This window comes from Melospiza melodia, chromosome 8, assembly GCF_035770615.1.
Source record: "Melospiza melodia melodia isolate bMelMel2 chromosome 8, bMelMel2.pri, whole genome shotgun sequence".
NCBI lineage: Eukaryota > Metazoa > Chordata > Aves > Passeriformes > Passerellidae > Melospiza > Melospiza melodia.
The window spans coordinates 26,172,971-26,301,426 of NC_086201.1; the positions used below are offsets into that span (position 1 = coordinate 26,172,971).

The 128,456-nt window shown below is 40.6% G+C and overlaps 1 protein-coding gene across 2 annotated transcripts; it reads right to left on the reverse strand.

Moving 5' to 3' along the window:
* Positions 1 to 9,354: 9,354 nt before the first annotated feature.
* Positions 9,355 to 113,282, reverse strand: BMPR2 (bone morphogenetic protein receptor type 2). Of its 2 annotated transcripts, XM_063162380.1 has the most exons (13): positions 112,588 to 113,282; positions 61,170 to 61,343; positions 59,737 to 59,916; positions 33,740 to 33,850; positions 33,130 to 33,221; positions 30,864 to 31,094; positions 27,882 to 27,996; positions 26,157 to 26,317; positions 24,886 to 25,033; positions 23,794 to 23,930; positions 20,871 to 21,043; positions 18,557 to 19,818; positions 9,355 to 16,865 (listed from the first exon to the last, which is right to left on the reverse strand). In XM_063162380.1, exons 1-13 carry the CDS (start codon positions 112,661 to 112,663, stop codon positions 16,615 to 16,617), a joined length of 3,111 nt encoding a protein of 1,036 aa, XP_063018450.1. In that variant the 5' UTR covers positions 112,664 to 113,282; the 3' UTR covers positions 9,355 to 16,614. The 2 variants fall into 2 exon arrangements, with proteins under 2 accessions (XP_063018450.1, XP_063018451.1); XM_063162381.1 differs by lacking the exon at positions 112,588 to 113,282 and having other exon boundaries at positions 61,170 to 61,386.
* Between the last annotated feature and the right edge of the window lie 15,174 nt (positions 113,283 to 128,456).

The following is a 128,456-nucleotide window of genomic DNA, read 5'->3' on the forward strand; positions in this document are numbered from 1 at the left end:
AGCGCTTAAAGAGCCGCACGCGGGCGGCGGCGGGGCCGCGCTGTGACTCCCGCACGTGCGGCCGCGCAGCCCCGGCGGGAACGGGGCGCGCTCCCGACTTCCCCTCACGCCTCCCCTCACACCGGGCCGCCGCCGCCACGGGCTGAGCTGCGGGCTGGCGGCGACTCTCCCGCCTCTCGGTCCCGTTCTGAGGGACCATTATCCCTACTCCATCATTCCTAGCCCGAGGTGCGCTCCAGGAGGGGACGGGGCTCCACTGCGGTTTATCCAATCGCTTTGCCACCAGCTCGGTGTTAGCGATGATGGCACCAGAAACGTGGGCAATATCCAGGCAGACTTGACCCTCTTTTCTCTCAACTGCTGTGTTTACTCTCCTCTGTTAGGTCAGATTAGTTGCATCTTCATTGTAATCTTTTAATAATATTTGTTAACCGCTGGTATCCTCTTAACCAAATTTATACATCACAGCAGTGAATGAGTGCATGAAACAGGCCTTAGTTCATGTGTTTGGTTATTTAGATGCAAGGCAAACACATGTTAGTACCCTCAATACGAGAAAGAATCAATAAACCTTTTTTCTGTCTCTATTGCAAACGCCTTCTGAGCCACCAGTACTTACACAAATTCTTTTCAATACTGCTCTACAAGTTGCATGTTTAAACTGAAAAGCATTGCTATGACACACATGGTGTGACAATAATTTACATATTGGTCTCTGTTCATCTTAGTTGTGCTTGGGTTTCTTTTTTCCTCTCTCCTTTGCTGTTTCTGATTGAAGCCAACTTCACTCAAAAATCCCTAGTTCCCCTTTGAAGAGCTCCATCCTTGTGGCTGACAAGTTAAACAAACCTGAAAATCAAGACACTGGTCCTTTTTAAGGATGCCTGGATACTGGCCTACCTAAAGCCTTGAAGGGTAAAGCTCTTGTTAGAGTCGAGAGCTGTTTGTGAGGGATCAGACTGGCCAAAGAGAACAGGACAGATGTAGTGATGAGGCTGTTGTGAAGTAAGCTCTTGCATTCTGGATTAATTAATTTATTTTAAAAGGCATTATGCTCTCTCACAGGTACTGTAAATGCTAGTAATACGGCCTGAAGGAGAGCTGCAAGGGTCAACCAAAACCTTCTGCAAGAGGCCGTGCGCGGTCCCCAGAATTACCCTGTGCTACCCCTGAAAGTGGCTGCCAACTGAAGGCACCAGAAGCCCGGCCGGTCACCATCAGCCCTATTGTATTCCTTGCTTCAACTGTGCAATTTACTTGTTACCTTGTAAATCACACACAGGGACACTTCCCAGTCATTTTCCTGTAGCCATCACCAGCACCGCTGGTACAATGTGGCAAGGCATCAAAATCCCAGACTCATAATTAATGAAATATCTGGGAGACAGTGTTCTCCTCGCTGGGAATGGCTGAGAGACAGTATAAGCTGCGTACTGTATCACTGGGGATGAAGGGATCTTGTAATTCCCTCAGTGACTCCATGTACATGTTGAAAAAGAGAACCTCAGTTTTAAAGATCTCCACAGGTGGACACCCAGGAGGTAGAAAACCAGCACCCAGCATGTCTGGAGAAATAAATGGAGCCTGTCTGCTGCTTTGTCCTTCAGTAGTTTCTGTGACTCATCTGGGGGGCAGCAACAAAGCAGAATAAATTTTTGAGAAGGGGAAGAAAATAGTTCAAATCCTTCTGAAAGCCCATTTTGCCATAACACAAAGAAAGGTCAAGAGACAAGGAGAACAAGTTTTTGGGAACTAAATGGCAAGATGACATCATCAGAACCCAAGGGATGCAATCAACAAATAACAGCTATGCTTTCACCAACTGGTAAAACACCACAGCTAGAGAACAACCCTACCTGGAGCTGCTGGCAGAAAGCACCAGGGGAAATGTTGACTTTTCAGCTTCTCACCCAATCCCCCCAGCAAGGAGGCTGGGGGGCACAAGAAGCTGTGGGGGCACAGGCAGGACAGCTGACCCCAATGGGACAATAGGATGTTCTGCACCACAGCAGCAAGCTCAGCATGTGAATGAGGGGGAAAGCTGGCTGGGGCTGCTGCTCAGGGGCTGGCTGGGCAACTGCAGTCTGCATCACTTGCTTTCTGTGTTCTTCTATTATTGATATCTATATTTTATATATATATAGATGTAATATCTACTATATTATATTAATATCTATTATCATCATCATATGCCCTATCGAACTGTATCTCAACCCACAAATTTTCATTTTTTTCCCCCTCAGTTCACTTCCCCCACCCACTGGGAAAGAGCAAGTGAGAGAGCAGCTGTGTGGGGTTAACCTGTCAGCTGCCTGACAGGTTAAACCACAACAGCCCAGAACAGAGCAGTTATCCTAAAGAAGGTTAATTTATGCAGCGTTTGTTTCACTTCTTTGCTGAACTTTTCAGTCAAGAGCAGAAGACGCAGTTCTTCCCTCTGAGTGGGTGACAGCACCCACTCCCAGCACCTGTACAGTTGTGCAGCAGACTTTCATCCCAGTTTACACTCATCAGAAATACTGGGAAGCAGTATCTCCCAATACTTGCAAGGAGCGTGCCATAAAGATACTTCTAAAGCACAAAATATTCTGCATGCATTCTCACTCCTGTTACTGTTTTGAAGAGGCCAAAGTGACAGGTACTGATTCATATTTATTTTCATGCCTCATGCTATGGAGCCAAGTCACGACTTGGATTGCAGAAGATACCTGTTACAATTATAGATAGTACTTCCCACGTTATTATCACACTGCAGAGATGACACTGCTCCACAGAGTAGCTGTGAGAATATAAAGCACAGCATTTATGTGCACTGCTCATCATCAGTTGTGTTGCTGTGCATGCAGCAGACGTGAGAGCTCGACATGTAAAGTCATGTACTCAGCCCCGCTCCAACACCGTGTACTTCTTACATTCATTTGTTCAAACTGTAACAAATGTGTTACAACAGGATCTTACTCCTACACCTTATGGAAATAATGGAAAGAGCTAAAGCAGGATTATGAACTTGAAATTAGTTTTGAAACTCGTTTTCAATTACAAAATAACCCAAATCCTCAAAACAAAACCCCAGCCCCAGATAACTTGGATCCAGATCCCCCAGAGTCTCCTGGCAATTCACACCTCTCAGGCTCTGGGTTTCTTTCAGCTGTCACCTTCCTTCCTGCCTGCACACTTTGCCAAATGCTGTCCAGGCCACCTCTGAGCAACACATTTCTTATGGTTTCATGTGGAACCTCTAGGCTGGGGTTTCTTCAAATCCATGACACGCTAACTCTGGCCACAACACCTAATGTAATGGTGCCAACAGTGGTCCAAAAAACAGGAATGAAACTCCTCATCACCACAGAGGCTGTGAGCCTTCTACCCTCAGCATGTGCATTTGCCTTTTAGTGCCCACAGTCACTTCAGCGACTCCAAATGCCCTGGAGTCACACGTGACCCCACGTACACAGGGCCCATCTCTGTGTCTCCAGCTCCTCCCTGCCTGGAATTTTTATCAACCCACTGGCCCTGGTCTCACACAGCAGGCTGCAGTGCCACCCTAGGAGGCAGTAAGCACTCCCACAACCCACTGGCTTGGAGGCCCTCAGCACCCATCCAGAGTCCTGCCAAAACCTGCTGGGAGATGGAGCCTGGCTATGGCAGAGCGCCCCTTGTGTGCAAGCTGTTGGCTCTTCCTTAAAATACAGCCTGTGGTGAATGCTGCAGATCCAAACAAATCAATCCAAAGGCTGAAGCATATTGAATGCCCTCAAGGGCAGACTGATCAAACACTCAGAGCTGCATGAACAAATCTGGAACCTGCTGAAAGCAGGGCTGTAAACAAGTCAGGGAACTGTTCAACTGCTAACACCAAATGAAAAGCAGAGAAACAAGGGTCAAAGAGGTTTAACTAAGCTGAGAGGCCCAAATCCCACTGCACGCCTAATAAAACAGATAATACTTAGGGAGCTTTCTGGTACTACAGACTGAAAATGTGTGAGTAGTACTGCTCACTGCTCATAATAATATCTATGAAAAATGTTCTGTTAAAATAATAGTAATAATAGTAAACCTTACAGAAAATAACTGTACTTCAAGCAGCTTCAAATATGCTATTGTCTTATTCCAAAATTAAATAAATGCAAAGCAGCACATGTAGAGGAGCAATCTACTGCCTGAAATTGGTTTTTTTAACCTACAGTTAATGTAAGTAATATTGAAGGTTGAAAGACTAAAGATTCTGGGAGTCTGATCTAAACATTGGATTATGCCTCAGGATATTTCATCGCATTTCTCATCTCTCTCCTGCAGAGTGAGTTTGTTTTGCTTGTTTATGTGGGTGTTGAACATCAACTGGAGAAAAAGACATTTAAAAAATAGGACAAATATAATAGAATTTGCTTCACACAAAACCTGTAAGAGCCTAGTTAATATTCCAGAATATCTGTGGGGATTTGAGAAGGCAAACAGATTGAAATAAGGTATTAAGATTAAAACAATAAAAAACAACAGATGGGACCTTGGACACAAATCAAACTCCCCGCAATACGAAAAATGCAAAATGCACTTCTGTCACATTTCGTAAGGTACAATCTTTAAGAAAAGTTGTCACAGAAATAACATTCAGAGGCTTCAGTGCCTCACTGACATTAAGATAACATTTTTGACAAAGAAACTCAGTTCTCAATGCAACACTTACATGCAGGCTTGGGAGATGCTCCCACTGCACATTCCGGGCACACATAATTACCTGGGAGAAGCACGAGGTTAATTTCTTTAGAAGCCAGTGCCAAGCTCACCTACATGTGACATGTTTCTCCATGCATACAGATCTGTTTTCTGAGCATCTGTTAAAAGTCAGCAGCTACACTAAGCAATAACCCTGTGGTGAGTGTCCAGCTGCTGAAGGAGCAAATGGAGCCTCACTTTCTTCAATGATGGGACCTGAAACTGTTCTTGGATGGGGATGAGGGAAGAGAATGAGCAGCAGGCAAAGAATGTGTTCCACCACATTCCAGAACCTTTTTCCTCAGTAACAGTGAGAGAAGTGGCCTAGTCCACTTAAAAAAGAGACAGTCTAATCTAATCTCCCCCAGGTACCCTACAAGATGCTGAATGATAATTTGCACATGATTCCTCCAATTCAATAATAACACTTTCCTACCTTTTAGGAAGTAAGGAATTTTTTTTTTTATCTTTCAAAAACTTAGCATTTTTAGACTTATTTACAGAGCTTGCAAATATACTAGATTTGTCTGTATTTGGGTTGTGTTTAGACATGTAATGCATTTTTGTATTTCTAATCTCATGTTAGAAGAACATGTGGAAATGACAGAAGAAATTCTTCATTTACAAACATTAAACACTGATTGCACCGGCAAGGCACCAGCACAATTTCTGTACTGTGAGGACAATGGAATTACACACTATAAAGTTTTTGTTTCAAATGTTGATACTATAAATTAATTTGGTAAGTGGCAATATTTCTATACTGTAGGTTTTATGACCATGTTGTAGGATGATAAACATCCTATGTAAGTGATGAATAGGCATGTAACTACAGACACTTAAGAGAGCAGAAAAGAGAGTTCACTCTTTCTGATTCGGGCCTAAAATCTTTTGCTTGTACTTGTTCATGTAACATTTAGAAAAGGTAAAGAGTTGGTGGAAAGCATGTTGGCATGGTTTATTCAAGCACTGAGAGGCAGTGACAAAATGATTTTTCTTCTCTCTCCACAGACATATACTAGCTCTGTAGTTAAACTAATTAACTCGAGCAGAGCGTGTGATGAAGCATGAGCATGTGATTCTCCAATTTGGGAAAACACTTACTGGGAAAGAATGGATCAAGCAGAGTTCTGAATCCTCCCTTGCACTCAGCCATGGGTGGCAGGGGAGCTTTTAACTTGCTTGGTCACATCTGAAGCAGACATCAATTTGTCTCTGTGGTACCATCCTGTCCTCATGCACTGCCTCTCCCATTCAGCCTGAGTGCCTCCGGGAGAGCCAGAGAGCCACCACTGAGAGAGAGGATGTCATCTTGGAGAGGAAGAAAGCACAGGCGGGCAAAGCCCCAGCTCTGCTCCTGTTCACAGCCAAGTGCTCAGACAAGGTGTCAGGCTGATTCTGCTCAGCAGGAGCAGGCAGACATCTCCGGCAGCTGTGGCTGGCATGGCTGAGCTGGAGCTTCATCATGGCCAGCCTGCAGGGTGTCCCTTCTCCTTGAGGCCCACCCGAGCTGTGACGGGCTGTCCCAGCTCCCCCAAGGAGGGGCACCTGCCTCAGGCTGCACACTGAGCAAGAGCTCAGCCTGCAAGAGCTGCTCTCAGCTCTGCCACTCATCAGCACGGAGCCAGGCTCTTCCAGCTGGCATCCCACCAGGGCTCATCCTGAGACAACTCTGCCCTTCCTCCTGCTTCCCTCCCCCCCTTCCCCAGCAGAGTTCCTCTGCCTGCCTCCTGCACCTCACCCCAGGACAGGGGAAGGACTCCCGAGGCTGTTGGTTTGCCACAGGAGAACCTGTGAGCCCTTCCTGTGGCTGGCTGCTGAGCTGGGGTTAACACAGTGCCCAGATCAGGTCTTCTTGACACTGCTGCTTGCTTGCCTGGCTGCAAATACTTCTCATGTCACTCTCAGTTCACAGCTTATATAAATGGATGGGAATTTCTGCTTGTCCGTGCCTTAAAAGCACATTTCTATCCCTCATGATCACAGGGTGAAGCTCAAACACATGATTTAGTTGCATTCTGGTTTTCCAGAAACAAACAATAAATAAAGTTAGCCTTCTTAATGGTGATTTTAAGCCAGCCACTTCTGAGGCCTCATTCAGAATTGTTATTGGTCCTGCAAGAAAATTCTTGGAATGGCAAAAAAAACCCCAAACAACAGGTTCTCAATAAAGTGTTTCCACCTCAGCAGAGATCAGTCCTGCAGGAAATTCTCTGGTCATCCATACACACGTTGGTTGCACCAGTACAGCTGATGTGTGCATCAGCAATGCCTACCTCCTGGGCTAGTCACACCTGTACCCTGCTACAGTGAATTGTGCCAGATCTCATTTTTTTAACCAATCCAGAGACCTGGAGGTGCTAGAAGTTACTCTTTACAACATATCTGCAAGGATCAATTATTACCTTTCCAATAAGAGGAAAAAGGAAATGGGACAAAGGCAAAGAAAGGGAAGGAGATGGAGAAAACAGGTGTAATTTCAGTATTACAGCAGACTGGCAAAATACCAGTCACTGCAAAGCACACAGACTGTTAGGAACAAAACCAGGAACAGAGCACAAGCCAATCTCACTCTCCACAGCCCCTTGTGCACAAAAGTAGCTTAAGAAAGCTGTATTTCTAGTCATTCTGATTAGGAAATCTGATAGCTTGTGGCACGAATTTCTCCCAAACAAAGGCTGCAGTAGGTGACAGGGGAAAGCAAACAGGCCTGTACCTTTCCTAGGAGCTGCCTGCAGCCTGTCACACTCAGTGGCACGGGTAAAACGAGCTGTACAACCTCTGTACCCTTTTTATCACAACGCCCTACACTATCCTTTCCTGCTAGCACTTGGCAGCAACAACAAAGAAATTGGGCCAAAGACAAATGCTGAGTTCTACAGTGTTGCTGATGCCTGAAACAAGTCTCCCTACCTTCCCTTCATGCTTTCTCCTTCCTCAAATCCACCTCGTGTACTTGAGGCGCTGCCCACTGGCTTTGGGCTTTATCTGCCCAAGGCACCTGCCTGCTCTCTACTCACTCTATGTCCCTGTTCTCAAAAGGTCTTGATGGACTGTGATAGAGGGTGCTGGAAAGCTCCTGTCCTGTGAATTGAAATGCACCTGGATCAGTTGTTTCCAACATTTCTCAATATGTGCATCCTTAACATTTTTCCAGTGCTCATGTGAGCCCTGTCTGGAAATGCCATTCGCTCAGACACTGCATAGTAAATACAGACTTGCTTTCCTTAATCACCTCCCACAGACCAGCTGTCCTCAGGCAGCCTCATTTGTTGTCTTTGTAAAAGAGGCATCAGTGATCCCCAAAGCATGACTTCAGCTGAGATCACCATTTGTGGATTTCTCACAGACTTTCCCTGTGGTACTGGGAGCTGAAAGAAGATCCCCTGACATAAAGGAGAATACCCAAGTGTGCTGCTTAAATTCCAGGAATCAAAACATTTCAACTCTTCCCTGGATGGAGAAACAATGTTTCAGGTTAACATGAAAGGCTGGATTTATAGAAATATTTTGGTATAGTTGAGTTTTCCTGCCTATGGAAAATGAATCTTCTTATCCAATAGAATGTGGTTTGGGTCATGGCAGCGAGCAGATGCGTATAATCTCCTGCACGTGGAGAATTTCCATAACATCAGAATTAGCAAGAAGTAAATAGGGAAAAAACCCTGAATGGAAACAAATGGAAGACTGACATGGCTGTGTTCCACAAAGTACGTTCTGCAGCTGCATCACTGCTCTGGAACAAAGGGGAATATAATTATTGTTGTTTTATTTTCAATTCCCATTAGCAAACCAAAAGCAAGTAAAAGTGGTTATTTCTGCAGGGGAGAGCTGGCAGAGGTGTGTATGAGGTCACACAGGGAAAGCATCAGGAGACTTTCTTAAGTCCAAGTAGCTCATGCACCCAAAGAAAAATCTATCAGTAAAATTCACCATTCACACTCTGTTCCTGCAGGGCTGAGTCAGGCTTCTCAGATGCCCTGAGGATAAGGCTCAGCCACACCTGCTGGGGTAGGGCAGGACTTGGCTGCTTTTACTGTCAGCCAAGCCAAAAGTGAGAATTGCTTTTGGGGACACAGCTACTTTTGTCACGCTGGCTTCCACTCCCAGTGTGCTTCCTGCTCCCAGGGAAAGCAAGGCCTGCCATGGTCCTTTCCTGTAGCCAAAGGTTTCTAGCTTCACTTGTGGGCTGAGATGATTTGCCATACAGGCAGATACTCAACCATACACTACTTGCCTCGGTTTGTTGTTTCCTCCTTATTTATGACAGCAAGAAATGAAGCTCCTCATTCTGTCTCCCTTCTTTCTTTGATTTTTTTGAGTTAGTTCTTTGGCCAGAGACTTGCATCACTTATTTGCTTGCAAAAAGAATCACTGTGGATAGAGAAAAATAAATTAACAGTAATTGAGGAGGAGAGATAAATCAACATCCAAGCTGGAGAATGGATGCCACCAATCTGTGTATAGAGGAAAAGCGTCAGTCAGTGGAAATTTGCAGCATCCTTCTACTATAACTCAATCCATCTTTTTCAGTTCAACCAACCCACACATATGCAAGGGGGGCTTCCTCTTCCTCTCACTCCTGGAGCATGTTAATACTCATGGCCAATAACGATATGAACCACCAACAAAAGACCATGCTTTTTGTCATTAATATGATCTTTAATAAATGGAATAATGCACCATTTTTACAGCAAGCCTTTTCTCTCAGGCCTAAAGAATAGCCTTTTAAATGTTCTTATCCAATGTCTCTGTATCAATACAATCTCTTTATTTAGGTTTATATATAACAAAGCAATTCTTACAAGTATTCATAGAAAACTCTGTAGTGGCTTTAACAATGTCAGCTTTCATAGTGGCATCCACAGATGATTAAAACCCAAAAATTAGCTTTTTATTTCATACTCACACTGTTCCATGAAACACAACTTATACAGCATAGCAAGGGTATTGCGCAGCTTATACAAAAGAAATAACTGAAAGCAATTATTTATAAATTCATACATGATATTTCCTCAGTCGTTTGAGAGGAAAACCAAAAATACCCGTTAACAAAAGGGTTCTGATGAGACTCCATATTCTAGGATTTCTCCCCCTCTTCCCCCAGAAAAGCTCGCTCAGAAAGTACAGCTCTCTTTACAGTCTTTCATAAGGAAAATGGCAGTTTCACATCTTCTTACTTCAGCCTTTACAGAAGACCAAACCCTAAAAATTCATTCTTGCCATATTTATTTTCCTCTTATACTGCATTTGGGGGGAAAATAATCAACAGCGATTGTAAAACATTATTCCAGCTTATATAAATGTGAATAGAGCACGCTTTCCTCTAGAGACAAAAAGCAGACAAGAAACATATAAACACAAACCGTTTTAAATACGTTTCAACAGTGTGAAAGAGAGAGAAGAGTCACCAATCAGTAAATTCAAAAGTGACAAATGAGTCAGCTATAACTTGCCTGTTTGTTCTTGTGACTTCTTGCAAACTACAAAGACCAGAAACATTAACTATTTTCTGAATAAACAAGACTGAAGTGTGAAACTTCATGATACAGTTCTGAAGCACAAAAAAGAAAGTGAATCAAGTGCTCTAGAAATAAACCTCACACATGTTTTCTGTCTTAAAAACAAGTGAATGGGCTACAAAAGTGGAGGTTTGGGAGACCTTGGAACTAGAAAGTTATAAAGGCTAATTATTTCTGCTTTAAAATAGTTACCAGGTGAGATGCTGCGCCACGATGGACACACTCCAATGATAGATCTGCAGAAGCCTGTAAGGACTGGGAAGAAATCCTTCCTTCCTGTGCTGTGGTGTATGCATTGAAGTTAACCAACTGAATGACTTGCAAATTCAAACAATTGCTGATGAAATCAGCAATAGGCTTTGAAAAATGGCTGATGATTACACTAAGAATTAGCATAACTCCAACTAGTTCCTGCTTATTATGCACACGTGTATATTAAACCACAGTGAAATAAACAGAAATGGCTGTAAGAAGTAACTTGTATTAATAATGCACTGCTAACACAGACCTGCATGGAGCCCAGATCAACATTAAAGGGCCTTGGTGTAAATGAGGATTTATCTTGACTTGACTCTACCCTTCCACTCCCACTCCCCTGGTGCAGTCCCACTTCCTGACAAAGCCACAGCTGCCCTGTGCTGACCCAGCTCCACAGCCTGAATCCCCAGCTGCAACACCCAGCAAGGCTCAGGAGCCAGGGCTGCCCCGCACTCCCACATTCCACATCAGCTTTCCCAGGGCTACTCCTCCCCAGAAACCTGTAACAGCACAGCCAGCAGAACCCACCCCTCCTCTGCCCACTGCCAGAGGCAGACTCCTGCTGGATTCCAAGAGCACTGGGCTCAGCCAGGAGCCCTGGAGGTGCCCATTCCCTCAGGAACACAGGTGCTGAACATAACATCCATTTGCATTTGCAGGAGCACAAATCTGTTCTTGCAGAAATGGAAGTTCTGCCTCCAATTCCACTCGGTACAGAAGAATCCCCAAATGAGAAAACTGATTTGTTACTCTTTCATGTCAAAACTGAACCTACTTGGGGGATGGGTGAGATCAAAAAGGGATGTATTTCTATAGCTACAGTTTCATATGACAATCTAGAAGCCTAAAATGCAATTTGATTTAATGGACTAAAATACTATGTTTAAATGGCAACCACACATATAACTATAGCTACTACATAAAAAAGCCTTGTAAAAATTATCATGTTTTAAGTGTTTTGGGTTATTTTTTGATCATTGAGAGAGGTATCTTAAATTACTCAGCTTCAGATAAAGCTTGTCATGTGCATTCCCAGGCTTCTCTCTCTCTCATATAAATCCATTCCACCCAAACAATCAGTGACAAGTCTGTCACAGGAGATCCTGAACTACTGGACTGTGTGTCACAGTCTGATCCCAGCTTTACTGTGATGCACTACAGACAATTTTAAAATGGCATATGAAAAATCCCCCCCACATTATACTTTCTACCAGTGCTACCATCTGATGCTGTAACTCACAGAATTTAATTCTGGAACTTACACACAACATACATATGCATCTAAATACACACAGAGTTTACATAAAAATATATATATCTGGCTGCACTGCAATATGTATAGTTTTTTCACTGAAGAAAGGCTTGAGGTTGAACAAAAATTAGTAAGCATGTTTTAAAAAGAAGATTAATATAGTTACCAGTTAAAATGGGTACTGGGAGAGCAGACAGAAAAGTTCAAATAATCCCAATTTATGCACAATATTGTTGTCCAGTCTATGATCTTTCAAAGACTGATCAATCCAATTTCATTTTACTTTGATGAGCTGATAAAAATCTTCCAATTAGATATCAGGTTATTTATATGCTACTGTGCTTGGCAATTATTATTTTTATGGCTTAAACCCAGCCTATTCCAGCAATGGGACCAGCCATCATTTTTATACAAGTAAAAACTACAGCATAATTCATTTCTAATGCACAGATTAAATATGTCAATTTTAAAATTCACCCTAATTAGGCAAGAAATGTCCACAGTAACATTTCAATGGAAGAATGGTTAGGAACTTTTGTATTTTTCATGTAAAGAAAATAACGATCTGAACATCGACACAGTAATGTTGTATTAGTGGATATTTTTTAACATTTAAAAATGGAATATCATTAGAGCAAAATGCACTGAACACTGGAACTAGGGCATATACAATGTATATATATATATCTTTTTAAGTAAGTATTCATTACTATTAAGTTTGGGGCCAATAATTTATTCCATATAATTAAAGAACTTCCTTATTCTCCTCTCTGAGGCAGGTAGGATGCCAGATTTCTTTTAGAGAAAGCTGACAGGTAGGAGGATGTGAACTTTCTGAACATATTTATGAGGTGGGAGGTTTTTGTTGCTTGTTTCCTGAAAATTGCCAGCATCTATCTTGCATTGTTTTGTGCCCAGTGCACTGAAGAAAAAAAATCAAAATGTGTTGCCTCTGAAAATCAGGTAATTTTCTATATGAAAAACTAGAGACAAACGAGTGGCACCAAGAAAGCAAAACAAGAATGGAAATGTTGTTTCTGAAAACATTCTAATTATGATACCATCAGATGGTTTTCTTTTAAATTGGGAATACCTTTACTTGAGCTGTGCAGTGTAAGTGCATCTTGGAGTTTCAAGAAAGGCCTTGGTAACACTAACTGGCTGGTACATCAAGCTGTAAAGCACTATAAGCAAATTCAGGGAAGTGTTGCAGATAATCTGACCTGTAAATATCAATTACAATCTGAGAAATACCAATACCAACAGGCATGTCTGTTCAAAGGGCTAGAATTCACAGTCTAAAAACCATGTTACGATGGTATCTCTATTACAGGAAACAGAACAAGAGACAATGCATTAACCTAAACAACTCTCCTGCCTTCTGCTAGTAAACCATTTTCTATACCCAGCAAGATGTTGGATTTTGTCTTATACAGACAAACATCAAAACTGTTTGCTCTACCATTTTACTTGAATTCTCCATTATAAATTACATAACAAATATTCTACTATTGCCTATTTGACAGTGGCACAATTAATAGGTATTTACACTATCATTCTATTTTAATTTTGCTGTATTTATCTTGTCTGCAATATACATGAGAAATTGATGGAAAATTACCAACTTTCATAATTTTCCTTTTTTTTTGAAAATCAAATAAGCAAAATCATAACTCACAAGGAAATGAATCACATTTCTTTCCTTGTTTATTGTACAATAACAACCATCCCCGTGTTTGATTTGTAGAATTCTTTCTCTTACATGTATTTTGTTTGGTTAAGGACGATTCCCTGCAGCAGGAAAATTCAATTTCATTTAACTTACAGAGATAGTATTCTATGGACAACGGATTATGCGGTGTGAGGAAAAAAAATGGCATTACTAAATTAAAGATTAAAATCAAACTTCTAACCTGATTTAATCTAGCTGTGCACAATTACAGTATTTTGGGACCTATTTCAGAGTTTGCTTTGACTGACCTTTAAAAAAGAAAAGATTTTTTCTGTTTATTCTACATTTCCTGATAAATCTGTATTTCCTGATAAAGTACATTTTTCTATCATTTTACAAATTATATTTATCCACGGTAGATTGCACAGCCAATCTTGCTACTAATTATAATTTATTCCAAAGGCCCTCCAGCAAGTAACAGAAATAGACAAAGGAAAGAAAAAAAGTATTAAGAATGTTGAAGGAAATCTGCAGAACAACATCTTCATCTGGTATTATTTTGATTGCATTGATCACAAAAAAGTTGGATTTCTTACAAAGGCATGGCCTGCAAAGAAAGGCTAAAAGACTGGTGCAATTCTGTCTCAGCAGAAGGAAGCAGCAGTCAGAGAAGCAATTTTTCTCTCCCCAGAATAGTCTGATTTAGTAAGAGTCCTAAATATTGTTTTCAGCCCACATTCTGAAATGCTGATGGATGATACATGCAAGGCGAAGAAAAGTCACAGGGATAGGAGTGAAGAGTCCTCAAGACCACGATCAGTGCTTCCCAAAAAACACCACCAAGCACCCCAAATGGAGACTCACAGGAGGCCAGAGGAGAAGAGAGCCCAGTGAGCAATATGAATAGAATGCCAGAAATTCTGATTCAGGTCTTGAAACCCAGCTGGGCAACTGGCAGGTTTTCAACATCTGGGACGTGAGACTGCAGCAGATGGGAAGCCAGAGAGTGAATTAAAAGTCAAACCAGAAGAAGGCTGTGTTTTTAAAAAGGGGTGATATAAGTGCATTATACAGGGGGAAAGCATAATTATGCCTCAGAGACGAGAGGTACTATTTGAACTGGTGCTTAAAGAACATAGGGAGCTCAAAATGTGCCTCGTGGCTTGTACTTCTACAACTACACTTACTCAAAGTCTGCATTTATAGTGCTATCTCTTGGAGATATCTAGGAGAATCTAAGAAATGTTAAGAAGTGTTACAAGAGAAAATCATAGCAATCAAGAACAAGCAAGGAATTTTGGGCAACAGCAAGAATCAATCAGATGTAAGCAAGGCATGTATTAGATTAGCTGTATCAGCAGATAGAGAAGAACAGGGTTGGCAAAGTTTACCTCAGGGGGAAAAAATGGTAAAATGGCAAGGAAACAAATGAGCTTAAAAGCAGAGAGCATCTGCTTCAGTCAGCTGAAAGGACACAGGCTGGGGGAGGCAATTGTTTGCTGCCAGTATCCTGCCACAGGAGTCTGGCAGGCTGACTGAATTGATTTTCTTTCTTTGAACATCACCAGTTTTCAGATGAAGTGATAAATCTTTGCTTGTTACCAAAGACTGATGTGATACATCTTTTTATACCCAAATAGTTTTTACTGAAGGGTTTTCAATTGGAAAGAATTCTCAGGTGGAAGGCTGTTTCTTAGGTGGAAGGAGGTTCTAACTAATAAGAAAATTATTTTCTTTCAGTAGACAGTAAAACCAATCATTCCAAAAAAATGAAGGGTTTACTTGAGATAGTGAATAAACTATTTATCTCAATACATATTACATTCACATTCACTGACAGCTAAAATCAATGTGCATACCAACTGAAAGAAGGGACTAAGCAGAGGGCAAAAAAAACCCCAACCCTCCCCCACAAACACCCATGACTCTTAAAAGCATGCAATAAACCTTAACAAGATGAATGAGGGCCTCTAAGAACTCTGAAGGGAGGATGAGTTTCAACTCAACTTGGCAACAACAATCAATTAGGATGCACCTACCTGCATAAGGAATCAGGCTCATTTTTACCCCTTCCTGTCTGTAAGGAGGTAAATCAGGAAAGACTTGTGACTCATCACCAAACTGTTTTGTGCCAAGTAAGATCGATGGTTTTTTTCTCTGTGTAAACAAAATGCGTTCACAACCTATCTTCACTCAAGCTTTTAAGTATGACAATTACTAATATTTCTGAATAAAATGTATTTTTCAATGTACATAATTAGTGATCTAAATAAGGTTTTACATAAATACAGGGGGTGAAACTGCACACAAAATAAAACGGAAAAATGGCTGACACTGTCTCCTTACATTTGTTCAACATTTTGTTACTTAGCTTCACAGGCTGGCATCTACTACTATAAAGGAAACACATTTTGATTAGGGAGGATCAAAAGAAAGGTACAGAGCTCAGATTGTTTTTTTTTTTTTGTTCCTTTTTTAAAGCCCTTTCAAGTTGGGGAAAATTCATGCATTGTCACCTCTGAGCACAATGTGATAATGGCAGCTGCTTCAAGCTGGCTACAATGTGCAAAGTTCACTGTCATGACCGGCTGACTGCTCAACTGACAAGGAAAAATTAACAAATACAAAAATGGGAACATGTGGCAGTTTTAGAAACACACTTTTCAATAAAGCCTACTATGACCTATAGACTATTGCACATTTCAACATGACACAAGGAAAATAAGGGGTTCAAAAGAGAATACACTTTGTAACATAGAAATATACAGACTAGCTTGTGCACAGAAATCAAAACATGGTTACAAGACACCACTGCAGTCAAACCTGTCTTATAGTCTGCTTATGTTCTTAGTGACCTTAAGAAACTGGTCCAAACTGATTATCAGCAATACTTTTTTTTTGTTACTTTTTTTTAAAAAAATATTTTGAGACCACATCTTTGATACACATATATATATTCTGTGGTCAAAACAGACAGACTTAACTTTAGCGATACTAAATAAAAGTGCAAAAACGTTCAAAAAATAAAACAAAATAAAAATATGGAAGCATAAGCTAAAAATTTTCTGCATAGCTGAAATCTATTTAAAGCGAGTCCTTGGTAGGGGTTGCTGACAGGAGGAGAAAGCAGTTTTTTAAAATGTCTTCTGCACGTTTGTTTCAAATAACGCAAAACAAAGGTGGGCTTTTGAAGCGCTTCACAGGCAGTTCACCCCTGCGTCCTTGGAGACCATGGTGGTGGCAGTGCCCCCCTCTGCAAGGTACACAGCAGTGCTGGATTTGGGGGGCACCGCCTGCTCGCCGCCGTTGTTGTTGACCTCGCAGTGCAGCGGCTCCGTGGAGATGACCCACGTGGACGGACGCCACCGCTTGAGCGAGTACGGGGTTTTCACACGTTTCTTGATCTTCTCTCCTGAGCCTGATTTGCCATCCTGTGAGGAGTCACCTACTGAAGGGAAAAAAACAAACCAAAACAAGAAAACAGAACAGAAAATAGTATTATGAGGAAGGCGAGATTAGACTGGAGTCCAGAGTTGTTACTTATGTGAAACAGAAACAAAGAACAAAATCTACAAACACAGAAGCAACTGCGGGGCAGAGGCATGACAGGTATATCAACTACAACAGCTGCCACTAAAACAAGGGCTTAGATTCTGTTCTGTCAGAAATTACTTCACTGAAGTAATTTGTGTTACCTGGAGTGCACATGGGCATCAAACAGGAGAATCAGCATTTGACATTTGAGGGGCTTTTGCAATCATAGTATCTTATATCACCTGTAATGGGAGGTACAAAAGAACATTGCTACTACAGGACAGCAAAGGCTAACACTTAAATAGTGCAATGTTAGGTCCCCTAATCCTACTCCACCTGGCAAAGCATTTCACCTGAAAACAAAATAGTCCATTCTCTGTTAAGACATTAAGTCAGGATTTGGAATGCTGGGTTGTAAAACTGGCAGAACCAACTTTAACAGTGATAAAACTTCAGCAGTTGATATCTGATTGTTAAAAAAAACTTTATACAACCCCTTCTTGTAAGTTAAACTTCAATTAAAGAAAGTCACTGCAATAATATTTTTTCTTTATCTTGGTAAGATTTCAACTCACATCAACATGTTAAGACAAAAATGAAGGTCTCCTACTTAAAAGGAAGGCTTAAACATTCCATTGCTGAATATTCAATTACATCTCCTGAAAGATATGTTCTTGTTTGGTTTTAAACCTTTTACTTCCAAAGATGCCTGGCATCCAGTTTACTCCACTAGTATCACAGCATCTTCCTAAACACACTCATGAGATTTGCAAGCACCTTTCAAGACTAAAGTGACTTCTGGAAATATATTTTCTTTAAAATGCACACCAGGAGATCTTTCCAATAGCTCAAACAGGCTCAAATCCAGAGGATGTACCTAATTTAACTATAACTACATGATTACATTCTTACTGTAAAAAGGAGAACCCCATTGCAACCTCTTAGACCTCTGGCCATAAAACTCTCAAGGAAGTTTTTCTGAAATAAACTATTAAAATCAATTCCTTCTCTAATTACATGGATTAATATTTATGTACATGGCAAACTGATGAAGAATTGCTCTAATTGTTGGAGCTGGGACAGCAAAGTAGAAAATGCCTGACTGTCCATTTAGGCTGGGCTAATGCAGTAAAATCAGTTGCTTTAAAATCATGAAGCATATAAGTAGTTACTATAATAAATTATTTTAATCAATGCATCTTAGAGACAGCTACACTTGAAAGAATGAGGAAAAGTAAGGAAAAAAAGGTTTAAAGTGCCCCTGCAGAAAAAAAAGGACACTTTTCCAATATGCTTTGCAGCTACCAAAGGTAGAAGCCTTGTAAGGAATAATGAAAGTTAACCTAGAGACAGAGTGGATGGGTTAGAAAGAGACAGATTTATTCTGTGTATGTAGAAGGATGATAGTGATCTAATATACTGGAAATGATGGACACAGGACTGTATCAAAAAGACAGAGGTTGTGCTGATGGAAATTACATTTATATGAGATTTAATGAGTATGCTTTGAGGAGAAACGGGAGACAGAAATAATTTCTGAGCAGATATATGCAGTTATTAGGTAGAGAGGTGTCAGGGAAACCGTTCAGCCCTGCAGGCACTTACACTGCATACTACTGCTATCCAAACTACTTGTGGCTGACAGATCCAGCGAATTAGGCCTCTGTGCTCGTCTGCTCTGGGTCTGCCCAGGATTTCTCACTACACTCTGGATGCTGGCTGCAGCAGTGTCTGGACAGGGGTTACTGTTGTTGTTGTTGGCGTTCGTTCGCCCGTTGTCCAGCGGCCGCTCCCTCCTGTCCACCAGGCGGTCCAGGACCCCTTCATCGTGGCCGACCTGCTGCTCCCGCCTCAGCAAGGGCTCGTGCTCGTCGGGACTGGAGTTGATATTCAGCCGACTGTCCTCGCCACTGAACTGGTTCTGAAGCATTTCCTGGGCCCTCTGCGCCACCGAGCTGCTGCTCTGGCCAGAGGGCACCGTGCCATTGGCGTACTGGGCTGTGCCAGCGTGAGAGTTCATGCCGTGGCTCCTGCCGGCCACTCCGTTCATGGTCACCGTCACCACGTGCGGCTCTGCAGCATTGATAGTGTTCATCTTGGCTACGCCCGTTTCCACTTGCTTCAAGTTTGATTTGTGCTTGCCACCGAATTTTAACCGTGGCTCCTTGGTTGAATTTTTGGTGTTTAGAGGGAGGCTAGTGGGCCTCTTCGGTAGGTTCTGCTGCTTGGGTAGAGGATAGACCTGAGCAGCTGGGACATCCGGGATCAAACACGCCTGACCGTTGGTAGCTTGTGTGAAGTCCTGCTGCCCCGTCACCTCTACTGCAAGTTTTATCAGTGGGTAAAGCAAGCTGGAACTAGTGCTGCTCAGTGGATCTGGCCCACTAAACTGCTTAAGTGAATGTTCCATCAGATTCTCATCAGAGCTTTCTTTCAGGTTCTTATCCACTTCTTTTGGATCCAATTTATTTGTCTCCAAGTCCTCCTCTGTTAGCTGCAGACAAACAGGGGTGGGCCCACCTGGCTGCATGACATTTGTAGTGTGTAAGTTTGTTTCATCCGAGTAAGGCATTTCGGAGATGGTGGTCATGCCGGTGCTGGGAGTGAGGCCAGCTGTGTTGGTGGTGGACAAAGTGGTGACACTTGTCTCGGGACTGGGGATGCGAGCTTGTGCTTGCTGCCGCTCGTAGTTAATGGAATTTCTATTCTTTTCCCCTGAAGTCAATGGTGTAGTGGACATTGAATGTTCAGAAGAAATGTTCTTTACTATGCTGTCAGTGTGGTGGATTGAATCTTCAATGTAGGAAGAGGAAGAATAATCTGGATATGGCCTTATCTTTGATACACGTCTGTGATGCGACAGATTCCTTTAAGAAAAAATAAGAGGTATTAAGACTATATATGTAAAAGTCACCTCATACTATAATGTCTCTCATTTAACAGTCTTTCTGTTTATTTTCATGAATAAACTAAGCATAGACACTGTAGAAACTGAGGTATTTCAGCAACTTCCTTGAAAAGAAAATTGGTTTTACTAGGGCAAAATTTCATTATAGATGTTATCTCCTAGGAGAACAGTAATGTTCTATTTGTCCAATATGCTGTTTGTTCAGTTGGCACACAACTGCTAAGGTTCTGCTCTAGATGCAGAGAAGTGATGGTGAAGAAGGTCAACAAAAAACCAACAGATTAAATCAAGAAAGTGATTCTGGGAAAATGTCACAAGGTCCTAACCCATGAAAATGCTACTATTTTGACAATTTAAGTATTTTATGATTTGAACATAGTATTTTTTTCATGACAATGAACAGTGTCATATACAAGAACATTATTCTTCTCTCAAATCTGGATTTCTAGAGTATACTATTAAGCCCTGAAGTCAGCTCTGCAAATTGTCATTCCCTCTGGATCATATATAAGCATAGAACATGCAGCACTTCTCTTGCTGAGGTCAGAAGAACAACTTAAACAATGGCCCTGCACTTTGTTAACTGGAAAACTATAGGTTTGAGACTTGGTAATTTCCTGAACTCACACTGACTGCAAATTCACAGTTTTTAGCAGAACACTTTAAACAGAAGTTTGATGCATCATTTAGCACGTGTACTTAAAGACAATTCACTTTGTCACTTCCCATCGTGGCAAGCCTGCTGGGACAGTTTGCCTAAGCTCAGTTTAAAAGGCCCCTCTGTGAGAAATACAGTTGCATACATAAAAGGTGCCTGAATTCTGGGGACACACAGGAGATCTTAAGAACACAAGCAATTGGGATTATGCCATGCAATACCCATATGCAGACCAGGTCACGTAACACACATCACTGAATGGGTGCAGCAAGCTGTAGCTTCTGCCCTGGAGTGAGCCAAGCGCTGCATTGGGCATTCCCTGCTGACTAAACCCAAATGTGCTCTCCTCTTACCTCTCATTTTGCATGGCAGTTGACATAGGATTGACTGTTGGACTAACTGATTTATTTCTCTCCCAAATCATCATGAGCTCTGCCATTCTCTCCTCAGCACACTGTGCTGTTAGTCGAGCTTCTGCATCTTGATCCCAACAGTCTTCAATAGTTTCTTTAAGTGACCTCACAGCCTGCCAGGAGACAAAACCCCTTTAAGTTATTTTACCTTTATACTGTGCTTCTATTTTACTGTTTTATGGCAGCATTCTGCATGCCTGAAAACAGTCACAAGCTGGTGAAAGAGAGAAACAGAAGGTACACAATTTCATTCAAAGCTAATTTAACCTAATACTAGCAATGTGCAATTTAATATTAACACATGTCACATACACACATCAACTGGGAAGACACTTAGCAAAAGCTACATTCACCAATGTCCATACAGCCTTCAGCCAGCCCACTGATGGATGCATGCTCTGCTAACTCTCATTGCCTTATGAGAGCTGTGTACTAAGGATTGCTGATATTCTGGAAATGATGCCATGGTTATTCTCACAGTTCTGCTAATGGTCACTGCTTTGCTCCCCTGCACTGTATGCAAATAACAGCTGTGCTCACTTCATCATCCTTGTCTTCCTGTTTACCACAGTGACATCCAAATGTCTCGTAAGTATTAATGAATTTGTCTGCACCGTGGGAGGAGATTTTTGTTGCACTTGTTTTACAGGTGGCGAAACAGAAACATACACGTGTTCCTGGCATCACACTGTGGGATGAGCTGTACAGTCAGGATTAGAGCTCAAGACCTCCAAAACGTGCTGCCATATGCTCAGGGAACTGGAGAGGAAACAACTGAAATGATGAGCACTGAACACTCCTGTTTGCCCTCTATCTGGAGTACAAAAGCCAGGCAGACATTTCTGGGCCCCTGCTGCCAGCCCATGGCCATGGAGAGGATCTGGTCTGCCAGCACAGCTCCCATCTACAGCCCAGCTTTAACCTCCTCAGCACTGAGGACTGTGCAGAGTCCCAGCTGGGCACTAAGGCATTCAGTGAGTTCTGCTGGCAGTCTGTGTGCCAGAGCTGCCTTGTGCCCTGCTGGCAGTGGAAGCCAGGACCAGCTCTGAGCACGAGCCAAGAGCTCCTCGCCCACGGAGCGAGCTCCTGACATGGCTTGCATCTGGCAAGCACTGCTGCTTGGTGATGCAGCTCTGGCTGCACAGGTGGGGACGAGCTCCCCCACAAGCAAACCTTTCATCTCCCTTCCCACAGCAGATCACACAGGGGATAAGCCAATACCCTCTTGGCTTATGTATTGACCATGTACTAGATATAGGAGGTTAGGATGCGGGTCCACAGTGAGCTTATCTGGAGCTTAATTTTCTACACTATCTGCCCTAGAGTGCTCATTCAGATATTATCCTAACTGGCATAGGGTGGAGGAAGGTGTTTGACCCCTGTGATTATTATTCTTTTCTCTTAAAGAAATGGTGTAGATCAATTCTTAGAGCTGGAGTTATCACCATTTTGATTATACAGAAAAAAAATTAGTAACACCACAAAGAATGTGCTAGGCATTTTAAATATGGGGATCATCTAATAATGCTGGAGCCTATCAGCTTGCTAGAACATAATTAACATTTAAAATGGCAGTCTGCAAAACAAAACAAACCTTGAACTGTTTCAGTATTAACTGTCTTCAGAAACAGCTGTCAAGCTTGGTTCTTCCAACGCCACATTTGCCAACATGGCTATAGTTAAAACAGCTGTTGTTTGATTTCCTATATAGTTTGGGCACTGATTTATCTTTTTTCCTCTTCCCCCTTTGCCCCTGAGACTGGGTGGCCAAAGTGTGCAATAAAAGCACCTCTCTTGGAAGCTCTCAGCTGGGTTACAACATGTTTTACTGCAGTGCACCACTGCAGGCTATGCTCCTCTGAAAGCAGGCTCCTACCGATTCACACCAGGTGAGGCCTCGGGCTCCTCCTGGTCTGCACAGCAGCTACAAACTTATCAACCACCAAAGCCTCTGAAGACTGATGGGCATCATTCAATATGGGAAAAACAAGAAGTATCTTTCTAAATAACAGCCAAACACGCCATTTTCACACTTGCAATTCAGTTGTGTTACCTTGTATCAGGTGGAACCCAGTCACTGTTGGCACTGCACTCTGCTTGTAATAAAAGACAAACAGCCCCCTCTAAGCCAAGGGGATTGACATTGCCTGAACTTTGCTGCACATGAAAGAAGCACAGACTCTCACCAGAGTTCAGCTGACTTGCTCTAACTTGTTGGCCCACAGCAGCAAGGTTCTAAGCCATAGCTACACTCACTCAAAACAACAAGCAATATTATAATGTTTATAGTCTTGAGAAAAAAAATTGCAGATCAAATGAAGCCATATAAAATCTTTTATGTAGTTAAAATGAAATTATTTCTAAAAGCTTTAGTCTCTGCAAATCTTGGGGTCTATACAAGTTCAAAGAAGTTTATTACAATGTTTACCAATTTTAGTTTTGGAGGAGTATATTGATGTTTTTGCCAGCTATTTTAGTTGGTATCCTAGTTCAGTTTTATTAGTTTATAAGATATCCAAAGGCAAAAAATGGCTTTGTGTTTCTCATTCACAGAGAACACATGAGCACTTCATGCACAATACTACAGACAATATCTGAAATTAATGTAACAGGTTATCTTTGGTAATCACACTGCAGCACGCAACAACAATAATAGTATTTTTCCTTAAAAGAAATCTGTCTTTCATGTCAATAACTTTTAAAAACTGGATTCAGTATTTGAGAAGTCCATGCAGAAACAGCTCTCAATCCTTAAATACTAATAAAGAGGAAAAAAACCCAAAACCTAAAGAACTGCTTTTAAGAAATGAGTACACCCTAAAGCTGGTTAAATCACTGTTTCTTTGAAAATATTCTCCCTCACCAGGCTGTTCTCCTTCCATGCTTCAGGGAATTTTGGTCTTTGCTTCTCTCTAGACACCAAGACTTGCATATCTTCAAAAGTGGGATGGTTTCCGACTTCAGTCTGGAAAGCCATCTGGTACTCTGGCACAGATTCCCCTGTTAGCAAAAGAAAGAAAGGAAAAAAAATCAATCACAGATTAAAAGGCAGAGCAAAGGCCTTCAGTTGATGAAAGGCATTATCAAAGTTGCTGTCTAACGAGATGTTCCCCACTTTCCCCAAAGTCTAATGTCCAAAAAAAGCTGAATTAACTGCAAATGAATTAAGTGCTGTTCAGCAACCTTTCAAAGGATAGCATCTTGAGACTGTGCTGGTTCAGTGGCACGTTTGGAATGTCTTTGGGGCCTGAAGATGACACCAACTTTCTGTGAAATGCCACTGACTGATGATGTTCATGTACTTCATTTGGGAGGAAGCCCAGCAGGATTACAAGCCTCTGCACACCAAGTACAGCTGTTTGACTGCAGAGAGTATGCTGCATTTCAGATCCATTCTACATGCTGGAGCTTGGGCAGAAGATGGTGCATGTGGCACCAATCTCATGAGTACATTTTAAGTCCACTTCCTTTTTGTTTATGTTACAGGTAGGCAGGATTTCCTTAAATTTTCAATGTCCTATCATAAACAAAAGTACAACTGACTAAAGGCTACATTAAGTCACAGCATGTTTTCATGATGAAAAGTCTGAAAGACACTTCAAGCACGTCTATCAGTTCTCAGAACTGGAAACACTGCCTTTGCCATCAGCCTAACTCTCAGTGTTTTTAAACTCTGGACAGTCATTCTAGCAACAATAATAATGCTCAAAAGGCACCTAGCATGAGGCCTGCGAACCGCCTGAACAGGTCCTACCGAGCCTTCGGGCAGGAGCCACACCTCGCCCCCAGATGTCCTGACAAGCACCACCTCGAACACTAGATGGCACCGACTCAATGGCAGAAGCAGCTGAGGGAACGGCTTCCCTTTGCACTTTCAAAAGCTCGGGCTCAGGAGCAGCTTTGGGTGCTGGTGCCACTTCCTACTGTTAGGGTTTTCTGCAGTTCTTTTCCTTACCTGGGAAGAGGTCTGTACATCTCATGAATATCTCCCAGTAGATCAGGCCCAGAGCATACATATCTACTTGTTTCAAGGCAGATTCACAGTCCCTCAAGTTCACTGCTCCTTCAAGCACTTCTGGGGCCATGTAGCGGATTGTACCAACCTGGGCAAACATCACATCAGAGCTTCACATCAGGAAGAAATTTCCAAATTTAATTAAGTTTTTTAGTGCCCTATTCTGCTTGGTATTCTCTACAGCTAAGGAAAACACAGCTAGTTCCCAATCAATGTCCCCAGTTTTTTAGATTCTTACCAGTCTAGTCATAACAAAACCTTTCTCCTACTCTGTCACTGTCTTGTATGTACCAAAACAAAATTATTTTGTCCCTTACTTAATGTTCTCAAATGAAATATGATATAGCTGAAGTGTTTATTTTTCCAAGTTGCTTTGTTAAACACCAAGGTATGTATCATAAGGAAGAGGATCCTGCTGAATAAGAAACTTGTTCTCTATTCCTGGACTGTCAGGAAGGTTCCACCCTACAACTCCCACAGTCAAAGGTTATTAACAGTCTTGGAAGATTCCTATTCATTTTCACTCGGATATGTGGTAGAGTAGAGCACTTACTCATCAGTACTTGTAGGACAGTATTTTGTCAAAGGACTATTCTACAACCCTGAATTTTAACCAGCAGTTTCCCTGTTTCTTTTATCAGTATGGAAAGATCTAGATGGAGCTCTTCTGCACTAGATATTATCAATTTAGCACTTGATTTCTAAGGGAGAGTGATTAGCACTGTGTAGCATGTTCTTTGAATGACATACTAAGTTTTTCTGTAAAAGCACAGATAACAACTACACTGAACTATTAGGTACTTTATTTAAAACAGTCTCACTGTATTTCCGTAGCCTGTATCAGATGTCAAGCAGCAGATGCAGAATGTGGTATGTCACTATTTCAGAAAAATTAACACCAAAACCAAAAATTAAAAACAAAACCTAAGAATGTTTGGTCTTCAGTTAGCATTTGCAGTACAAAACCAAAGGGACCTGTACCACATCATCACAAAGAACATGGCAACCAAACTTACCTTGCGTCTTCTCGTACCTCACACAGAAACTTCAATCTGCCAATTTATCGCCTTTCAAAATGGCAGGTTTGTGATGAGTATTTTGAGAATAAAACCAGTTTCTTCCTGGGGAGGCTTCAGCCCCTTCTCACCCATCCTGCATTTCTCATTACAGAAATTGTACCAGCTGAACATTCATCTGACCATTGCACTCACCTCACTAATGGCTGCATTGTCTTCCTCACCAGGTCGTACCAGCCTGTTCCCAGTCAGCTTCATGGAGAGCCCAAAGTCACTGATGACACACGTGCCATCGTTCTTCACCAGCACGTTGCGGCTGTTCAAGTCACGATGCGATATTGCAGGTTTGTAATGCTCTGTTGGGACACACACACAAGTGCTTTTACCATTTCAGCAATTCCATTGCTTGGCAAAATGAGAGAACCTCGTTATGTCTGCTCAGCTATTATGAAAAAAGAATCACTTTATTTTTTAGAAGGCTAATGTTTTTGTTTCTTTACAATGAGCTCCAGAGGAAGCTTCCTAGAGAAAACGGACTGGCACCCAGAGTTTCACTGTATCTATACGATATATTAGGCTACTGCCATACACAGTTCTAATGTTCACCAACACTCTTCTTCCCAAGGGGTATTTCAGCACGACTTTGGCAGTGGAGACATTGTACACTTAAACACAGACCTGCTGCCACAGCCCCAACAGCCATTCCAAATACTCTCTGTCACTTCCACACTCCTGTGTCAAATGCAGTACCAACTATTTACATTACATTTGGAATTATCACTGGAACTTATTCAGAAGGTATGCAGACAATATTATTCCAGAGAGTCTGAACATGTTCATCTTGCAATGGATCTGACCTTTTCCAAAGAATAATCTCAGTTGTTCCTATTTTTAATTTATTTTGTTAGTAAAGCAGCCAGCAGTACAGAATTCATTTTAGTATGGAATTTATTCTTCTCCATGTGTTCCCTCCTAGCATTCACAGGCTGTGGCTTTCTCTCCTTTATGATGGAAAGCTTACACATTTTCTGGTTGCTGATGGACACACCTGTCTGCACATCTCAAAATGATGAAGTTAAGATGATAGCTGTAGCTTCAATGGCACATAGGAATACTGATTTGGGTATTTTCAGCACTTTTAATAGCATCTTTAGTTGTCATTCTTTGCTAGTGCTCATGCTTAAGATTTGCGATATATAGGTTGAAATTTTAATCCAAACATTAGCACCTCAATGGAGATATAGTGAAACCAGCCTTTTATTTACTGCCAAAACCCTAACATTTCAGTGCCATATTCTGCAGCCTGATAGATCTCAGAATATCTACTTTATAATTATGACACTTCAGCTGCTGAAATACTGGGTGAAGCATGCATGCAGACATAGATAGATCCCAATCAATACATTGTCACAACTAGTACTCTAATAAAGTACCAGAAAATCCAGCAGTATTGTTTGTACACAGCAAAGATTAGGCTCAAATTCTCAAACAAAAATCCAGAGACATGATAAATAAAACTACAGTGGGGTTAGAATATTTAATTTGATAGCATACGGTTCACACACAAACTAAAAATTGCTTTGGTGATTTCTGAACTGCAAAAACAGACAACACCTCATCTGTTTACCCTCTGCCAGAGAGGCAGGCAGTGCTTCAGCTCTTCAGTAATCTGTTGCCATGATACAGCAGCACTGCACAGCCCTGCCTCCTCCTGCCTCTCCCACCTCGGACCCAGGGCTGTCACACAAGGGCCACAGAGCCACAGCATGGTTCCCAAGGAGGGAACAGAGCAGAAGTTCTGAGCAATCTCTATCTGCATTCATCAATTCCTACTCACAGTAGGATAAAAGAAAGGCTGGAATCTATGACTTGACAGAAATAAGAATATACTGAGACCTTTGCATCCCTTCCTGGCCTTACCTCCTCGAGGCAGCTCCGTGTGCAGGTACGCCAAGCCCCGCGTTATTGAGTGAGCCAAACGACAGGAGCTCACCCAGTCACTTGTGTGGAGACTCAAATATTTGCACAAAGAACCCTGAAAAGAACCCCAGAAAAAGACAAAACATTATCCAGTAGAATAACTCAAAATTTTTTGGAGACTCAATTTTATCCACTGCTTCTAAAAGGTATAAACCTGTAACTGCTTTTGAGTTTATCCACATGTTTTAAAACACAGTATTTGACCAAAGTTTCATTCCAGTGCTGCCATTTCATTTCTCTAAAGTGAAATATGAATTTTATCACAGAATAGCAGGGACTGCTTCTAGAAAAAAATGATATTAATTATAAAAGTCTTATTGCAGAACAGAATAAAGGTAATTGCTGACGTAACAGCCTGGGTTTCTAAAATGTGGGCTTTAGACCATTATTACTTAAGCTTTGTTTTTTTTTCTTGGCTTAGTGGGTTGACATTTCAACCCATTCTAATGGAGGCCACAGGACTGTTGTCATAAGGTGACCGGCAAATATTCACTGTAACCAGCTTCAAGATGTTTCTGCTGCAGAGACTGCCCACCACTAGATGTTTTTTAAGCCAGCTGAAGTCTGTGATTTTATGCTTTTAGTGAAGTTAAAATGATAACCAGGAAGACTTTTAGTCAAGATTTAGAGGGAGATACATTTGTATTTAAGACTATCTTGTCAGTCATGAGTTACACATTAAATTGGGGATATTCGTTCTGACTTTAACTTTTGATAAAAGTGGTATTTTTAACAACCAGAGATTCTATTTGTGTTTTAGAACACTTTCTTTTTCTGTTGTTCTGAAGAGACAAGAGTGTCTGACTACTGGGGTGATAATTCTGTGGCTATTACATATTTCCTACCACATCATGCTTTACAACTGACTCCCTTACTGACCTGCTACACCTCAGAGTCCCATCAGAACAGCATGCTGATTGATAAATGCACAGAGCATTCCTTTTACTTCCCTATTTCCTTTGGTCTGAGGCCATGTTTGGATAAATACACAACCTGGCTCAAACCTATCTGTCTTGCTTTCACCAAGGAAACACTAAGAACAATTTTCCGTGTAAAAATGCCCTGGCTTGTGTGTTCTTATTTTCAGGAAGGAAAGTATTATGACGGAGAATGATGTTTTGGATGGGGAATATTTCATCTGCACATCTTGTATTGGTTAGTCCTTATTGAAATCAGATTTATGGCTCCAGTTTGAACACTGGAATTCCCTTCTAGCAGGGCTGCCACAGCAGGCTTCCTTTTCTGCTGTTAACTCCACATACAACAGAACATCTGCTCACTAAAATACAGATCACACTGTGCATTAATTACACCTGCTGTGCACTTTTTCCAATGACTTCCAAACAACAGTGGATTGATTTTAGACTAATCTTGCTGTTCTTAATACCACATTGGGAAGGAATCTGATAATATGAAGTCATAAGCTTCATCTGTACATTTAATCAGGTCATTAACAGAGCCTATTTACATAAGCAACAAGACACAATTTTCAATCAAATTACATTTCAACTGAAAATCCTTTCATTCAAGAAAATAGCAAAACCAGATCACCTCTGAAGACAGTTATGCCATGCCTCCTAGGAGCAGAATACTCACTTGATTTTACTTAACTTTCATTTTATTACATGAAAACATGCCAGTTTTGTCAGAATCGCATGCTTTGCCACTGTCCATCTGCTATGGGCACAACTGACCTTTTTCATGGTCACTTCCAGTTTCTGCAACCTCTTCTTAGATGCCTGTCTTGCAAACTGACCTGATAGAGTGTGTTCTCACTTACAAGTTTCAGTTAAGTCACTTTTTATATTTGTGCTTTGCTGTCTTAAGTTTGTATATAGTGCACAAGTGTGTAAATACATACCTATGTTTTTACATGAGTGCATTTAACTTGCAATACAAGCATATGCACAGAGCCTAAAAAACCCTAAGACAGGCCATCATTATTGCTATGTAGCACTGTCCTGCTCCTTTCTGCTATTCAAATAAGCAGCTGTTGTCCATAAAAGATACTGGCCTCCATAAAAGATCAGGCTTCAGCCATTCCCTTCACACTCTGCAGGACATACAAGTTTGCTTACTTGAGACTAAAATGCTTAAAGAAAATTATTTAATTGAATAACTAAGGTTCTTTCCCATATACAGGCAAAAAACTCCCCCAAGATAATTTGAGACACCATTTTTTGCATTTTCATACATATATCCCCCACATACATTTTATGATTTTTCAGGAAAGCTATTCACATTTATACTGTGTATTTTTTAAAGGTTTCTGTTTCTGTATATGTGTGTACACACACAGAGCATGAAGTTCCCTAATCCATGAATTTGAGAAATACAAGCCTTCAGTTAGCTGATGAGATTTGAAGGTTCTGGAAAGTAAGGCTGCCTTCTTAAGACATGTCCTACATCATCAGTATATGCTACACAAAGCTTTAAAGAAGATACCAGGATAAAAAGTCACCATGATTTATAGTACCATAAACTCATTTGACAACAATCTTGTATCTATTATATTTCACTGTAAAAAACCCCATTATTCACAGCTATTGAGCAATGCCATAAGACAGAGATAATGTCTTAATATTAAGAAGTTTTACATTTATTAGATTACTTTTAAGTAAAAACAACTCTTCAAAATTCTGTCATTGAATAAAGACAAAATTGACTAAAAAAACCTTGCACCAAAACCAAGACCAAGTACTCCAGAGCTAGGAATTTGTAAGACTACATTTGGTAGCACTAACCGGGAAGTCTAAAAAGGTATTACAGTAACCCACAATAAGATCCATTAAAACTGTCATTGATATGGATTATTTTTACATTACTGTGCAAGAGGCACCACCAAAACCTAAAGTACATCCTTTTCATGAGGCTATTCTTAGGATTCTTAACCAACCCTACTGATTTTCTTGAAGCACTTACATTGGGGTAATATTCCATCACCAATAAATATTCCATCCGGCCGTCTGCAGTGAACCTCTCATCCCCCACAATGAAGCGGGCGATGTTCTCGTGCTCCATCAGCGGAATCCTGTAAATGTTCCTCTCATTGACAAAGTTCTGACGATTGGCAAAAGAAAAGACTTTGACAGCAACTGGGCGTTCATCTAGGGAACCTTTATACACTGCTCCGTACCGCCCCCGGCCAATCAGCTGCAAAAAACAGAAACAATTTGTTCACAAAATAACAGGTGAAGACAAAACCCGAGTTTTCACTCTACAAGAATTGTATGCCAACTTTTATCCTGACTTACACTGTAAGAACAATGAAGATAGCGAGTATTTTGTAATGAAAACCAGAATTAGAATAGAATGCTTTCATAGAGGCTATCTGAAGTTAGAAATCTCAGCACAAGCCAACATAGGCTTTACTAAATTGATTTATAATCTGAATATACATACATATATAATAAATAATCTATTCAGTATTTTTATATACAGAATCAATAAAACACATCTGTTTAGTGCTGCTAATTCTCTTACAACTTTTGCCTTCTAAAGATTTATAGCTTTTATGTGATCAATTTCATTTCACTCCAGAAATCACAGACTTTAAGGGAAATATTTTAGGTTTAGGACAGTTTATAAGCTGTAACTTTCAGGTTAGTAGTAACAAAATATGCATTTGTAGTGCAAAATAGATGCCAAAAGAGGTAAAAAGATTTTAACAGAAGGGAGTAATTAATTCCTGACTACCTGTGAATATTTATTCTAGCCCCCACTATATTAGACAGTCTTCAAGAATGGCCTTTCACATCTCCATAGTAACTGCAGAACAAAGAAGCAATCTCTACTCTAAGCCAAAATGCAGGGCCACCTTCAAGAAGAGCCCTCATTTCTAAAGCTCAAAAAAGTCCAACTACATAAGAATTTAAGCACCTATTTAAAATAATTTTCAGGAAGACCCATACATGAAACTGTAAGGATTTCATTAGCCATTTTTTAAACTTTTTAAATACTTACAAATAGAGGAGGAACAGAAAACAGAAGGGATAACAAAAGTAATGTTCCTAAAGATTATAAAATTGTCTTACAGGAAAGTTTTTATAAATAAAGTACCATTGAATTGAGAGACCTTCTGTTTCTCAGTCCTTTGATATCACTGGGTTACAAAGCAGCAGCAAATCAGTTCAAGGTATGAATATGCAATGTAATCTACCCACAGAGATGTCCAAAGGCAAGCACAGGTTAAAACATTTGTCCTACAACACCCTGTGACTGGAGGCAAGGGGTCAGCTCCTTAGGATACAAAAAGCAGGACAGAAGACACCGTAGCATTTCTCTCTGCCAAGTTTCAGACTTGGAGAAAGTCACAGCTTTCTCCAAGACTGCATTATCAGTACAAGTGCTTTCATCTGGGGCTTTGCACACTTCTACAAAACCCACTGTTAGACTCTCCTAAACTCTGCCTCAAGTCCTTTTTTGGCGTCAGAAGGCACCTAAGGTTCTTTGCTGATCAGTGCTGTCACCATTAGAGCAACTCACACTGCATGTCTGCAGTCTGCATCTCCAGGTGGGGTTTCCACTGGGAAAAAGAAGAAAAGCACCACTCTGCATCTCAGTCGTTCTACTAATTTTTTCCTGGCTAAAAGGTTTTAAAAATTCCATATGCTATATCAAGCATACCAACTGGAAGCATAACATTTTGCAGTTTTGTGATGATATATCTAACACCAAGCTGAGCAGAAAGTTCTGGTTGGCCTCTAGTTGCCATGGAGCTGGATAGTGCCCCACAGGGAAGAATGACTTCACAGAAATGCACCATATACTAAAATATACCGCCCTATGTGCAGTAAATTCTATTTTCCAAGAGTGTTACTAAAGAATTTTAAATTCCTGCAGTAGGACACTGTATTAAAAGCAAGCAATGTCAAGCAAAACAGATGGATCTTCTGATGCAATGCTGAAATATAGCACCTTCTAATTTTCCCCACTACCTGCCAGGGTTTCTTATTTTGTTCTCAAGGTAAAACATGTTCTAGCTAATGCCAACAACATTACTAAAAAAAATTAGACAAAATGTACCTACAATAACCCTTTTTTAATTTTAATTTCTTCTTGAAGCTGTGATTTAGAAGCAAATATTACAGGAGCACTGATACATTCATTTCTGTAACTATGTCTGGGATATGACCACAAGCATTATATTGAATAAAAATGAAGATTAATAACTGAGTTGAATATTTACCTCTAACAACTTTAGATTATCCAGATCCAATGAGGGCTCTGATGCTGCTGCCTCCATCATGTTCATGCTGTGCAAACCTTGTTTACGGTCTCCTGGGGGAGAGGGTGAGGAGGAAATCAGCCAGTTTCCTTTCTGGACATGCTCCAAGTGAAAAAAATGCAACTTACCTGGGACCTGGCAGAATTACATATTGTAGGCAAGGATGAAATAAGTAAAAAGAAGTCCTGTAAAACCTTCTCAAAGTCAGCAAAATGAGCAGTGAAGGTGCTGATAAGCCACAAACTACAGATATCTGCTACACAACTATTTTGATAATTCAAAGTCACTGGCAATAACTATAAAGCATGTTCACCACCTCACTTAAGCTGTGCTGAGCAGAGGATTTGTAGAAGAAAAATGGGTCCCAAAATGCCAGCTTAGAGAAGTCATAACTCTCTCCAAACTGTTATAAAAGGAATATCACATAAAATGTCAGAGAGGAGAAAGGGGAGCAGCATTATGTACAAGCATATAACAGGACTGGGGAGAACAGAAGACCTAAGTTCAGCTCTGAGCAATAGCCAAACAAACAATGGAAAAAAACAAAGCCAAAAATATTGTCAAGCCCTACCTGCAAGCATCCTGTATCCAAAGAACAGAGCAGCTATGAGAACAGCCAGTACAGACACAGATGCCAGGGCAATAACGATGGTCTCATCTCGATGAAAAGAATGAGAGGAATCTGAAAGCAAACAAGATGAGGACTCTTTAATTGTAAATTTGAAAGAATCAACACTATAAAACATGTAATTGTTATTACAACAATGAGAAGAAAAATGTACTCTGGATTGTCTAACATCCCACATCCTTTTCCCCTCAACATCCAGGGATGGCAGAAGAGCTGATCAGCCCAAAACCAGCTGGGCACACATCCATCAGCAGCCTGGCCCAGGCTTCCCTTTGCCCTGCAGCGAGAGGCACTGACAGCAGAAAGTGATCCTTCTTTCTATCTGGCAAAGTTCAGCACAGCCATACAAGGCCAAGCTGATGCAGCTCTCATCTGTTATCTGTGCCTTAATCCACTTTCCTGGTATGAGTCAGGTTTGTCACCTTTACAAGGTTTTTTTGTTGTTTTATCCAGGACAAAAATCTCAGTTTGCAAACTGGGCTGCAAATATGATGAAAATTGAATGTTTCACATTCACTCAAATACCTAAAACATACATAAGTCCACTTAAGCAAATATTTCAAAATACTTGGGGGTTTTGATTTGTGTAAGTGCTCAGATAATTTTTGGCATAATTCTTAATACACAAAAAGGCAGAAGTATCTCTACAAACTGAATCAGGAAACCTGAAACAAAAATAAAACACTAAACAAAATTAAATGAAATTAGTTTTATTGAGTCTGTTGTAAAATATAATTTGACTTTTTGTCAAAATTAGTTTCTTGCTTTTTCAGGTTTTCTTGGTTGGGTTTTTTATTTTCCCAGAGAGGAAAAAAGATTCCCTGAAAACATTTGTTAGTGCCTTGAAATGTTCCTCCATGTCAGAGTCCAGTCATGCTTCTTGCAGGCATATAAAAATCCAGCCACTTTAATACAAAAAATTATTAGTGCAGATACTCTTCTGGTGTCAGAATCACTGGAATGTGGCGCTACAAGACCTCATTTACTTTGGCTTCAAAACCAAGTTTGGGAACTATGTTTAAACATGTCTTACATACTGCAAAAAGTACTCCTTAAAAGACTGTAATGAGACCTAACTAGGCTAAAACCACAAAATATAAAATGCACACAAAACTTAAATATTGAATAAACTTTTAGGTGAGACTGAAATACAATTTATCCCAATCTATACTAGCTGCATAAACTGACATATTTACTTTTCTTGGATTGCAATTAAAAGAAATTCAACATTATTCACTACTTCATATTCCCAGTATGGACATACACAAGAGAACCATGTAAGAAGGAAAAGCAAATTTAAACGACAACAACTGTCCTTTTTACATAACCACAACAGTAAGGGGAAATAATGAAAAGCTGGTAAAATAGAATGCCAGAGAGAATTTCAGCTGCGACAGAAGTATGTGAAAAATCACCTATCAAAACCAACACGCAGCTCATATCTGATACTCCCCTTAAATAAAAGAGAGCTTGTGATAAATCACAATACCATCAAATTTAAATTTGTTCTGTCAAAAGAAATACCATCACTACTGGTTTTGGTAAAATAACTTTCACCATGAAAATAAGATATTGGCATAGAACACTAATGTGTAATATGAGCTGTGACTTCTGTAGTGAGGAGATGAAAAGATACACATTACAATTGTCATCTAAACTATGTATTCAAAGCATAGGCATGCATATATATTGAAAGCCACAACACCATAAAGGAAACTGTTACATTATACAAAGCTATATGAAACATGACACAAGTGCAAGCAGATGAGTAACTGCTGGCAGGGAAATGGTAGTTTTGACTTCCATATTTTTATGAATGAAATTTACATTTTATTGGGCTATCTTTTAAAACATATATTAAATGTGGAGGGTTTTGCATCAGTTCAAGACAGTGCCTAGCACGTACTAAGGAGTAGCAGGTTTGCAGAGACTGACCCTTGGGTTATAATCCCAGCTGTATTTTCCTTGCCTGCACAACTAGAGCACAGCCATTTGCTACCTTCCCACTGCCAAATAACCAGCAATCATTTCCCTCATGGTTTGCCAAATGATATCTGGTGCTCGAGTTTGATTGCTCTTCTTTAGTTTTCTGTATAATCAAAGGCTTAACAACATGCCTCCATCAGGAGGGCCCTCCTCTACCCTAGAAAGGATTTTGCTGTTCAAGGGCATGCTGAGCAACACGTTCTTCCACAGCTCTGGCTGCCTTGGCACACTCCCCTTAGAAGCCTGTGAATGTTGACATTCTGCAGGCTGAAGAGATACCAGAAAAACTCAAGACAGCATTTTGCTCCCATCAGCAGCTGAACAACTCACAGAGAAAAAGGATAATTTCTCTCTCCTTCCTTGACGGACCATCCCTTCTGCAGCCTTTTTCTGTTTAGCGGGTAGCTGTGCAGCCACCAGGTAACCTCACAGACCTCCCTGGCCTTCCAGAAGAAAGAACGTTTTAATTTTTTTTAAGCAGAGTTGGTTCATAAGAATTTTAGATTGAGATATCTTGAACTAATTTTCAATTCTTACAAATATTTAAAAATAAAACTGTCAACATTGCCACAGCCAAATCAGTCCAACGGTGCAAGCTACTACTGTCAGGATGATGAGCAATAATAATAAATTTAAGAATAAATACAAATTTCTTAGTAAGGGTAAGTGAGCATCTCAATGGAGTGATAACATGCAGCTCAAAACAGCATGAGTGAGTAAAGCGCTGTGTGTGACAGCCAGTCCTTTCCCAGCAAGGACAACTTCACTATCTTTTGCTTGTAAATCTACGCCAAAAGGAAAGCACAAAAACCCCACCATGACAAAAGGCCCAGACAGCTCCAATGCCTCCCTCACCCCCCAAAAAGTGCTATTTCTATCAACCCTCTACCTGCTTTGTAAAACAATTGCTTTGGATGTTGTCAGATTATCAATCTTTCTTAAACAGAACAAAAAGGATATGTCACTTATCAACCCAGTTTCAAAACCTTCCAAAACTTAACAGAACTTTAATTAACTCACTGTTTTTATTAATCCTTGTCTGGCTATATTTAATCTTTAGTCTTTCACACCATACTCGCCTTTAAATGTCTAGCTAAGAACCATACAGGACCTCTCAAGGCACATGGAGAGGTTCACATCTGCTCTTTTATATACTTCTAAGTAATAATTCATACAAGTTTTTTATATGCATATGAACAAGAGTCATGTTTCTCTTGGTATTATTTGGAGATATGTTTTAACTAACACACCAAAAGACACATCAGTGTAGGTCAATAAAAGTAATCACTAACCTTTAAGCAAGGCACTTTTAAAATAAGGATGTAAAATGCACAAGTACAGAAGTTTCTTTTCATGCTTTTGTACATGAACTCATGGTCTGGGTGAAAACAACCGTGACTCATTGTGATTGGGACATTCATTATGAAAGGTATGATTTGATATTACATTTTTCTGAACTAACACTTGGTTGGTCTTCAACTGTTGACAAACCCTCCCTCAAATCAGTGGATTCTGCTTTTCAAGTTTATTTACAGGACCAGACACGTGCCCTACAGCTTCAGTATTTCTTCATCATGTCATTGTACAAACTGACTTTAAACATGTCTAACAACCACTCAATAATCTCATTTGAGTTTTTTGAATCATTACTAATATTTGGGTACATAGTGACAAATACCAACTGATTCAAAAACACTGTTTTCAAATCTCAGACTGGGAGTGCTGGTATCTCAGTATTATTTCCAAAACAATGTACTGCATAAAAAAAGCAATGCCATAAAGGGCAGAATTAGCTGCAGACTCTAGACAATCCAATAATTAAGGAGTTGGCTGCTGAACTAAATTCTACCGACAGTTGTACACAGAAGATCTTGTCAGAGCTTTCTCCTATTTATGTTAGTGTAACTGAAAGGAAGGCTAATGAAGGTGCTTGTTTCACTGCTACTTGTTACTGAGGCTTTTATTTCCAACTTCAGCTTAGGCTCCATCATCTACACCAAATGTGCCACAACAAAAAATTGAAACCAACAGAAACTGCTGTAAGGGCCAAACAACCTTAAAAGCCAATTTCTTACCCCACTTGAATGGGAAGGGGAGCACTGCTCACAGATCTACTGACTCTACAAGCAGCAGTGCAGAGATTCCATGTGGAGGACACCCAGCATGTACACACTTCTGTCTTGGAACATTTTGCCAGTTATTCTTATAGTCTACCAATCCCATCACAAAGAAATATCACAGCAGACAGTGTAAATTTTTTTTTTTTTTAAGTAAGATAAAGAAACAAAGCACAACCCATCAAAACAGAAGGACAACCTCCTTCTGGCTGGGGAGCAGCTGGTAGCCAACAAGCCACCATTCCCAGAAGTGTCCTGACCTCATCATCAATAAAGGGCTTGTTTTCAGGTTCCAAAACCCGAGTACAACAGCTCCTGTGTATGGAGAAGGTACACACAAATAATTGGGAATGAATTTCAGAGCAAACCATGAAGAGGAATGCTTCCAGTATTCACTTAGAAGTGAGTCATCTGGCTGAACCCAGCCCAGCTCTTGGGACACTCCCTGTAGGCACTTCTACCACATGAAGCATTTCTCTCCCTTTTCTCAGACATGACTGCCATAACATTTTCCAAGCACTTATACAGTATCTTTGATGAATTGAGGTTTTTGGATTAAGCTTCCATACTACCACACATGGAAGCTGTCAAACTGCCTAACTTCCTAACCTTCCCCAGGAATGACATACAATGAAGAATAATATATGAAGAAGTGCTAATGGCATCAGGAAGAACAATATTTTTTACTCAAAGTAACTTTTCCATTATAAACGTAAGCTTGTAATATTAATTAATGCAAAAGTATTCCAACTGTGCCTATGCTTGAAAAAACTTTTTTCTCTCTAATTTAACTTTCAAAAATTAAAGCCTCTTTTGCAGGCTTCCTGTTTCCATAATTTAAAATCAGCATTTATCCTATGACCAAAGAAAGTTGTGAGAAATGAGAAAAAAACTGAGACAAAGCCAAGTAACAAGAGCCAATGGCAAATGAGTCTGTAAACATACAGAACTCCTTCCTGGGAGCCAGAAAGGGGATGCACCATTCTTCTATCTTCCCTCCCCTTCAGCAAATACCGTGAGACCTGCAGACAGGAGGCTGCTCTGGAAAAAGCACCAACCAACCCACCACTGCCAACATCATAGCATCAGGTCAAGCATCCACATCTGTGCTCTTGGAGAAACATTCCAGCCTGGATGATGAACTGTGAGGAAGCCGGGCAAGTTCTCATATTTCCTATTTCACCATTCAACACATTGTTTCCCCAGTACTATTACTGAAATGAGAGGGCATGAAGCAAATGGAATGGGAAATGAGGAGAAGGGAGGACAGTCTCTTCCCTATGGCAGCTGAAAGCTGTCCAGAAATCTTCTCTCTAACCCTACACCAAAGGTGCTACACTGCAATGGCCAGAGAGCTGCCTGGGACACCAGAGAGGTCACTATTACAATGGGACATCTAAAGACAGCCATGGGAAGAGGCACTAAGTAGAAACCAAGTTGAAAAACTAGGAATCCCAAGGGGGAAATTCTGATTGTGTAATAAAAGGCTGTATCCCAACACAAACACACAAAAGGACATGGCCTTGAAGCTGGGCAAGCAATGACATTGTTTCCTTCTAATATCTGAATATGAAACCTTGGGCTTTGGAATGCTGTTTCAAAGCTACATATTTACATGGTGGTGATCATATAATAAAGGGCATTTGCACATAAATTTCCACCAGATCTCTATATTGCTATTAAAGCTTTTCATTCCATTTTCAGAAATCTGCCTGCTCTTCATGTAAATGACTCACAGCTGTGTATCTGCCACACATTAGTAAATAATTCTAGAAAATATATGTGTGTATTTAAGTTTAGAGAAGCATTGTATAAAACATTTTAGACAAACATACAATTATTCTATATAATCAAAACCAGTTTTAAAAGTAATTACCTATGTTCCCACAGGATTTCTGGTAGCTATGTATCAAAAGCAAAGTGATCTTAAAGCCGATCAGTACCAAAATATTAACATTTAATTAATTTCCCATATCACACATAAGTAGCAACATTAGTCTTAACAAATAAGGAAAACACCATCCTTTAACCCTCACAGCACAACATTGACATCTGATTGTTCAAAACAACTACAGCTGTATGGACTCTGATCAAAGTCAGTAAAATTACACAGGGATTCAAAAGATCTGCCCATACAGATCACTTTAAAAAGAAGCAGAGTCTTCACGCCATCCTCCAACTATTTCTTTGATGTGATAGATTCAATATGTTCATAGCCAATCTGGTGCACAAGTTGCTCTTCCATGAAGGAATCTCAGTGATAGCAAGGATGAGATCAGAAGGAAGAGGGAAAGCTTTAGGTTCTGTCACCAGCACAGTGTGAGATGGAGGCTGCAGGGTGGGGTGGGGGCAATGTGGCCCTCAGCTGCAGATAACTGCAAATATGCTCTGCACATCAGAAAGAGGCCTTTCAAGTATGTTTAATTCAACTTGCTTCTAAAGTCACATTTCACAGTAGTCCTGCACAATTTTCATGACATTGATAAGATCTTGATCCTTTGAAAAAACATACAATTAGCAATCTTTTCCAAGGGCTCACAGACCTCAATTACAATCTGTTTATCTGTTTTGTCTACGCAAAGCTTGGATCAAACGTGTCCTCAGAATTTTCCACAACTAGTAAAACATGCATCCCTTACTGCATTCTAGCAGTACATTCCAACCAAACAAAAACACATCACAAGGTCTTTTTTCCTCTCCTTCTTTCTGCACAGTAATCAAAATTTCTTTCTGACCAAGTGACCATTGCTTCATTCCTGATCCACTGTCCACTCCCACTAGCAAGAGAGTACAGTCTTCATCACATTAGAGCAAATGACAAGAAAGCCTCTGATATAAGCACTGTGCCAGAACAACCCAAATTGTTTTATGTAAATTCTAAGTAATGCAGGGGACAAAACATGTAAGGGGAAAAAAAGTACAAAATTTTAACAAAAAAATTTAGTAGCCTTTTAGATACCAGGGACACAGGTCAGATTATCATATAATGAAAACAAGAGTCCCATCTACACATTTAAACATATTATTTTTTGTTCAGTTGGAGTTACAAGGTTGGAATTCCTTTAAAATATGGTCTACAGACATTTACAATAAACTCCAGCAGGAGCTGTTCCAAATTTTCTATTAAATCTATGTATAGCTGAGAATGATGAAAGGAAAAAATAGCATTTCCTAACAACTTCTGCTATTGACCTAAGCTTTTACAGGTGCATGTTTTAAATCAACTATTACCCTAATTCTGTTTTATGAACCCATGTATAAGAGGTAAGGTTGCATCTTTCTGTAAGCATTTGACAAATTATTAATAAAATTAAGATCCATGTCAAAATTTTGTAGTAGGACTACAAAATGTTATCAACATGACCATCTCCAATACTTAAACCAAAGTTAAGGTTAGGAACTACTTTTCACATAAAATTTTGGAGGCACTTGAAGGCACAATGAAGTTAGCAAGATAACTTCTATGGAAGCACAGTGCGCACGCAGATGGAAAACACAATGGGAACTGTATTTTTTGTGGGAGATGGTGCAACATTCTTTAACAGAATAATCCTGCCAATCCATAACCCTAAGGCAGTTTTCTTTCATAACTGAAAATGGATGTTTTCCCTGGACTTAACAGCAAGTCTCTGGTTTCTAGTCTATTGGCTTAGATGAAACAGATAATTTGCTTCCAATCATTACAGTGTTTGAAGAAAAGATTTAAACAGTCACAAATATGTTTCCACTTTGCACTCAGCATCATCATATTTGACTGATTTTAACTTTTTATATAAAATTTTATAAACTCATTGTCATAAGGTGCCCTTTATGACAATCTTTTCATATTTTTCTCCACATCGGGAGAGCTAAAATTTTAATGCGCTTTTCACATAATCACATCACTGTGTGGAACCTGGATGTCAGAAAGCACCAGTCTCTCATGAGACTTGCAGTAACATCAAAACCTGGCACTCATGCATCACAGATCCATCTGCCTCCTCAGTGAATGCCTCAAAACATCATACAGCTTGGGCTGTAAAATTTATTTCCCATAATGTGCTCCAGAGGAATCCTGCTATAGCTGGAAGTCAGTCATCCGTGGTGGCAGAGTTTCAGCAGGCAGATCTCTCTTCAAAAATCTGCTGCTGGAAAACGTAGTTTGAATGCAAGCTTTGTCTCTAAAAGCCCTCCTCTGTCCTTCTCTGGTGTACTGGCTGCCACCAAGCACCCAATCTGGAGGTTTTTTTGATGCTGAAGATTGCCATGATACATCAAAATCAAAAATGAAGCAAGAGTGGTAATGTCTTTGGCAGGAGAGTGGGTTATGAAATCCCTAAGTGCTCTTTCTTTGATGACTAGATACAGAGAGGTGAATTAGCAACTTGTCACATGTGTGCAGAAGAAATTAATGAGTTCATCAAAACCCAACAAAACTTCTCTTCCTGCCTTTTCTTCTGGGAGTTCAGAGATCTTCAGTATAATTTCTACCACTACTGAATAGAACCTTATAATCATGATGTATGTAAAATAAATAGCAACCCTAACACAAAACTAAATCTAGGTTATTCTTTCTGAAGTTCCCTATATACCAATAAATATTTGATTACTAGAGAGATAAAAGAAGTATCTTGCTTCCATAGTCAAACTGTTTTTGAGTACATCTCAACTTTACCTTCAAGCTAAATGGAAAGCTAATTTGAGCACTTAACAACATACTGGGAACATCTTCCATATTGAAACAAAAGTCAGAAAAATGTTTTTTAATAAAAAGGCTGAAAATAACATTTACATTATCCCCTTACATTCATCTTGGACCAACAGGACTTCCTGCTTATCAAACCAAATGGTAACACCAGCTTTAACATATGGCACACTTCCAGCCTCTGCAATGCACTGGATCAAAAACTACATGTGCTGCAATGGAAAAAAATGAGCGCTTCAGAAAGCGTCTTTAAAGATATTTGAAGTTATTTTAATTCCAACAGGCTGAATAGCCACATATTCCATGTCTGTAATGTTCCCAGGCACCAAAAATAGAGCCCAAAAAATTACATCAAAACACTGAAATGCCTGTTTTTATACGGATGAGCTAAGAGCCAACCCCTCAGATCCTTCAGGAACGGCAGCTCAGACCCCTGGTGCTGCATTTTTCATGTCTGCAGGAGCGATGAAGGCCAGGAGTGCTGTCTGCCCGGCAGGCGGGCTGCCCCGCTCCCAGAGACAGCCAGGCCCCGCTGGCACCCTCGGCGGTGGGAAGGGAGGCAGGGCGGGCAGGGCGGGACGCTGGGCCTGTCCCAGCAGGTTCCAGCCGGGCACGCCCGAGGGAGGGGCAGCGCCTCCGTTCCCAGGCACGGCCCGAGCCGTGCTGCTGCTCCGCGTGGGCACGGACACCGAGCCCTGCGGCCTGGCAGCACAGCTGCACACCTCCCCTCGCTGCCTGCCAGCGACAGCTCTTCTCTCTTGTCAACCTTAGCGACGGGCAATGAAGAATGAACTGATTTCATTAAAAGACATGATTATACAGGGTGTTTATTCCAAAACATTTCCCTAAGCATGCAATGAAATCTGAATTATAGCACAATTTTAGGCGGCCAACCTGTTTCAAGTAGAAGCCCAAGATCAATACAAACAGGGTAAGAACGAGTTCTGACAAAATCTTTCCTTATACGATTGGTTTATGTCCTGGTATTCCAGATGTAATACCCTAAATCAGCTTAATATTGTAATCCTCAAGTGTAATCCTCAAGTGTAGCAAGTATTATAGTACTAAAACTTAACTTCTCCTACTCTCTTTAATTCAGGAACATATTTCTGTACTTCTAGTACAACTCTGTAGAGCGTACATTCTTGTACATAACAGGTTTTGTAAATTTAAATTTGAAGGCCTACATTACAAAGTTGTGAGTTAAACCTGTCTGATATTTTAGAAACATTCACACTTAGTAAAAGATTGTTTTGTCTGGCTAATACAAATTCAGACAATGCCTGTATTTTGCCAAAAGGTACACATCTGCTCTAGCTCTTGCTATCATGGTTTAGAAGGAGAATGTAACGTGAATGTACATGTCCTGTTTTCCCATTAATCCTACCTACTCACTCTCTTATTTTCCCCAATCATCATCTCTACCTGGCCATATTCTAACTTTAGCAAATGCTTTTTCTAGGACTGGAAAAAATTTTTGAAGTCTTCCATAATTTTAAGATGAAAATAACCATTACATTTCTCTATACTCTAGCATCGTACTGGTTGGTATTACCAGGTATGTCCCAGATGAAATGGTTATTAGAAGGAATTGAGTGATGAAGCAGAAAGTTGGGATCAGACAGAATTTCCCCTCCTGCCTCACTCCAGGGCGCCTGCAGAACATGTGAACACCATCTCCCTTTCTCTTCCCCAGGACCACTGGCAGTCTCACTCAGTTTGCATCGGTGCCTCAGAGTCTCAGTCCTGTTCCTCACTCCGTTCCACCCAGCACAGGCCATCCCTGAGGACACTGCTGGTGATCAGAGAAGGGTGGCAGAGCAGCTGAACCTCTCCTGGTTCCTGCTGAAAGCCACCTCTCCTTCCCAGCTGAGAGGCCTTAGCAAGGGCTGTTTCCCTCTACTGTCCTTGCTTAAATGGAGATTCAGATGGTTTCCGGGCAGGAAGAGCCTCCCTCTCAAAGATACTGCACAGATAGGAGGTACAGCTATTTGGGGACATCCTCAAGCAGAAGGAAACAAATGACAGAAAAGGCTGTGGGAACCTGACAATCCTGTGAGGAAGAGGCAGTGGCAGGGCCAGCACGTGGCAGGGCAGGAGCTGACACAGTGAGAGGCCCAGAGAGGAGAAAGGCTTTAACCTCCCGAGGACCCCAGCAAAATCAATAACCTCCTGTGCCACACAGCTTCTGCTTCCAAGGCACCAGCTGCAGTGACCTTCGTCAAACAGAAAACTGCATCTTGTATGAGGGCACACAAGTGCACCTTAGATATGTGTAAATGCATTTTCTTTTCCTAAAGGAAAGAAAAAATTTCCAGAACTTGAAATATAAAACAAAGAGAAACTTCGATTGTGTTTCTGGCTCTGACACAGAACAGCCTGATCTTAGGTAGGTTACTTTGCTTCTTAGTGCTTTATGTTAGCTAGTTATATAATGGGAAAAACAGTACCTCCCCTAACTTCAAAGGTTATTCTGATTACTTTAAAATAGCATGAAGATGAAAAAGGCAATAATGATAAATAGCAATCCTTAGTTTGCACTTATGCAAAATCCCTCTACAGATCTAAGTGCTTGATTTCAGATGAAATACAGACACCGTTTGATGTTCAGCTCTTGCAGCACAAGTGCCAGCTCAGGCATCCCTTGCCTCCTACTCCCAGGTGCTGTTCCAGCCCAGCAGTGCCCAACAGCTGTGCTGCACAGCCACGGCTCTGCTGAGCTCCAGCAGCCAGCAGGGAGGCCATGGGAGGGAGGAAGGACCATATCTGAGGCAACATCCCTGCCAAAATAAATATACATCCATCAAGTACAAAGGCTGGCATCAAAGCTATCAATTCGTGTTACAGCTGACTTCACTTGTATAACATGTTCTGTCTGCCCTACAGTAACAAACTTGTTTCGAACCAGGAATAAATATTTCAACACAAATCTGAATAGGTCATGAGGAGACATTTCATAATCCTATGGAAATGACTTGCAAACGATGTTGGAATCTGCATGATTGCTAGATGAACTTCACAGACTGAATAAAACATATTGAATGATATGGCTTCTGTAACTCTTCTACTTTAAACATATTTTCCATAATAAAAACTTCCTTAAATGAATCCCTGAACTGGTCACAGCACTGAGTATTGGTTTCAGCTGTTTCAATGATGCTGTACAATTAAACTGTAAGTCTAAAACCTTCACAAGACACTTATTTACACAGATGCTGTAGAAATTACAATGGAAAAAGGAGCCTTTTAAAAAATGAATATAAAGAAGTCTTCTGTCAATCTAATTTACTCAAATCCCGACCGTACCATGAAATCCTATTAAATGAAAGGCAAAAACCTCAAGTCCCATTAAGCAAGTAGAAATCTGTTTTTGCAAAACAAAAAAACCCAAAATTAAACTTGTGACAGACTCCTTTCTGACAGGTGCTCCTGCTTTAACACATCACAAAATATATGCAGTCATAGGCAAGGTTTTCAAATGGCTCTTCTGGTTCCCAACTGGTCACCAAAGCATTTCTACACTTCATTGAAGACACTTTTAACACATCCTAGTTTGGTCACTTGAAATTTAAGACACCCTCAATCACTAGTCTAGATTTAAGAATATGCAACTCTGTAAGCCTCCTCAAAGTGAATATACATAAGCAGGACAAAAATGAGGATTTATGATTGCAAATCAACTCCATGCTTTCAGCCTTAACTACAGTTTCATAGTTGGGGGTTTTTTTTCCCTTTTTTTCCTTGCTTATTCCTTCTAACAACTCACAGGTAATCGCACCAGTTATGCCTCTCAGAGGATATTGTCTTATTATTGTTTTAGACAAGAGTTCTGGTTCCCAATCTATCCTTTAAAAAAGGAAATCCAAGTGTTCTGTGAGTTCCATGACACTTACACAACACACTTTCTACTTTTCTTTCTAAGCTGCCATTTCCTGAAAGGTTTCAACACCTGGGAAGGTCTGTCAGGAGCCCAGTCCACTGCAAAAATGTATGAAGTTGTCAAGTACTTGACCACATTTCCACCAAACAATCAAAAGAGAGCTCCATTAGAGGTGGAAGCTGATGGCATTTGCAAGAACATACCTGCTTCTCACAAAAATCTGCACCTACCTGTAACTGTTTCATTCCATAAGCATCTAGAAAGAATGGAAAAGCCTGCCTTCCAATCTCATTTCAATTGCTCTATCATAACACAGGCTGGCATTATGCCAACAGCACTTTTGGGAATAAGACATAACCCATTACAGTGATTACAAAGACAGGGCAAGGGATTCATGTCACGCTTCTGGCATCAGATGTGCTAGGCTACTCATCAGCTTTGGCCTAAGCACTATCAATGCCTAAAAAGTGGTAATTTCAATTCTTATACAGGTAGAAAAAACTAGAAAAAGCTCTAAATTTACCTGCTTATGTCCACCTACCAACTCACGTGTAAGTGTGCAGGCATAAAATGAACATGTGATGAACATTTAGGGGACACACGATCTCAGCTAATCAAATACTTAGTGCTGTGTCTCCTTGTACAACAGGAAATTTCTGTTCCACAGCAATCATGGCACAGTGACAACACAGCCAGAGTCTTCTTAAATGTAGGACTGTGCTCAACTCCACTCCCTGCTCTGAGTAGTCTTCTACAGACTATAGTGTTACATACCAGCTCAGTGTAGGATCAAGCTCAACAGAGTTGGGAGAACCTGCTCAGACTGATATCTTTAGTACTTTATTTCCCTTGGTCTATTCTGGAATATCTAGTGAAATCAAGGATTCACAATTTATGAGTTTCCCCTCCCTTAGCAATATTTAATTATTATTGTCTTCATCACAGGTATCTAACATTTCAAGACTATTATGAAAATTTTCCCCTCCAAACACTGAAATCTCAAATTAATTTCAAACCTTTTCCTTGATGCACTCCCTCCCACTGCTCTTACTCACTATTCTCTTGGTGCCAGGCAGAAGTGTCCCATTTAACCCTCCAAAGCTGGCCCAGGGACAGCCTGCACCTCCCTGGGCTCTGTGTGCCGGTGCCAGCCTGAGCAGGGCTGGCAGGGCCTGGGACAGCAGCCCCAGAGTGCCTGGCACAGCACTCGGAGATGTGTGTGTGAGGCTCCTGCCTGCAGTCTCTACTTATTTCACCCCCACACAGCTCCAGCTTGCTCCAGAGATGCCATGAATGGCTCTGCAGCTGGGAGTGGCTCACCCAGGGTGAGCAGGGCTCCCCCAAACCCACAATGGGGGGCACAGCCCAGCCTCACCTGCAGGTAACCAGGGCAGGTTGGGGCTGCTGACCCTGCTGATACAGAGAAACTCAAGTAACTCTTCAGACTCACTGAAAAAACTTCTCAAAAAACCAGCTAAAATATTTTCTGAATGTTCATCTGTCACTGATTTCTCTGGCGTTCCATGCCTTAATTTGCAGTAAGTTTTCACCACGTTCTCTCTGCTTTCCCACAGCACTGTGAAACAGCAGAGTCTGGAATTGCATCCAAAGGAAGAACACTGCTCAGTGCAATACACTGAGGCTCAGTATCATCCATTTCGCCTTAGTCACTGCAATTATATCCTCAGAGAACAGAAATGGAGAAAAACAGAACCACAGTTTGAATACAACCAATTTGTATTTCCTGCAGTTTGAATGTCTACCCTGTCAGGAGTTCATGTTGGTGTGAATGTGGGTATTTTCTCCATGCTTGGGGGTTATTTTGTCTGGTTTTTCTATTGGGGAGCAGGGGGTGGATTTGGGTTTTGCTTCTTTTTGAAGTTTTTATGTGTGTATTATATCGGTTTTCATTTTTTTAAAGAGAAAAACCCCCCAGGTCAAAGGAATACATACATAAAAACTGTGCTTCTGTTTTATTACACTAGTACTAATTTATTGGGGTTTAAAGCTCTATTTCTACATGCACCACTACTTTTAGAGTAGGTTAATGCTTCAGTAGGAGAAACAGCTACAGCCAAGCAAAAATGATCACAGTGGCTCCATACAGTTGGTTCAGCTGTTTAGAGCACATATCAGCAGTGTATTCCTTCAGACAGACACATCAGCTTGTGAACACATAGACAGAAAGCGCACTGAACCACAACTCAAAGAGAAAAAGAAATAAGAGAAAAAGAAATATTTTTATTTGGCATAGGGGGAAAGAACTACTTTCACTGCTACAGCTCCAACACTTGTATTTCCTGCATTACAAAAGTGAGAAGTGTTTTCACACAGGATGCGAGGATACCTTACACCCTTGCTCCAACTATATATACCTTTAAGTCAATACCAATGTCTGGAACAAGGAATTTTTTTGCTAGACTCAGAAAACACTTAGAGGCCTGCAAGCAGATCCTAAATGAGCCTCATGCCACCAGGCCGAGGGAAGGCAAAACTCCAGGCCAAAGTCAAAAGCTGTATAATATCATTCACTGGTACTCCAGAAGCTTTCAAGAAATAATAATGCCAAGAAACATATATGCAGTATTTTGAAAGGCTCAACCTTTCAAATAAATGCATTAAACTGTAGTGATTCAACATCTGAGTCCACCTCACTGGAATCTCAAAGGAGTTTAAAAGAACTGGATCATAAACTCCTATCTCACTGCAATTTGATATTAATGTCTTAGAAAAAGAAGTCTTTACTCACATCTCTAAGAAAATTACAACTCTTTCTACTTCAAAATAAGAGAAAAAAGCTAAAGCACAATTAAAAAAAAAAAAGAAACAAAAACAAAAGTAATGGAAAATCTTCACACTTCCCTCTTTCAGTACATTCCTTGCCCTTAAAGATTGAATTCGTAACTCTCTCTCTCACACATATCTATACAGCAAATGTTTTTCCATTAATTGATTCTGCATGGAAGTATAGAACACAAACTGAAACAGGGTGAAACTCAGTAAGTTATATTTTAAGGCTAATTAATATATTGATTTCTTTCAAATTAAGAAATGTGTTGCAGAAGAAAACATCTCATACCCAAAAATAAAACACTGATAAACAAACTAGGTCTTCTGAGAAAGAAATGTATGGACTATCTAAATAAATCTGATGTTTGGCTTTTTAAAAGATCAATACCTATTCTGATATTGAAAACATGGAAGCTAAAGTACAAAAAAAATAAATCTGCAGACCTCAAACAGCTGACATGAAAAATGAGATCTCCTACCACAAAATGCAGTCCAAATGAGAATTACAACAAGGCAAAAAAGGTCTCTGTCGCACACAAAAATAGACACAACACTTGGTGTCCTAACTCTAATGCTTATGTATTAGTGTCCATAGCAACACCTCACCATTATTTCATTTATTAAATACAAACCAGCAAAAATAATAATAGTGAATGGTATACATCAACAACAGCTAATTCAATACATAAGAAAGAAAGGAACATTCCCAAACCTATCAGAGAAAGAAAACAAAACTGCAACACGACTAAGAAAAGTAACACAACAAAATACCAAGATAAAATAAAAAGACAAAGAAATACTCAGTATGGGTATACAAAAGTAGTAATGGATTGAGGAACTATATTCTTTGTAACTTCATTCAGGTCTCTTTATAACTTTTTCAGGAACTCACCACACCCTAGTCTGACCTATTAGCCACAGAAAGCTTTCTTCATTATACAACCAACACAAATATAAACAGACTTTGGTATCAACTTGAATCCCTGTTTAAGTACAATTACATCCACAGGACTCTTCACCAAGATTTTAGTGAATACACTGCCATCATCTTCCATTTGGACAGCAACAACAGGAGTTATTCCATCTGAGAAATTGCAGCTTTGCAAAAGCCTGCAAGTGGTGTATAACCAGGGGTAACACAACCATGATAGCACAATGATTGTTCTGGCTCCCCTGGATGCTCTAGGAACTCTGTTAGCCAGAGAGCCAACAGATCACCTCAGGCAACTTCAAAACAACCCTGACATTTCAGTTCTTTAGAAATAATGGAGATATCTATAGCAAGGATGACATATGTCAGGACCTGGATGCCCAGTTATGAAACTTCACATCGAGAATTCCAGAGTTAGTCACATGTTCACAATCCAAACACTTGAGGCACTTAGCTGATTTGCCATTCACTCTTTTAATAAGGATGTGAGCCTTTCCTTGTAAGGAAAACTAATTTAAAACACTGATCCCCAATATGCATCCACATGCAAAGATTTTGTCTGATATGATGAAAGGATGAAGGGAAAGAGATGATCCATGGCTTCCATCAAGTATAGCTCCTAACCCTTTTTCTACCCCCAACAGAAGGTGGTCCACTAGCACAGCTGAGAAAGAAATCAAATCCACAAAGAAGAGTCTCTTAGTGCATATATACAAAGATAAGCACAGTCTCAAGTTGAGGCTCTGGTTGCAGCACCTGCAAGCCAGATCCAACCCAGCAAGGGCTGCCTGCAGCTCTGCTCCCTGCTTTGGGGGCAATGCTGCCATCTCCACCCACACCCTGCTCTGCGCCAGCCTCTGCTCCACAGGAGCCACCTGGCAGCTAACCTACTAAACTCCAGCTCTTTTGTCTAAAAGTAATTCAAGTGTCCTTAGAAACAACATCACACTCTTAAAAGCAAATGCTTTATTTACCTAGGGCTCCAAGGATCATGCCACTGTCATTAGCATTTTACCTCCAGATAGCACACTCTCTCTGAAGATACATTGATTGCTGTATAATAAGGAAAGTAGCCAGAAATCAATGTTAAGTAATATATTGGATTTTCTGGACCACATTATTTTTCAGATAAAGAAAAAAAAATTATCAAAAACAGCTCAATAAGGAAACGTGATTAATGACCAACTTTGAAGGGCCAACATATTTTAAGCGTCTGTCTGGACTTTCAGTCTCCTCTGAGGCATTGTGCAGAGCTACAGCTGCAACTCAGGTAAGACTGAAAAGCAGCTTGGCTAACAGGTTATTCTAAATCAAATGCCAAGAACCTGAAGCTTTCTTTATAAATTGTATCTATTTCAAAACCATGACAGAGAATCAGATTTTTGTCAGCAAACTAGCACATAGGACAGAAACAAGTGAGGCTTACTGAAAATGTCTAATTAAGGAGCAAGAAAAAGACATGAAAGGTTTTCCATGATCTAAACACTGTTCTACACAGATGAGCCCAATAGCACTGAACACCAAATGACCCAATATTTATAAGTGATCTTCTGTTTTACACTTAACAGCTCCAGTCCCAGGTCTGCCTCTTACTATGCCAGTAGTCTGAGGACAAAGGCTATTACTGTGCTGGGCATAAGGTAGGAATTTATTAGTAGTAGCTGGCAACACCTAGCAGTGCTTTATAATCAAACTTCACAGAGCTCTTGTGCCTTTTAATCTTAACTCCATTCATTGCAAAACTGTTCAAGAAAACCAGAGCAGAGTCACGCTAAAATTCCTGAGGAATCCTCTGTGGGTAACACGGCAGGACAAAGGGGGTTGTGAGAAACAGTGTTCACAGCAAGCCCAGCAGCTCCAGGCTGCCCAGGGAGACACAACTGCAGTACTTTGAAGCTAATGCCCTCTGTCAGGAGCTGGAGCCACAGAGCAGCCTGTGCACAGCCATTTCTGCCATTCTGGCTCAGTGCAAAGAGCCTTTAGCATGACAAGACAGGGAAAGCAGGAGATCAACACAGCCAACGTGAAAATAAACATTTGAAAAAGCACAGGGACACAGACACGCAGAACATCCACAAAACATAAACAGTGTTTCCATTTTGCTTGGCAATGACTTCAATGTACACTATCTTGGCTAATTCAGTTGAGTATGCTTTGTTGAGCAGAGTTACCTAAACAAATTTCATGAGTCTTTAAAGGAGAAATGCTTTCACAGAGCTGTAGTCTTAACTCCCACTGAAATATTAAAATTTACAGCACCCGCCTTAAAACATTTGAGCAATAGTTACTGAAGCCTATCACCATTGGAAAGCCCGTTGATCTATGTCATCCAAAAGTGCACTGATATGTCAGTCTGCCTTCCAGAGAGCTCTCCTACCTATTTCCCAAACTATTTGTACTAAGTAGCAGCATAGGGTTTGTTTAGAATAATGATGATATGGCATATATGTATTATAGTGCATACTGCAGCATGTGAATAAAGACATAAAAATTATAGCACCCTTGTCTACTCTCCACTTTGCCTTGAGATGAGGTAAAACAATTCCTTATCTGTTACCTTTATTATTTACAGTCCAGCTTTCCACTAGAGCATTCTGAAAAAGTATAATTCCTAGAAGCCTTATCTACTTTTACCTTGTGTCTGTAAGGCATTCACAATAAAGCCCAAACACACACTGTCACAAAAGGTATCAGCTAAAGATGACATTGAATGTATTATACAACACATAAAAGTCTGACAGTACACAGCATTCCCAGTAAATGGAAAGAGCATCATTACTATATTTGTATTACCCAAAGATATTTGCAGATCTTTAAAGTCTTAGAAGTGCATAAAACATAAGCAAGTAACTTCCAGCTGAGATGCAAATTAGTGCCTCAGGAACTGCACATGATAACAGACTGTGAATCACTTATTTACAGATATTGGTTAACTTAAAATGCACGTTTTCACTATTACTGAAGATGGTAAAATCAGCGATTACATTACAAAAAATGTGTGTTTCCCTTTTTAATTTTAGATCTTAAATATGAATAAAATATTCACTGTGGAGTACTAGAAACAAGCAGGCTACTTCAAGGGTGACAAAGATGCAGATCAGACAATTGTATCAAATGAATAAGCTAGAAGTTATGCTCACAGGTACTTGAGAAATTGTAATCTCTAAGGACTCAAGAAAAATACATTTAGCCCCCTAAAACAAAGCACAAATACAGATCTAGTACTTAACAAACACACTACACTGCAATGTCGAGAAATAGAAAAAATCCCACCTCGCATCCAAAAAAATTTAGATTCCAGCATATTTTTAAGAGAACTTTGCTGAAGATCCTTGCTCATGGCCTTCCAGGTCCCAATGCACTACTAATTCCTGCAGTTACCTTTCCCACCAAGTGTGCTCCAACAGGAGGCTGACAAGGCAATAAGGAACATACTCGTAAAAGGAAAAAATTTTAAAAGAGTGTTTGGGTTTGGGGATATTGGTGTCTTTGTAAAAATAATATTTGAAATGTTTCTGCTTTTTCAAACAAACATGTTTGTTCTTTTAACATGGTTTTCAGCATTTTGTGGGTTTGGTGCATAGCAGAAATTTAAAAACATTTCCAAAACATTTCAATGTCAGTGCAAGTAAAACACTTCAATTTCATCTTCCTGATTAAATGTTTCTGTAAGAGAAAAAATTTACACATACAGTTTTCTGCCTAAGTATGTTTTGCCTTCACAGCTAACATTTCATATGCAAGACTCCAATTTCACATCAAAGCTTTACTTTTAAATTCAGTAAAGATTCAAATTTAATCTCAGGAGACTATGATGTCTTAGAAGTTAGAACAGCTAAGAGCTGCTACCAACAATCTTTAAGAGATTCTGCTTTTGATAGATTCAGTTTTAATGGGAAGCTGAAGTTACTCGACAAGCATTACCAGTTATCTTGAGAGACTTGCAAAACATTGCACTGGTTCTACAGAAGCTAAGGCTTTCACTTGAATTTCTAAATAACCTTCTATAGCAATTGCTTTAATACTGCGCTTCCTGCAAAAACTTTCACTTCTACTCTTTCTCCCCAACCCTAATCCACCATCACTTTTCCCTCAATTGCAATGATACAAGACAAAGCCTTAATTAGCCCACGTTTCTGAAATCTTATCACTAAGCATTTGTAGCAATGTGTACCCAGTGTCACAGCCCCCTCCACAGTTAATTAGTTTCCTGTAACAAAATAAACAGCAAAAACACCCCACTAAGCACTAAATTTTAGACAGAAAGGCAACTGGAGGTTCAGGAGAATACACATTTGTTAACAGCTGGCTAAAAATCCAAATATTTCATAATGAAGCCAGTATATTAAAAAAATTGCTAAAAAAAGCCCTATATTTCATTTTCCCCCTCCATCAGCTGCTCCACATACAATCTCTTAACAGAGAGACTAAGAAATCTTCGAGCACATTCACCGGTATCTCCTTCAGCAGCTCAGCAACTTCATTTTCTACCTTTTCTGCTTTAGCACCCTAAAGCAACTTCCTCAGAGGCACAGTATCATCCTCTTGCATCAAATGCTTAATTGTCTCAAAGCAAATTTCTTTTTTTTTTTTAATATTTAGGCCCTTAATTACTGTCTTACTATAGAATGCCTCCTCACTGAAGAAATAGCTGCCTCACTGACTCCCAATCATTTCAAGGGTACAAGTTTTAATCCTTGTGCAGATCACTCCCACCTTCATCTTTTAAAACCCAAGATCTGCCACCTTGCAAAGGTTTGTCATTTCCTCTTTACATGTAAATTACCTGAAAACAAAAAGAATAATGCACATGAAGGAAAAAGTTTATTTACAGAGTGTTTTTTTAGATTAGGCAGATCAGAAATTAAAGACCAGCTTAAACATCAGCTACAAACTTAGCTGCTCAGGTGCTGCAACCCAGCTGAAGTAAATGCATTTCAAACTTAGCTGCTCAGGTGCTGCAACCCAGCTGAAGTAAATGCATTTCAATTATAAATTAATATTGGATGCTGTTCTCCAGAAAAAGCAGTTCAAGACAACTGAGAGTGAGCAGGGTTACAACTTTCCAAAATTACCCTGACATGATCTAATTCAGCTTCAGTGGGAGTTAGATTGGGCCACATGCCCACAGCTACATGAGTCTAACTGCTGCCTCTCAAAAACAATAGTTAAACGAAAACTGTCTCATTACTACCATAATTCACCTGTCCCAGCCACATACATTTGTAATTACTTCTTTTTTTTTTAATTGCAGTGTATGTCAAAGTTTCCATACAATTCCATGAGCCCTTCAAGACAGACTTTTACATAGCTATTTCATGTACAGAGCAAGAAGGCTGGCAAAAAGAGGCAAGAAGGTTACACTGGAAAGATAAGCCTGTTATCAGTGTTACAGAGTGAAGAATAACTTCCTTGACAGTGTGAGGTGGTCTCTTTCTATCCAAAACTCAGCGCTCTTATTTAAAAGAGGTTTCCTAAATCCTCCAAAAGTAGCAGCCACCTTTTGCTGTTATGAGATGAAAACCCTATATAACATTCAACCACATGTACCAGTAACTGCTCAACTGTTGCTGCCAGGGATTTTTTCCACATATCACACAAATACATCACCTGTCATAGAAAAATACATTCTTAACACTCAGTTGCTGCTACATTAATTTATTTGCAGCACCAGGAAGCAGCCTTGAGGGAAAAAATAATTAAAAATTGCTCTTTCATCTTGATGTTATTTTAATGTGAATGTTTCATTACAGCAATATATCTATGACCAACAAGAGAGATAATTTAAGTCTTTAGCTACTTAATTTCTATTTAACTGGCTATTATGAATGATTGAAGAACTAATAAATTTGTCTTCAAAACAGTCTCAGAATTTAGGAGGCATTTTGTAGTCATAACAGGCAGATATTTAGCACGTCAAACTAAATATTTGACAAGGCCAACAAAGTAAATACATCTCAACACAATGACCCAGGAAGCCACAGTTGGTCCCTTTTGGAGAGTGTTAAGGGGTATATGAGTATACTGGCTGAAAATATAAGATGGAAGAAGAGTGAATCTCCATGAGAGATTGATCACAGAAGAAGAAAGCACAACTTTCCCTTGTCTTGCAAAAGTGTAAGTTGAAGATAGAGGATGAGTGGTTGTTTCTGAACATCTGCATTTGAGCAGCTCCAAACTCCACAGGCAAATCTTGAAATGAGAAACAAACACCATTCTCCAACCACTACTTCTCCTGGCATCAGGAAACAGCTATCTTAATCTCTGCCTTTTTAATAACTCCAGACTGTGGCTTCTAGACTATCATCCATCCTACAGTATTTGCAAAATTCTAGCTGGAGGGATTAGCAACCAACAGCTACTCAAATCTGCCTGGATTATCTTTAAGATAGAAGAGATGATGTTATGACTACTCAGATGTATGATTGTTTTAAATTACCAGCTGTGCATTAGAAAGCAGTAAGGATTAAATTTCAGGCTTCTAGAACCTGTTTGTCCTCAATCTTATTTTTCATTTGTATAAAAATTTTGTTACAGGACAGGTTGGATTACATGGATTTATACTCTAAGCAAACATAAATTAAAAAAAACAACAACAAACTGTTCTGTTCTACACAGATACAGATAGATACAGTTGTGAGATAAATGTTTTGACATCCTAAAAACAACATTGGCATTATCTTAAATGTTACACTTAATTTTTCTAATTGCTATATGTCACGACAATGATAATTTGATATATCTAACATGTATTAAGATCTTAATTTTGTCTTCTTGAATCATTTATGGTCTAGCTGTATCTTTCAACACACCACTGTTAAGTATCATAGAAAAATGGCAACCAAAAGATTGTATAAAGTAATTGTTTTATTCCATTCTTTTTCTGGGTGGATTTAGCTCAAGGGCCTAACAGTATTCTGCTGTTTCCACAGATCCTTCATATAGCTGCAAGGAAACATCTTTAAAAGAACAACTGCAATTTTCCTTAAAAATTCAGCTTTAAATTGATTAGCATCATCAGCAAGGTCTTCAAGTTCCATTAGTTTTTAAACTACAGCTGAATTCCTGCTTGTCATTCCAGGAACTTTTTATTCTGTATGATTTCACTGGAAATGAGAAAAAAAACATTTACAAATACTTAGTTAACTGTTGGCTAAATTAATCAGGCTTCACATAATTGTACACCAATCACCTCCACTCCAACATTTCCAGGATCATAAGTACAGTTCCAGGAGGTCTCCTACCTTACTTTGGGCCATTCAAGAACTTTATTTATCAAAAATACAGATGAAAAATAATGCTCTTACAGTTCACAGGCTATAGTGAAATAACCTTCTGCAGAAGCTTTCCCATGTGACTGTGACCTGTTCAATTTAATAATCTAAAAGGTATGGAAACACAGATTGGCACAGCCTGTGCAGCTAACCTTGCTAATGTCCTCACAGCACTCTGTCAACTATAACAGAAAGGCTGGAAGAGTGCCCAAGAAAGGTATCCAGTAACTAATACAAAGCTTCCCAACAATTCTATAAAAACTCAACCTTGCCAAAGTAAGAATTCTGTACTTAATATACGTGCCAAAATATAATCTTACAGCACCAAAATGGGTTCTGGAAGGAGCTGAGAAACCATGAACACAACAGCACTTGGAATGTGGGTCAGTAACACTGCAGGGGTCTGTGTGCTGCAGCCTCCCTGCTTTTTCACCCCAGCAGCTTTCTCAAGTATCCTGTACCTCCAGAATGGTGCTGCCAGAGTGCTGGATGTCAACAGCCAGGAGCAGCCCCATCTCTGTCAGATGCAGCATTGGTAGAGCTTCACAAACAAAACACCAAAGTGGTAAACAAGGCCATCCTTGCTGCTGGAATGGCCCATCTCCATCTCCTAGCCCAGTCAAAGCAGACAGACACTGTGCTCTGAAGCAACCTCCTTTGCTTGTGCTTATGCCTAAAGCCAAATTTGCCTATTATGAAAATGGAAGGTGACACAATAACACAAAACAGTTTGAGTCAGTAGAAATGTACACTGCAGCATTCAATTACAGCTGGGTGAATTAAGGACTGTGTTACAGACTTAATCCACCCCATCCCCCCCACCCCTTTGCAAATCAAGATAGATCTTCTGGTATCAAAAAATCCATTTAAAATTATTTGGTGATCTTATCACTCAACAACTGAATTAATTCAGCTTGTAATTTTTATCCTTTGAGAAGAACAAGCCCAAATCATTTGGTAATAACCTGGTCTTCCTCTTTTGGGGAGACAGAAAGGGACAAGGAATTACCTTTACAGGTGTTCTTCCTCCTGTCTAATTTCCCTGCACAACACTAACTCCAGTTACATTTGGGCATGACTCTTACCAAAGTCAAGCACAGTCTGTTCTGCACTGCACAGTGACACTGATTCCAAATGGTCATTGTTCACTGCTTCTACAAACAGTACTGTCAACTAAATGTTTTAGCAACTTCTTTACCCATTCATACTGTACACACTTTCCAAGTTAAAGACCACTGGTTTTTAGCATGCCAAACCAAACCCTCATTTTGATCCAATGTCCTTACAAATACCAGACCCTACAGCCATTTTAGAAAGCACCAGTGATAACTATCAGCATCTTCACACTGAAGCTAATTCAAACACTATCATTCCTAAACACAAGCTATTCATTTGGCATTCTACAGCTGTAAATGCTATCCAATTACACACCTTCATTTCCCAAATACTTTCCACCGATAAAGAACTCTTGACATACAGAACAGTTGTGCCTCCATTTACATACCTAACTTTATTCAACTTCCTTTTCACAATTCTTATTTAGAGAAGGTTATCCAAATGTTTAGATTAGGCCACTAACTCAGCTTCTTTACATGTTCTTAACTTTTGGAACACAGTGTACCTGCTAATTATGATCTTGCTTCTGTCTTACCAGGTTAAGGGGTCTGATCCCTTGATTTGGATCTGTATGTTGGGCTGATTTGATAATAAATAACTGAAAAGAAAATTACATTGCTCAAACTAATATTCTTTGAACATCATGTTGAAGTTAGCCCTTACCAGAGATATGTCAAAGAAAGAAGTCAGATTTCAGAGACTGTTAGAGAGAACTTGTGATACAAGACCAGTTCTACCACTCAAAACTACCTGTGATTTATGACTGAACAGACAGGCCAAACTTTCCAAAGGTACCATAGTGTTAATGAAACCACTGGCCTCTTCTCAACAAAGTCATGAATCTTCTGAATACCTGCACAGGCTTATGAGGTTGAGCATCCAAATATCAAAACACACAAGATTAGAGACCATTTTGAAAAATATAAACTGTATTCAGCATTTGCCAATACAAACAATCCTCTTATAAGCATTTAGCTCATTATTTGTGGAGCAATGTGGAATATGAGTCTGACAAACTTCCTAAGGGAAGGCTCTGCTCTGTTTGCCATCTCTGTGACACAGAAAGACCACAGGTTTCACATTTAACAGTAGCAGAAAAAGAAGGCTCTTTCCCTAAAATCTTTATACCATGCAAAGACAGAAACACAAAGATCTGACTTACTGTAAGGTGTTGTATCAGTGGGGTCAGGAGGTGGGAAGTTTTCTGTGAAGTTGACATTACACAAGTCTGTACTACAGCAGCAGAAGCGGTATGTTCCATTCTGAATCAAGGAAGGGGTGGTTGTAACTATACACTCCTCAAAGTGACACTCCTGTGGGTCTCCTATATGAGACCAGCAACCTGCAAAAAGAAGCAAATGACTTTTTTTTCCCCCAAGTAATAATAAAATTAATTCTACTGACTGGATCAACACACCTACAGAAATCCATACATTACCTGATTAAACATAACAGAGTGGGGTGAGAACAGTTATCATAATCTGATTGTCTGACTTTTCTACCATCTTTTAAACCAAAACCTGAAGAATTTCTTTTAGACCTCTCCATGGTCAAGGAGAAGAAAATGTGGGCAGGGAAGAAGGCCAATGTCCAGCTATTGCCTTACTATGATAAAATCTGAATTTCTGAGCCTTCTAAGCAGAAATATGCTATTCCTCATCTCTCTGATATCACAGACCATATCACCATTTTCTAGTCCACAGACTAAATGAGTTGTGACCCAATCTCCTCCTTAGGCCACAAGACTGCATCTACAGCTTGGTGCTTCTTGCATAATTTTCAAAATTCTGCCCTTTCTCATTGTCAGCATCACTGGACTTTTCTACAGGACCACAGCTTATTGCCTGGTTCATACCAGGTCCTTTGTCCCTGCAGTAACTGTTCATTCCCAAGCATGGTCAACAGCAGTTAAATGTTATTTATCCACAAATACCTGGAAGGGAACGGGGCAGCAGTGGGGAGAGGTGAGGAGTCAAGCTGCTCCCTTCAGCAGACTGCCAGATCAAACAGGAATCATGGACTACAGCTCCACAGGCTATTTGTAAACACCAGCTGCATTTTCATTCAGCATTATACTACATTAACTTGCATCCAAGTGAAAAAGAGAAGAATCCCTGAGAATCATAATCAAAACGTGTCTCCAGAAATTGCAAGGCCCTCCACACTTCCTACCTTCATTCTCCTCACAGAGCAGCACTGATATCTGAAATATAGCTGCAATTTCCTTTGTAAACAAACATCCAATCAATATGAATATATATTTTTTTTACTTAATAAGACACTTACTGCTAAATTTATCATTACATCAATACATATACTGAAATTCAAGAAAGTCATCTTCCTCTGGACGAGGAAGAAATCTGAATACTTCTTCTTTCAACTGTACATTGATGTCTTTGGTCTCTTTTAGAAGTTATTAATTTCAAACAAACATTCTGTTCACATTTGAAATAGTTAAATGGGAGTTTAAAATTATGCTTTTCTACAATGTGCAAGAAATCTAGTTCTGCACCTGTGCAGCTTTGGATGAGATGGCTAGATCACAAAGGGAAATAAGTAACAAAACTACTGCATTAAAACAGAACTGTTACATACCTTGTTTTACAAGATGTATGTCTCCTTCTCTTGTTTTTTCCCAAAGTCCATAGCAGGTACTACCTTTCATGCACAAAATTGTGCCATTCTCTTGGGAGATTCGGCTCTCACTGATTCCATGGTCCTGCTGATAGGGGTCTTTAAATGCACACAGCCGCTCCTCACTCTGGGTAGCTTTAGCCAAAGAAAGAAAAATCATTTTTGTCAGTGATTCCATGCATAAAATATTAACTTTAATAAAGAGATGATTAAGGTCTTCTGAAAAGATACATTCAAAAAAAGCTAGATGAGTAACTACAAGGCACTTAGATGCTATTCAGAAGTACAGCTCAGCAAACATCCAATCACAGTAAGAATTTGTAGTACATTTTTCAACAACTAGATTTCATCCAGTTCTTTAACTCCCATCAAAGCATTGGCAGCAAAAAGATGCAAGATGAAGTAGATTGGTCTTTTGGGTAAAAGAGATTTTGAACTTAAAGTAAAATTATAGCATATGTAATGGTGAAATATTAAAGGTCCTGTATAAAATATCTTCTCACAGATGGTTTATTTCTTTGATCATTCTTCAGCACTACTCCCAGAGAAGCCATGTTTCAGCCAAGCAGACTTACTGCAAGAACACTGCTTCACTGTGTCACCAGCTGGGGTGATTGGGTAAGAAAAACCAAGAGACCTGGATACACGTGTCTGACTACTAAGGCTGTTACTATTCATTAGGAGTCAAAATTTGTAATTCCTTTATGCTGAGACAACTATAGATTGCTGCACTATTCAGGCCAGCATTCAGTGTTTCCCAGTTTACGGTGTGGCAGCAGTAATTAAAATAGCACAACTTAGCTGATTTTTCTACTGGTCTGCTGGTCTGGCAGAGCATGTGTGATCAGTTGAGCTGCATGTCAGCTCAGTGGGGGCAAAACTTTCAGCTGAGGAGAGAGAAACTTCTTAAGCCAGTGTAATTCAATCCCTTGCAGCTCCCCACACTCCAAGAACCTGGCTGGCAGTCCATGCTGCTCACTCACCTCTCTGAACTCTGGTCCGAAAGTCAGTTGCCTAAATTTCACATCTGATTTTTTTAAAAAAACTCTCTGAGCAGAGTTAGTCAAGTTACTGAGTACAAAAAGGTCACACATGAACAGCCAGCACGTGCTGCCTGCAGCAGAACTTGCCAGTTGCACGCTGCAGTTTTATTCTCAGAACAGCTGAGTATGCCAGGCGTGAAGCATCTGCGCTGCCTTCTCTGCTCCGTGACACGGCACCGGCCAAGAGACAGCGCAGCAAAGGACAGCACCCACTGCCGTAAGGGAGCTGCATCTGACTCGCTTTGTGAAAAGTCAAAGGAGAAAAAACTGTCACAGAATTATAATTTGCAAGACACAATGGGACAAAAGTATACAGCCTTGTGAAATAGGACACATCTGCTCTGAGGGACAGTAGGAAGGTTTTAAAACCGCTTGCATATGATAGCTGAGTGGGGCTAAGGCCATCCAAGATCTGGTTGTTTACAAAAGGCTCAAATTGCACCAAGATAAGCCCTTTCATAACTTGCCTTTGTGAAAAATTGATTTAAAGGAACAGAATTTATGAAACAGCCACACAAATCTGGTTTCCCTATTTAAAAAGAAAAGTAATTTCCAGGAAAGTCCACTTTAATAATACCTCAATATGTTTTAAAAAAAATCTTTGAACCCATGAACTAATAGAAGAAGAAAAAAGACCAAAACAAACCAAAACATTTTGAGTTTGCCTTGGACTCAGACAAAAAATAATGACATGTATCGTGTCTGTGCACCACCAACTGAGACAGCTTGAATTGCTCACTTTTCAGGTCACTTAATCCTTCTATAAAACTCCTACGATCAAGATTCAGAGGTAAGAATATGAGAACACACCCAAAAAAAGAGAAGTCATGCAAGATGCTATCCAACCATACATGTACTACAGAAAATAAAAGTAACTACCAAAGGCTTTTCTGATTTAAAAAGACTGCATTTCCCTATAAGAATATCAGCAGAGGGGAGGATGGGGCAAGCATGAGAAAACACAACACAGCGCTAGCTACCTGATTGTCTATCAATTTTCTTGCAAAGCAATAAAAATACGAGTGAACTTGACACAATTTAATGTCAGATGATCTCAGTGGGAAACTTTTCCAATAAAAAAATAAAGGTTACTCATCCAAGAAGTAGAGTTTTCATGCTGATCACTGCACATTCCTGCTTCGATTATAACTTGGAGAAGCACGGTCCCTGTGGGAGCAGTACCCACTGCAATACTCTGCTGACCCCTGCCCCTTCCCTGATGGCATGGAACATCTGGAGAACAGGGGACATGGAACAAAAGCTACTTTATTTTTCTCTGTGGCCTCTGTACGTTCATTGTTGAAGCTGTAATGCCGAAGAAAATTGGGTAGGGCATTCAGATGTACAGAAACCATCCTGCAAAACAACAGAATAGATGAGCTGCTTCAGTTACTGCTCATGATTTCAGTACATTCCTGCTCTGGGATTTCTTTCTTCCAGGCAGTGGAAACTAGTCAGATTTAAAGACTTTTAGTACTGGAATACTTCTAGGTCAGGTCCTGAAAGCAGCGTCTAGCCTAGGTGAGTATGCTTGTATGCCCAAAAGAAGTACTACAAAGTACTACTACAAAACCCACACAAAAGTGCTGGAGTGCCTCTTTATAAAAGCTGACCTATTTCAACAGAAACCTTACTCTTCAAGGTGTGGGTTGAAGAGTATTGCTCATTTGGATTTCCACATGTTCCACACAGATGACGTTGTCTGTCAGTTTTCAGTCATCAAGGAAGGCAGTAGGTATGCAGGGTGCATTCTGAGCTGAAACCCATCTCCCTGTCCCTTGGGAGCCCTGCACCTGCAATGCTCCCACACACTCTGTAGGAGCTTAGCTGGAAACAGTTCCAAAGCTGTTTCTCCATGCTTGGAGATAGTTGAAAACTGTCTAGATATGGTCCCAGGCAGCTGGCTCTAGGTGAGCCTGCCTCAGCAAGGAGCTGGACCAGATGACCTTCAGAGGTTCGTCTCAACCTCAACCATTCTGCAATTCTTGCATGTCTCCAATGTCCAGCAAACAAGACACAAAAATTATTTCTCAGCTGGGCTACTTGCTCTTTTTTGTCTCCAAGGCAGGCAAGATGGTAGGGTAAGACTAGAACTACTGGATTCTCTTGCTTCAGTTCAAATAGATCCAAACAGACCCGAGGAAATACCTTAATGTTAAGATCCTCATTAAACAACAAGAGCAATTAAAATAAATAACTTAGCTTATGAAGACTGAGGCTGCTGAACCACTTTATTTGACACATCCAGTTCATTTGCTACCTGTCAGAAACATGAAGGGCAAAGTCCCTGCAGACATGTGTGCTCACCAGATATTAGGGAGCCATGAGCAGTTCACTGTGCAGTGCCCTTTTCCTTACAGATTTCACAGACCCAAGATGCACCAGAGTGTATCCTCAAATCAGCAAAATGCAGAAGCCATTTACAGATCAAGCTATGCAGTGTATCTGCCCAGACATGAAATGTCCCAGCACACAAACACAACCAAGATCTAGCACCAAAGTGGCAGCATAGGTTTCACAGCACATCTGCTGCATGGCCGAAGCCATCCTTTAAAACTCCGAATTTACCTTTATATGGTAATTTCATAGTAAACGCTGTTCATCACATTGAACTCATCACACATTCAGATCTTTTCTAATTGACCCTTTAATGGAATTTCATGAGAGATTTTGAAATAAATAAATGGCAACTGAACGCCTACATGTCATACACCACTGAAAAATTGCCTACTGGAGAAACTGTAGAAGCAACAGATAGGATGACACTGAAGAGGACAAAAAGTAAAACTTAAACAAGAAATTATGAAGGATTTATAATGAAATGTCAATTTTCCATTTCTCTTGTATTTGCATACTAGACAAACTATGTCAAAATACTTCAATAGAAATAATAAAATGAACTCAAGCTTCTGTTCTCTCATCCTGCAGAGATTTCTAACAAAGTCAAGAAGGGAATCACCATTCCCACCAGTTCTACCAAGGAAAAAGCCAACAAGAGCACGGCAAGCTCTTCAACTCCCTATCACAAACCAGAAAAAAATCAAACCTCAAAGTGAGTTTTGCTGCTCTCCAGCCCATTTTACACCTCTATGTATACAAAAATACACGTTTATATACAGTTTCAGAAACAAACATAAGTGGCATTTGGATTGAATATGGATGCTCCAAGCAGTCATCTAAGAATCAGAAAATGCTCTCAGCTTTCCTGCTTGGCTGCCACTACTGGTGAGTCTGACCACCACACACACTACTAACAGACTTTACTTGAATCAGACTGTGAAAACTTATTGTCATTTTCCAAGAATGGGTAAGCAGACTACAATAAATTACTTCCCTGGAATCACAAAGGAACTAGGAATTGCCCATTGTTTCCCAATTCCATCCTGTGGCTCACGGTTACTGTCGCAGTGGTCTGGGGGCATTCAGTTCACCCCCACACCACTATACAGCCCTGAAAAAGAGGACCAGGGCTTCAGGAATTTCCTTCTGGCATACAGCTCAGGGTTTTATGTGATTTACCATCTTAATCAGTTCTACTGGCAACAAAAAGAAATCTGAACGTAATCACAGAAAAAACGCTATATAGATTTTTTTCACTATTTTCTCCCTGTAATCACGATGTTATTTCCAGCTGCTCAGAAACAGAGAACTGATTCACACTGATAAGTGAATTCTGTCTGTTCACTACAAAAACACCCTGAGATGTTTACTATCTGAGTATTTGCCTTTTTCCCCACTAAAGATATTTCTGAACAGAAAAGATCAGAAGAAAATTCCAAGTGCATCTATTGTGTTGAAATGAACACCATTCATCCATACCAGGAGTTTAATCAAATTAATACATCGCTATTGTTTTTAATATAGTAATTCTTTCATGATCACTGCATGTTCTAGGAAAACAACTACTGAAAACAATGAAAGAGAAATACCAAAAGTTACAGCAATCCAACTGCAAATCCTTAGAACATGAGTCATATTTTCATTAATAGCATCGGAAGTTGCTTCCCTTAGTACTTCAGTGATGCTTCCTGACCCTGCATCTATCCCATGCAGTACACAGAATTCACATCAACTGTGAAGTGAGTGGGAAAGGAACAAAAAAAGGACTCAAATGTTACTTGAATGCTACTCCATGATCTAATCATTGGGATTAAAGATAAATAACATACCTGCCACTTTATGATTAATGCCAGGCAAAACATTTTGTGACTCAACAGTGACAAATAAAAGAATGTGAGAACAGTCTGAAGACAAACCTGCATGCAATCTACAAGAACAGACCTTCTGGCATCACAGACCACACACAGGGGTACCTGGCTGGTAATTACACCAACTGCCTTTAAGTCCATAAAGGTGACAACTTAAAAAAAAAGGCAAAAAAAGGTTTCTGAGCATGTTTGCCTGTAATGGAATTTCTTTAAATACAGACCACCACACATTGAACTGGAAATCTCAGTAGGCTGCATCAGATTTGTTTTCAAAGATTGACATTTTTTCTGTAACTTGTCCTTTCAATTAGTGAGATTTTCATCAGAACAGCCTTAGACACAAAACCTGTTTTATTTTGGCTCTGTCAGCTTTCTGTGCAACTCTTTTATTTACACAATAGGGGGAAACATCATTGCCCTCGAGACAGGGTTATGAGATAGTTTGCATCATGAAGACATGCTATTCCAAGGAAGGTACACACCAGGAAGCTCCCCTGAGGATCTTTTCAAATACTGATAGCTGAATTCCTGTGTGATGTACAGAAAAATAGAATCTTGAAGAAATCCTCACTTAGCAAATACTCTGTTGCTTTTTTTTATCTTTTTCTCCTCAGAGGCTTTAATTACAAATATTTCTAAATGTGTATCCACTTATATTAAAATATATCATAAGCAGATGTCTTTTGAAGGAAGTCGTGCTTCTCCAGACAGACCACCCTCAATATCAACTTAGAGTGGGAGGAAAAAAAGCTAAACTACTGGTAATCCTCCACATATTTATACTTCTGTATTCTGTTTTGTAGCATGTTTGACCAACTGAACAGGAGAGCTCTATACTGACTGGTTAGAAAAACAAATCGTCTGGCTAAGGATTAGGCATGAGGACATGAAGGTCTAAACCAACTTGAAATGGCCTGGAGACTTTTTGAGCAGGAGGTCAGGAGCAGCACAGTGCAACACAAAGCCTGGGAATGTTTGGTCAGGCAGGCTGCACAGCCTATTGCTTTACACAACCACTGGACTAACATTTTAAAGACATGAAGATGAAACAATGGAAATTTGCACAAGAGAATACAGCAGAACTGCTAGGAAGGAGGAAGGAAAGTAAAGAAAAATGCTTCAGAAATTTACATCTGTGGTAAATTTACATATTTTCCTCCCCTCCTAAGAAAAGGAGGGGAAATAAAAACCATCATAATCCTTAACTATGTTACAGGACATAATATGTACCTCAAGATATACTGTAAAATATATTTTGACAAGTAACCCTTTACAGTTTACACTTGGTGTTAAAATCTGAAATAATCTGTTCACAGTACACTGCACGTCCTTAGCCTTCGTTGATGAAAATTATTTTGGTTTTGTCTGCTTTTGCTGACTAACATCACAGTTTCAAATGCTGGCAATTAAACAGAGCCAGGCTTTGATTAAGAACTAGTGCCAAAACTGAAATGAATGCTTGTACTGATACCCATTTCAAAGTGATTGACTGCACATGCAGATGACAAAATAACTTATGTTAACTACAAGGTCCTTTGCCCTTGAAACAGACTAGAAAATTCAAGTGTCTTTTTTCTGTACATGGATATACATGGTCTTTTCTTCTTAATCTAGCCTTCAAGCAAGCAAGTAAATTTGAAACCTGTTTTCTTTCCTTGCTCACTTTCTAACAGAGTGTTGTGGGCAGATCAGGGCTACAAGCAGCAATGGAGACATCAGTGGAGCCCTTTTCCTGCTGCATTTTCTTTAACAGTCCTTGGGTACCTTGGTGTTTCAGCTTCATTCTGCAGAACCAGTGGTCTGCTAGCACTAAATAAGTGCAACAGAGCCAGACCATGTGGCAACTGCATTGAGTCACGCTGTGCAAAAGGTTCACATTTTGCTTTCCACTCAGGCACTGCTGTCTCAGACCACTTTGGTACACAGTCCATGGCTTCCTCTGGGACCAGCTGCCCCTCCTGGCACAACCTCACTGGCTCCTGGCTACCAACATGTGCCCCCCTTGCAGCCTTACATTAGTGTTGTACATCTCTGACCAGATGCATCCACCACACCAGCAATCTCACCAATTGGAATCAATGTAAATAGCCATTATGGAGAGGCCAAAAAGTAAATTGTCAACTCAAATTCTGTACTGAAGGCCTTGTTCTCCTTTTACCCAATTCACTCTCAAAAGAAGTGTTGCCTTAGAAGAACCCAGCTTATGCAAGAGAAGCCAGGCAGCAAAGAACCAGGATGGCAGAGATTTATTGCTAGCAGCTGACGAATTATGTCGTTCCCAAACGCTGCCAGATTTTATGAAAAAATACCTGAGTTTACTGCCAATAAACCATGTCACTGCCTTATTTCTACAACTTTCTAAATGTTTCTGAGGACCACCAGACCACCTTGCTGCGCAGACTTCATGAGAACCAGACATTACCACAGATGCAAAGTTTTATCTACTAGTAAGAGAACAAGACACAGTAGCAAGAAAGCCAGCAACACCTGTGTTTGGGGTCAAAATTCAAGAATGTCAAGTGAATTTGAACAGTTAATACTGCTTTACATCAAGAGGATAAGAATTTTTCAGCTGATATGGGAAGAGATTCGAGCTGAATCTGTAATGAGGATATTGACTCAGCCAGGGTCAGAGAAGGACAAACTGCAGAATTAAACCCAAGTGTCCTAAAGTCTCCACTACAGCCGTAACAAGTTGACCTTTGACTACACGAACCACTAATCAGAGCTTCCTCCACCTCACAATATCTCCTTCACAATGTATACAACTAAACAAGAAAAAGAATCTACCTCTCACAGTGACTCAGCATTTTCCTTAACATCGTTGCATAGCTGCATTCAGCCAGTATACAATAAAAACAAATGTCCTAAATGTTTAAGTCTGTCTAGTCCAGCAGGTTTCCTCCTTCTATCTTTTTCCCCCCTCTGCTGAAGTCCCCCTGATTTTTAACAAGACAGAATTAAAACAAAAGGCACACAACAAAAAGGTAGTGGAAAAAGGTTATCAATCTGACCAATATGAAATTCCCAAATATATCACTTGCTAACTCTGAAAAAAACCCTCTGGTATGTTAAAAAAACTGTACCAGTATCTTAGTTCAGTAATTACACAGGACTGATGACATTTTATCACACAACTTGGCACTTCAGAAATAGCTGACGGCTTTATGAGAGAGTGCAGCAGGTTTCTTGGTGCTGTAAATACAGTAAAATGTCATGGCATTTTAGCATTCACTTCATTAAGCTTTAAAATACTCATCTTTGTCATCAGACTTCAATTTAGAGTCATTTCCAAAAACTTCATTTCGTATCAAAGCAAAATCCAGTCTGTGTGTTCTATATGGAAACACAAGGGTCCAAGCACATTCAAAAAGTCTTCTGAAAAAGCTGTTAAGCTCAAATACTCCTAAGCAGAAGCAAATTAGCATAAAACATGATTAAACCATTAAATAGCGTAAAAGTGTCAAATCATAGAATATGTTTAGAACTCACTTAAGGGAGAATGTAATCTACTCATCTAAACACATTAGTGGAGGACAAAGTATAAAAAATTACCCTCAATTCCAAATGCTTGTTTAAAAAATCTTAGAGTTTCCATGAAATTAATAAAGTTGAAGATGATGATTTTCTGTGAGGATTCACATGGCAAAAATCATCCTTGTGGCTGCAAATCCACTGACTTGTTTGCACTGTCTTGTCTCTAGATGGAATTATTTTTGCTTATTTTACTCCATGAGCAAACAGGAATTCAAGTCTTTACACATAGCTGAATCACCTCAGAGACAATCTACTTAGACTCACAATGTAGAGCAAAAAAAAATTCAACAATAAGTACTTTGCAAGCCAGCTTTAAGTATACTTCCACTTTATTCAAGAATTAGTCCAACATGCACTTAAGTTCATTTAAACCCAGATTTCTGGAAAAGCACAGGAAAGGGAGTAGCTGGCCTTCACTGACTCGACAGGATTTTAGACATCCAACTTCTCAAGGTCTCCCTGAAAAATCCCAGTCTACATTTAATCTGAAAGAGTGACTAAGTTACAGGATTTAAACAAGTCCTGCATTTTTCCAATTATTTTTTTATATATTTTTCACTTCCTAAATGACTCTGTCTCCATTCAGAGAAAAAATAAGTAAATTCATGTTACTGTTCAGCAATTATGTCAGAATAGAAATCACCACAGCCTTAGTCACACATAATCTTTTCCAGTGGCCAGTGTCTATTCATGGAACTGAAAAAGCCTGAATTCTTTATCTTTGCCCTAGACTGGAGTTCAGGATTTTTTTCTGGGTATGAGCGTCTGGCTTTTGTTTATCTGGGCTGTCAAAGTAAAGTATTTGCATGGAATAACACAGGAAACTCTGCAGCAAAAGCAATACTAAAGCAAACTAATGATGTGATATTTATCCCCCAAACTCAGACTTCCCACAGCAAAATTGCTTATTTCAGAGTCTGCTTTACGTTCCCTCTAAAAAGATCTGCTACTTGGTAATCCCCCAACACACGCAATGCACTCACTTTTCTACCTAGCAGGGATGCCATTTCTACTGCAGATACTACTGAAACGCTTTCTGGAGAGCTTTACAGTACCTTAAATCTGGGAAAAGATAGGACCCATACAGCCTGGGTCTTACAGCATATTACAAACATTTTTCCTATAAATATTTTCAGGACGCTGTGAATACGCTGCTGTGAATACACTACTGCGAATATGCTGAAACATTCAAAAACTGGCAAACATTCTTGGACCTGAAGCTACAAGGAAATTAAGCTCCAGAATCACAACCATATTTTGCCTTCAGAGAGAAGCATAATCTATTTGGCTTTGAAATCTTACACCCTGAAGAAAACGACAAGAGCAGCAAAAGGCAGAAACTAGCTTCTACCCAGACATGCTTCACCAGGGCTTGAAACTTCTCACCTTTCCAGAATTCCTCACAGAACACATGCTTAAATTCAAAACCATCTCAAGTCTTTTTCTTCAAGGCATTTATTAGTATGCCACAGAATGCCCCACAAACCATTGTTATCTTGAGCCAAGAGCATGGCCAACATGAAAGCTGCTGAGGCACCGTAAGGCAGCCAGCGCAAGGTGAAAAGGCAGCTCATGCACAGGACAGGCCATCGAGGACCTGGGAGAGACTGTGGGCTGCTACAGGAACCTGGGACTCACTTCAAACACTCCTACTTTGTGTTCCTTGACTGAGAGCAGGAATGGAAAGAATTGTCAGCTAAAGGTATTTATGGCGTTTGTTGAACTGGTCAAAACCAGAAAATATTGACTTTGTTTCTGTTAGACTTCAAAGTTATCAGCCCATTGAACAGAGGTCACTGTTCATGTATTTCTTGATGTTATGGTGCTTAAATTGTTAGAAATTTATGGGCACAGCACTGCACTATTTAAAACCAACTCATACATTTTCTTTATGCATTTATTATTTTTCCATTTAAATCTTCGTTGTACCAAAACCAACTTCATTGGCTAAGAAGGTGATATAGGCAACTTTTGCAGACTTTGTACAATCAGAAAAAAATCAGTGTCTAGTCAAGACAAGATCTTCATTAACTCCCGATTTCTAAATGTATGCAGTTAAAAAGGGCATGGTTGGTACATGCAGACAAGCCCAGGTTACTGAACACACTTGTTTCAAGGACTGGCTTTCACATACTGAAGTACAGCACGTCACACCAAGGAAACAACTTCTGGGGACAAGGAAGCAAAAAAAAAAAAATTAAACAGAAGAAGATTGTTTTTAATTATCTCTGTTGATGCTAATGACAGGAAACATGGAAAAGGGCACTCCCAAAATAGACACTCAAGGAAAGGACTGTGATCAACTTGCTTAACATTTTGCATTACACACCTGAGGATGATGGCTAGAGCTATGCTCAAAAGACCATCTGAACTCCTCACCCTGCACATATACCTCAGGTAGCACAGGTTAAAACATCTCTCAAGACACAGCAGAAGTGTGAGCAGAAAACATCAGGTTGTGCAGGTGCCAAGGCAGCCTAATCCACCAGCCAGCTGCTGCAGGGGTGAGCACAGAGCCAGACTGTGGGGGTTCCCCCACTCACTGCAGCTCTGCACCACAGACACAGACAAGATCAGCATCTCAGACCAGCAGAGTCTGAACTTTTTCTGATTCAGATCTACTTAAAAGGCAGGAAATAAGCACAAACAGCATCTTGGCATTTGGGACTTGGAAGGAAGGAAAAATGCCAAATCTCATTATGACAACCAAAAAACCACAACAGCATAGAGGCTTTACAATGGCAGAATTTACCAGTAAAGAGGTGGTTTCCTCTCTTTTCACTTTTTTAGAAGACTTTAGACTTTCAACACCAAAAGTGCTATATACACTTATTACAGGGACATTGAAAAAATATTACTTATTTGATTTGGTGTCTTTTGAAACAAAACTGTGATCAAACACTTTGTTAGCCTCTACTGGGAACATTTTCATTTATGACTGGGGACATAGTTTAGTGGTGAACACAGAGGTGCTGGGTTAATGGTTAGACTTGTTAATCTCAGAGGCCTTTTCCAACATTAACAATCCTATGACTGTATGAACTGATAATTTTTTCTTTTAATTTGAGCTAGAAACATTCCAAAGCAATATAACTTTCAACAAACATTTAAATAGCAGCTTGAAATAAATTCAGCTCAGGTTTATTAACTCATGTACTTATTTCCTAGAAAACTGGCTCTAATTTATGAAAATTAAAGTGCAACATAAAGAAATACTCATGTTTGCACACACATTATTCATGCTTTTATATAAAAAATAGATGGTTGTACAGATTATTGCATTTAAAATAATCAATATGCACCTACAAAGTAGGTTTTCTATTCTTTTTAACAGATTTGTATAAAGGAAAACTTACTAGCAATCTCTCTGTAAATAAGAGCTCCTGATCCGAGCCTGAATTACTTGACAGGGTGATAAGCCAGATAAGGACAATTTCTGGTGATTAAAATACAAATCCTTCCAGTGTTAAATTAATTTAAGTTCAGTATTTTGCTAAGCAGTTTTATGACAGATATGTCTTTTTTTTTCCCCTTTAAACATAAACATGGGTATCACAAAAGGGAAAAACCCAGAAAATACACAACTCATAACCTAAATATGTGTTTTAGAGTCTTAAGGCAAGATATAATTTATTCAAAAATATTCACTAAACACATTTACAGGATCAGACAGGTTTTCAGAATCTCTGAGACAAACTAATACTGCAATCAAAGGATTAACAAACCACCTGCCTATGTGCCATTACAGCTGATTATCATAGACTGTAGACAACTAGCTTGCTTGGAAAGTGCTTTCAGGAATACTCCATTGTTGCCAGAGAGAAGAGTACAGAAGGATAATGTGATAATAACTCATTATTTTATGATACATAAAAAGGGAATGTATGTAATAGGAATTGTATGAGATTTTTGAAAATCTTGTTATAAACTACATTTACAGTAAAACCTGGCAAAATGAAGAACTGGAGGCTTACTAAACACTGCCATTCAGAGCTAAGGATGCCATGCATAAGGTTTGACTTTTCAGCCTTCTCCCCCAGTCTCACTAAAAACTAAACCAATGCCAAAATTCATCTTATCATGAGACCTTATCACCTTATACATGCTAGAATAAAATCATGGAAAGAGAAAAAACAGAACAATTTGGAAGTTACAGGCTTATCTTCAAAATGTTTTCAAGTATCTTTTCAGTTCACATGTAGAAAAAATTGTGAAATAGAAACTTCCAAGAGCCCTCAATAAAAAAAAGTCCTTGCTATTAAATAGTCCTCTAATAGTTTATTATGTCCAAATATTTTTCCCTCCCTAAGGCTGTGAGAAAGAATTATTGTTCTTAGTGGAGGCTGAGCTACTACCAAACAGGAAAGCAGCAGAACTCAGCATATTTAAAAAGATACTGATGTGTTTACAGTATTGCTTACAAAAGAAAAGGAAGTGTCTTTAGTTTTCTGCTGACACTAGTAACCAACTTACTTCATCCCTCAGGTAGTTGGTAAAAAAAATGTTTTCAGAGTAGAGCTGTGTATCTCTATCAGAAGTATGGACATGGCATTCTTTTTGCTGCGTATGGTTTACTTTGACTAAGAGTGGTTTTAGTCTATGTAACTTGAAATTAAATATTAAATCTAAGATTCCTGTACAGGCAGAAAAACAGGATCATCTTGATCACAGTATCTAGCTATTGATATGGCTTCTATATCTCAGAAGAGGAAGCCAAAGTCAGAATTTCACAGCCAGTCAAAAGAGGATAGACTGCCTAGGGGGAACTACAGAAGTATAAATATGCACCAGTTATTCAAAGCACAGCTTTCCAGAAAGCTTTTAGATTAAATAGATTATTCTTTCCTACTTGCTTCTTCTCTAGTTTGTCTTTTCTCCCTCACCTTCTGGGGATTTAAAGGTCTTTGAACATCCTGTGTCAGAGATGAGATGAAACAACAGCCACTCACAGTTTTTAAATGCTCTGTCTGAACAATGCAGAGTAGTTAAAGAAAAGCAGCTTATCATAGTTTTATCCTCAGCTTCTTTGTTTACAACATGGTTATTCTCCAGATCTTGCTTGCTGTCTCTATCCCATAATACTGAAAGGTAAACCTCTCAGGTTTGCAAGCTTTTTTCACTCTTACAAAAAATCTCTTGAAATCCCCCTCCCTACCCTTTCATCCAAGTAAAGATGTCTAAGAAGGTCTAAACACAAGTTCATCCACACTGCCTTTGTCTTCTTTATTTCTAAAAGCTGCATTTTCCATTACACCTTTTTTTCTAAATCACAGTTGCACATCATTGAGGACAATGAGGATTAGAAAACAGGAAATATTTGATTGATGTGAGGTTTAATGCTACCCAGCCACTGTATTATTCAGGGACCACAAAACACTAACAGAAATTAAAATGAAGAAGATCCCAACAACAGAATCAGTTGGATCTCAGAGGAAATATAAAAGGAACTCATGCTCAGCCTCATTAATCCTTTCCCCCTGCCTCTAATTAGTATGTTGTAAGTGCTCCATGAGAACACTGGACCATAAGGATGTATGACACAGGTATCAACACTAAACTGAAGTGCAAATAATGAAAATGTTGGCAGATAAATAAGTCTCTTCTCTGTGAGGAGGAGAACAGAACACAAAACACAAACACAAAAATCCAGGCCAGGTCAGCTTTGTAGAGTAACAGCAAATGAAAGTGAAGAATGTCCAGCAAAGATAATGTGCAACTGTTACCATCTGACAATAAACCAGTGACCACAGTGACCACCAGTTACAGAGGAAAATGAGCATTATTTCATGGATCAAAAAAAAAGAGGGATTAATTCATTTATGCTTGAGCTTTCTCTACCTAATAAGCAGAAAGACACCATTCCTTTCAGCTGAAGCTCTCTTGGTTCAATACAAAGCCAAACAAGGAACCAAAAGACAAATGTAAATAAAGTTCTAAACAAAAATAATTGTTTTTTTCTGTACATGAAAGTCAAGTTTCAGGGTATTTTCAACACTACAGAAAAACGTTAACAGGACACAACATTTCTCAAGCTTTGAAAAATACTAACTTGTAACTGAAAACACAGGCAAGATATGTACAATGAACTTCAGCAATCTCTGAACACACCGAGTAGCTTACTCATAAAGTACTATCATTGTAATAGTAGTATTTGGACTTTAAAAGCTAATGAAACAGTGAGCACAGAATCTGTCCCATGACATTTAAAGTTCCAGGTAGGTTTTACACCACCACAGGAGTCATTATTATGCACCTTTCCACCTCCCTGCTGCACCCCTGAAGCAGTAAGGTTCTCTCTTGCTATTGCTCCCTCCCCTTGATGCTTAACCTCGTTATACCTTACCTTTCAAAGTCCCACCACATTCAGTCCCTACTGATTTTTTTTTCAATCTGCTTATCATTTCCAGGCCTGCTCCTTCCCTGATGCATTTGATAGCAGCTGCCAGTTTCTCTCTTAGGCACCACTACACCTTTTCTAGGTCACTCTATACACACAGCACAGCTCCTGCGAACAGCTGCCAAGTCACCGTCACTCTCACCTAATTTTATCCAAGCTTGTGCAGATATTAATTCCTACTACGATGTAATTTCACAATGAAGAAATTAGTTCCTCTTTTTTAAACCATTAAAAAGTATCAGCAGCAAAACCCCCACACTAACAGATGCATTAAGTTGACACGACACATGGCTCCATTGTGACTGTCTTTGGCATCCCTCAGCCTGTGACCTGGCCTCCACACTTCAGTGTTTTTTGCCCTGAGTCATTTCACTGTGTCTTTATTCTGATTATTAATAAACTGAGACAGGATCCAACTCAGGTTTTCATCCAAATAAATATCAAAAATGTTAAAATAGGAAAGATAAAATCCATCCAGGTTACTATCATGTTGCCTGTTACCACAAAGTTCTTATCAAAGTCCCTACTGAGGAGAAGCAATTTGTTCTCTCATTTTACAGGATAACCTATGCAACTCCAGAATCTGAGGGAGGGAAGGTGAGGACATTCCAGAGACCCCTGTGGGCCCTGGTAAATTGACTGGCACAAGTACCTACGGTGGAAGATTCTCTTGGTGAGCCTGCCAGCCAAACCCACAAAGTGACCCACAGGAGCTCACCCTGATAGGAACCCACCAGTGGATGGATTTCCCCCACTGGTTTGTTCCTGCCCTCACAAAAAGGAGTCCCTTTCTTAACCCTGTGTCTGCTCCATAACCTAGAGACACCAGATGCCAAGACAAGAGAAGCTCTTTTTTACAGACTCCTCTCCTGCCCATCATAAAACATTGCTCACTCGCAATTTCCAATCAAATTTGACAGAAAAGTAAACATCTCGTGGATACTCGTTTCTGCAGAGTACAAAGAAACCATGCTGGCTAGAGGTGAGTGGCACCTGAACCACTCCAATGGAAAGAAAAGGAGGCACAAGAGATTTTACAGCCAAAGGAAAGATTACTTAGAAGTGCCTCCTACTTAATCCCTGCACAGCAGCCCTCAGAGGGCCTCTGGCAAACACAGCGCTCCCAATTTGGCCAGAAGTTTTCCCATCATCAACTCTAATCCCCATTTCTCACTTCCATACCTTTTTTGGCATACACATGTCACCATTTACACGTTACTTAAATGGTACTGAAGTTCCGGTCAAGTGCCAAATGGCAGCGTTAGAGGCAAACACCAGGTCAGGGTGCAAGCTGAGAAACACTGCAGAGATCTCCCTCTCCTTCCCAGCAGAGCAAACAGCTTCCCAAGCAAGACACTTGGAAGCAGGAGGAAGTGGAAGGAGAGGCACATGCAGTGTCCCGCTGTGTTTTAACCTGAGCTCAGCCATACGCTCCTCACAGCAGCGTCTGTTTGTAAAGCAGCACAAACAACTGAATCCTATGGGATCTACACACACACCCCCCCATCACCTTCTGCTGAAGCACACACTGACATTAATCCTACACTGGCACAAACAGCATCTCAAAAATCAAGAGTTTTGTCTATTAAAATCCAAAACTTACACTTGGCAGTAGGATGAACAGAGCAGACATTCTTTTAATTTCATACAGTTTTCTTGACATGCATAAATTGATTTAAAAGATTCTACTCCAGACACTATTTAAAGCTAAATGAATCTGAGGCTGACAATCTTTTATTTTCTTAAGCTTTACTTTTTATACGTGTTCAAAGAAAAGTATTGAAAAACATCACTGCAAGCATCACTATAGCAACTGCAGCTCTTGAAACTTCCTTGATGCAAGATACTCAGATTCCAGATGGAACAAAATGCCATGTCTATCTTGCTTTTCTAAGGAGCCTCTCTTTCCTACAAAGCCTCCAAGACTAGCAGGGACATCTGCTGCAGAAGTTGCTCTTGCAAAGACCACACAGACTTGGATAAATTCACCTATTTTCACAGTTCTGAAAAGAAATAAAGCAATCAATATCTGCACCCAAATGCCTGCAGGAAATGCCATCAGAACAAGAAAAGAGTTATGCAAGGTATTTATTTGAGTCCCTTTACAACCCAAGGGTTGACCTCATTAAAGTCAGAGACAGTTTTGCCACATATTTCAGCAGTGCCAGAATTCCACATTTACAGATTTCTCTGGTAGCCCAGCTCTTTGACTCACCATGCTGCATCCAGGGTATTTTGTAACATTTCATTACATCTGCTGCAAACCAATTCTGCCTAACTACCTGGGTGCAATTTGCAGAAAAGGTTGTATATCCTTGAATCAAAATCTTAGAAAAAACTAACAGCAATAGTAACTTTTTAAAAAGTACTATGGAGACTTTTTAAGTTCCAGGGTTGTTTTACCTCTAGGAAAAGACAGAAGACTGGAATAAAGGCACCATTGGCTTATCTTTTTTTATGCAGCCATCCAGGGGTGAATAACACACAATCGTGTATTTCGTTCATTGGTTCCAACATTTCACATAAAATTCAATGTTATGGAAGCAAGAAAAACCAAAGATCCTTTCAGGTGCCAGTGCAAACTATAACTGACATTATAATATTCAAGTAAAAATTAGAATACCATCAGAATACATTAGTTCTCCACTGTATTCCCGTTGCCAAAACCACGTGGATTTAATGAAAATTCTGACAGATTCTCTGGTTTGGCTCCTAGTCTGAAAAATAATTACCCAGACATTTGCCAGGCTCTGGTCCAATCAATTTTTTGGAAGTGGCCCCTCAGTTGCAAGGTGAACTTGTAATATTTTTGTACCTTCTGTGCCAAATGAAGGCCCTGGGCAGGGCTGTGGAGGCAGGAAAGACGAGTAACTCACCACAGCTAACAGCAGGCACAGTGCCAGCATCTACAGAGTGCTTGCAGGCCACCATTTCCAAATGGCAGCATGGTCCTGTACTGGGAACATCCTTATGCCCTGGAGATTTAGCCCTGTGCCCTCCAGTACACATAAATGAAAACAAGTGCTAACACACCAAAGAATACTGCCTATAGTTCTTATTGCAAGTTTCTGCTATAGCTGACAGATGGCTCAGTTCTTATAAGTGGAAGAAAAAACATTTCTTAGCAGACATCAAATATTTGTGCTTCCTGGGCACACCTCTCAAAGAATTCAAGAGCAGGAAAATAGGGACAGTATGAATTCCCATTCCAAAAGGAGAATAAACAATGGAAAGAAATATACAGGTCATTAAATTAATTAACATTGTGCAGGCCATATTTGAAAAATAGTAGACTGAGCTCAATCTATACTTCTCTTCTAGAGCCCTGGGCATAACACTCCAAACAACCTCAGCTGCCAATTAACTGGAGTCACTACAAAATCCATCTATTGCAGTGAGGAATCCAACAGTCACAGTGGGGAAGTACAATAAAAAGGTTTAAGTTACCACTGTCATTTGACAAATGTGTAAGTAATAACTTAAATTATTTTTCTTCAATAATTTTTCATTTTCAAAATCATAAACGAGGGAGTGTCTGCAATTTCTGATGGGTATCTTATGTGTAGAGTTGAGGTCTGAGAAAAAGTTCAAGTAGTACCAGTATCTAACCTGCAAGCAATGATTAGAAGCTACAATCAACAACTGAACAGCAATAACAACTGAAAACATTTCTTAAATGGTTCTCTAAATTCTTAAACCAACTATCTAACCAAAAAATATTTTCTAAATTACATACATGGAGCTTTAGGTACTAAATGCAAACCCAGACATGCAAATTTGATTACACATTTCTGGCACACTATCAAGGCACAGAAAAACACCACATATACTTGTCTGCTTAACTTTAACAAGAAATAGTTTTGCTCATAATTATTCAGAATCTTTAAAACTTTTTTTTTTTTTTGTGAGCTAAACAAGTTCAAGGAGATCACCTCTCACTTGTGCCTATTTTGTGGGGAAAAAAGGTAAAACTTCAATGAAATTACTTCCTTCTAACTCTCTCAGCTACTTTGAGCACAAAGATGGCATGCAGGATCTATGGCTGTAGAGCTCCCATGTCTCAAAATACGGCTCTAAAAACGGCCAGCATTACTTAGACTGTGTCAAGGGAACCTACAACTTCTAAATTTGCAAATAGATACATCTTTCACATCTGTCTCAAAATATGACATTGTCAAGCTTAGGGGGGAAAAAAGTTAACAACAAATGCTTCTGTGAGGATTTTTACATTTGTTCTTCAGCCATTCTAGCATTCCTAAACAAATAAGATGCAGTGGTCAGTTACACTTTTCCTACACACTATTATCAATAGCTGTGTACTATTAACAAAGTAAATGTGTGACTTGTCTTTTCCAACTGAGGGGGAAATCTGAGTTTTCTGCTTGGTCAGCAATATTTGCAATATATTTTAGCTTTTGACAGTGTTGTTTTAAATACTTGCAGAACTGCCATTTCTTGAAAAAGAAGTCTACAGAAAGTAATAGCCATTGGTAGATCCTCCTCTCTCTGATGCTGCATCCCCTAAAAATTAAATTAATATTTTACAAGAAACTGTAAATTAACTGCCTTGAGGCTCAAGTACCAACTATATGTCAATACTTGTGTATCAACTCAGTGATCACTCCTCTCTACACACATAAGATTTGCTAGCAAAAGACAGCCACTACACTGACTTAACACCAGTTTGTTCAATCCTTACAGTAATTCTAAATCCCTGTGAAAAAGCAAACAAAAAAAAAGTACATTTTCTTTCAGAGAACTTATCTGCATTGTAAAGCAAATGTTGGTTTAAAGCTAACTGTAACCACTCAGCAGCACTGCCCCTTGCACTGCCCTGCTCCCAGAAAATGATTAACACCACCGTATGGGCCAGGCTGCTTCCCTCCCTCACCATCAACCCTGCTAAGTTTTCAGACAATACAGGACTATTCAGATCCCTATCCTGGCCTGCTTCTTTATGTCCCTATTAACTGACCTGCAGCTGTACAAACAGCAGTGTTTCACCAGCATACAGTCTCCTCTACTACAATTTATCTCATTCAATAGCACTTCCTAAAGCTTAAGTTCAATGTCTGAAAAACAGTAACAAATACCTTCAAGACATACTCTCTAGTCTACAAAATTATACACAGAGGTCCCAAACAGTAAATTGCATGACAGTCTGTCTACTGCATCTCCACAAAGGGGTTTTGCTGTCCTGGGGAGTCTGAGGGGCCATGTGTTAGTTTTATGAATATTCTGACTCATTATCAGGTTCCGTTCTCAAAACAGAAAACAGCACTGTACAAGCTTGGCCAGCACAGCCATCAACAAAAGCAACCATTTATTTCTTCAGGTAGAGGAGGTTTCCCCAGCTGTGCTAAGAATGCCATCATCTTCCTAAATAAACTATTAAACTGATGAGGGGACTGTAATTTCTCTAAAAAAAAGTCTGGAAAGAGTTGTTTTTTCAAATTTGCAAAACAAGTCAGCAAACACGAGCAAACAGTCCCTCTCACAGCTGACATCCCGGGCGGGCAGCAGGTTGTAACTCATTTCCATGCCTCCCCCTGCTCCCCCTGCAATCTTTCTGGGTAAAAGAGAAAGACAGAAGAGAAATCCAGACACATCCACCCAACACACATCCAATCCACTGTTAAAAGCAATCCACATTACAATGGCTCAGCTACACTAAATTATTCTGGATTGTCTTTGCACAGACATCTCAGGGCACAGTTTTTCATCTTAGTTGTTCAAAACATTCAGCAGGGGAGCACTTAAATGAAAAGCTTTTTATATGGGTGCTGCTTAGAGCTACTGTGTTTTTTAGAAAGTCTTAAATCTCATCCACATCAAAATCATTGGTTCAATACAGAAGGAAAAATGTGGCATCAGAGTTGAAAATCCTTCTGCCAGGCAGAACTTCTCAGAATGTGTTCTTTCTTGATCTCTTACAACAGTTCTCTCAGTTACTGAGTATTTCAGAAAAGTTACAAATTACCTGAAAATTTTGCCATAACTAATATAGAGGATATACTTTTAGTATTAGATAAAATTAGTTTTTTGTCTTAAAGTAAGTATTATTTTTATAATTCACAGTTTAAGAAAATGGATTTGAATAAGTTTTTTTTTTTAATAATTTACAGATTTCAAAGAATGGGACATGTGAAAACAAGATTGTATTTTTCTAAGGTGGCGATGTTGACGTCTTGAACACATTATTTCCCATTTGATTTCAAGTACAGAACAAGGGCAGGGGAAAACCTTTGAATGTCCTGTTACAGCTATTGTGTCTCACTAACGCCAAGGAAAAAGGCCAGGGATAGGAGGGGCCACGTTCAACTTTTACAAGAGCCAGCAAAAGTTACGGCCCGGAGTCTATTTCCAATAACTCGGCTAACCCCTTCAGCACAATAAAACGCAGCAGTTGATGGGAGAAGCGCTCTTTTCCTCGTGCCCGTCCCTGGCCGGGAGAGAAAGGCCGGGGCGCCCCTGCCCTGAATGGCTGGCTCCGCTCCCAGCCTGACGAGCTCCCGGCAGCCCCGGGGCCCCGCGGCCGCCTCCGAGCGCCGCCAACGGCCCCACCAAACGCGGGCACCCGGGCACAGCCGCGCCCGACAGCCGCGCCTTCTCCTCCAAAACACTGGGACAGACAGACGTGCTAGAATATCGCACGGCCCGGGCTTCATCGCAGCTAATCCCGTGTCACTTCAGCTCTCCTCCAAGAAAAGCGGGCGCTAATACCTTCTAACAATTAACAAAGTTTACATATAGTGCTGCTCAAGTCACCTAACATTTGATGCAAAAGAAACCCTTAACTCTTCTAATTTCAATTGCCAGAAACTCAGTTATATATTCAATATTTGAGGGGGAAAAATTCATTAGTAGAGAAGTTCTGATTTCTTTTCTAAGCATCACTGATAGGGCAAATAACTACAATAGGAACAAAATTCTACATAGCAGAAGGAGATTCATTCTTTAAACAAGTATCAACTAAAGAAACACCTCAGTAACACATTAGCCTCACCGCTAACTCAATTTGCTCTAGAATGTAAAGCTCACTCATACTTCCACATTTTTAAAATGACAGTAATTTTTATGTTTCATATCCATATTTTAGATTATCTCCTTTTCTGACTGACTAAAAGCTTGGTTTAAAACAAAAAATATTACAATATAACCTACTTATACAATAGAAAGCAGTTTCTCTGCTTCCCAGTGGATCTGCATTAAGTTGCAAGTTAAAAAACAAAATTAGCCACAATACAATGAATTGTGCACAGAAAGTGCTGTCTGTTACCCATTTATGGAGTAGGATTTTCTTGTTTGGCTTAGGGGTTTATTTACTTGAAAAGAAATGTCACTTTTCTCTACAATAATTTGCAAACTTTATTAGAACTGTAATTTGAGTTTGACGGACTATCACATTACAGGGTATAAGCCAAATCCTTGCTAACAAGGCCCAAAACACATCCTTTCAAAAAGATCACTCGCACACAGGAGGGACACCCTGCAAGAAAACACACATTCAAATCCTACTGGCAGCCAAGTTCCATCTGAACAGGGTGTAACTTCTGTAAATTACCAGCAGTGAACCAACAAAGAATCCCATCTCCTCAGGCTCAATGCCAGCACTGCCCAAGCTCAAAAAACCACCCAGGAAATTTACTCCCATTACCATCTTGTGCTGAAAGCAGTTCTCAGCCCTAGCCTTTTGTTTCAAACATAAAAATTATATACACGCTATTTAGCAAAGGCATTTACTCTGCAAATCTTAAATCATAGACATTCTGTTTGTAGTATCTAACGAACACAGCAAGTACATCCTAGGTTAGGACCAGCTCTCTCCACCCAGAATGGAGGAAGCTTTTCCCAAAGGTAAGGGAGAAGGTTACTGCTTGATGGTGTATCACTGAACAAGGAACAGCAAGAGACTGCACCCAATAAAATACCTGGATGAGCTTTAATGAGCACAAAGTGAAGTTGTAATAAATGCTACAGATAAAACCTAATGCCTCCCCACTGCTGAGAGGAAGAAGAGGGTGCAGGTCTCTCCAGATGACACTTGGCAACGGGACTTTGCTCTCTGAGACAGGCATTTCCTAGTGTGCTGCTCAGCAAAGCACTGCACCTGGGTAATTCTGCTAAGGAGAACCATTTAATTAAATACAGTACTAACAGCACACACAGGGTGTGGGAAATACACACAGCAAACAAAAAGTACAGATAAGGAAGATTAAGGGCACAAGAGAAAAGATTCTGGAAGACAGCAGGTAAGTCCATCTGCCCAAGAGGGGCAAAGCACTGGCTAGGTTACCATTGCCATGCAAGCCACTCCCACATTCATCACAAATTATATATCCACTGGTCATAACCCAGCTGAAATGTAAAACCATTTTTATGCCTAAATAATGATTTAGTGTATTAGTTATCACTTAATTTGAAAATTAATTAGCGATCCACTATATGGTACTGAAGGAAGGGGCTGCAACTAGCATCATGCTCTCACTTTGCTAATTTAGATTATGAAATACATACAAATGAATGCCTGTGAAATGCAAAAATAAGAATTTATACGTAAGAATATTTGAGAAGAGACACTGATTCTGCATAATTAACAGGATGGAAGAGATGGAAATGTTTGCTCTTCAGCAACCTGTAATTTAGCAAGCTGCTATCACGAAAAACCTGTTATTCCATTTATCATTTTCTCACCAAACTGGACTAAAATTTCAGTCTGGATTCCATTTAAATCTCTGTAACAGTACAGCTGAACACGGCTCCATAATCACACCACGGAGTATTTGCTAAGTAGGCTATATTTTGAGAGAGAAGGAGGTGAAAGACCTTTTCCTTTAGATACACTAAAGTAGCCTTTGAATCAGACTGAGGGACAGAGTGAAAAGGCACCAACAATGCCCACATCAGGGAAATGAAGCAGAAAAGCAGCAGGATCAGCAGCAGCAGAGGGAAGGAGCTGAGAGGACAGTGGAGCTCCCCCACCGCAGGCAGGATGGCACCAGTGCCTACGTGACAACGCGGTGACAAAGCACACACAGCGCAGTCAGGATGAAGCTACAGAATAAGGCCACTCACCCTCCACACCCTCCTTCAGGAGCCACTTATGTGCTTTGGAAAACCACACTTGTGATTTATTTGTACCGCCAGCGGTGTGCAGCACAAATCCCCTGCGTGATGCTTAACAAGGGGATGGGAAAATGCACAAGATTGGCCTTTCACTATTCTTAATGTATGGGCAAAGTATCAGAAGATCTTTGTTTCCAGTATGAGAGAAAAGGTTTTTCCCAATGACCAAATACACATCATTTACAAGGATTATCGTGCTGGTTAAAAGGCATTTCAGCAAGCTCACTGCTCAGGGTGTGAAAAGGTCTTAGGGTGTTACACTAGTTCCCCTTCAGCTATTCACTTGGTGCCAGTAACAGAGTACAGTACTTTTGAAATCCAACACTTACATTGCATATGTTTTTTGGATGATTTCCAATTCTGACCAGTTTCAGATGTTGGACACACAAACATACAACATTTTCCAGTACACTTTTCTGGTTTCTAAGCAGCAGCAGTTTTGGGCTCTCTAAGTCAGAGATTATAGCATTTTGTGTAAAAAAAGAAAAAAAACTCTAGAAATTTTTCTTCTACAGATATGAAATGAGTATTTCTCCTTTTCATCATCCTATTCTATCCTGCACATCTACCAACTGTCTTTAGAAAGAAACCAACTGTACCAAATCACAACTTCCATAGAAAAGCAAAAATGGGCTTTACCCAACTAAAATGCAAATATGGATGTTAAGCAATTCAAAATTTTAAATGCAATTCAATATCCTTTAATGTCATTAATCAATATTCTTTTCAGGAAGGTAATGGCATGAAACAGCTTGCATTAAAAACAGCAGCACAACATTTTGCTAGCAATGACCTCCTTCAATCTTGGTAAGATTTACATCTTTCTCTAGAGTTGGAATAGACAATTATAGCCTTAGAACATGTAAGCCGACATTTTAAATGTCCATAACTGACTACCAAAACCATTTGTTTACCAGGTCACATAAAAAAATAAATTATCCAATAGTGTAAAACTTCATTACAAAGTATTACTTTATAAAAAAGCAATTAAGCAGCAAGAAAAGTCTGACTTTATGCAAACCCAAGCTGTTTACTATAAACACAAGATAAATGTCTTTGTTTGGCTTATCATTCGAGACCAGTATTCAGCAGAACATAAATGCATCCTTAACTTTGTGCTTATCATTAAAGATTTGTTCATTTTCTGTTGTACATGCCCCAAGAAAATACGATTTTGAACCTGGGTTTTAGCAAGTTTGCAAAAGATCATAAATAGAGTGGTAAAATCAATAGTCTTCATATCCTTCTTTTCTTGCTCATGCTAGTATCTCTAAAAATCATAGAGCTGTCTAACATCAAATATCCATCCTGTATTTTCTTCAAAAATGAACATTACTTTCTAAAAATCTCAAGTAGCATACACATTGCACATTCTTCTGTGTGTTGTTCTTACAGCCTATCCAAACATGATGCAGAACCCCACAGTAACAGCTTGTGTCCATAATGCAGCTATCACTTTACCAAATAATCCAAAACAGAGCAAGATGAAATGGGAGAAGAAAAAAAGACTTCAGTGATAATCAACTCTTCAGTATGAAATATTTAAATTATAAATAGGCTCAGTATAACCCTATGCAAAATTGTACTTATGATTTATTTCAACAAGTAGCTTTTCAGAACAGCAATAATATCATTATTAATATTAATATAATAATTTATTTTATATTATTTAATATTATTTTAAAATACATCAAATGTGATACAGTAGCAGAGCTAGAAACAGCTCCTCAGAGCTGTGCAGTTTTTCTGTTTCAATGTCTCTCATCTCTTACTGTCACTGCCACTGCAGAAGTCTCTCAAAAGCCAGCTATATCCACAGTATACTTTTTAGACAAAAATATCCACATCATTTACATATCTCTATTATTTACATTTTCTCATTATTTTAAGTAACCAAAGGCTCACAAACCCAAAAAGTTCATAAAGCCTTTACCCTCCTTCTGCTAGGGATTAGCATATTTAAGCATTCTAGGGAGGCCCTCATGAAACAAAAGATAAGGGCTGGGAAGTACCACAAAGAAATGCTTCTCAAGTAGAAATGGGTGCTCTAAAATAAAACAAAAAAAGGGGAAAACCCCAACACTTAAGCATTCACACCACTTGCTATTTACCCAGTGACAGAAACAGAGGTTAAAAAAAATCACTGCAGAAATTCAAAAGATGGTAACAAAAGCTGGTGTATCACACACAACCAGCTCAAAGTTATTCAGTTCCTTTTTCCTGGCAGCAAAGGTCTGCTTCAAAGATCACCAAAAAGCAAAGCCCCAAAACAGGCCTCCATCTCCTATAAATCAAGTAAACTATCAAAGGGAATAGCAGAAGAAAAAAAAAGAAATCTCTCTCTCCTCAGGCACGAAGTTCCCAAAACATCAACACTTAGGCCAAGATTTTCATTGAGACAATGCAGTTTTAAATTGGTTTATGTGTTTTTTTACACACCAGTAGTGAACGACTGGGTCTCTTGTGCTCCACGGACCAATTGTGGTGAGACAGATTTTTCTCCTAATCGGCTGCTCAATAACTCTAGACAACCCTGTTATTCAGTAATGCAGGAATAATTCTCTCTCTCTCCTGGGGCCATTACACTGCCTCTCAACCCAAACTGAAGCAGGATTAGCACCATTTTGCCTCTTCCCCTCCACTACTTGCTGTTTCTCTTGAGACAGAGCTGACACTGGTGGAACTGCACAGAGCAGCAGTTTGGGGATGCTCTGGGCAAAGACCAAGCTGGGAGCAGGGGGATGTCAGTAGTGAGCAGCTGCTCTCAGAAGGGTCTCACTGAACCCTGGGGCTGGCAGGGGAGAGAAGGCAAGGCCAGCTGGCTGCCAGTGCACACTGGAGGTGGGTGGAAGCCCACAAAGGTAGTCCCTGCCAGGTCAAGGTTCAGACCAGCTTCAATCGCCACAGAACTGCCTCCCAGGCTTCACTGCTCCCTTCAACAGCAAACCAAACATCTAACAATTCTACAAATGCAAAGAAAGCAGTGTTTTTGAGCCAGTGGTTATATCGCTGAAATAGAAATTTGTACTCATCAATGCTGGCTGGAGGCATGCTAGAAAACTGCTGTTGTTGTCTGATTGTTTCAGTATTTCACTGTGTCATTCCTTCCACACATCCACAAATTAAAACCAAGACCTTTGTCATGGGGAAATTATTTTTTAAATCATTGACTTGTCACAGTGCCTTTATGGGAATTTGACATAAGTCTAAGTTGGAACCTCATCCTGCACCGAGTAATTAACAGTATAGAATTGTACAAAGAACAGTAAAACACTAAACCCTTGAGCACTAAATGCCACTGCACTGCATTCTTTGACCTCTATGGAGCTAAAATGTAACACCATCTATTTCCCAGCAACCTATTACCAAGTACATCTACCAGTTGATGAAGAAATTTCAGATTTCTTGGTAAAGAAATGAGAAATGCAAACAATCTGCTATGTTACTGATAACACTTCAGGATCGCTTGGTTCAATTTTTTTGAAGTGCTTTCATACATTTTTGATAGCTCAGTGAATGGACTTCTGGGTAGTCAATTTGCATATATTTTGATAGAATATGCAAAGAGGCTCTCTGAACATCCCTTTAAATAAACTACAGAGAAAATGTTCATTATTTCAGTAGCTACGAATGATCGATTTCTCTGTCCCAGAGAAATCAGACACCCATACATTCTCTGCATTAAAATTTAATTGGATTATTTACTAACAACATCATTTCCTTCCTGAAAACCATTTTATACTCATCTCTAACAAGCCTCTAGAAACCTCTAGAAGCCAAGTGAAAAGTTGAAAAATTTACCACAATTATATATTTAAAACCAGATTTTTTTGAAATTAAAGTAAACAAATCCACATTGAAATACCCAAATCAAAAGCAGATTGTTGGGCAACCATCACTCAAGCTGAAGAGCAAAATCAGCAATGAGCCTGCTAGTCACAGGTGCCTAGATCCTCCCCAATTTTATAACTCATCAGTTTTGGCTTTTCAGACTTCCTATTCCCATAGAGTTTCCTGTGAATAATTACTCCACATGGACATTTCTGACCCATCTCTGAGCAGTAAATCTTGTACTTCCTTCTTTGTGCTGACCCTGAGTAACTTCACTCCTGGACAAATACCAGTGGAATTTCAAGTGTTGCAAATAATCAGACATGCCTTTCCTTACACACAAGTATTCATGAAATTCAAGACTACTCGTCCAATGCAAACATCTCAGGTTTTCCTCTAGGATAAGGCAAAGGCACTGGGAACAGGGAGTGTTTCACAGAGAGATGATGTGTAAAGACAGGTTAACCACACAAGACAACTGCACTGTATCACAACAAAAATGACCTTAAATTAGTTTGATGAGAATGAACTTTGATAATAATGGAAGATAAAAAGGTGTTTGATTATTCAGAACATCCTTTTAATTTCCTTAATGTAAATGGTTACTAAAATAAGGAAAGATAAGCAGGCAAATAGCTTCCGAGCCTTTCAGCTTGGAAGGCAGGTGAATCTATCTGCAGGTAAAAAAGTTCAAAGATTTGCTGTTAGAAGAAAAAATACACAGCAACACAGTCTTAATAATTTATATCTTATGAACTTTGCTAGTTAATCACCCAGATCTTTCATAATGAAGCATTTAACTGCTTAGAGCTTGTAAACCATTTTGTACAGCACATAAATGCTGTATTTTTCCATGGAATTCTACAGCAATTTTCACATTTGAAGTATTGTTGTGACATTATATTTCATGTTGTTACAATCATTCATCTTCTCTGCAGAAGAGTCCTGCTTCACCAACAGACATGAATTATGTTATCAGTCTGATACAGAAAGGTTAACTTTAGATAGCTAAATATGAAACCTTGCTCCAATTACATAAAAGAAGAAATACAGACCATTCTGTACCAGAGGGAAGTGCCACAGGCTCTTCAAATTTAGATTTACAATAGGATATAGATGTGGGTTATTAAGAAACCCAGACACTCACAGAATCTAAGTACATACACAGATTGTGTTTCACCATCCAACAGCCTGAAATTCCTGAATAAATAGTGAGCAGGCAGAGCTAAATTTCTGTCTCAGAATAATTGCCAGAAACATAGAAAATTTCAAAGCAGGATACAAAAGCACTGCACACTCCCACTATTTAACAAGTGTTGGAGCTGACCCACAGCAGGAGCCCCACGAGCTGCAGTAACTCACCAGTCTGGCAGAAAACTGGGTCAGTAGCCCCACAAAAACATTGCTTAAATTTCTGCCAGTTAGAGACTTTAAGCTGCTTAATGAGGGGTTCCAGATGAGTACAAGGGAGAGGAAGGACTACATTGCTAGGAGAGAAGCTGGGAGAGATTTCCTCATGGATTGCTGCTGTAGAAGGATGACTAAATCACCAGCTCCAGAAGGCTCAGTTTCCTGACTAGCTCCTGAAGGCTCTTGCCAGAATGAGACAAATGGGACACAAGTAAGCAAAGAACTCCAAATACCCCTCTGCCTTCCCTACCTCAAAGGGCACTCACTCACCAAACCTCAACAACTATTAATTGCAGACACTTCTTCAAAAGCAATACCATGCAAACCCCAGATTTGGTATTCATGGTTACAAATTTGTACATCATCTTTAAAAACATATTAAACACCATCCCCACAGAGAAATTACTTCTGTTTGCCCCAAAATGAAAAAGAAGAAGGGTGGCAGGAGAAGGGATAAGGCAGAGAGAAATGTATTTCTTGATAAAATTATCTACATAAAAGAAGTGCAGCTGGAATTTCGTAGAATTTAGAACAGAATAACTTATTATCTCATGGGTTAGCTATTTTCAAGGTAACAAACTGCCCACTAAACCAAAAATTGTAGGAATGGTGACACTGTAGCACCATTTGCAAATCCCAATGCACTGACCTTGGCAAGCACCATTCTGCATCAAATGAATGACAAGTGAATATTACCTTTGCTTCCAGCTGCCTAGATTCCATACCAATCATGAAGTTTCCATTTGTCCTACTTGCTCCAAGACCATCAGTAACACAGATTACATATCCAAAGCACTGAAATGCAGAGTACATCCCACTACATGACTATCTGCAGCTGAAAGGATTTGAAGTATCTTCTAGCTATGGTGCACTACCTCTGTGTATATTCAATGAATGCTGCTCAGTTGCAGCTGTTAACAACAACAAATAATTAATTCATAAAAGGGTAACTTACTCAGAACTCTTCAAAAATTTACTATCTAGCCTTACCTTAAGCAGGAACCATGAAAAGAAAAAAAAATTTCTTACAGTGGTATATATTAGCTCTAAAACCATCTCCTGTGGGATAATGGCTTGGTTCTAATGAAATAATAAATCACAGGGAATAGTTAAGAATCAGAAAAACAAATGAGACATCTATTACTATTTATGAACAATATTTAGAACGGTTCAGAGAATTTGCCTGATAGCTTCAGTGACCATTGGGGGTGTGTATGGGAGGAATCTACCTTCAAAACTAATTTTTCTCAGTTCCACAAAACTTTTGAAAACTATCATATCCATAATCACTGTAAACACTAAAATTAGGCAATTAAGTCATAGTAGTAAATATTGTAATGTTGGTTAATATTTGATATTGGAGTTAACACCAAATACAGACCTAAAAACTCCCACAGACTTTTAAAGATGTGCTGGCATAACCTAAAGCCTGTAACTATAGTACTAGATAATAAATTCAAGTTTGTAGTAACAATATTTGAAAGCAGCAAGAATCCATGAGATACTGCAATGTAAGGTGTTCTGAAACTTGCCTTAAAATCCAACTGCTTATTTCTGCTGAATTCCTCCCTATGTCCACCCAAGGCAGCCAGCTGCCTCTGTGCCATGCTCTGTTCAGACAAGGCTGTGGACCTGGGAGGCCTGTGCAGTCCATGGCCACAACAGGAGTTTGTTGACAAGTCTGTTCTCAGTCAGGTTTTCACCTGGGATGTGCAGGGTGGGAGCAAGTTTGGAGGTAGAGAGAGGGAAGTGTGGTTTTGTTGCTGTTGTTTTAAATATACTATTTCTGCAATACCAAGAGAGGTCAGCATGCTCTTCTCAACAAGCTTGAACTGAAGGGACCTTGTCCACCCAGCCTTGCTAACAATACCCAAGAAGAGGATCTGTGAATCCCTTACAGGTTCTTGATAAGCAAAGCCACAGTGGCTTATCACAAGATGCTATACCAAACACACATTTTAGTCACCTTATAAACAAAACCAGAAAGCTCTACAAACTTCCAGGGCTGCAGTATCAGATTACAGAGACAAACCCAGCCAGTACTTCAGAAAACCCAATCTGACCTTCTGACTGGCTGCCACACAATCTTTATTTCCTTTAAATTCTGCTCCAATTCTACTCCCATTGCTTCATTGCTTTAGGGAGCTTTCGCTTCACAATGAGGGCACCTCTGCCAACGCAGCCTTGCCTCTGTAAATAATTTACTGGTTACATGATTTCATCATAAGCAGTGACTGAAACTGCAGCATGGGGGAATTTAAAACATGAGTGTCTAAACATGCACTTAACAGAATCCCAGAATCCCCCTATCATCTGCAATGCCTGGCACACCTGCAGCAGGTCTCCCCTTGCTACAGGAGCCACCAAATATGTTTCATAAAGATGGGGATGAAAAATTCCCTGCAAGAAGGATAACTACTTCAACACAGGCACTGTAAGCTTCACCTGGTGTACACAAAAGTAGGGGGTACTGTACACTGATTCCCCCCATACCTTTCAGCCAGTCTCTCATATTCCTTTTAAGACTGAACACATCTCATGGCCACAGAAAACCGTCTTGAGTCAATTAAGAAACATCAAACATCTTGCTGGCCCCATCAGAATATTACACTGCCTGATGCAGGCACTCCAAACTATGGAGGGTGTGATAAGGTGCCTCATCCACACCAGCCAGCTGCACACCCTCATCTGTGCAGCGGTAATAATGATTTCTTCACAAGAGGGACCACGACAAACAGCTATTTCTCCTGTAAAGGCCTTTAAAATAATCTTTCATACATAAAACTAGTTGTCAGACACAGTTTATGCCACTGGGACTGTCCAAGAGACAGAACACAAAAATTTCTTTCCATTGGGATACAAGGTTTTGTTATTTGAGAGCTTGATTGTAAAAATTGGAGCATGTGCAGTTGTGAGGAGTTTTATGCTCTTGTGAACAGGTCCATTAAAAACACTCACCTGAATACACATTCTTGTGCTTACAGAGCAGAAAACAAGCTTAAGCAGTCACTAGAATGCTGTCCTCCACAGATGGTAGCTTGTTTGAGAAGCACCAGGAGTGGGGACAAGCTGCAGAACAGCAGCGATGTCAATTCTCCATCATTTTAAATAATGGAGTGCTTGCCTGTCTTCTTCAAAAGATTTTGCTAGCAGTTACAGATTTCTCCATACAAATTTCATTTTCCCATGAAATTACTGAGTACTGAATTGATATTTTTTAGAATTTGTTAATAATGCTACAAGACAAAATCAAGTAGAAGGAAAGTTTCCATCAAAATTGCAAAACAGTGGCAATTCAGGTCAAATAGGTTACAAATATTTACATTAACACACTAGGTCTGTTTTGTCATTGGCTTTTTATCATGATTTGGTTTTGTTAAACTGACCACCACAACAAGTATTCCTGTTCTCATTTATTTTCACGTTATTTCATCTCGGTATGTTTATACACATAACCTGAAATTCAAGTTTTAGAGCCTCTTCTAAAAACTAATTGCACTCTTAGCCACCTTTCCAATGTTAGCCAACCAAGGACAGCATTGAGGGACAGTTGGATTGACATTATTTATATTTACTTACTTTTAATTTAAATTGAGAGGGAAGGGAGTAATTACATTTATTATAAGCCAGCCTGGAATTCTGCCTGTAATTAAGGATCTGACACATCTTAGAAGAACTCCATTTTCAGTAGCTTAAGACATTCACCAACCTATCAGTGAGGTCACAGATTTCATACAGCAAGCACTTTTCTACTGAGAAGTTAAAAACAGACTCTGTTAAAACGATGTTGTCATGACTGCAACAAGACTAGAAAAAATAGGTTATGAAGTGCATATTAAAATACCTTTTTAGAGTATTCTGTTGACGGTTCTAAAAGTGGAAGAAGCTGAATTTAAGCTGTGGCAGACGGGCTGCCTCATACCAAGGGTGTGGCTCCTGGTTGGTTTGCGGTGAGCTTTTTTTTTTTCTTGTGGGGAAGTGGAAGGGGAACAGAGAGAGGATTGCTCATTTTCTTGACAAAGTACCAAAATTATAGGCCTCTGAAAAACTTCAGAAGGGGTTGTTAGTTTGGAAACTCAATATTTCACAGACCAGCAGCACTGGACGTGCTCTACAGCCTCCCTAGGACATGGGACTGTTGCACACGCTGCTTCCATAGGCAGGGAAAAATCTGGTGCTTTACGAATACACTGAGGTGAACTTCAGCTCCTCATCCAGCAGCCAAGCACCTACTCTGGTAAAGATGGAACTAAAAGCATGACCCTGTCTTCTAATCTTGCTTTTCCCAGGGAAACACACAAAATTAAAAAAAAAAAACAAAAAAATGAAGAAAGCTGGTATGTGGAAAAGAGTGAAAAGGCAGAACACAGGTCAGTGGAAAAAGCAGCAGTGGTGCCACTGCTCAGAAAAGCAGACAAAAGCAAAGGAGGTCAAACCCAAATGAAAAGGCCAAAAGCCAGGGAGAAGATGCAGCTGCAACAGAGAAAAGAAAGACTGGAAATGCTTGTGGTCTCCCATAAAGAACAACTCTGCTTTGTAGAAGCAACTTTTTATTCTTCCCTTTCCGCTGCTCACCCTCTAGGTCCCTGGCATTTTTTCTATGATCCTGATCACAATGTTGTGCTTAGGAGAAAAATACTATTGTAGCAAACAGTAGGAAATAAAATGCTCACTTCAAAGCATACAAGAGGATATCTTTTTAATAATATCTTGTTTTCACTAAATGAAGTTTTGAGTTTGTGGCTTTTTTTTTCTTTTTTTAAATTAATTTCGTCCATAACCTTACAGCAGAAATCTCTCACTGGGGTTTCTGGATGCAAGACTGCATATTTGTACTCCACAGTATTTAGAGAATTACATCAACAAATAAAAATTGTAAGATACCATGTATTTTTAATTGGTTCACTGCAGATTCCTGTTTAGTGCCAACAAGACTACACGCTACAAGTGAATATTATCTATCCTGAAAGAGGGAACACGTTCATACTATGGCAGAGACAGACAATTGTGCACAAACTGTGTGCATGTGCCATTATCAGAAATCTACTCCTTAGTTTATTTACTAAGAAATCTACAAAGACTTTAAGCCAAGGACAATTCCTCTCTGTCCAGTCTTCTCTGGTGATTAACTCAAATATGGATTTTTTTCCCCACATGCTTAAACAGATCTTTATTCCATGGCTCTGTGAAGAGGATTCTTTCTTCACACTAGCCTACCTGGTGCTTCAGCCACTCAGTCACAGGGGAAAATCAAGACAGAAAAAAGTTAATCTCCAATTATGTTATCAGCATTCTTGCACCTCACTAAATTTTCATGTGCTTCCACGTAGTAAATCATTGAAATAACCTTTTCTGCTAGAGATGTCTTATCTTTCCATCTATTAACCAATACTCTACCACACATTCATCTGTATGCCACAAAAGATTGTGATACTTTTAATTCTACTGTACTTTTTTATTAATATAGTTTGATATCTGTGGCTAGTTCGAATGTTTCTCCCACGGTAAAGAAACTGTAGCTCAGTGGCCATGTCCACTTTCATAATGGCTTTCATGTGGCCACAATGTAAGGTTTGGCAACTAAAGCATTTTAATTCAACAATCTAATAACACTACATTGTCCATTTTGGAATTTGGATGCTAAGAGTTCCAACTGTCCAAAGATGACTTAAAATCTTGTCTCCTAATTCCAAAGCCAATAATTTTAATTAAGACCACAATCCTGAGCTTGCTCTCTCTCTCACATACAGAAAGCCTTGAGAAAATTACAAAGCTCACCATTAGCAAAAATAAGGGCTGTTACAAATAGGAAGGGATTGGAAGTCAAATGATTACAAGAAAAAAATAGCCACAACTACTAATTAAACTAATTAAAAACTAATTAAAGTTTCCCCACAGTATGTGTATCTTTAAATTCACCGAACTGCACTGAGAAGCTGGCAATATCTGGGTAAATCCATGTGATCTGCTTTTATTGACTCTCAAACATTAGCCCACTGGACTCCCTCACGCTAAACTTACTACTTGAGATGCAAAAAATTAATAGCTTCAGAAATGGTTAAATGAAAACACTCTTAGGGTTTCATCTGTTCATTTAAATCTCCTTTGGGTCTAGGAATTTCTTGGTATCTACAGAGAAAGCAGGACTCAGAATAATTCCACATGTACTAGTATTAGACACCAAAGCATTCCAGCACCATAACAGGATAACACTAAGGCTCAAATTACCTCTTCTCTCTTCTACACAGGCTGAACAGACACTTGAAGAACACTGGGCAGAAGAGAGAAACAAAAGTGAAAAAAACCAAAGGAAATACAAAAATATGAAAAAAAAGAAATTAAATTTTAGCAATGTGTTCATGTCTCTACAATTTGTTTTTTCTCACAATATAAAACCCAACTAGATTCACTCTCAAAAGACAAGGAAGAAAATAAGGAACAGGGAACAGTCTAGTTTCCTGCTGCTTCTAAGAAAAGCAGTCAAAGCATGTCAGAGTAAAGAGACTTGGAACTGCTAATTTAGATGCAGCTTAAGATTAGAAATTCACTTTCATCTAAAATAAGGAACATCCACCATGTGCCTACCAAAAAAACTTTTTGCTGAGTCATTAAAATATATTTAAGTAGTTGGGCAATTGTACACACTACCTCTTCAGTCATCTGTTTCTTAGCTGCTTTATTAAATATTTCAGAAGCAGCTCAATCAGAAAAGACAAAGAGCATGAGTGGATGATACAAAACTACAGATATTTGGAATCTGTGGCAAGCTTGGCATAACAAGTTGAAGAAATGTAGTGGTCAGGAATGATTATAAAAAAATCAGTTTAACTAATCAGAATTCAAACAGTAATAGGGTAAGGCACAAAGTAAAACACTCCAAAATGTATTTGAAATGACAACGTTTTGTCTTTTGAACTTTTTGTATAGAACTAAAACAGAGCAGTTAACATTGGTGGGCAAGTAATAAATTAATTTCTAAACCTTTCAAAACAAAAATTTCCTTTTATAATTGCCATGTCTAATAATTGTATGATTTGCAGTAAAGCTGCCACTTCTCATAACTCTTTTTCTCTGAGAGCAGCTTTACTTAGTACAAAACCATCACAACCAGCTTTCTACCATGATAAATCTCAAAAATCCATCAGTTTGGGACTGTAATGAATGGATGCTGAAGTGGATGACAATGCACCCCAAGGCAGCAAACCAGGTATGTGTTCTCTTTGCTGGTGGCACACTAAGCACCAGCAAGATACTTCATCTCACTGTGGTCCTCCTCCCATCCACTGTGGATGTATTTTTTAAGTACTGTCATGCTTTTGCTCATTACAGTCACAGTTGGGCCTCAGTGTTTGCTTTTTCCCTTTAAACATCTGTCCTGCAATAATCAATGTGCACAAAGCAAGTTCTCAAAACACAACTGGTGTTTCAGAACAGAGCACCCAGGGAATGAGACCTGTCTCCATGTCCCAAGAAAAAACAAGATTTATGGCAACTTAGACAATTGTTTAGAGGGGAAAAGAAGCTATTTTTAACTATCCTTCTTAGTGGCTGCACTTAAGGGAGGCTCCATTTCCTTTCTTCATCTTACATAGCAGCCATAACTACTACTTCCTTTTCCCTCAGCTGTTTTTACAAAATATCAGGGCTTGCAGCTTGCAACTATGCACTGTCTTCAACACAGTCACAGGTTCAAAGCAAAAGCCTCCAAACCAACTGCTTCCAAACCAACTTCTGCCCTGAAGGGCAGCAGGCAACTTTACCTTTGAGTGTATCTATTTCTGTCCCACACAGAAATAGCAAGCCTGAATTAGGCAGGGCCCTGAGGCCAGCCAGGGGATCCAGATTCAAGCTGCTGTGTAAATAAGTGTACAAGGGGATGCAGACCTCACACAAACTACTACAGATTGTGGTTGTGCTGCTCAAGGACTGCTACTTGGTGTGATCATTTGCACTTGGGACAACTAAACTCCAGTATAGGAATCAGTAAAGACAGAGAACCCTGCTAAAACAAGTCTTCTGCAGCCCTTAACAGAACTAGATAAATGCTACCATATGCCAAGTATGGGACATGAGAAAGGAACTCTGTCTTTGTCTTCAGATGGAGACATTTGAGATGAAGACAGTATTTGTGCTCACATTTGTATACATTTGGTGAATAAAAACCGGAAGGATAGGAAGGGCAGAGCAAGCAAAGGCTACTGCAATTCTAAGCTCACTTCCAAAGACTGATCTCATCAGTCTTGCACAATACAATTCCAACACAAAGATGAAAATTCAAAATAAATCCAGCAGAACTGCAAGTTATCCGCTATCACACTAATGACCAGATACAGATCTCCCAGAGAGCATGATCATTTTCTTTTTGAACTCTCACACCCACCTTCCCCTGCCACACAGGAGTTTAAAATGCTGAGAATAATTTTGGGCTTTGTCTATGCAATGACAAATTATATTACCAGCTTGCCTCTCAAAAGTCCTGGAACCTTTTATTAAAATGCACCATAAGAGAAATCATTTGGAAATCTGTGGCATGGAACCTGTATATTCCTCAAGGACTAAAATAGCCCTTCCCACAATTTTACCTTAACTGCCCCTCTCCCCAGATCTTAACCAAAGCTTCTTATGATTCTTCTGAAAGCCTTATTTAAATATATATCTGAAATCACTTCCTTAATTACTCACTCAAGCTCATGCATGTTTAAAAGGAGTTTGGTAGGTGAGCCACCTCTTGTGGGCTGCACTGAGCCAAGTTTAGGTAGGCAATGATCGTCCTACACCGCCTCTAATCTCACCCCAACAGCATCTCCCCCAGAACAAATTATACATCCACAGTGCATCTGTCAATTAACAGCCTCAGAGTTTGTGTTCTGCAAGACAATAAAAGTAGAAAAATAAAGAAGCCTTACTTTTTGAAAGCATACCAGAAGAGTCAGAGAAGCTAAGCATTCCTCTAGGGAAGAATAAACTTCAGTCTCTTGCACTTCCTTTATGCACCCCAGTTGATCTGAGCACTTATCAAAGATCTCTTTTTAGTAACATGATACAACTCGTTTCTTTTCATTAAAGAGAAGAAATGCATAAAACAGCAATGTTCAAGTGGAAATAAAAATGTCTTTCTACAATAACTGAAATAAGGGCAGTAAGTGAAATTTAAGAAGAGATAGTATCAAGAAAGAAGCACACAAAGAACCACCTCTGAGCTGGAGGATAAAACATCCATGGGGAAGGGAGAAGCAGGAGAGTGTGCAACTGTGAAAGTCTATTCCCTGCAAGGCCTTGAAATTACCCCTTTTTCACCAGATGAGGCAAGTACCCTGCAGAGAGACACCTCATAAAAACCATCATAGTTCTGCACAAAGCATCTGAACTAAGGTCAGATAGTTGCTATAATGAGTTTAGGGGTTTATATGACTAATTTCATGCTTATTTATAATGCTCTGGTTGTATGTAATTTTGATTTTGTGAGTGAAAACAAAACTACAGGACTGTGCTCATTCTCTGCTAAGAACATTTGCATCTTCCCTTCTTTAAATGCTCCACTTGGATCTTAATCTGCAGGATTACAATCTCCTGCTCAAGCAGAACAATTGACAAGGGAGAAGGAAGAATGTCCACAAAGCCAGATAACATAAAATATGAAACTACAGTGTTAAATTTACTTAATTTATCCTACAGCAACTCAGCATCTGCATACTCACAACTTCTTTCCAAGAGCTGTTTTAACACTTAGCACAGGTTAGGAACATGCACAGAGTCAATCAAAGCACAGCAGCTGGCAAACTACTTTCCATCTGAACTCACTCTCTTCCTTTACATCTCTTTGTTAACTGTTCTTAACAATTATCCTCAAGCTGTTATGGTGTATCTCACTCTTTGTGCCTCCTGTACTATTAGGGGCATCTGCTATTAACTGTTTGTCCTCACATAACCAAGAAAACTTGAAAATACCTTTCCACACTTTCTTCAATATCTCCCACATTTTTCCACTCCTAACTCCTCTCCAACTAATTCTGGTAGTGTCCATGTAGAGATATGGCTACCAAATCCAGCAGAAGTATTTAACAGGGCTCACTTTGTGCCACATCACACTTACCTCTTAATTTTGCTATGCCTTAGAAATAGACACCCTCCAACTTCATAAACAAAATACAATAAAAAAGGCCTTTTCCTGTAAATGCTGTTTGAAAAAGCCAAAGCTCGCTCTGTTCCTCTTCAATCAAAGGGAGCTGAGTTTCTACTGGTGCTTTCTAATACTTATTGCTATAAAACTGCACTTCAAACTTCCTCTCACCTCAACTAGATAATAAGCTTTTCCTTAAATCAAACATAATTAACTGTACAGCAATTCATTGAACCATTTCTCTCAAAAACCACCACTCCTATAAAATGAGGAAGAGCTGGCATTCTGCAGTTCTGACCACATCCCTCCAGGTGAGACCCTCAGCCCCAGGACCTGTGCTGCTGGTGATGGCACTGAGCTCTCCAGGTGCCTTTGTGCCCAGCACAGCACATTGTTCAGCTGCAAGGTCCCTTTTCAGAAGGTGATTAGCCTGCCTTGTTTGCTGCAGATGAATGATGCTCCCGTGCCTGTCTAGACTGAGACTCGCTGGAATGCAGTTACCTCTGCACCTCGCATTCCCACACCTCAGGGAAGTGAGGCAAGCTGCAGTGTTATCAATGAAGCACTGAAACAAACTGCTTTATGTCATTGCCACAAAGGAATTTACTATCAGATCCCATCGCATACGTCACCCTCCTGTGCCATTAAATATTTCAGCTCAATGCAATAACTGTTTGTTTGTGGTACCCCTGCATTTTACACCAGTTGGCTGCAGTCACATGTTGAAAGCACATGTCGGTAACATAAAGGTAAATTCGTGACATGCTTGTTCTAGCCATCCTAAAAAGAATAACAAAGCCAAGGGTGGAGAAGGATGGACAAATCTAGGAAAGAATCAAGACACAAATACCTTCTTCTGTAATAACACTGGTAAACATCCAGCCAGGATGTCTAGTTTTATCTGGGGAAGCCAGGATATTGCGGTAGGCTTACTTCTCTGTATTTCCTGGCAGCCTCAATAAAATGCCTGATCTCCAGAACCTCTGTCAAGTTGAAAGAACTACCCATAAATGTGTACTAATGAATAAAGTATTCAGAACACAGGAATACTAAAAAGGCTTCTGGGATTACACCAGCATCTTGTATAATAAGTATCTGGAAACAGAATATAACTGTACTGGACTTCATTGTCCCAAAGTGATTCTGGATTTAAGCTTATAGCATGAACACAAAAACATGAAAAAAGCAACACCGAGAGGCTCAGAACTGGCATCACATCAGCACAGAAAGGGAAAAGTGACTTACTTATTAAATTTCCATTTTAAAAGAGAACATTCACATAAATGTTCATTTCCCCCTCAGCAAAGATATAAAAGACAAGTTAGTTGATACAGTAAAAAAGTTCAGTATGTAGAATTATCTTGATTTATCTTCAATTAGAAGCCTGTCTAAAGGCTGTTGTCTTTGGGTTTTTCTTTTGCATTATATGCATGAACATATTGCAGGAAGACTGGAAGTGCTATACAACAGTGTCATTAAATGTATGCTGAATTCTGATGACTGAAAACTATGGCTTTAACTACATTTAAAGATTTGAACTTGGTCGAAAAGATACCAATATGCACAACAAACACATTAAACCAGCACCAAAGAGAAGGCATATCTCACCTTGCTGTAATAAAGCAACCCTAAAACACAGGTACTGTATGGAAAACTCCACAGCCTTTCAGTCACTTCAATTAAGCACTAGTTTTCACTAATATGTAACAACACATTTATGGAAGATTAATCATAATCAAAAAGACAAAGACATTAAAAAGGTTGAGATTTTAAGCAAATTCTTATTTCAGTTAGTACAACTGTGGATTATTCAGGCTCTCTGTAAAAAGGTTCTGTAAATTTTTGCATTATATGCCACATAAAAACTTTTTTTAAATGTTCTTTAAAATGGAAGAGTTAAATGTGGAAACAAGCAAAATTTTGCTTTTCATCTGTTTCTTTACAGGTCAAACAAAAACCTGTTGCTGCTATTATATCATGAGCATTGGCTACACACAGTGCAGTTCAGACAGAGTTCTAGGGCACATTCTGGATTTACTGGCAATTTCAGATGCTTTCTCACTTAGCCAGTGCAAGCTCCCTTCTGAAACAGGGCATCCAGGAGTGAGAGGACAATGCACACTGCCCTGGTGCTACACACAATTCACTCTTCTTCACAATGGGTCTCCTGGTGTTTCAGGAGAACCTTAATTAACTGCAGAGCTTTTTTTTTCCCCACCTATCTTCTCCCCTCATTACTGGATCACCAAGTCTGTTCCTAGTTTTGTTTATACCACATTAAAAGCCCATTCTTTATTTTTCTGCATGCCTTATTATCTTCTCAGCTCAGGTCTTTTGTTGCTAACCCTTCTCCCACTCTTCCAAAACCAGTCACGAAAATCAACTTGCTGGCTATGATATCACTTTGGCAATATTTGCTTCCCTCACAATATTTGCAGACCTTCACTTCTTCAAGATGAAAGACTTTGTTTTGATAACTACTTCAAAGTACATAACATCTGAATACTTGTTTCCACATTTAACTCTTCCATTCCTCAACAGAACTCAATGCAACATCCCTTTCAGTACATTCCCTCTTAAATGCCCCCTAGATTTCCTCAGTGAAGTGACTCCTGCTCATAATATTCTTACCAGTCTCATATATTATGGCACCACTTATTATTCAATTGTCCTATTGTCTTAGGACCTCACTGATTTTTCCCCATAACATTGCAAAATGATAAGAAAATATTCTTACATTCTCCAAGTGAAACCACAAAGTTATTATATTATTACTGTATCACTAGTGTTCCTTACTTTAAACAACCCACCCTCTCCCCATTTTTAAAATTAATTTACTCTGTGATGCCATATTTAGACTGTGTAATCCTGTACCCAAAGGCCAGTTTTAAGTAGCTATACAGTCTACATACAGATTAGTAAAATAATAATAGGGGGTTATTTGTTTTGCACACAAACATTCTATTTCAGTATTTCTTAAAATAAGGGAAGCTAAATTTGCTGACAGCTTCCTTAATGGTACTATTTCTCTGACAGGAAACAATAAAAGACAACAAAGTCTCTCTATTTGCCACTTTGGATATTTCTAAGTCTGTATGGAAAAAAATGAGGAAAAATACTAGATTTGAAATTCTTGGCTAAAACAATGAGAAAAAAAACTGTGACCAAATAATTGTGTTCTGCTACAACAGCATTAACTACTACAGGTTAAATTTAACTAAAATTTAATTAGGTCAGATTCATCTTAGCATAACTAAAAGAGAAATTATTTAACAGGTCCTGATAGAATCTGGATGTAATTAATAAGTGTAAAGTTTACCTATCCCACAAAATAAGCCATTTCTGAAGATTTTTTGGAAGTTAAGAATGCCATGCAAACAGTAAATGTTCTAATATTAAAAGTGTTAGCAGCAGAACATATTGGTAGAATTTTGGTAACATAGTGAGTATGTAGGGATACACACAGACACACATTCATATATACATATATGTTTTACAATTTATCTTCACTGTATCTATGCCATACACATAAGAACTGAGAATTTGCATCTTTTCTATATAAAAAAGTTTACAGAGATCCAAATAATACCGCAGTGGGCACGAGGAATGATTTCTCCTACTGTTTCCACATCTTTTTTTCACTCATTGAAATTCACTGAGTCACTCATCGCTGCCTGCAGAGCCGAGTGAGAATAGCACGGGAGTTCTTGCCCTCCCGGCAGCCGAGGGAGCGGCGCGGCAGCGGCAGCAGCGGCAGCCCCGGCGCGGGGCCGAGCCCGGCTCCTGCTCCCGCTCCCGCTCCCGCTCCCGCCCGGCCGCACCGCCCCGGCCCGCCCGGCTGCTCCGGGGCCGGCAGCTGCAGCGTCTCGGCCAGAAATAAGGGAAAAGAACTTCAAACATGCAAACACTAGAAACCAACACCGCGCTGGCATCCAGACGAACTTCATTACATGGCTCCTTTTATCCTTCTCTGATTGCAACCGAAATTATTTTAATACAGAAAGCTGCTTCTTGGGCTAAGTGCCTGCTTTGCATATATATGGCAGCGCCACCGTCGAGCTAAAAGACAGCTGCTACAATTTTCCTACAACCTTAGTCTTCTTCACCTTACTATATTGGTTTTACATACCATTCATATCTCAGACAGGTAAATATGATAAAAACTTATACTTAAGAACTGTTAGTAATTTTAAAACATCTAAATTTTCAGCTAAGTCCCTTCTCCACAATTAAACATTAAAAAATCAATTTCTAGTGTTTAGATTTTAAACAAATAAAAAGACTGACAAAAATTCACAGCACATTATTTTCTGCAAAAAATATGTCCACACCAAGATTTTTGCAGCTTGGAAGGTACAGAAACGCTAAGCCTCCCAAAGAAATCAGCCTTACTGACTTCTCTCTGCATCAGAAGGAAGGACTAATTTTGAAGCAGATTCAGCAACAATGTGACTACAACAGAACCACGACTCTAACAAACGCAAGCATTTTTTTACAGTGGATAACTAAGCATACTGCTGTCGTATCATTTATTTAATATAATCACTACTAGAGAAAATGGCTTTAATGGTATCACAACCCACTATTTTTCCTGATACAATTTTGTGAAGTCTAACAAAGGATTGTGGATTAATTTGAAGTCTTGGGAAAATCTAATTAAGGTTCTTTAACATGGATGGTCTAGGAGTCTTGTATCAAGCATCTGCTGCTTTAATTGTAGAAATAAAATGTTTTATTTTTAACAGAAACCAAACCATACTGAGGAAGTCTCATAAGGGAAAAGCAAGAGCAGTAGATCATGTTTAGTCAGTTGTTCTTGTCCCTGAACTCCACTACAGTTTCTCACACCAGGTAAAGCTGACCTTTGTGACTTATGCAGAGGGAAGTGCACTTGATGCCAGGAATGACGAGCTTGAGATGACACTGCCAACGCCCAACACGGATATTAATTAGGTGCTGCATTCTCCAATGTATAAACTAAGGAGCCAATTAACGTACATGACCTACGATCATACTTACAGCCATCTCACCACCACCAAAAAACCCAAAAATCCTCTTACCCATCTTTTCTTACACCCATCCTGCTTACAACTCAAAACAGTCAAAGAATGTATAGTAAAAGCAGCAGCATAAATGTCAGCTTTTGGCTGGACATAATAGTAAGAGCTTCTGTACTGACCTGTTAGTGGCAGTGGGCAAGGTAATGCAAGGTTCCCTGAACCACTGCCAGTGTCACTGTCTGCCACTTACTCCAGAAGGTGACAGTTCATACCTTGCCATTACTCCTGCTTAAACAAACAATACACTACTTTTCACGAACTTCACAGATTGAAGCAAGTATAAATATATGCATTACAAAAACATTCAAAAGGACCACTGGAAAAGCCTGAGTTACAGCACTGTTGAAAAGAAGATCATAAGGAAATTTGATGTGTGGGGTATCTGAACTACAGAATACACACAGGACAATCAGCTAAATGTAGTTTTGAAGTGTGAAAAACAATGCATACCATTTAAGTTACTCATACACACTGTGAAGTTCATAAATGGATGATAAGCATTCAGTAAAATGATTTGGGCACTGTTTTGCAAGTTCAGTCAAAAAATTGGCTACTACATTGTCTCAGAAGCACCGGTTGTTCCACAAGCAGCAAACTAATTGCCTAGAAATGTGACTCTTCTCCCACACTCCTTAGCCAACTCCCACATCTCCCACAGAGGGATCCCTCATTCTCCCCCAGATCTCCTACAGCATGCCAAGTGAACAGGAAAAAAAATATTCTGTGCATAGTCTAGAGCAGTGTATGCATCAACACTTACATCCTGGGCTGAGTTATGCTCTTTTCCCTTGAAAAACCTCTACCTTGGAACTTTTTCCTCTATTCCTCTATTCAGTTCCTAATTTTTCATGAAAATGGTAGCAAATTAATCTCTTGAGACTTTTCTCATCTTTCACATATGGTTGAAATTGGCTAGCAGATTACGGAGTTAGAGGTGGAGACAGAAGGGTTCACAGATGTCAGTCTTCTGGGTCCATAATGCATATTTTTCCTTCCTTTTCTCACAGGGTAAACCAAAGAGAGAATACAGAGTACTGAGAGATACAAAAGGTAGACACATTTACAGTTCAAAACAGAACACACGATTCGAAGCAAACTCAGTAAGGCAACTGACAAAACTGACACATCCCAGTGAAGCAACATTGAAACAAAATGCCACCACCACCCAAAAGCTTGCGGTTTTGAAACTTACAAAACTGAGGGAAAAAGAGAAGGGTAAAGGCATCATCTGAATGACTGTGTGTCTCATTCATTCTCACAAGAAAGAACAGAGATCTCCCAAACTGCTACCTATAACCATGCTTTGTCTGCCTTCCCAGTGCAGAAGGTTCATTCCACTCATTCTCCAAGCAAGTCTGACAAATGTTCAGACACTATCTCTGTCTGGCTGTCTCATACGCCTTGGTTCTCATCCCACAGCAAACCAGACCCAATCCTTCATCCTTTCAAACCTCTCCTGTCCCAGCCTTTCTTCCTGCTCACCACACCCCCTGACTGACCTCTCCTATCAGATTCTCAGCTGCTCAGCCCAGCTCACAGATCTGCTATTAACACATTAACATACGTCTCCAGTCACGAAGGCACCATCAGGAATCGCAATTCTGGGAAGGCCACAGTTCTCAAAATTTTTAAAAACTGAAAAATTGCATTTTAAAACACTGATGATCAAAAGCTTAAAGACAGGAACATATCTAAACTGGTATTCCCTGGCAATTGCCTGTGTATGTATACTACATTACATTTTCAGGTGGATTGCCACATATTAATTATGGCATATCTTAAACAATCTTGCATTATAAAAGAGGCAAAAAAAAATCTACTACTGTTGCATTATGAAAAACATGATAATTAAGCACTGTAACAGGCCAGACTACCTAGACAGGCTGTGAAATCCCTCTTCACTGGAGATTTTAGAGATGTTAGACAGACATCATTATCTGTACTTACACAACCAGGCCATGGAGGAAACAGAGAAACAATTCCAGCCTTATGCCTCCGTAAACTTATGCTTCAGAAAAAAAAATAAGAGGGAAAAAAACCCAAAAACAATACACCACCAAAAATCACAAACAGGTAAAAAACAATCAACCAAAATAAACCCCACCAAAACCCCCAAAACAAAACACCATAAAAGCTACACTGTAGAAAATCAGTTTGCATACTGAAATGTTAGTCTTTTGGGGAACAATTCCTGTATTTCACTTATTCTTAAATTCAAAATCAAGCAGTGAGTAGATCCACTATGTCTACAATCTCAATAAAATTAATAGTTACTGCCTGCAAGCTATGCACAGATTCCAGTCCTACCCAACCTAAATCATCATCCAGCCTGTTTTATTCAGGGCATAAACATTTTGTTCCAAATGAAACTTTACACTCAGCTCACAGCCCTGGCTATAAAGTTATATTCTGCCCAGAAAATGACAGCACATATTCATAGCACAGCCAGACTGAGTCCAAACACAATGCAGCTCCAGGACCAGGCACTCTGTTGTTAAGAATAAAACATTGCTGAAGAACCCAATACAAATTTATTGTCTCTTCAGTGAGAAAGGCAGAGGAAAATGGTATTTACCAAGCAAACAATGCCACTGACTATACAAACTACTGATAAATACCCAATGAAATATAAAAATGGGAGCAACAATGCAGAACTCAACAAATATTTTTTTTACAGAAATTTGTAGTAAGTGCTAGGGAGATGCCATCAAAATAACCACTTCAACAAACCTCACTGTAAGAAAATTTTAAGAAATACAGTTATGCTTCCCTCTCTGTCCAGGGTGAAGTGAGGTTGGCCTGCCTTCATCAGAGAAGGATAGGCAGACAATTGAGCCAACTTTTTATACATGGTGCCTTTGAGGGTAAAACCATTCACACTGGAGCAAGATATCTGTGTAATGTCTCAGGGCTTGAAATTTGAGTTCCTTGGCCACCAGATGAGCACAGCTTCCATCTCCTCACAGGCTGTGCCAGCAGTGCACAGTGCAGTATCCCAGTACTGAAGTCTGCTTGGGAACTGGAAGCACCTGAGTCAAAATATCACAGAGGCTCACACAGGCTGATTTACCTAAAGGAAAAAGGCTCTTCCCAGCAGGGTGAACAGCTTGCACAGCTACACAATTTCTTTACACAAGCCCACAGCCCATGAAGGCCCAGCCTGGTGTCCAGGCTGCACTTGTGCTGAGGTTATCCTCCAGGCACCAGTGTGCACCTCAAGCCAACAGCCTGGCTTCCATTTCCCAGGCTCAGATTTCTGAGACGACTGCCAACACAAGCAGAAAAATAAGCAGAATTTTTAGGTTACATTTGAAAAAACATAAACAATGGGTGTAGCTCTTGTAAATAAGGAGAAATCAGGGTGCAGATAAGTTTAAAAATCCCCCACTGTTTAATATGCAAGATACACAGGGTCAGTTACTAATTTGAAACACCTAATTAGAAGAACTAAGTTGAATATCCAAAGGAGATTATTCCTCATTTCACCCAATTCACATTTCAGATAAATTATGTTGAGACACTAAAGTAACTTAAACGAGCACGGCAGAATTAGATAAAGATACTTCAGTTCACTCATTTTAATTAATAATTAAATTTTTATTAAAAAAAAAATCATTCTCTATCCAATTCCTTCCCTGCTTTAATTTTTGAAGCCCTGTTGAACTGCACGGATACAGAATTATGAAAATACTCCCAAAGATAAAAGGATATTCTGTTTGCTTTAATTTTCACCTTATACTTTCTGCAAATAATTTACACATTAGACAATGGAATGCTGTCTACCCTGGACATGTATGCAGAAGGAAAAGTGGTTCAGTATTGCATATCACAGAACGTAAGCAAGTGAAATGAGGAAAGATTGTATCTTTAATATCTGGTCCATACAAACACCCAAACAAAATTCTTTTGCAATACTGGGGAACAGCTCAAAGGTTCACCAACCACCTCTTCAGGCACAAACCCTCATGATGAACACACCAGAATCCTCTACAATATAAAGACATGTTTTTATATGTCTCCCAGTTCTAAACAAAAGATTTAGAAATAACTATTTAAAAGAATTTGAAAAATAAAGAACAAAATGTTGCAAACCATTTTTGTCCAATACTGCTTTTTAAACCTCTACCCAAGACTGCTGTCAGTAAAATGTCCTCACTAAAGCATTTCTCTTTACAAAGACTAATACATTATTTAAACACAGACTTATCAGATAACTGTTAAGATCTGTATTTTAAAGAGGAAACCAGTAATATTTTCCTCCTAAGAATCAGCAAATATTTCTGCATCTAGAGCTAGTTCTTTATTATATCTTCAATTAGAAAGGGGAAGGAAGAACCACCTTCTTGCTTCATTCATATTTCAGATTATGAGTGGAACTATCATCTACAACCTCACGGTAAGATTTTTTGTGTCATCTTCTTTATTCATTGTTTTATCTTCCCTTTCCTGTCCATACTAACCCCAGGTCTTTGTGGAGCTCTCCCCAGAGAGGTCCAGATATTCTCCTCCAGACAGAAACTTAAAAACCTGTTATCAAAATACTTTTCCTCTGATGTCATGATTTTGCATTTATAGGCACTCAATTCTATACACTGCTGAGATATAGTATCTGTTCACTAATCAGAAGAAAGAATTAATAGGGGCTTCAAAGCTACAAAGGCAGCATTTTCACTCTGATGGGAGCATACAGTTCATACTTTGGGGGAGGGGAAGAGAAGAAAGAGTGTTGGCTCTTTCATGAACATAAAAGGGCAGAATTACACATTAGTGTAGCTTCCCCATGTATAGACATTTTTTTCTGAAATGCAGTGTAAACTTAAAATCAGCCATTAGCTTCCTTAACTAAAGCTCAAATCATCCATGTAATTACTTTTACAGAGGATTATGACCAAGTTTCTTTTAAATGTGAATTGTTAAAATTTCACAATTAATAAATAAATCACAATGGGAAAATAGGTTCCTATTCACAAACCAACCGACCAAGCTGGCACCGTTAACACCCTTTTAACAAGGCAGAACTGAAATACTGGGAATGCTGTTGCCAGGTCAGAACTGAAGTGAATTGGGTAAACCGTGCAAATGGGCTCTTACAGCACCTGCCCAGCCCTTGGCCTGCTACAAATCTGTGCTTGCTCCTTCAGTAACCCTTCTTCATCAGGGCACGGAAATTACCAACTCACCGAAGTTTTCACAAAGGCAAAAAAAAAGCCTACACTTGATAAAAAAATTCATTTGAAAAAAAAGTTGAGATGCTGATGCTGAGCATTCTTGATTCATATGTGCTTTAATACCAAGATTTTTGACCTTCAGAAGTCCCTTCTCCCAGGAAAGAAAAAAAAAAAGAGGGGAATAAACCAAAAACACTCCTCAGAAACGACCACAGAGAGACGCTGCAGACATCCATCTAAAATAATGGCAGTCAAAGGTCAGGATGATATAGGGAACATCGAGCTTTTCATTTATGAATCTTTCTGAAAGAGACCTCTTAGTAAGCAGAAGCAAGAAAATCAGGGACTATCCAGTCAGAGAAAACTGCCTAAACATGTGTCATTTACAGGATTTTCCTAATAATGGCACCAAGTATCTTCAACTTTGACAAATTAATTTTAAGACCTCGCTGAAATATAACATGGAAACCACCATGCTTGTTGGGTCATCTAAGCAACATTCAGCAATTTTCCTCTGAAGATTCACTTATGAACTATATCCAGAAGATTACAAAATATCAGGAAGAAAAGCAAGCACTGCAGATTGGATCCCGATCAGTAAAACGACAGAGAAGTCGTAGGAGTCTTCCAAAAGTGCTGGAAAAAGCATACTGCAAGAACAATTGGTATTCCTGCCTAACAAAGCTGGGTTACACTCGAGGGCTCCAACACGTTAATCTGTCACCGTGACAGAAAAGCAAAGGATGCCAGACCAACATACATCTCTTTTCCAACACCCTGCATATCTAACACTGAGCTTCCGAAGACAATTAAAAATAGGACTACAGTATCCAAATATACGAGTAAGGATGCTCTTAGCATTTCTGCTTCCAACTTCGTCATAAAAAAGAGTACCCTTCAAGACCTTTCAGCATTCCTTAATAGCATTTTGTGTGTTCTATAATCACAAGTGACAAAAAGAAATAGCTCCATATTTGCTTCAGACTCTCCAGGGAAAAAAAAAATACACATTACAGTAATTCTGTTACAAAACTACAGCACATGTGTAAGGCCCCGAGAAGCACCGATGCTGATAAAATTAAAAATGGCTGTGCCCGAAGATCCCACAGCGAAACAGGCACAGCTCTGCTGACGATTAAAATATATATTAAAAATTCCTGCATTACCTTACAAAGGGCGAGGTATGCAAAACAAAAAGATTATATATATTTCCAAAACTGAAGTAAGTTATTAGACAAGAGATGCAGATCTAAGCAAAGCATTCTTACTGAGTGCAGGTCGAGCTCATTTACACAATAAAGCAGATTTTATTCCCCGAAACACTTAACGTATCACGATTTCAAAACTTTTATCAGGCTTCGCCGCTGAAATAGATGCCCAGCACTTTGTAAGGAGGCACCGATGTGCCCAAATACCAGCGGACCCCACCCCCTTCCCGCTGCCAAAATGGCCAGTTCGTTCCACCCAGTGGCTACTCACCAGCCGCAGTGCCGAGCAGCAGGGTGGCACTGGAGAGCAGGAGCACCAGCTCAAGGTGCTGCAGTGAGGCAGGCATACCTGGGCAAGCCACGGTTCGAGCCGCCAGCAGAAAAAAAAAGGGGGTTTAAAAAAAAAAAAAAAAAGAAGCCAAACCCCGAAGAGAGGAAATTCCTCTTGCTTTCGCACAGCCTTCCTTAACTCTCTCAGTTTACAATCCCGTCTGGAAGGGCAAATGGCAGATGAGAGGAGCCGTCTTCGCTCTTACTCCATTACAGCCGCCTGCCTTCATGCCTCGGGAGCCGGCAGCGCTCAGCGGACACGGGGGAAGCGCCTGGCTCTGCCTCCCAGCCCCGCGGCATCTCCCCCGTCGGGGAGGACGGCGGCACGCTCCCGACCCCGCTTGGAACCGGGCTATTTCCCACGCAGCTTCACGACATCGAAGAAAGCGCCCGCTTGGGAAGGGAACATATCCAGACGCGCCCACAGCGGTGTCAGTCAGCGCGGGCCCTGCGGGCTGGCCGGGGCACGGCGAGCGAGCTAGGCGCTCACGGCGGCGGCGCGTCCCATCCCGGCAAAGGTCTCTGTCCTCCGGCCGCCCCTCCTCGCTGCCTCACGCTCCGGGGAAGACGGCGGCGAGGCCCCCTGTTCTCACGGCGAGGGCTGCGGCTGCATCCCGGCCCATCTGCCTCCCGCGCCGGGCGGGCTCCTCCGCGCTGCCCCGGCCCCCGCCGCAGCACCGACGCCACCCCCGGCCACCCCGACAAAGGTGGGGCCCGGGGCGGCGAGGCCCCTCCTCGGCGGCTCCAGCTGCGAGCGCACCCGGCTGCTCTCCGCGGGCGAAGGCCCTTCCCGTCCTCCGCCTCCCGCCCCGAGTTTCCACAGCGCCGGGCAGCCTAGCCCGGCCTCCTCACGCCGGTCTCCACTCAGCCCCTCCGCGCTGCCAGCGCCTTCCTCCCCCCGCGCCGGGCTCGCCGGCGAGGGGCCGCTCCGCCTCCTTCCCCTGCCCGCCGCCGGCTGCGGGCGGGAGCCGAGCGAGGGCCGAAGCTCCGCCGCCCGCGCCCCCTCTCGCCCGCCCGCCCCAACAGCACGGGCGGCTCCAGACACAAAGGGGAGTCGCTGCAGCCGCCGGCCCGGGCGCCCGTCCCGCCGCGCCGCCCCCGCCGCCCGGCTCCGCCCCGCACCATAGAGGTGGCTCCAGGTAGGCAGAGCGGGGCCGCCGGGCGGAGCTCCGCCGGCTGAGGGAGGGGGCGCGGGGCCCAGGGCACCGCCACGGGCGGGAGCTGCGCGCAAGGGGCGGCTCCGAGAGAACGGGAAGGCCCCGCTAGACCTTCCTGGGAAGGCCGCGAACGGCCTCCCCCACCCCATGCAGGCTGCCTGTGAGAGAGGCTGTCAGCAGGGACGCGTGAGCTCAGGATTCACAAAAAACGCTGTAACAACAAGAAAAAAATGTTTAGCAGTCTCCGAGATTGCGTCATGTTTGAGCTCGGGGGCCTGCCTGTCACACGCCCGGAGCTTCTGCCTCGTCCTCGGGTTCAAGCCCCCGTTATCTCTGTCCCTGTGAACTCCCCAGGAGCGCCGGCCACAGCACCTACTGCTCTCCTGCGGTGAGCCCAGGCAAGTCATGGAAACACAGATCCCTTAGGTTGGAACAGACCTCTGAGATCATCGAATCCGGCCTGTGACCCATCACCTCCCTGTCAGCCAAGTGCCACATCCAGCCTTTCCTTAAACACCTCCAGGGATGGTGACTCCACCACCTCCCTGGGCAGTCCATCGCCCTTTCTCTGAAAAATTTCTTCCTTATGTCCAATTTGAAATCCACTCAGCTTCAGCCACGTGACTCTGTCAAGCAAAACCATTATCTACCTCTTAAATTAAAGATATTTTATGATTTCAAAATAAAGTGAGCTCACTCAGCTGTTTGTATGCTTTAACCTTTGCTGTATTGCACAGGACCAAAGAGCTGATGGGAGGGCTGCAACTGGAACGCAGTGTTTGATGTTCTGGCCTAGCAAGGCTCTTTCAAACAAGTTTTACTGGCTGTTGCATAGAAAAAGGGTTCTTAAGAACACCCTGCACACTGAAGGCACCTTCAAATCTGGGCATCACCAAAGGTTTGATTATGGGAAATGCTTCCCTGTGCCAAAACTCCTATTCCAGTTTCAAGGGTGAACTACAAGTTCAGAAATCCAATTCCACATCTCAAAATATTGAATGATACTACATAAAATGGTGTTGTTGCAAGTCAGAGTTACAATTTTAGTGATAATAAAAGTTTTCTGCACAATTCCATTCCTCTTCACAAGCCATAATAAATGAAATAGATGTAATCTGATACTTTGATCATCAAGAGAATTATTAAATAAATTGTACTAGGATATTCTTCATTGTGATGCTTTGGCCAGGGTCATAGTTTGACATTCCTAGGGTCAAGGTGAATTTACACTGATAGTTATAAAGTTGCCTACAATATTGTTACTTCTAATCTATGCAGATCCAACATGGATATGGGTAAGACAATAAAATATAGAATCACAGATTGTAATTTGTATTGCCACTTTCCAGAACTGCAACCACACGTTAACCACAGTATCCTTCCTGTTATTTGTGAAATATGAATGTCAAGAAACAGCCTTTAGAAGTAACACCAACACCAACTCTCCCCCCTCAACAGCTAGAACAATTTTGCCTCCAAGAGAGGAAAAAACCCCAACACTGAATATTCTTCTGCAGCACCAAAATCCAATGTTCTTTTCTAGTTCCACAGACACCAAACTATGCCACACACCTTCTGCCCAGCTGCAGCTACCAATAAAAGAAGCAAGATCTACTTTGTTCAGAGAAAACAAGAGGCTTGCCATGTGGGTTGCACAGCACTGCCACTGTTTAGATGGTAAAAGAAAATTACTGTAATTGTTTATGACGTGTATGAAAACCTGCTCAGCCTGAAGTAAATGACAGAGGTCTCACTTGTTTCAATAATTCTAGTTTTGGCTCATTAATTAATACTAGGAGTTCTTCTCCACAAGAAATTGTACAAAAACATATTCTGCCTTGAAGTACTTTTCTTTTTTTCTCTCCACAAAACGGATTTGTATTTTGTTCTGTGTTTTCCTAAAATGAAGGCAAAAGACATGTCATTGTAAATACAATTATTGAATTATTTCCTTTTAGTTTCGCAAAAAGGAAATAATTGTATTAAAAATGACATGTCATTTCCTTCATCCAAACCCGATCAAGAAAACACCCTACTGAAGGGCAGGGGGCTGTGCATCTGCTTTGCTGGAGTTTCTATCAGGCCCTTGGATTGATCTCATACACTTGCAATCACAGCAGTTTGCAAGAATTTCCCCTGCTTCCCCAAGCTCTGCTGAGTGCTGCAGATGTTCTCTGCAAGGGCCGGGTCCCCCCAGCCCTGGTCACAGCCCGGTGCCAGGCGGCAGGGCAGGAGCAGCAGAGCAGGAGCGGCAGGGCAGGAACTGTGGCAAGGCAGGAGCTGTTGGCACCCCGGTGTCCCTGGAGCAGGAGCTGTGGCACCCCGGTGTCCCTGGAGCAGGAGCTGTGGCACCCCGGTGTCCCCAGGGCTGGCAGGGCCCAGGAGGGGCTGGCTGCCTCACAGATGTAGAAAGCAGTCGCTGCTGTCTAAGCACAGAGGCAGCTTCCTTTTCCCACGGTGCTGGGAGGAAACCAGAGATCCAAACTGTCACAGTCAGGCTCGCTCATTGTTATGTGCTTGGACAAGAACATATTTATAATTCTTCCTGTGATATTGTTTTATCTGCAAGCTAGGATTTCGCTCTCCTAATGTTCAGCAACACCAAGTAAGACCTACAGAAAAGTAGTCAAAATAATGAAAAATTGCAGAGCTGCAGGACAGTAAATCTGGCGTGCAGGTTCAGGTAAAGATGGGGAGATGAGAAAACACATTAAATTTACCAAGATTTAAAATATTCTGACTGAAGAACTGTATTTCCACCAGGAAGCACTCTGACCAATGAAACAACACTACTGAACTTAGTGGAGATAAGACTGTTAAAAACTCTGAGGAGGAAAGGCCTGAGGAAGCAGATGGTCTTTTGCAGCTGTGTTCACTGTTCTCCCAGCCAGGCCGAGGCAAGGCTGCCCCAGCAGCACGGTCATGGGGCAAGGACGAGGAGGACAGTGGCACAGGAGCCAGGGTCTGTGGCTGGGAGCTCCCCAGGATGAGGGTCAGATACAGCAGGGGACGTGTATCTCGCCCTTGGGTAGGGAGCTCTGAACAGCACAGGCACAAACAGCACGTGGGGGTTGCCCTTTGCTTCAGTGAGACACAGGGAGGAGAAATGCAGCTGATAGGAGGCTCAGGAGTGTCCGCTCTGGCTCAGACTGATGCAGACACAAACATGTTGATATCACTGCACGTAAGAGAAATTAAACGTGTCCTTGTTAGCAGCATCTCCTTTAAACGACACACTTCTTTATTTTTAATTAACTGGAATAAGGGAAACTATTTTCATGCTACCAAGAGACTATTCCAATCAGTGGAAAATAAGATGAACAAAGAATGAAGAAAACTCAAATGAACTATGAAACAATAGCTTGAGTTTCATTTCTTTTCAGAAAATCCAATGTTCAGGCACTTTAAAAAGATTTCTCAGGGTAGGTTCGCTGTTATCCAAGAGTTTTTCAGCGCTGATGCAATATAACTGTTATCATTGTTAGGACTCAGGGGACTGTTCTTTTTGACAGGGCCTTTCATGAAGTCAACAAATCAGTTTAAAACAAGCCATAAATTATATTTGGCTGCCTGTCAGCTTGGCTGGGGTGTTCTCCCAGTGCTGCTGTAAGCGTTGGGGAAAGAATATAACAGCGCGTCCAGATATTTTGCTTGTAGGAGATATTTTGTTCCTAATTTAAAAAGAAAGCATCTCCCTAGCATTGACTCTGATGCATAAACATATGTTAGAACAGCCATCAAGATTTTTACAGACTTCCCTACAAATAAATACACCCGTTCTGGATCCTAAGTGATGGCTTAATAAATAATGGACTCGGTACAGATCTCCCCAACAAGTGCCTGCCACTCATTGCTAAACTAGGGAACTGTCAGCAAGATCATCACCCCACTCTTGCTCCTGTATGTGGAGAGAGAGGTGGGTCCTGATAGATGGGATCCAAGCCTCCTATAGCTCTCTAGATATTATTAACATCCTGATTTGCAGCCAGAACTCACAGAAAAGACAATAGTGTCTACTTACAGTCTGCTGAGTTAGCAACTACAGCTTTAGCCAGTGCAGCTAAACAAGAAATCACACACAGACATCATTACCTTTGGAAGTGTCCAGTTCCTTGTTTTATATAGATTTTCCCATCAGTGTCCAATCCTGGCTGCTGCACAGTGGCATTAACACACCCCACAAGTCCCCTTGGAGTCAGGGCAGGGAAGGTGGCTGTGGGAGGACCACACTTACAGTGAAGCAGGCACATATGCATAAGGAAAAACAATGGAACCTCTGAAGACTTCAGAAGCAATCTGAACACAGAAGTACCTACCTCAGTCATGGACATGTTTCCTTGGGATTAGGGAAAGGCACCCTTCTCCCTTCAGAGCCTTTTTACAAACTACCGGCAGCACTTTCGTCTTGTCTGAATTATTGTTGGGTTTTGCTCCTTTTCTGGGGCTTGGTATTACAGGATATTGGGAAAACAGATTCTACAAAGGAGGGACAGAGGGACACCAAGCCTTGACTGAAATCCCAGAGAAGTCCTTTATGGGGTAAAGTCTGTTTCTTTCTGTTCTTTCTGACAGGATGGAAAAGCCCTATCCACAATGGTCAGCCTGTCCTGCCAAGATGTGAGAATGGCAAAAGCTCCTGTGGCATCACATACAAGACCAGGCTCTCGTGCACCCAATTCTACCAAAAGCCTTAAGGAAATGGTAAATCAAATTCCCTGCCTCAGAGGGAATTAATTTCCCCTTTAGTCTAGTTAAATAATCTGTGCCAGACATTACTTTTGGCCTTTAGACTAATAAAAATCTGTCTGAGGGCTGTTATGACTTCATTTTTCTTTGTCTCTGAGACAAAGAAAAGAGCACCTACTGTTGAGCTTTTGAAAAAACCCCAAAACATTTATGAGTATGAGCTAGTAAGTGCTTTCAGACTTGAGTTTTTGTAGCTCTACCAGGCTGTTGTGTAATCTACTACAAGGTGAACCACACTGTGCAATGAAGTCATGACAGTCTTTGACATCAACATCCTAAATCAGAAGAGAAGTTTTGTGGCAGCTTTGTTAACCTTTTGATAACAGACTCTTAATAAATTGAACACAAAAATTAATTGCACCACTCTTGTGGCAGTCCCCAGAAAGATCTATTTTGATGTTTTGCTTCTTTTTTTGTGGTGGTCTCACATGCCCTGATTTTGGTGTAGCAAGTGGTTTCCTATGGGGAGCCCATAATTGCATGATCAAAGGATCATGTGTGAGGATCAAGACTGGAAACATAAGCAGGTGGGTGTGGGACAGGTAGGCCTTCAGCATACAAGGAGAAGGAGGAGGAAGATGCACACTGTGGGATAAACAAAGGGAGTGTTTTGTTTCTAAAAGGATTAGCAGTGAAATAGTTAATCAGCATTTTTGCATTTCATAATACATTATATTTCCCTGTGATAATGAACTACCAGCAGTGTCGGTAGCAGCTGCTGCCTTGTTTTAGAGATAACACTGCTTAGTCTGTGGAAATCTTATCTCCAATTTGGGGGTGGAGGTGAGAGAAACTTTCATGTTAGCTCTGAGAAGCACCTCCCACTTTGAATTAAGTCTGAAATCATCTGTTAAAGGCCTTTTACAGCTTGTCTGATTCTCTTGGCTTGTTCATCACAATATGAAATGGGAAATTTGCTGCAGGGTTTTTATCAGTTCAAAACATCACTTATTCATTAAATCCAACAATGGACGTAGTCAGAAATAGAAACGTAATGAGCTGTGTCAGAATCATCTTCTGGTCTGCAGCAATGGGTATGTCATCACCACAGACCTGCAGGGTTTCATTCCTGAGAGCTACCTGAGCCTTCTCACACTCACGACAGGCAGCTGGGAATGGAGCTCGGGGAATCTCCAACACTCTTCTCCTGCTACTGTTACCTTCCTTTGCCTTCTGCTTCTGGGTTGTTGGGACTTTTTTCTTCTCAGTTGTTAGTTTTTTAATTACTCACTACACAAGATAGTTAGCAGTGCAAGACAGGTTGGTTTCCAAAAGCCACCTTTTCCTTTTTGGTCTTTAATTTCTTGCAGACAATTTGCAAATTTTAGGTTGCAAACAACCTAAAAATTTTTCTCCAATCAGCTCAATACTATCAGGAAGCTAATAAAATGCCCTCAGAGAACAAAATGAAAGCCTGTCATAGACTTGCACTCAGTTTTCCATGGTAGGGGTCCAGAGGAAGCAGCCTCTGTTTGTGCTCATTGCTGGTCACCCTTGAACTTCACATCAGCTTGACAAGTGCCAGGCATTGAACTAAAGGACAGAAGTGGTGTCTTCAGCATGCATTTGTTCCTTGTTATTTTAAATGACAGTGTGGAGGGAACCCTTTTTGCTCAGACTTTTTAGAACTGCAGTCCTTTGCAATGAGAAAAGAGGCATCAACTATGAGCCCAACAGCAGAGCTTCTTCAGGTTTTGTCTTCTCTTGCAAATGTGAAAATGAGTAAAAACAGAGTTGAATTGAAGCCCCTTTTAACTCAGATTTTGTTGCCACTGCAAGCACAATGTCAGAGGGCTGACCACTCTCAGATCCACAGCTTCCAGAGAAAGGTGCTGCGGAGTGTGCCTGCCTCGCATTCCTCTCCCGCATGCAGCCAGCACTGGGAACATCACCTGGAGCAAGATAAAAATCAAATTATTACCTTTTACTAAACCAAACAGGAGATTTCTATCCCTTCTGCTTCTGCCTGTAACATGACATCTGTTGCCTGACAATTTTGAGACATTTTTATCTGAGAAGATTGTTCCTTCAGATCAAGAAATGAGTCAGTACCTCTGCACACCCTGCTTGCTTCTCAGGGATTGATTTGGAAACATGAACCCAAGTAACTGCTTCCCCAAAGCATCCATCAGGAGCCCTCTCCTTGAAGTAATACAGGCCAGGACACCAACTCCAGCCACCAGCATCAGTCCTGCTTCCTGGGTCCTTCAGCTAACATTGAGGGCACAGTTGCTTCCTACCCCTCTGAGTTGAGTAAAATCAATGTCTGAGCAGGGTTTCCCCTCTCTAGCATTTTTGTCAGTTTCACTTGTGTATTTATTTACTTTCAACCATCCCCTCAGCTTTGGAGAAGTTGCATTTAGCAAAAGGAAAAACTACCAGCCCTATAGCTCAGCTCTCATAAGTGCTGAAGCTTTCACATTCCCAGCAACAGAAGGGTGGAAGGGGTGTGAAATGAGGGCAAAGAGAAGCATGGACCCTGAACTAAATGTTGAACAGAAAGAGGGAGGAAGCTGTAGGCAGGAGAGAGAGGATCTGAAGAGTGAAAGGAGGAGAGAAAATGTTACAGGAGAGGGTTTATGTTTGAATATGGATTTAAATGAAAATGCATTTTGATTTAACAGAAAGGAGGGTGCTAAACTCAGATCTCTGTTATGAGCCACTGACAGGGACGCTGGCTTGGAAGTTTCACACTGCCCATCTGCAGGAGTAGGTCCCTGGGACAAGCTGGCAGATAGTCCTCGACTCAGAAGGAAACAGCAAGTCTCAAGTTTCTCTTGGCTTAATCAAAAGCTGTAAAGCATATTCTTCCTGCTCTCCACTAATATTCAGAGCTCCCCTGTGTATTTTGTTGACGAAATCTCTCACCCCAATTCAGGGGATAGCACCATTTGCTAAACATACTCTGCCTTGCTACCAGAAGAGCTTCTGACCTTGTCCTGTCTTCTCCTTAGCATTTGGCAAATAGTTATCTGTACTCACTGTGACCTCCAGCCAGCTGGGTAAAAAGCTCTGGAGCCAAACATGTGCACAAATAATTCCAGGGGCAGCTGTTACTACTGGATTATCTCTTCCTGTGGTTTCTACAGTTAGAAATAGTTAATGTATGTTGCAGTTTACAGCTCCTTTCCCTTTAGCAGACCAAGGACCATCTTCCTTCAATTCAGGGCCATTAAATCCATCTCAACAAAGAGGGCCTTCAATTTGGTACTCCCCTGTTTTGCCAGATGTATCCTATCAGATGAAACGGAGCCCACAACAGCCAAAATTACAAATCACAGCCCTGCCATCTTTAGCCAAGAAGGTCTCCATTTAATCACTCTTCTCAGGTTATGTGTAACAGAGGCCATTCTGTGCATAGCCAAGCACAGCAGCCCCTCTCTCCAACCCCTCCAGCCTCCCACAGCCCAGACATGAGGTGTTTTTTCACCCTGACGCATTGAGGTCCACGCCTGATCAGAGTTCATTCAACCCGAAGAGCAGCAATGACTCGCTTCCAAAAAATGAGACTATTATGGCTAGAGACCATTATGAAAGCCTGCGTGAAGCTGAGACCAGATGTGTGCTCAGTTCACTCCAAATATTGCTTAGAGCAAAGCCCTGGATTGTTTTGGTTTTGTTTTTTAAACAAAACAGGATTGACAGAATCTCCTCTGTAACAAAAAAGGTTTTCTGATGTTTTTCTGCACTGCTGTTGCAGATGTGTGGCCGGGCTGGGAGCTCACACCCACCGACAGCGACCACAGAAGCTCTCAGAAGTGGATGAAGACGTGGAAGGAGCCCTAATGTGATAGGATGGAAGTGATGGCAATGCCAGCCCATTTAAGTTCAGCTCCAAGAATCAGCTTGTGGTCATTGGGACCATGTTATTCTTTCAGAAGGATGTTCTGTATGAGCCCCTGGAAGTGAGAGCGATAACATGGCTCTGATCACTTTTTGCCTTTACAGCAAACCTTTCATCAGAGGAACCTCAAAGCAACTTGCCAGCAAGAATGGGCAGAACCTCACACTGTGCCTGTGAGATAAGCGAAGGATGGAATAGATTAACTGCTTAAAAGCACACAGCAGCTCTGTGGGATGAAGGAAAAATAAGAAAAAAACCTTATATATATACATACACGTTTGAAACCGTACAGGGTTTCATGGAGAGGCAGCCTGGAAGGCTGCCAGGATACTGAAATTGCCACCCCTACACAACCACGAATACCATGGAAACCAGTGGGGCACTGGCAGGCAGGAAATCAGCTGAAAAATGGCTTTCCACGAAATGCAGCCAGGCTGGGACACTGCTCCCCTCCTGGCTGAGGGAGGCCTACGTGCCTAACCACCAGTGCTGCTGCCGGTGGGAGCTGGCCTCCAGGAGACAGCCATTCCCAGTCCTTTCCCAGCCTGGGGTAATGCTTTCTGGCGGCAGCCAGTGGATGACAGCAAAAAGAGGGATGGCTGAAAACTGCTACATCATGTCAGCTGTGGTGTGGAGGTAATGGAAACCCTGAGTGCCTAGTAAAGCTTCAACACATGCTGGGAAGTATAGGAAGATCAAAGTCAGTTGACATCTGAATGAGGACAGGGAAGGAACAAGTATGTGCAAGCTCCTGCCTGCCCTGTCTGGTGAGGCACGATTAAAAAGCACAAAACACTCATCAGTTTTCCCTCAAAATACTAAGAAAGCACAATGAAGGATTCCTTTAACCTGAGCGAAAGTACGTAAAGCAGAGAGGCCTGGAAAACGGAGCCAAAAATAACAAATGAAACTGAATATAACAGGAATAACAGAAATAAACAAACCCAGACAAGTAGTGGATGAGGAATGAACACACTGTTAATCTGTCAAGTACACCGTGCCCACATCAAACTACAGAGTAAGCCCAGAGAAATACCCAGCCTCCTAGCTGAGCAAGGGCACCTGCTTGTTACCAAACAGCACACATCCCTTAAAAAGTCATACTCCTGGTAAGCCAGAGGAGGAGGAATTCAAGCACAGAACAGCTGTACTCATTCAAAATACTGCTAAGAGGAACAGCGGCATCTTATGAGTAAGCTGGATACGGCGCAACCAGCACCAGGCTTGAGCAAAAATAGCCCAGTGGAGATGAGAGGCAAGTAGAGACACCAGCACACAGCTCTCCTTCTGGCGCTCAGCAACTGAAGGGTGCAGAGGTGGTCTCCTAAAGAGCCTAGATTGAATAGAGGCAGGGGGACATTTCTACAGAAAAGCAAAGAGGGCTGGAAAACCAGAGAAGCAGCAGAGCAGCATTTCTGCTGCACTAAAATGCACAGAGCTAACAGACCTTCCAGTGGCCACAGGGGAGGGCTGGAAAGGGATGGGAGCATTGCCATGGCTGGCCCTGATAAGGCTCTATCTAGGAACAGGAGAGGGCTGTGCAGCCGAGAAACGGGTCTGGAGGAGTGCGAGAACAACAGGATAACATCAGGCACTTCTCACACAGCTGAAGGACCGCCACTGGTCATCAGGAGACAAGTGCAGATGGGAGACTTTAAAGTGCTGCCAGGAAAAACAAGCTACAGCCAGGGTCGAGGAACATGGGATCCAACTCCTAGTTGTCAGCAATTGTGGTGTATACATTGCTGAAAACAGATGCAGTGCCAGGAAAATCCAACTCCCAGCATGAAAAGAATAACTTAGGAATGATAATGAGAGAAGCCAAAGCAACTGTGACTGTGAATTAGTGATTACATAAAAGTTTTTATCTTAAAGTTATGTTAGGCCAAATCCTGAAGTAATTTTTTCATCCAAGAGTACTCCCTCGAGACCCTGTGATTTGGCCACAAATTGCTACATTAGAAAAAAACCCAAACCAAACAAACAGCTCCCCCTGCCCCCTACAAAAAAAAAAAAAAAAAGAAAAAAAAGAAAAAAAAAGGCACAACAAAACAAAGATTTCTTTTTTATGCTGGCTGGACATACATAGCAGGCAATAGCTTTGACTGGCATCAAACACTTCTCCAGCAGGTAGCTGAAGTCCTCTGCTTCATGCCACCATCCAGCATCACGGTGAGGGACAGGCCAATCTTCAGGATTTGCTCCCTTATGTGGCTGCTACCCAGGGAAGTGGGAACTGTGGCTGTTTGGTATGAAGACAAGTACATGTTATTCAAGCTCCCTGAAACAAGTCAGGTACAATCCTCATCACAGTTCCTCCCACTTGGACCTATCAAAGCTACTCCTGAAAAACTGAACATACAGAAGCCTGGGTACTGCCATAAGGAAACATAGCAATCATCACTGCCCACCATGTGCTGAACAGCAATAAAAATGTGTTTTAAAAATAGCTGATCTGGGAAAAAAATACCAATGTCTCAGTGGCAGGCTCAAAAGAACAGCAAAAAGATTCTCCCTATCCCATTTCCTGGGCATTACTGAGCTCAGCAGCAGCTCTGAGCTTCACTCCTGGAGGACTCAGTGTAGTTTCAAATGGGGCATCTGCAAATCCCAGAGCCCAATAAGGCCCAAGGAGATGCAGCCACAATGAAATACCTCTCACCTCCCAGAACCTCTCCCCATTCCAGTTGGAGATCATCACACACATGTAACTTCCCTACTCATTTTTTGGACTTGGCTTACCAGGAGTAATATGCTGCCAACCTGCAATTGCCAAGGAGGTATCAAAAATAACATGAGAAAGTGAATATTTGGAGCAGGAGACACACCTTTCCCATGACAGATGACCTGCTGTAAAAGCCCTTACAAAAGCAAGGGAATGTGCTGAAATACCTGTTGTAAAATCTGAAGCTTGAATGCTGTGCAGCCAAAAATCCTGGAAATAGTTCTTTCAAATCATGCAAACACTCTGGAGATTCTGAGAGAAGAAATAGCTGGAAATAGTTTTAGATAAAAGAACCTTTCATGCCAGCTGGCAAAAGGCAAACAGATGGATCAGATGGATGGATAGATGGGGCTTAAAGCCACTTTTGTCTCAGCAGTGGGCTGGGCTTGTGTATGCAATGTCTAAGGCAGGATATCTCATTATCTGACCCTTAAATGTTAGCTTTATGAAATCATATCAGATGAAGCTGCAGCCTTCAAAAGCATCTCCCAGCTTGGCAGGACTCTCACCTTCCTCCCAGCAGGCCTTGGGCTGCCTTGCTGCTCATGCACAGCCCTCAGGTTCTCCCCTGCTCAGAGCATCAGTCCAGGCTCTGACAAAGCTCAGGGAGGTTTGTTAGGGTGCAGGCAGTTTCACAAATACTTGGTCAAAACTCTTTGCTCCCATAATGCAACAGCAACAGGATGACCCCAGAGGGTGAGAAATGAAGGATGCTGTGAAGGCTGAAGGGAAATCCCCCAAACTGTGTTTGAGATGTTTAACAGAAACTCACTGTCAGCAGGATGTGATCCACACAAAACAAACCACAGTAAGCATTCTGTATTTTTGGTACCCTGTGCAGCTTTGAGTAAAGGTGATGTTTAGTTTGAGCTGTGCTTTTGATGCATGAATCTAAAGAGGCCAAACTGAGGCACCTCCGAAGGGGAATTACACCTGGTTTGGAGGGATGGGCTGAGGCACAGGTGTGCAGGAGCCCTTGCAGTTTGCTTAGAGCCAGACACCCTCTCCTCACGTGCTTTCCTCATTGCGTGACTACAATGGGGGTAGGGCTGTCCCCAGCAGTGGCAGCTCATTGTCTGTGATGTTTGTCACAAATTGCAAGGACCACAGGCTCCCTCCAGCATCTCATCCCCTGGGACTTCAGTGGGTCACTGCCAGTGAGACATCCAGTCCTGCTGGATCACCAGCCAAAGCAAACCAGGGCCTCTGCAGCATCTCAACTGGTGTGAAGAGATTGCAAAAATCTGGAAAGACTAAAATAAGTACATGGACCAGGAAGAGTTTAACTTTCTTTTAGAAATGCGTTTTTTGCTGTATTTGAGCTATGCGTCCCTGAAGATTTCATGTCAAAATGGAATTGTGCAATGAATATTAAATGTTTATCAAGAAATTCACAGTTGAAAGTGGTCTGCAATGACAGATCAAAAAAGAAAATCCCCTCTGCACCATTTCTATTCTCATTTTTTATGACATATTAATTCATCCAGAAGGACTTTAATACTCACCTTTATAGATATTTTTGCTTTTCACATCAGACATGAAACTTTGCCATCTTGTTCAAGAAGACACTGAGTTACCAATGACAAGGCAGGATTACACCATCAACGTTGCAACATCGAAGGCCTGGCATGACTAATCCCCATGTAAATGGAAAAAGATGGGCAGTCTGTGCAGTGGGTAGGTGCAGAGCCAGACAGTCTCCTCCAGCCCACAGGTGCATGGGAAGCATGTTCCTTCCACACAGGAACAGCCTTGAGTCTCTGCACCCTTTTCCTTAGGTGCCTTCATGGGGACAGTGGCACACGTGGCCCTGTGGCACAGCAGGGCTTGCCTCGTGGTTGCCCCCCTCACATCAGGAGAGTGGCTTAGGATAACGGGGTTGCTCCCACGATGAATGGTGGATTCTTTGCTTTCATAAGCATGTTCATGGGAAAAAATCCACCTTTGCATAAAGCATAGCACCACTTTTAGCTGTGGTCTTTGAAAGACAAGCAAAACTCTCTGCCCTGTAGAAACGGCACGTGAGAGAGCACAGAGACTTTGTGGTCCATCTTAGAGAAGTAGCTGCCAGAAGAAGACATCACCAAGCTGGCTTCTCTTTCCTGTAGGCATCATCTTGTGATGATTCACAGAGCCCAGCTGAAGGGCATTGACATGTCTGTATGATGCAACAGCAGAGCTGTGTCAGATCCAGCACCAGAGCACTACCTTCCAGAGTAAGGACACTCATTTTTGTGCTTGGCAGGACAGTCTAACCAAAAACTTGAATGAAATTGGCCCAAACCTTTCCCTAGCAGAGAGCAGGGGTGGCTGATACAGGCTCCCACAAGGGTCACTGTGGGCTCCTGTATCTGTCCATCTGAATTCATTAATTAGAGGAAGATGAAGGCAGGACTTACTATTTCAAGGGATTTGCCCTCACAGGGCAGCATTTCCTGTGGTTTCTGCCATTGAGCTGACAGCACAGGGACCAGAAAAAAGAGATGTGAATTAAAAATAGAGAAGAAAGACCTGCATCTTTTGCAGGCATGAAACTTCACTATGGGTTGGCAAAACAGTTAATTGCAGCAATTTCTGAAGGTCAGAGGATCATGAGGGGATAGCAATCAACAGCTGACAGCCAAAGGAAGCCCACATGTTTAAGCTGCATGTTGAGCAAATTTGTTTGAGAAATCAGAGAAAGCACAGAGTCTGTTATTCTACATCCAGAATTTTTTTTCTTTTAGGTTAAAAATGCACTTGAAGCTCTTTTTTTGCAGCTTTGACCTGAGCAAACAGCAGTTGTTCAACTGTCAGAGTTGTGAGCTCCAGTGATTTATTCAACTCTCATGCTAGCTGGTATTTCTGACAGCTTGGAGACTCATGTGAATACATCAGCATTTCAGCTATTATCAACCTAAGTTTCTACACATTCTGCTAAAAGAAAGGAAAATAAACTGGTCCTACAAATGTGTATACCAGGAGTCAGCCAAACCCCACAGGCTGCTACCTGAGAAAACACTGTCTTTTTTTTTTTTTTGGTGATGGTATGGTGTGGGACATAAGTCCTGTTTCTTACTGCCTGGAGTTACTTTTAGATGATAGCCTAGATTGTACCTCCAGATTGCACACTTGGACTGTGCTGTTATATTGTCACAGGCTCCCGTGCCCACAGTACCTGCATTGTGACTCAGGGCAGCACCACGGGGCGTTGGAGGATCATCCACCACCTCTGGCATCCAGTCAAGCCTTGTGCAAACCTCCACCAGGATCAGCAGATGTGCCTGCTCTTACAGCTTACATTGCTGGAAGCTGTCAGGAGTCTCCAGGAAATGCCAGACAGAAAGGGCTGCAGGCAG

Coding starts and splice junctions, on each gene's coding strand:
- BMPR2 (XM_063162380.1), bottom strand. CDS start 112,663: ATGCCTGCCTCACTGCAGCACCTTGAGCTGGTGCTCCTGCTCTCCAGT. Junction 31,095..33,129: donor ATAATCTAAAGTTGTTAGAG/GTAAATATTCAA, acceptor TGTTTTTTGCAG/CTGATTGGCCGGGGGCGGTA. Junction 19,819..20,870: donor ACTGCCATGCAAAATGAGAG/GTAAGAGGAGAG, acceptor TTTTTCTTAAAG/GAATCTGTCGCATCACAGAC.